General features: G+C 38.0%; 3 protein-coding genes across 4 annotated transcripts; 1 reads left to right on the top strand and 2 right to left on the bottom strand.

Moving 5' to 3' along the window:
• Positions 1-1,287: 1,287 nt before the first annotated feature.
• slc15a4 (solute carrier family 15 member 4) lies at positions 1,288-51,009 on the bottom strand. 2 transcript variants are annotated; one of them, XM_079468089.1, is made up of 9 exons: positions 50,760-51,009; positions 49,890-50,498; positions 47,197-47,489; positions 46,135-46,276; positions 44,660-44,737; positions 37,877-38,057; positions 28,983-29,141; positions 19,852-20,010; positions 1,288-3,211 (listed from the first exon to the last, which is right to left on the bottom strand). In XM_079468089.1, exons 2-9 carry the CDS (start codon positions 50,454-50,456, stop codon positions 3,060-3,062), a joined length of 1,731 nt encoding a protein of 576 aa, XP_079324215.1. In that variant the 5' UTR covers positions 50,457-50,498; positions 50,760-51,009; the 3' UTR covers positions 1,288-3,059. The 2 variants fall into 2 exon arrangements, with proteins under 2 accessions (XP_079324215.1, XP_079324216.1); XM_079468090.1 differs by lacking the exon at positions 1,288-3,211 and adding an exon at positions 18,414-18,920 and having other exon boundaries at positions 50,760-50,965.
• A 1,531-nt stretch (positions 51,010-52,540) lies between these two features.
• On the top strand, positions 52,541-77,645 carry glt1d1 (glycosyltransferase 1 domain containing 1). The gene is made up of 12 exons (XM_079467821.1): positions 52,541-52,793; positions 53,081-53,232; positions 53,696-53,801; positions 55,225-55,276; positions 56,741-56,777; positions 56,880-56,936; positions 67,503-67,601; positions 67,917-67,966; positions 72,147-72,190; positions 72,390-72,510; positions 73,450-73,548; positions 76,821-77,645. Exons 1-12 carry the CDS (start codon positions 52,726-52,728, stop codon positions 76,965-76,967), a joined length of 1,032 nt encoding a protein of 343 aa, XP_079323947.1. The 5' UTR covers positions 52,541-52,725; the 3' UTR covers positions 76,968-77,645.
• A 658-nt stretch (positions 77,646-78,303) lies between these two features.
• On the bottom strand, positions 78,304-97,478 carry LOC306900106 (transmembrane protein 132D). Its single transcript, XM_079466822.1, has 9 exons — positions 97,056-97,478; positions 94,140-95,049; positions 88,836-88,973; positions 86,346-86,535; positions 83,688-83,831; positions 82,373-82,578; positions 81,199-81,463; positions 80,928-81,119; positions 78,304-80,812 (listed from the first exon to the last, which is right to left on the bottom strand). Exons 1-9 carry the CDS (start codon positions 97,126-97,128, stop codon positions 79,448-79,450), a joined length of 3,483 nt encoding a protein of 1,160 aa, XP_079322948.1. The 5' UTR covers positions 97,129-97,478; the 3' UTR covers positions 78,304-79,447.
• Positions 97,479-122,130: the final 24,652 nt, after the last annotated feature.

The following is a 122,130-nucleotide window of genomic DNA, read 5'->3' as shown; positions in this document are numbered from 1 at the left end:
GGTTGTATTTGTCAACATAAGTTAGCTAACGTGAACTAACAATGATCAACACGTATACAGCATTTATTCATTCACATTTACGCTTTTATCCAAAGCGACATACATCGCATTATACTATACATTTGTTTTCAAAGTATGTGCGATCGCTGGGATGGAACCCATGACTGGTGTTGCTAGCGCCACCACTGAGCCACAGGAAAGCTTAGTAGTCATTTTAGTTCATGTTAATTACAGCATATACTGCAACACTTTACAATCAAAAGATTGTAAAACATTATAAATGCAAATGCAGAATGAACTAACATGAATGGTCGTCCTGACATTAACACGGATGAATACATGCTGAATTGCTCATTGTTTGTTAGATACCAAAGCAGCCTTTACATGTTCATCAATTTATGCTAAATTCTAATGTGCTAAGAAAACATGAACTTGGCAAGCTGTCTGTGAGTTCTATATTTACCGTTCAACTAGATAGGAGCTGTATCTGTGTGACTGAACAACCTTGTTGGAGTGTGTTTCCAAGATGGCCTCAGAGTGAATGGACTTGCTCCAAAAGTGGATCTTGAAAATGATTTACATTTCAATACGTTCCTCATTTGCTTTGTGCCTGTTAAAAAGTATTTTTACAATGAGAACTTAGACACAGTTCATCTTTCCATTTATGCATTTGGCAGATACTTTTATTTAAAGCCCTTTGCGGTGCATCTAAACGTATGTATCATTACATACATTTTTTTATTAATACGTTCCCACTGTATGCCAAACACATAACTTAAAAACGTGTTTATTTTAAAATACTTTCAAATGATTCATTTTATGATAAGAGTCGTGTTAGCAAAATCCTGAGCCTGTTTTATCGGGTAAGCAGCTCAAATAAATCATTTTGAAATAAATATAACATTTACATTTTCAAGTCTTCTACTTTCCCATAAATAGAGCATAACACTGTTAAAAACTCAGAGACAGCGGGGATCTATAAGCTGTGTCAACGGTGTGAATCAGGAAAGAATGACGGAGAAAAACAAGCTTAAACATGAGAATGACGGTCACACTCTCAGCAGGAAATGACTCGTTTGTATCTTAGTTCTGAAACGCTCGAGTGGAGAGCGATGTTATGATTTCGCTCCCGTCTGATAAAATCATACAGCAATGCAATTGAATGTAAGAGATTACAGGGTTTCTATATAAGCTGAGAAAATGTGGAATGTAACTATATATGAGCAGCTCAATATATACATATATATATATATATGTATATACAGTATATAAATATACACGAACACCAACTCTCAGATGCATTTTATTAAGATAAACTGTAGATATATTTCCTTTCAAGCAAAAGCTGATCTGAAAGAAAAAGAATTGAATTGACATAAGCTTCATTAAAGATGCTAAAAAATATTTAAACAAAGCTTTTAAAATACTGCATACTGACTGTCTGTCAAAAGTGACCCAAAGGATTTTCATTATTACAGTCGGGGTTATTCCCAAGGTTGACATTAACAATGATGTAAGAAACAGCATCAGTCAAAACGGTCATGAAGAGCAACTTTAGTATTGAAGGCACAATCTGTAACTGCTGAAAAACTTAATCGAAACACCACACGTTTATTCGAAACATGACAACACAGTATAAAGTGTAATAGGAGTGTTGTCACCCTTCTGTGTTAATGCTGTCACGGTACAGATTGAAAACTAACAAAATAGCAGCCAAACAGGTTTAGTTGTGGAAAAATTAGCATTAGATTTCAAGCAACAGGCGTCTTTATGAAGCTGAGGTTCACACGTTAATGATGTGAAGCTAAGCCAGAATGTACAATTCATGATTTCATGTAAAATATGCAATAACAAATATGTTTTACTAGAGATTTGATTTCACATCATAACTTCACCCTGATGTTGTACAGTATAATCCTACAAAAGTCACAAACCATTAAAATAAGCAGCAGGTTGTTTCTTTCAAAAACCCTTCACAGAGATATTTCAGATATAAGAAATCAACTGAGCTGTGAACATTTAAAACGGCAGATTCATTATTTTTCTGGTACGCTCAATATCATAAGCATTAGAGAAAATGCAGAAGTGGTTGGCATTTGATGCCGAATCATAAATTAAAAGCTGGTGGAAAATGAATGCCTTAAAATGTATAAAGTAAGACCAACTCATGTAATGCCATAGGTCTGGTACCACAGTTTCAAACTATTACATGACAGCATTAAACATTAAAATTGCTTTTGCGATACAGTTTAGTTTTAAAAATGCAATCTTCAATTTCAACATACCACTTGAGCAGATTGAGAGTATTGTTCAAACATCAGTGAAGATACTCTCAATGTGTTCATTTGACATCATTGGAAACTCATTTCAAATATTGAATTGCCAACCATAGTGCTGTTTAAGATATTAGTATCAAGTGATAAAAAAATACAGTGCAAATAGATCCTGAACGACATATCTGTGGAAGAAAAACACCAACACACCAAAAGTAATCATCAAAAAGTATCTTAAAAACTGTTTAAAAAGTACCACAACATGCCCAAAAAGACATTTTTAATACAACAAGATGTGACAAAATAACAGTATAGCCTTACCTTATTGAGTGCAAACCACAATGCCAAAAAGAATATTTAAATCCAACCATATAATAAAATAAAATGTTACTACCCTCACTATAAACTCAGTCGTTTATGAATGGTAACAATGTACAGAACATTTGTTAATGTTTTAAACAAATTTTATAAATGTTCTTTAAAAAGATTATCCACAATCTAATCAGCCCAACTTTACCATACACACTTCACATTTCAGTCTGCTATTGGAGTGAACCAACATAACTTGATATAATACTTTGAGCTATTTAAGCATTCGAACTATAACTCGTTTAGTTTTCTGCCAAATTATGAACAGTTAAAATCAGATATTTGACAGTTCAAGTAAACCACTTTTCAATAAGTCAATTGCTTTTATAAACAGGTAGCATTTTTAAAAGACCTGTAAAAGTTTCAGGCACATGTTTTGGAGGTGGAGGAGTGGTGAGGCTGTGAACATGATGGGGGTCAGGAGTTGGTCAGAGAGGCACTGTTGCTGCTTGCTCTTGGTTTCTGTTTGTCATATTTCACAGACACAATGAGGAAGATGAGGAGTGTGACTCCCTGTATGGCTGCCAGGAGGAAGAAGTAATAATTCAGTGTGCAATCGTTGATGTTTCCTACAGAAGGAGATATAGAGAAAGAAATACAGTTGTTTAGCAAAATAAACGATACCACAGATCGTGCATTGAACACAGTCTTTTGAAAAATGTCTAAAACTTGAGACAGCGCTCAAGGAAAGAAAGTGCATAGCAGAATGTGCATGTATTGAGACATGCATTTGATAGCACACATAGCCATGCCAAAGAGCTACTCTAAACAAAAACTTCTTAACGTCTTGAAAACGTGCTTCTAATAGGCAAGTGATGCAACAGAAGGGCTAACGGTCAAACAATAATTTAATTTAACATAATTCTTGACACGTCCGTCAAGAATGTGTTTTCAATGGAAAACTAGCTCAGTGGAATGGAATAACGTCAAAGATATGAATATTAACAAGATGCGCCACTGCCGTTACAATCAATGGCAAAGAAATAAAACGCTCAATATGTCCGCTCAAGCAAAATTAGTAAAACGAGCCAATCGTCAATCGAAAAAAGACTGACGATTCTCTGGGGCGGGGCTTTCGTGAGGCACTTGCCAGCCTGTGCGCAGGTGAAGTAGATGAGGCGATATCGGAGTTTTAAGTGCAATTTAAGCTTAGCAAACCAAAGTTATGATACAGTTCATGTCATATTATATTATTGATCGGAAGTATGCTGTTTAATCGTGATTTTCTGCCAGCGTTTTAGAAATATCTGCCTTCCCCATTCGAGTAGCAATTTAGCAGCAGAAGCGTACAGAACTGTGTAAGTGTAAATTGTGTCTTGTTGAGTTTTAGTACTGTGTTAAACTGAGAAATCGCTTTGTATTTACTTCCGCTCTGTCACGTGGTGAAACCGCGTGTAGTATCGTTCCTTCGTTCGTTCTTGGGCTAGTTTAATTTGTTTGCTTTGTGTGCGCGTGTCATCTGAGGGCGGGGCCAAACGCCAGCATTGTTATTTAAACGGAGATTAGTGTTCAATCTGTAGGAGAAGCAATTTAGCAGCAGAAGCGTACAGAACTGTGTAAGTGTATCAGAGCACTCTACGCAAGTCCTAGTCCAGGCTCTTGTCCTGTCCAAACTGGATTATTGCAATGCGCTTCTGGCTGGACTTCCTGCTTGCACAATCAAACCTCTCCAGATGATCCAGAATGCGGCGGCAAGAGTGGTCTTCAATGAACCGAAGAGAGCGCATGTAACTCTGCTCTTCATCAGGTTACACTGGCTCCCTGTTGCCGCCCGCATAAAGTTCAAAGCTATGCTCCTGGCCTACAAGACCAACACTGGATCTGCACCATTGTATCTCCACTCGCTAATGCAGATCTATGTTCCTGCCAGATCACTGCGGTCTGCAAAGGAACAACGACTAGTGGTACCATCCCAAAAAGGAAAAAAGTCACTCTCCCGTACCTTCTCTGGATCTGTTCCACATTGGTGGAATGATCTACCAGCTGCTACAAGATCAGCAGACTCGGTTGCCATCTTTAAAAAACGCCTAAAAACGTATGTTGTTATAATTGCTTCCAATGTTTCCTCATCTGTAAGTCGCTTTGGATAAAAGCGTCTGCCCAAATGACTAAATGTAAATGAGTAGATATGACTGTGGACTTGCTATGGCTATGGCTGCCCAGAGGCGTTGAAAACATGGCTGCCGAGTGGCAAGACTTCCGTAAATGGACTTTAAAAACGTGAAAAAAACTTTGTCAAGTGCTACTTTCTATTTATTTAACTGTCCCTTTTTCAGTAGTTGGATAACTTCTGTAAAATCATATTATAAAATATAGCGATATCCCACTTTAATAAATATTTATAACAGATTCCTTGCTTTCATCACCCTCCCCTTTTAAGCATCTGTGAGATTGCTATTCTAAGTGTGTACAGGTAGATAGCGTGAATCTGAACATCTGTGTGTATATGTGCTGCATTCATGTGTCAACCCTAAGAAAGAACAAAACTGTATTTCCAAAAGCAATAGAGCAAACAGGCAATCTGCTCTGCTCATACTACCCTAACTCGACTTCGATAAGCGTGTCTGTTCTAAGCACCCACTGGCAATCTGAAAACCCATCGACTCTCTGGTTTACTCAAGCAAAACCAAAACCAGTATCCCTTCTGCATTAAATCTCTCTCTCATTTCCCCCTCTATGAGCAGCATATAGAGCTTTAGAGCAGTCAAGGGTTTACACCAATAGTACTTAAATAGCTACATCTTTTCAAGGTGGAGGAAGAGCTGAGAATGGGTTCACCATGTTGTGAGCTTAAAGGGATGGTTCACCCCAAGATGAAAATTCTGTCATAATTTATTTAACCTCTTCTTCATTTCAAACCTGTGGAACTTTCTTTTCTCACCACAGAACACTAAAAATGATATTTTGAAGAATGATGGTAATTGAATAACGTGGCACCCGTTCCCTTACATTGGGTTTGTGTCCTTACAATAGAATTGAATGGGTTTTTTAGTAAACGCTGTTGTTTAGTTACCAGCATCTATCAAAGTATCTTATTTTATGCTCTGCAGAAGAATGAAGTCATACAGGTTTCAAATGAGAAGAGGGTGAGTAAATAATGACAAAAAAATGCATTGCACCTAAGAGGAACATAGAATACTATGATGATGTAGGGCTGGGCGATCTTCCCAAAAAATTCATATTGGGATCTTCAAAAAGAATGCCGATCCACGATCTGAATTGTCATACAGGGTTGTACATTAAGTTTTTTCCACATAGCACTGGTGCTACCGAGGTTTGAACAGTTGTACATGTAACAAAAGTATAAATATCAACAAGTTATCATCTTGCACTGAAATACAAATGCACGGATCATCACATTAATAGATGTTTAACAACGAGGACATTAATGTTTGTCCACTTAAAAATACTGCAGTTGCCTATTGGGCAGTCGTGGCCTAATGGTTAGAGAGTCAGACTCGTGACCAGAAAGTTGCCAGTTGGATCCTCAGGGCCGGCAGGTAACGCCCTTGAGCAAGGCACCTTACCCCTACATGCTCCCCGGGCGCTGCAGTGATAGCTGCTCACTGCTCCGGTTGTACATGTGTTCACGACTTGCTGTGCGTGTGTTCACTACTCTCTGGATGGGTTAAATGCAGAGGTCACATTTCAGGTATGGTTCACCATAAATGACAAATAGGTCACTTTCACTATTCTATAGTATTTACTAGGCCTGAAGTAAACTGCAGTCAAATTCCTATATAATATAGTCTGTTTGAACCTTACTATAGTAAATAGTATATTTGTATTACTACAGTTGATCAATTTACATCAAGAATACCACAATTTGCTATATCAAATACTATAGAACACTACAGTATTTTTTCATTCGAGCGTTTAGGTTAAACTGTGTTTGATTTTGACGGGTTGCCATGAAAGACGCTCCCACAATAGACACTTGACTTTCAGTGTAAGTTGTTCAGTACACAATAGTTTTTTCCAAACAGTGAAAACAGTTAAATGCACCTGAAATAAATTCAGTCAATATTAAAGATATCGTTATATTTTCACAGAATATTCTGTAGGATGATTTTATGAAGGACTTTTGCTGGGTTTTCACTAGCAGGGTCAAATTTTGTAATGAACAAATGTTAAATGTCTTATACAGTAAACCAATATTTTTTAAATATTTATTTATTTTCAAAAAACATATTGTCCAGACCTCCGTTTGGAAGAAAATATAAAGACCGGACCTCTTTGAACTTTAATTGAACACCCCTGGTAAAGGCTATATGAACTGCAGCCAGGAAACAAGTTTCAAACGCAAAATAGACTAAAGCGAAGTAAATAAGCGGTGTGCCATTGACTAACGTCACACGAAAACAAGCCGTCCCGTCTAATGAATTTGCAAAACTGTATCGCACGCGTCAGACCTCGCAGCACGACGAAGTGATCGGAAAGCATGCAAAGCTCTCGCGGTGCTTCAATGCCATACGCCAATGGGTCTGTGCAGCGCTGAATGTTGTCGAACACGCCTCTTGTTTTAGACATCAGACAATATCACGATTCTGGCGAGTCCATTGAAAAGTGGATTGAGGACGCCTTCAAGATCGGTCTCGATTTAAGATCGCCAGATCACCCACCTCTATGGTGATGTAAATCGCTTGAAAACTTAAAACAGCATCTACAGACCACAAGGAGAAAGCAAAATAGATTTGTTGTGTAACAGACGATCACTCAAGAAGTCCTTGTCATTTTGTTGTCCACAGCCTCGAGAAGCAAAACAGGCAGAAGATAAGTGCATTATAAAAGACATTGATTAAAGACATGAAACATGAAATGGCATGAAGATCAAAGACCAAACACTGTGAACGAGCGAGTGGCAAGCCCATTAGATACTACTTTCTTCACCATAGGCACATCCGAAAAACAGCATTTACTGCCTAAATGAAAGGCATTTTATGAAGCAAGGACTACAAGATTGCAGATACTCAGAAACGTCACAACTTCCACACTCTATATGGATTTGCTTCACAGGAGCACGTCTGTGATGTACAGCGCATGAGGACGAAGGGTATTTGTCATTTTATGATTCAGAAAGGGAGTTTAGCAGTGTAACATCTGAGGGGGCTTGTAGACGTTTGAGACGGGATCGTGGCCTGGTGCTATTGGAGAGGAAGGTGTTTGGCTGTCTAAAGGATTCGCATGAAGAGCTCGCAAGGGAGGTGCAGTTATATCCAGACGTACTTGACGTCCCGATCCAATTCCACTTTCACTCCCCAATAATTTCCTGCCTCATTCTGCTGTATCCATCCAATAACCTGTTGTGACTATGAGAACCTCAAGATCAATTTCTTAGCTGCGTTCATGTACTCTCTAACAGCGGGCGCTCCCCAATGACAACAAGTGTTACAAGCAGGTGGACAGTTTGACTGAGAGAGCAATAGAGCTTGGGATCTGGTCGCCCTCCAGCAAGGGAAAACAAATGCCCCTGTCTGTGAAAAACGCTGCATTTACAATACCGACATGCCACAGTACAGCTAAGAGCAAAAACCACGATCAATACCCACAAACAGGTAACATTCACGCCACGGGGCGACACAAAGTGATGGAAACAAGCAGAATAAAATAATACATGCTTTTTTTGTTTTAGTGCTGGGAAGTGACGTGGTTGTTCTTCCCATGCCTCTGACAAGCTGACACGATTTAACGGCAGCGCTTGGCAGGATGTGGAGGTTCCGGTCGCCTCGCTGAAAGGCAAGACCGTAAAGAACATTCAGTCAAAAAACGGAGAGGGAGATATATCACGCGACACGCTCCGAGGAAATTGCTTGCGCTTCCCTCAGGAAAGTGGCAGCTGTCGCGGCTTTGCGGCGTTTGGGCTGTAATGGAAAAATAAACATTACTGGAGCACAACTGCGTGAGCCTGACACGAATCTCAAACAGGATGTGTAGTACAAGAGCTTATGCGAACAGAAGCAACACCACACTGAAATCTTAAGACAAGATTCGGAAAAAGAGAGACTTGAGGGGGAAAAAGTAGTCAAGAGAACGTGTTCTGATGCAAATGCTAAGCAAAATCAAATCGCCCCAAGATGAAAGGGATTAACCCAGTCATGTCAATGTTGATGCAAATGAGAAAACTGGAATATATTTAAATATATTAAAACATACCGTATATTTTTAAACAATACAAATAATATAGATACTACCTAGGTGAGGACTTTTTGGTTGTCGCTTCAACTTTTAGCGCTTAGTCCTGTAACTAATCTCAGGGAGTGACAACCACAGTCTACTATAAGAATAACTACAGAAAATGCAGGAACTGACAATCGCATTTATCAAAACTCGACGTAGTGTGTATGGGACCGGGGTTGCGTTTCCCAAAAGTCTCGTTAGCCAATATGGTCGCAAGTTCAGTCATTCCAGCATAGTTCAACCATTTCAGTGTTTCCCAGAACCATCGTTCAAACAATCAATCGCAAGCAGCATCACAAAGTTGTGGTGTTGGAAGTTGGAACTACAGGTCTAGAGCTGTGGCATCGTTCCTTTTTATTATGACATTTAGACGTAAATGGATCAAGCTTTTGATCAAAGTAAGCAAGTAACACACAGTGCATTCTATATACATCATTCTGAATATATACAAATTAAGTTTAACATCTCTTAACTTGTCAAGAAAATAGATGCGATGTTGTTTGAAAAGTGCGCATGGGCGGCGTGCTCTAGGACCCTGGGGAATTCCTGGTTGGGATGACGTAGGAGGACACGTATCAATTAATTAAATATCGTGAAATAAAATAACAGATGACAAAAATAGAATAACAAAAGTAGTCCTTAAATGCAATTCATGTAATTAAGTTTATCATGACATTAATTCGATCTGAACGTATTTAGTAGTAGATGCACCACATGTCTGGCGTCATCAACTAGATCGCTGAACTAACTTAGTTCAAACAATTGATCTTGGTTTCTGGAAACAGTCATAACTACATTGTTAATTTCCCCAAGTCTGTTTTTGTGAGGTGCAAGAAAATAACAGTGAAAGTCTTAAGTCTTTACTTTCCAATGCAGACAAGCCAAAAAATAAACAATACAATTCTGAATAATTTACATTTTCATAAAGACCAAAAAAACTAAAATGTATCTTTACATTTATGTACTTGGCAGAAGCTTTTATCCAATGCATATTTTTCTGTGTTGGGCTAGATTAGATGTTTTTATTACACTTGTTGTTCTTATGTTGTTGCAATTGCATCTTTTGTTTACCTCATTTGTAAGACGCTTTGGATGAAAGCATCTGCTAAATGACTTAATGTAATGTGCTGAGCTTTATGATCTAAGACCAAACAACAAAAAATAAAGGTGGTTTAAAATATACAAACATGGCAACACTGCAATATTTTAATGTTTTAAATATCAATACATTTCTGCTTGTTTTATGCATAAAACTATTATTAAACACTTATTTTATGTATTAACTTATTTTATATTTTCTTTCAGAAAACTCAAGTTAACATCTTATATTGCTTCCTTAGAAAATGCACTTAAAATGTCTATTTGTACTTCAAAACAAGATAAAAATACAAAGTAAGAAATTCATTCTTTACATTGTAGTTCTCTTGACTTTAAATAGTGTATATATATTTTCACATGCCCTCATTTCACGATACATTGCACCCTGGGTTCTGGAGTGTCAGTGTATTATAAAGGCAGCTACAGCAGATACCATAAGGCACCTGGAGGTCTCACTCTACAGGGGCCGATGACTGCATTTGTCTTGCTGCGGGCCCTCTGCAGTCCATCATGTAGCGATTTTATTAACTTTTCCTTGGCATGTCGCCCCGTATGACACGCGTGCTGCTCTTTTTGGTCATTTAACATTCTGTATCTGTATTTATCACGTGTGCTTCAAAAGGGTATACCTGTCACGTGTGAGGGCTTATCTGGCCTAATTTGGAGGTGGTGGGAAATTAAAGATGGAGAACTGAAGGGGATGTAAGGGAATTCATTTGGCCCATTAAAGGTGGCTTACGTGTCATCGGGCGTAACCGGCTGTGCAAATGAAAATCCGACACCTTTAATCCACTCCTGAAAGAGCAGGATTCAGAGAGAGAGAGAGAGATTAGGTTAAAGGAGGTGGAAGGCAAAAGATACATAAAGTCAAAAGTAATGCCCCACAAATTGACACCTTCACTTTTTCTTTGAAATATCTTGAAGCTCAGCTTTACGAAGAATGTAAGGAGCTTTGGCATAAAAAACAGTTTGAGTCAAGACTCAGCAGAATGACTACACTATACTGCTAGACGAGAGAATCAGCAAATATTAATAACGGATAAAATTGTAGTTAATGAATGCTTTATTTCCTGTGAGCTTTTGGTCTTTTGTGCATTTTTGTATACTGAACAAAACTCATATCAGAGTACTGTGAACCCTAGGACCTCCGTTTATCTTCAGGACTCAAATTAAGATTTAGAGGTCCGGGACCTCTATAGACTAGACTTTGAACCAAACATCAAAGTGCTGAAACAAAAACACAGACTATTTTCAACAATTTCCTGACTTCTGTGTTATTTTCCAACGCACGTTCATGAGAGCATCCGGGGTCAACACTGCACGACATTTGATTAATAATATAGTCAAGAATGATCATTACTTTGCGCTAAACTTGTTTATAGTCCGTTATTTTAACATATGTTTAGTCTAGCCAGATACCATGACAGCTGATTGGAAATGGTGTTTTGTACTCACAAGTAACTGAAGCTGCGGTTTGGTCATGAACGTGCTGCTTCTGCCGCTCACTGAACAGAGGAGAGGCCAAGAGAGACCTTTTTCCACTCTAATGTGTATCCAAACAGACGCACTGCGCGCCTTTGTGTCTATGCGTGCACGAGATGCAAAGGTCTGTGACAGATGCATCTGAACCGCAAGTCTCCGCTGTTCACACGCGCCTTCAAGTAAGCTAATGTAAGTAAGCTAATGGATAAAAAAACACGTCCCTTCGAGATCGTGACAAATTGCCTTTATTGTAATCCGTCAAAATGACAGGCGGCCTTAAGATTTTTCCATCACTGGTCGATGACGGAGAATTTGGTTAACGCTGCCTATGCTTTCAAGCACACAAGAAGTCAGAATCTCAGTTAAACATATGTTTACACTAAAACACACACTGTGCACATGATCTGAGGGTTTAGGGGGTGTCTGCTATGTTCACTCTTCTCACTCTCTTGAATAGTCCAATAATCAGTATTGAAAAAGTGAGCAATGGGCTCAGCAGGTTGGCCAGGTGTAGGACGAAGTGAGTCAAATGATCAATAAACTCCTCTGAACACATCACTATACAGCGGACTGAGGGGATAGATATTGGTTTAACTAACACCGCGACAGGAAGAAAGGAGCCAATATTAAAGAAGTTCTTCGAATTTAGGCCGCCAATTGATTTTAATCAAAATAACTACAATATGACAATCCAATTAAATCCCAGCAATATCTACCGAGAAAATTCATTGTGATTCAAAGAACTAACTTTTTTTCTGCATGACATTAGAGACTAAAGGTCTCGTGGGATAAGTGTCTCGTCACACCGGATAAAAGCATCTGCTAAATGAATAAATGTACATTTTGCGATCAAGGTTGTTACATGTGAACATAGTCACAAGTTCACAAACAAGAAATAATCTCGTATTCCGACTGTCATACTTTTTCAAATAGGTTGTTTCAGCTGTACAACAGACCACCAAGTTACATCTCATCGTTGTTATTCAGTGTAAAGGTTTAAAGGTTTGTAAATCTTCAAATTTAAGCTTGAATTGTTTCAATGAAAACTCGACTTGAAAATACTTACATATGAGTCAGGAGGTCAATAACTGGTCCATTCACCATATCGGTTCAGCATTTTTGCTGCATCATTTATTTAGTTAAATTGACAGCCCTGGTTTCATCATGTTAAAATACAATTAAAAAAGCTCTTTACGAAGGGACACACATCATAATAACATATTATTACCACACAAAGAGCAACTACACTTACTGAAACAAATAAAAATGGAACAGACTCCTTCGGAAACCCGAGCGAAGGAAGTGCTGTTTTTTGTTAGCTTTATCTTCATTTATTTTTCAGTGCTTTTGCTGGCCACACGCTCCTTATTATGGACTTAACAGGCTGCCAAGCGCTTTTCAATTACATCCACAAAAGACAAAACAAGAGCTGCCCATAAAGGACATTAAGCAGCCCCATAAACGCTTGGCAGGCTGAACGCGGAGAGTGAAAAAGTACAGCTTGATTTATTTAGCTGGAAGTATGAAAGAATGCACCGCAGGAGACGAAGACAATACACTACTTTAAATTTTCTCTTCCTCTCTTCTACAGTCTCTGACACTCATTACCTTTTTAACTTTAGGCCCACGGGTGCTAAGTGTCTGTATGACAAGAACAAATCACAACAGAAAGGGAGAAAGGGAGAGAGAGCGAGAGAGCGAGAGAGGTCAGAACGTCTTCAGTCTCAACACTCCGAAACACGACTTAACAAATAATACATTTGCTCACACCACATCACCTATTTCCCCTCTCAACTCTATCTGTGCATGCTAAAGCCAACAACAATATTTCAGCGGCACTTGTCCCGATGCCTTGACAGCTTTTCTACAGGAGATTACACGAGTCAGCACACAGAGTTCAATGCCATTTGTCAGGGTCTGCGAAGGCAGAGATGTTCATATATTATGGCTTGCTTGTCCGAGGGACGGTCTCTCTGAGCAACAGTGTCGAAACTGTGAATAAATGCCATCACATCCCCTTCACGTTCCATTAAGCATGTTAATAAATAACAAGTTGAAATATATTCTTTACAATAACAAGTCAATTCTTATCATTTGTATGTTTTTAGTTTTTTCAATTAAATAGTACTTTTGACAAATATGCTGCCATTATATACTATAAGTTTGGACACATTTGACTGAATTTGTGTTTAAATGCGTATGTTTAAATGTATCAAATGAGCGATGCAAACCCATAAATTGTACTTGTGTACGGTCTTGTTTACACTTCAAGTAAATATCGTATTTGTTAACATTAGTTAAATTAGTTATTTTAACTAACACACCAATAGACTCTACATCTACAGCATTTATTTATCATAGTTCATGTTCATTTTAATATTTACAAAAATATATTTGAAAATAAAAGGTGAAATGGTTAACATTAGTTGATGCACTAGTGTTACATTAAACAAAGACTATAAATGAGGAAAAAACTATATTGCACATTGTTAGTTCACGCTAACATTTTATGTTAACAAATGCAACCTGATTGCAAATGTAACAACTTATAATAAAAATGACTTTAGGCTAAAAAGAGAAGCAAAATGTGGAGCTTATTATAGTTTTTAGTTTTATTACAAATTATTTAAATGAGCCTTTAGCTTTTATTCTTCTATTTGTTTTGCTGCTTTTAAAGATTTTTTAATGTGTTTTTTGTTTTAGTTCATTACTATAATTTTAGTGCCTCAACATATATCTTGCTAAGCTTAAATCAATTGTGATGAAAACCTTAAGCAGGTTGTATATATTGTTAAAATGACAGGAGACAGATATATCAATTAGCACAATGAAAGTGCTGCACACGCATGAACACATTTTCCTCATTTTGATCATCACCATATTGCTCTTGCTTGACATGTGTAAAAACACAAGGATCAACCAGAGACACAACCGAGAAGAACTACATCAAACTAGACAACACCATCTTCTCTGAGAAACACTGCAAGTGGTCTGTAAGCTCCACTGAGAACATGAAATAAAACCCACACTTTATCTTTTCCACTTTTTTGATGATATTTGTCTGACATGATCCACTGCAGGCAAGTTTAACAGAAAATGAATAAAATATTCAACATTAAAGTCTTGTTCGAGGAATCAAAGGCAGCCACACATTTATAATAGAGCGTTCATTCTTTTGTCTCGGTCTGCTATCATCTTCTAGTTTCCACCCATATTCTTTTGTTGGCACTCCTTTGAAAGACATCTTTCTTTGCTTTTGTCATATTCAGAGAACATACTTTCCTGAGACTCTTGTCCTTGATTAAAACACTGACATTTCTGTAAGTGGCAGATACTGATTCTGGGCAAGGAAGCGAGGGTCACGCCTGTGGTTCTGTGCACGGTCTAAGCTAACCTGTGATCAGACAGACTTTTGGAGCTCCCCGAGAGGGCAGAAAAAGGATTTGAAAGAATTTATTTGACCAACACCGTGAGCCAAAACCGAGCCTTGTGACACCTCCAGTCTTGCAGATAAAATAAAAGACGGGAGAATACATCTCTGCAGGTACTTATCAAAGTCTACATCACAAGTTGGCCAAAAGTAATACAAGTTCTGTGAAGCAGAGCTGAAGGAAGTTTGTTATAAAGAGTACATTTACAACACGCACATAACATCCACTTTTCCACTCAAACCAGATTAGAAATCACACAGATAGCACCTCTGTTGAATCTGTGTTACTAAAGTAAACACCGTTGTAGAGAAACTAAAGTTTGCTGATGCTTTTTGATAATTCACACTTGTGTGGGAGGGACTGCAACAAGTCACAGCAGCTGGTTTAAAACTAACATGAGGGCTACAGGGTATATCAGATGTACATATCACAAAAGGCACAATGCAGTGGTTTGCAATAATTGAAAGATTTGAATACTTTAAAAACACTCTCAGTTTTAGCTCTATGTAGATACCAGAAGAATAAAATGTTGATCATATAATTAGGTTTCCAGGTATAAAGAATGTGGCTTAGAGTAACAGAGAAATACAATAAACAGAAAACAAAATTCTTAAAACCAAATTAATAATATTAATGAAAGCTATATTATACACACTTCTTAAAACATCAAATATTTAAAAAGAAATTAATAGATAGTTTAAGTTTTTAGATATTCTTGAATGTTATTTAAATTGATTTACAAACTTTATTCAATACGGTATTGCATACTTATCAAATTTTTCTTCAATATTGAACAGCCACTGAAAGAAAATATTTGTAGTTTCTTGGTTCAAAATAAGTTACCTGGTTGCCTTAAAATTTTGAGTTAATTCAACTAAAACATATTCATTAACTCAACTCAAGTAAATTTGTTTTTTTACGTTTACATTTATGCATTTGGCAGACGCTTTTATCCAAAGCGACCATCATTGCATTATAATGTACATTTGTTTCTACAGTAAGTATGTGCGATACCTGGGTTCGAATCCATGAACTTCGCATCGCTAGCGCCATGCTCTAACCACCGAGCTACAGGAAAGCATATTTTCCGGCTTATATGGAGAATAGAAGTTGAATTTACTCAAAATTTTACAGTACAAGATAAAAAGCGCAATGGAAGTGATTTTGGCAAAACAACATCATATTGCAGCCCATATCTCTCGAAGCATCACATGACACACAAAAACGCTGCTTGCCAACATGTCAAGATCTAAATTATATATTGCAATTAGTGTGAAGATCGTGAAAAAATATATTCTGGATTGCAACTACAGTTAGAGAGGTCAAATGTCAACATTAAACATGTGCAGGCCGGCGAGCTTCAGTGTTGAACGCTCTCCGATTAAACAGAAACAGACTGAGATCATCCAAGCAAGCAGAAGGTAAGAACTTTCTATCTGTCGTTTGCCTTTAAGCATGCCAAATGCAGCAAAGGATTAACGCAGAATTACACCTGCTCGCCTGTGGGGGCCGCGGAAGCTCTCCGGTGTCTTCGTGCTGATAAGCGATCAGGATCTGATCCAGCGAGGATGCGCTGACTGTTGCCGATGGCCTCCAGCTTCAAAGACCTTCATCAAGCGTTGAAGGTTTCGAACGGAGCGTGTCTCTAACTCATCCTCGCACACAACCAGAGAGGTAAGTTTGATTTGCTAAACTGTTTCCCAGGAGGGTGATCAAATTTGGGAAAATAAGTGCGAGCGAGTGTGTTATGGAGCTGAATGCTGTGTAATCAGACCCCGTGGCTAGTGATTAATACCTGGGCGCTTGAGCCCGTATAAGCCGGAGTCTGTATGTGCATCTGCAGGCATGCCACAGGCTGGGATGGTGTGTGTGTGTGTGTGTGTGTGTGTGTGTACAGACACTTTAAAATTTTAGGCTCAATACTGCATAAATTCTCTCTCTACATTTCCTGCAGATGATTAACATAGGAAACAAAGACAGAGAGCAGTTATAGAGTAACCAGCAAAGATAAAGAATAACATTATACTTGTGGCCGAATTTTTTTTGTCTTAACTTAAAAAATTAAGTTACCCGGCCGTCTTAAAATGTTGAGTTTAATTTAACGGAAAAATATTAGTTATATCATGAATTTAATGCAAAATGTGTTATGTTATGTCATATTTTTAAGTTGAATTAAAAAAAATTAAGGCAGCCAGTTAACTAACTATTTTTACAGAACAACACCACAAAACCAGATCTCTTGTTCCTGTTGTTGAACACAACGTCATCAATTGACACACCTGAGCATCTAACCTGGATTGGAAGAGTGTCCGTATTTGTCTCTTTTACTTTTTTCTTTATTAAAAGAAGATTAATAAGCCGACTTGAAATCGACATCCTCCCCTCATTTTCAGTCCTTTCTAACCTTACCTATAAAATTGGCACTAAGAAAGAAAAGAATAAAAAAGTGTCATATAATTCAAATTAAGACCCACTCTAATATCCCAATGACGCTTGCCAAACAAATCGTGCATGAAAGGACAGATTTACATGCGCACGCACTCTCGCGCCGATGCCATTAGCAGAAATGCCTCGCACCTGTCTGTGGCCGCTGTATTAATGGCCGCCGAGGCAGTTTGTGGGTAAACTGTTCAATTACCTCAGATACAAAGAATGGGAGGGTGTACATCTGGACCATTGAACTGCCATTGCGCTGGAGATCGCATCCATCTATTGTGTCTTTTGTGCTATTTATTGTCTCTGCAGAGACAGATTTACAAACCCTTTCTGCTGTTAGCCTGACACGGCCATTCATTAGCATACACGTTCTTAAAACACGATGTGGCACTCAGGTAACCTTTTCCTGGCACTTTAATCACAAGCAAAGTACGTAATACGCGATGTGCTATAAAACACAAAACTATATTAGTCATATTTTCCCTAACTGAAACAGAACAGAAATGTAAGGTGGTGTTTTCCAATCCTTTCAGAAATTAAAACAATCATTAAAAGTGGCAGGAGGTTAAGCATGCTACGCGAGTATTGGTTGATATCCGCCTGTGGGGATGAGCAGTCTGAGCCATTTTTTTATGTTGTTGTTCTTTTTGGGCAATGAATAATTATGTATTAATCTCCTTTTGTGTTTCGATGTTAAAAGTCAGTCTTGCTAGTACATAGCAATAGTAATGGTTTATCATGGCACAGTAAACACTCAGTTGTAATAACTCATAGACACTTCAGGAGTAAAGCCATTTTAGAAGGAGACAGTTATGTCGAAGGACTTTGAAAACAAGCATTTTTCCTATAGACGGTTTAAACTTAACAACATACACAATTGTTACTACGCATTCACACTTTTGTGACCACCCAACTGAACTTGTGGTACAGATACACAAACAATGGAGTGCTTGTTGATTACTTCTGATAACAAGATACCGAGTAGAACCATTACTTGGCTAAACTTGCCACTCCAATAATTTGAGTTTATACTGCAATACCAAGCTCAGCCACTAGATGTACCACACAGTTTCTTTAAATCTGTCAAAACTACAGGACCAATTCAACAAATTGGTTATTTAATAAAATGAACATACAACAACATTTAACAAATCGTTTCTTTAATACAATTATTTAACAGTTAAATAATAATACAAATTAATATCAACAAATTCAATAAAATATAAAAAGTTATATTATTAGACTCTAGCCAAACACAAACTGTAAGTTATCTGGTGCGCCCTATGAAACGGTCTAAAGAAGTTAATGTCCACTTAAACAGAATCTGTTTGGATTGTTATGTTCAAGCATAAAAGATCCAACAAGAGTTTAACATTTCTATGCTAGTTGAAAACCTGCAAATATATGTACGGAATTAAACATTTTTAGACTGAAATAATGTCCATCTCTTAATGTATAATTGCAAACTGTTGCACTAGTGCAGTAGATCTATAAGCACAATAAAAGCACAATACTAAAAATATTGTAGAAAATGCCACACTAGTATATATAGGTAGGATAATATAGGTTAGCAAGTCCCACAAAATGATGGCGTTTTAGCACTATATCGATGGGTCGCACTGCTGCTCCCGACTTCAAGGGACGGCGCTCTCATCTGAATAGTTAAAGGCAAAATAGTAAAAATTTCACCTTTCAAACATGCATGTGATGTCTGCTGTGTTTACATAGTCACAATGGCTTCATGATTTCCTGAAATCTTATTTTTAAATCATACAACGACAATATTCGATATGTGAGAGGAAATCGATCACGTTCATGCTGTCAATCCTCATCATAGCATAGCCTACAGAGAAATGGCTAAAACTAGAAACACATCATGTTATATGCTTATATTGAGCGGTTATGAGGGGAACATGATCGTTTTTTGAAGATGTTTGCTCGTGAGTGAATTTTTTATAACGTAATGCGAACTTGCAAGTGCTACACCTGTGTTACAGTCATCTGCGCAGTGCGTTTCCATTGCGACATGGACGGAATATGTAGCGTTACCGCTCATGCGAGAGACGCGCGAACATCAAAAAGTGAATACGTATGTTTATATAAAAAAATTATGAAACAGAAGTGACATAGAAAGACGCATTCTGTTTGAATGGTAGGTCATAGTGCAACAGTGAAAAGAGACCCCACCGAAACATTGTCGCACCGCGTTCCGCAAATTGTTTAAGCTACATACAGCGGTAATACGGTACATAAAAAATTCATATGATAACAAAAATAAACACCGGTATTCGGTATGAACCGGTATACCACCGAGCACAATTTCATCATGAATCACTCAGTGGACCAACAAATAAACAAATATACTGGAGGCATACAGATGCAAACAATGGCTGAATGGACACTCACCTCACAGGTTTAGTTACAGATGACCACGCTCAAGCCACACGCAAATGTAATAATCATCCATTAAACACATGCCCGCTTGCCATAATTATTTTGGGGTTATTTTAACTACATTGAGCTTGTTGGCATTGAAGCATAGGTTCTCAAACAATTCCTAATAATAAATAAAACACAATACTTACCGAAGTCTGTGTGTGAGGACATCCAGCCGATGGCTTTAAGAGAGACAATAGCAAGAAGTCCAGATCCCACAATTGAGCCGATGCCGGAGAAGAAGAAGAACAGGCCCATTATAGCACTCTGCATTGAGCGTGGGGCTGCAGAGTACGCAAACTCAAGACCTACAAACACAAACAGATGCACGGATCAATAAACAACATCTTAAATACATGACCAAATCCCTTGAGATATCCAAGAAACTCTATTCAAATGTAGGTTAGACCGCATGGGTTACACCAAAAGAGATACTGAACAGCTGGAAACTATTTAGTTTAGGTCAAATTATTGTTTTTGTTTCATTCAGTGAACTACTACAAATATTTCGACCAACTTTAAAATAAAATGATTCTTTCTGTTAGCATTTAGAAAATGAAAACTGAAGAAACATTAAGGCAAAACAACAGTAATATATGTGTTAAGAAAACCTTTAGGATACTTTTTTTTAATGTGATGACCTGAATTTTTTATCGGCTTTTATGTGTCTTGTCATGCTGTCATTCTTTCACATTGCTGTTGAATGACTTTATGTCACTCCTGAGGTTTGATTTTGTTGAAATTCAACAGGCACGGGAGTGGAATGGCCACAATACATCTAGAAATGCTGAATAAATGAAAATTTTGAATTTGATATGCCCGGCTGGAACATTTGTCTTCATCATTCGATGAATTGCTACTATTATAATTAAAAATGTGCAAAAAAAAAAAACGTTTACCACCCACTTTCCTGTTAATTGTAAATTAGTTGTAAATTTTTAATGAGCCGTGTGCATATAAGGAGATGTTTGCATTAAAAAGAATGATAAAACTAGCCCAGCACTGATTCACTATGTACTGTATATCTGTTAAAGTTAAAATTGCAGTCTGTTAGCAAAAAGACATCGTATTTGCATTGAAACTGATTAAATTCGTCCCACTGTGTAACACATCTCTACACAGCAGAGAACAAAACCTCTTCATAGACGTCAGCCAAAAAGTGGGATTAAACCACTACAGCATGTCTTAAGGTGTGTGTGTGTCCATATAACCGTAACACTCAGCTGAAGGCCTGGCAGCGAACACGATTCTTAAACACCTACTCAAGTGCCAAAATCAGCACACATCTCTAAATATTCATTAAGAGAGAGAGATACAGAGCGAGAGAGAGAGAGAGAGGGGTGCTGAGTGTGAGAAATAAAAGAAAAAGTAGTTGAGGAAAGATAGAGGATGCAGAAAGGATGCAGAAGAAGAAGAAGAAGAAGAGATCAAATCGCTTTCTTTGACCCTGAGTGGTGGCTGCCGGCTGGCTGACATTGATAATTTCATGGCGCCTCAAACTTGTCATTTTTAAAATTATGGCTTGTGGGCACAACTGTCAGACTCGTTTACGGAGTGCGGTTAGGCCATGCATCTTCTCTGTGATAGATGGATAGATACTAAGAGAGAGAAAGAGAGAGAGAGCAGCATAAAAAGAGTTTAGAAGAAGAGGGACAGGGCAAACAGAGCAAGAGAGCAAGCGTCTAATCCCGTCCCACAATCCCACGCTCACGCCCTCACAAGAGCCTTCTCTGGAGACGTGATCATTAGGAGACGTGAGAAGGAAAGGGGCGGAGGAAAATGAATAGACTCGATAGAGATATGGAGGAACGTGGCTGCTCTATTACAGTGTTTACAGGCATCTACAGGTACACCTGACCTTTTCCAAGTGTTGTTTGTTTCAGAGACACCGTGTCTGTAGTGCAGAGATGTTTGCTTCTCAAAGGGCTGAAGAAATGCTATTAAAACAACCAAATCCATTAAAAATCAATACAGTGTAAACATACTGACACATCTTATTTTGGGTTTTCTTTCTTTCGCGGAAAAGAAAAACATGTGATCCATCATGCGACAGGCAAGGTTTAAAGGTAAAACTAGACAATCTAACAAACGCTGGCTTGTTTCAACCAATGGTTGGGTAAATTATACATAATCCAAACTGTTAAAGGCGGCGTGTCCGATTTCTCTTAGCCGTTGTTGATGGTCAAATAACCAATACGAACACACCCCTACCCCCATCTTTCATTTTCGTCAGCTCTCGGGTCGACTAATGTCCGTCCTGTGCACAATGAAAAATTTCGTAATTCGGAAATCGGACACCCGCCTTTAAATTAGCCTAGAAGTGTCTATGATTTATTACAACTGAGTGTTTACTGTGCCATGATAAACCATTACTATTGCTATGAACTAGCAAGACTGACTTTTAACATCGAAACACAAAAGGAGATTAATACATAATTATTCATTGCCCAAAAAGAACAACAACATAAAAAATGGCTCAGACTGCTCATCCACGTGGTCAAATGCGTTATCGGTATTGGTGCTAACTCAAACTTGCTCCCATTATTCACTGCAAAATTTTCTAAAAAATTATGAAAATAATGAAATTGAATTAAAGTAATTTGAATTAAATACACAGTTGCGTGAATTTAATACAACAGGGGTACATTATGACTCACTTTTACCCTCTATGTAGCACCAAATAGTCTCATTATGTGCTCACCAAAACCCATGCGAAAAAATGATTGGTGAGCCGTAGTTTCTTGCTGACACTCTTGGGTGCTTTACAAAGCGTTAAAGTGAGTCATAATGTAATGCCATTGTTCTGACTTCAACCAAGCAGAAATTCATTAAATGATCTCCTATTGTGTTTCGCATGTGTACTCTTTCTTTGTATGCTGCAGCCTCCTAAAATCACCCTTCTGTGACGCTATCCGTGAGACTTCATGTGGAGGTCAGAACGGTGCGTGACGCCTGACACGAGTCACGGAAAGAGATCTTAATAGGCTTGAAAAATAACTGACCACTGCTGCACAGGTGTTGTTTTATTCTTTGAAGCAGCGGTAAGAACATGCAGGTTAAAAGTGGAATAAAAAAGCGTATATCTTAATTTTGTGAGCATAGCAACAAGAGTCTAATGACACGGTCTCACGCAATATTACACAGAAGAAGCAAAAATAAAAAAAATAAACGCTGACCTTTTCTAGCTTCAGAGCTAAATTATTCAAACACTCAAAAACAACTTTAATTTCCAATACAACGGTTTTATTTTCCCCTCGCCGAGTTAAGCAGTGGCCGATTTCTCTTTCTCAGAAAACAACATTAGCCTTTAACATTTAACTTTTGGAGACAGCCGTATATAATTAAACTTCCCAGCGGAGAAAAAGCTCTGTCTGGTTTTAGGTCTGTCCCCTCAAACAGAGTACACACATCTAATCTCTGCAGGTGGCGCGTGAGCGCACGAAAGCGTGCCGCTAGAAAAATGTGAAAAATCGGACTCCTGAATCAACTCTCGCCTGTCGTCGGACGGCCCGCGACAAAGCGAGCTGGCAGTGAACTCCATTAAAGAGGATTTATTCAAACAGAATAGGGCCAAAGGAGAGAAATTTCCAGAGACATTTGTCACATTCTCGTCATCCAATTTCCCGTAGCTTCCCCAGAGGTTGAGTAAATTTTTAAGGGCTCTCCGTGCTATCGGGAAACATTTGCATTTCATGGGAGGACTGGGACACTGGAGACCTGGGGTGAGATGGAGAGTCGGTAGACTAGAGTATGAAAGTGTGTCAGCACACTGCCGCACAGATGTGAAGTTCTTCAAGATAAACCTGTGTTTAGCTTCAGCTGGAGTCACATTAAATCTTAGTCTAGTTGCCTAAAGGAGTTGAAGAGTTCTTTTACCCCAAAACAAGACAAGATATTTTGTTTCATAAGAATATTATCCTGTGGGTGAGCTTCTGGATGGTCTTCTGAATTAGCATGCAAGCATCATTCTTAAAGAGGAACACATCAAAAATTCAATTAAAGTAGTTCATTAAAATGAAAATTCTGTTATTGTTTATTCATACTCATCCCAAACTGAGATGACTTTCTACACCAAAGGAGAAATGTTCACTGTGCTGATTGTCATTTTGACGCAATTACAGTTGGAGACTCAGAATGAAATATAACATGACATAATATTTACAATTGATTAAACCAAATTGCCAGTTTGTGACATTTGAACGTTGTTTCTTACCTCAAAACTGAAAGTAAATGGTTTTTCCTCACGGAAGGTCCGCATTTGGAAAATATTAGCTAAGAAAGTCTTAAATTCACATTTCATGTCTGTTTTTTTCCTCATGTGCCCAGTAGCCGTGTAGTTAGTCGGGTGCTGATCACACTGCTTATTTCTGCGATTACAAAACTGCCTGTACATTATACCTTACATAATAAATACTTGTTTATTATGTGCCATAAACCACAGTAAAGGAAAGAGGTACGCTTTATAACACAAGAAATAAAACAGAACAGGGCACAATATTCGTTTTACCGTGATTATTTTATTTTTGTATGGGAAAAAGAGGATTTTTGCAATGCACATTTGGCTGTTTTTAGATAAAAAAAGGATGGTAGCAATATATCAGCGATATGACAGATCCTTTTTACATTGCTGAGCACTTTGTTAAGTCAAAACAACTCGATAGTGTTACACAACCTATGGTAGTCAATAGTGACCCAGAACTATTTGCTTACGAAAATCTTGAAAATATTTTCTTTAGTGCTCGAAAACTTGAGGGTGAGTGAAATATGACAGAATTACCATTTTTGGCCAAATTATTCCTTTAATTGCAATGCACTGTGATGATAAATACCATTTGTGATTTCTTATTTCATGTTGACTTGAAAACCGAGACCTGTAAATTCTTCAAAATGTATCCTTTCAGTTCACACAAAAAAAAAGTCAATAATGATGGTGTGTAAATGATGACAGAACGTTTATTTCCAGAACACATATAAGACTTAAAATAAAGTGATAGTTCACCCAAAAATTAAAGGTCTGTCAACATTTACACACCATCATTATTGACTTTGTTTTGTTTAAACTGAAAGGATACATTTTGAAGAATTTTACCGGTTCCCCGGAGTGCTCCCATCTCCGTTCTCTCGTCTCATTGGGGCATGGGCGACCACCCCAACCCCGAGGGAGGGGCGCCAAGCAAGCACTGTCTCAGGGGTACCTCCGGTCCGTGAGGGGCGATGGGGGTATGTAGTGAGGTAGTCTCTAGGCGCACCGGTCTCGTATCACGGAGGGGATCGGGAGCATAAGAGGACGAGCGACCAGTCAGTGAGAGAGGACCAGGCCTGGCTTTTAGTTATGGTTTGAGTGTGTCGCCGGCAGTTGCCCGAGAGGGGGCTGCCGGCTGTCTATTAACGTTTTTATTTATTAATTAAAAGTTCTTTTATTTTCGCCGGTTCTTTCTTTCCTTTTTATTTGAACTGTGTTACAAAATACTATGGGAGTCAATGTGGGATGAGATCTGTTTGGTTACTGACATTAGTCCAAATATTTTCCTTTGTGTTTAGCAGAAAAATAAATGTATCCAGGTTTCTAAGGGTGAGTAAATAATGACCGAATCTTCATTTTGCGTAAACTATCCCTTTAACATGACAAAATGGTATGCAAAACGTCACAGGTTTTGTATTTAAAAAAAAATTGCTGTAAGAGCAGCACTGCGTCAGACTGGTCTCGTCTGTCTTCCAAACCAATTCGTGCTCAAGTAACGTGGCTTATGCAAGAAAATGAGAACAAATGTGGCACACAAAACTCATCTTCATCATTCCACTGGGTGACATCCTATTCAGCGTCTTTAATCTTAATATTTGTGATGCCGTCTTCGCACCTCTCCAATTTCTCTATCATTTCTCAGCTGGCTGTGATCAGGAAGCGTCGGGCTGCCTCTTGTATTGATTCTCATAGCTTGATGGCTCTCTTCAGGTTTAAAAAGCGCCTGTGCAGATAGCGTCTTATAGCTTTTCACAATACTCCAACCCCTGGAGACGTGATGGAGGAGCGGAAGATTACACTTAGCCTTCCCCATCTCCCCATTCTGGAAATTCAATCAGGGGCCGCAATGTCCGCTGTGGACATATTATTGCAACAGCGCTGTGCCTTTTCCTTTCCATTTTTTTGGTCCGGAGATAAAAAATGAAATGAAGATGTTAACTGTTAGGGACAGCCACTATCCCCACAAGAAAGAAGAAAAAGACAGAAGTAAAAGAATATCCTTGTTTCTTTTAGAGCGAACCGCTGTACTAACTGAATAGGTGTGTTAGGACGTCCCTGGTTGAGAAGTACATACGCGTGTCTTGCGAAATGTTTCCAAGAGAAAAGGTTTCAGGGGACATAGAAGCACCTCAGACCCCTATTGACTGACCTTCTTCTGCACAATTCAAAAGAATATATTTTGACGAACATTGGTAACCAAATAACACATGACCCCATTGACTTTCCTTGTATTGACACAAAACCACTAATACATTTATCAAAATATACATGCTACATACAGGTTTTAAACAAATAAAAGATGACAGAATGTTTGGTGAACTATCCCTTTAAGTACAAAACAAAAGTGTTATTTATAGAGCGAGCTCCTTGGCGTTGGCTTTAATGTTCTTATAAAAGACCTTGACAGGTTCTGGTCTTGTTATTTGAAGGATCAAAAGACATGGGTAACAATTTCATCTTAAACACCAGTTCTTAAGGGCCAGAGGAGAAATACAGTAATCATCACTACTACATTCTCTACAATTCAGTAAGAGGTGAGTGTTTTTCCTGCCATGGCCATATGCTACTTATTAGTCTTGCTAGTTCATAAAGGCTAAGAGGGGGGATGGCAGTCTTTGATTTATTCTGTGTGCAGAAATGGGTGTGAGATTGCTTGTGTGGTGTGTACCTAGAAAGAAAACGGGAACATTCAATCACGACCTTGAAGCTGGGGGTTGGAAATGAACAGAATCGTGTTCTTGGGGAGCAAAACGCAAACAGAGCGGAGTTTGTAATATGTACAGTGGCAGGTGCACACTAACACAAGTACACCTGTGCTCAGTGCTGTTAGCTTGGTCAGAGAACAAATGACTCTAATGAGGCGTTTGTTTTAAATGGATGGTAACAAACTAGTTGTAAAACCAACAAATGCTGAATCATTTGGAGTCAATGTTGACTGTACAGAGCGGCTCATTCAGTTATGTGAACTGTCAGTTAGAGCCCAGGGAATTTCAGAACAATCCCACCCGCTCCCGCAAAGCGTGTGTTTCACTCCCGCCCGCACCCGCAATTTGTGCACTCGCTACCGCCCGCACCAGCGAACAATTTAGCTTAAAGAATTTAAACAATGTTGAGGTATGCTAATGTTCATAACAACAGACACGGAACATTCTCGCTTTAATATTCCTCTCTACTTTGTATACTGGCTCCATCCTTGCTGGCGAGCTATCATACTCGGGACACCCATTATTTGTTTTACCTGCCCAGTCCTGCCCGCGGCAAAGGTAAACCCGCCCGCTCCCACGAGATTTGCGTTGGGTCCCGCGGGACCCCAATCCCAATGCAGTGAGTCAGTACAAGACCTCAATCTATGTAATAATGTCATGAGGTCACTCACAGGAAACCCAAAATTCACACTTTGTGTGAATTGGCGGTGTTATTTACTTTAGAAATAAACAAGTAATGTCATGTTGCATGGACCTTATTTTACAGCCCAAAGGAATTTCCCGAGGGAATCAATGGCCTGAAAATGCTAATTCTCTATACTGAGAAAAGCTCTATTACTGAACCTAATGTATATTACAAGTTTTGGTATAATACATTGCACTTTGCAAATGGACAGTTTTAATGTATTTTATCGTTTTTGTGTCGTAAATTCAAGGGCCATGTTTCACAGAAAAGGCTTATCTAAGGCCTTAGTTAATTTAGGATGTTTAAGTTGAGTGAACAACTGACACTATTTCTCCCAAAGTTTGCATTTGTATTTATTTGCAGAAAATGAAAACTAGAGAAAAAGGTCAAATTAACAGAAAATATGTGTTTTTTCAGACCTCAAATATTGCAGTTCATATTCACTTTTAAGCAATACATGTATTCAGGTAAAGTAAAAAAATCAGATTTTTCGTTTGTCTTGTCATGCTGTCAGTTTTTCACATTTTCTGTTGGACGACTTGAATTTAAACTAAATTAAACCTCAGGAGTGACAGACACTGTACTAGACAGGCCACAATACATCTAGATAAATGACAAATCTGGAATGGTCTCTTAATTTTCTCCAAAGCTGCATTTTAAGATGTCAGAGCTAGTGATTTTGAATTGCTGCAACTACTGCAGCAATCGCAGCCGGGTAGGAGCGGGTCCACACTGCATTAAGTGTAATGTTTCTACCAAACTTTGCGTTAAGGGATTTAGTTTCCTTTCATCTACTTCATCATTCATCTTTAGCCCACTAGCTTTCTTAGGCTTCCTTGAATTCCAGCAGGAGCGAGATGTTTTTCCCCGGCCATCTTAAATGCGCAACTGGAATAATGTATCGCCAAGTGTTGATCGATCGGCGCTGATTGATACAGCCGCGGATTCCTTACCAAGCAATTTCAGCCACGGCTTGGACAAGAGCTGCTACACAAAGGCAAGGCGGAGAGGAGTTGACTGCAGTTTTTAAAGGACATGCATTGATTAGCGTGGTCATTAGGACAGATGAATGACCCTACGGAAAAAACTACAGTACACGAAAGAGACCGAGAGCTGGAGGACAACACACACATTAAACACTGAAAACTATGACCAGTTCATTAATGCACAGACATCTTGCTTGTATGCATTAATATATATAAGAAATAAAAACATGACCAGATTATCATTACTGTCGTAAAGTAAGAAGTGTTCGATCATTATCATTAAAGACCTGCCTTATATTTTTGCACATTGATTTTAAAAGATTGATAAACCAATATCCCCTCTAATATTCACACACACACACACACAGACACACACACACACACACACACACTCTCTCTCTCTCTGCTTCATCCAGACCATCATTGGAAGCTAAGCTGCAATAACAAATCGTTCAGAAATCGTCATGGAATTCACATGAGATATGCAAAAAAAATTTTGCCGCTGGATAACACCGAGATACAAACAACCTTAAGGCTAAATGACATAAAACCAGCGTGAAGCACGATGTGAAAAGCCTATTCGAAGATCTGAGTGTGAGGGTGTGTATGTTGTTCAGAAGGTTTTGGGAAAGTCAAATGTCAAAACCTCAGGTCCACCTACCTGCGATACTGGCGAAGACTTCACTGACGCCAATGAGGACGTATTGAGGCACCTGCCACCATATGGCCAGATCTGCTGCATAGTAGGTGACGCCACCGAGTGACTGCTCGATGGGATCTCGGGTCTGAATGATCTCCAGACGCTTTGTTTCTAAAATGCCTGTATGGGGCAAGAAGAACAAACATGGAGATGCATCAATAAAAAATATCTCATAACTGAATGCAAAAACACATTTGTGACCAGAAAACCAGTCATAGGTATCACGGGTATATTTGTGACAACAGCCAACAATACAAAGTTTGGGTCAAAATGATAGATTATAATTTTATTCCAAAAATATATTATAAGATATATAAGTATAGATCATGTTGATATTTTGGAAATTTCCTAACATTCATACAGCGGGTAAAATAAGTATTGAACTTCCATTTTTTCAGTAAATATATTTCTCAAGGTGCTGTTGAAATGAAAGTTTCACCAGGTGTCGGTAACAATCCAAATAATCAAAACATACAAAGAAAACAAAATAAATAAGATCAATTTATTATACGTTATATACGCTGTAAATCAAAACAGAATTTTTGTGAGTGGATGCAGCACGCCTACAAGCTTCACTCGCTGCTGCCCGCTCTTGGGTAATGACCCACTCAAGTTTGGTATTTATGTAAAGCTCAGAACTCGTGCTTTCGGGTTCATCTACACTCCACAATGTCAAGACAGCGGTAAACCAATAAAGAGTGTTAAAACAAAACTGTTTCTTCTTAGTAACGGCCTGCTACATAGCCTCTGATAGACAACAAATTTCCAAATAGTTGTTTTTCTGACAAATATTGCCATATCCCAACAAACTATACATCAATAGATCGCTTATTTGTTCATCTTTCAGCTGATCCATAAATTGTAATTTCAATTTACAATTTACAAATTTTATTTGTGTTAAGTTAATTTGTTCCTCTGGGTTTCATTTTGATGGACTAGTGATAGACCAGTGTGATGAATCGCTCACTTTTTCTCCATTTTTAGATCATTGACATTGTTTAACGTGGATTGTAAGTAAATGCTATTTCCACCATCACCTTTCTCCTTTCTAAATATAGGCATCAGCAAATAAAAAAACCTATTACTGTTACAATGTGTAGTGCGCGTGTTCCTGGCTCAGTCTGTCCAAGCGACAGATGTGTGTATGCATGTCTGGAGAGAAAGTTCATGTAACAGTGGATGAAAAAACGTTTAACCGGTCCATTAATGGATTAAATGTCAGGTCAATAGCAGAGCTTCATGCAGGTCTGAAAGAGTTTACGTCACACACACATACACACACAGTTACATCAGCTTGGGTTTAGCAGGTAATCAGAGAAGGTGACGGAAGCAGAGATTGCCGAATTGGTCTATCTAACAGCTTGATCTGATAATAACAAATGATTATAACTTATTGTGAAATCTTGGAAACCTTCTGTCACTTAGCTTTCCACATAACTGCATATTAGATATATGCAGTTTTTACTACAGCAGCACAAGATAAATAAAACACTGTATTTTCCTTATGGTCCAAAAGATCACGCACTGTGAAATGATGCCATACAACATGTCCTATCAATCATTTATTTTACACATTCTTAAATATCTTCATACTGTAAATACATGAACAATGTTTTGCTAATAGCGGTAAGTGAATGACCATGAAAGAAAGACTGTGCTGTATTTTAACTGTGAGCAGCGTGCAACTAAAGTGCTTTAACCAGAGGAAATTATCGGCTATAATGTACATCTGCTTGATTTTATTATTGGGGCGATGCGGATAACATTAAACATGACTATTTATCGGCCGATACCGATATAAATGAATTTATCGTGCATCTTTAAAACAATACTACTGTTATAACAGCTTACAAAAAAAGAATCAGTTTGATTTTTGTGCAGTTAAAACTAAAAAGTAAAACACTTTTAGTGTGTTGTGATTCTCTGTCTTTAGGTTTGCTATTCTCGCGTTTGTGTTTGCTTGTGAGTCTCTGGTGACTCCACACGCATCTCCCAAAACGGGGGTTTGCGGAACGTCACATCAAATCGTTCATGCGACAAGCATCATCGCACATTTCGACACACGTTTCACCTAGGCTCACCTAAAGTTGAACTTTATTAAAACTATTAAAAGCTTTACAAAACAATCTGACTTCTGAAATACATGAGAATTAGTTTTTTTTATAAAACTAGTTTTTTTTATGCACTGCGGGTGAGTGAAGCGCCGGACTGGAGGAAATCACCAAACTACAGACTGACTCAAAGTCTTCCGTTAACAAAACACTTTCTCATCTTTCGTCTCCCCAGCCAAACACCTGAAGCACTCGCTCTGGTCTGCGGTTGTGGTGTGTCCAATTTAGACTGGAATACAAATGATACCTGGAATAAAACAGTCTTTGGCTAAAAGTGTGACCCGGCGCAGATTAAAGACCTCACTTCTGCACTTCAAAAAGATTCTAAACCTAGACAGAAAAAAAACATTTATTTCTGGTAAAAATGTATTGGAAAGTGAAAATGCCCCCAGGCATCGTCTGCCATGTGGTGGTTGTTTGTGTGTTAGCAGCTTTGTTATCAGAGCGGCTTGTCCTGAAAATGCCTGCTTCCCGAGAGCGGAACAACAAGTGTGTCCAGGTGTGTGGGCATCATCTGTGCCTGCGGGCAGCTTGGAGTTTAGGGTTGTGCCACTGCCAAACACCCATCTGTTTGGGCAATGTTGTGTAAATGTTGTTGGGAGGGTCTGGAATCGTGTGAGTATTTTAAAACCCATCAGCTCTGGCTGGATTCATGTGATGATTAAAAGTGTTCCAGTACATGAGGTCCAATACACACAGGAGCACCAGAAATATACATACACTGTATAAACACAAAACTCCCTTTGATGTACATTAGACCACTGCTTTGCTTTAGAGATGCACCAATATAACGGCCAATAATCGGTATCGGTTGATAAAAGCAATTTTTCACACTATCGGACGATAATTTAAAACCAGTCAATAATCAGGGCCGATATACTGTATCCTGTCAATCAAAAGAGTATAGGAAAATGCAACAAATGTGTGCTCTATATTTAGAAAATTTAAATAAATAAATGAATAAATAACATTTAGAAAGTTTAGAGAAATTCATTTAATCTTCAGAATCTGTATCGGTGAAGAAATTTAGTATCGGTTCATCTCAACTTTGGACCTTTAGTTCTGGCCAAATAAGAAGTTCTGAATGTTGGTCAATCTGCTTTTTACCCAAAATATTATTGTGAAACATTTTACAGAGTAACAATATTCATACAGTATAATGAGATAATGCTGTAATCCTTTGAAATGTTGACTTACTGTCTGCCTCAATCCAACATCTCTATTTCCATAATGTGGCAAATTTTAGATAGAAAATTTGAACTAAATAAACAAAATGTCCGCACACTTGTCCATGAATTCATTTGTTTAATTTATTTTATTCATTACAAATTATTACAATTTAGAATTTTTATTTTTACATTTCAAATCGGAAAATAACTTTTGATAGATGAAAAATATCAAGTCGGAAGTAACTGGACTATAAAAGTCAGCTTGCCATATCAAAAAAAGAACCAGGTCTGAACTACACTTTGAAACCATTCAAGCTGGCACATATTGATGGAAACATTAGTGACCTTAAAGAGACGCCGGGTGAAAAATATAGAAATGCATCACAATTACATTTCGATGATTCCCAGTAAGATCTATAATTTGCATTTAAGTAAATGGGGTCAATTTTATTTTCAAGTTGATATTTAATAGCATGTACGCATCTCGATTTTTTCATTCCCACTGCTTTGGGGTCGCCACATTTATAGCGATGAGCTGCCTTTCACAGACTCCGCCAAAAGCTGCAATTATTTGTCATTATTTGAAGATATTTCATACACATCCTTCACTCTTTCAAATCTTTGTACAAAGACCTGCAATTTACCTATTCACGGTGTGCGTCTGCAGGTGGCATTTGTGTGAATGCATGTATATTAATGTACTCGGGGGTCTGAGACATGGTCGAGCTTAGAAAAGAAAAAATAAGAGGAAAGGGACTCGGAAAAGAACGAACTGTGGGGAATACTATAGGTTTGATATTAATGAGGGGCACTAAAAGACTCTAGTCCCAAGATATCTCATCTATATAATAAGCCCTATTAGGTGGTCTCATTATGTCTGACACACGGTTCTTACAACTCCATGCATCTTAATATATACACACATGCTGCATCTATAATGGTCCTCCCTTACATGTATTTCTATTGAATATATTAACACCCAATAAGCATTCTTAACAGCGGTTGTATCAGGAAGTAGTGTATTAATGAGTCAGTGCGTGTCATTGAGTGGGAGCACAGAGGATGGGACGGTCCCTCTCTCTCTCGAGAAAGAAAGCAAGAGTCCCAAAGGTTCTCATTAGTCTGATCTCTAGAACACACACACACAATACAAAGTGAATGTGGCCTGCGCAAGGGTGGGCCGGCGATTTCCCTACTCGCTCTTGTCTTCATCAAAGCAATGGTTATTATTAGATAACATCTGCATTGTGCGCTGATTTAACATTTTCCACGTGTTCAGGCTGTGCTATGTGATACCAAGGTCATATGAATCTTCATATTGCAAAGTGAATGGTAGTTGTCTTCCAACTGTTTTAATTGTACCATGAAATGGTTTGATAAATCGAAGTTCACCTCTGTTTGGTGTATTTCCTATTCAAACAGTGAGTTGGGAATCTTATGAAAGGTTTTGTTTAAATAGCCAACGGTGTTTAGTTTACATCACAACCCTCAAACAAAGATCAGCTTCTTGCAAGTGACTACCACCAATTTAAAAGGCGTTAACACAGCTTTATAGAAGACTTTATATTTACAAAGCCCCAAGAATCACATAAAAACAAGGGTTGTCAGTTAACACAGTTGGCCTCATTTATCAATCTAAAATAGAAACGAACGAAGATTAGTGCGCAGAAATGATCTTACGACAGGGTTTACGTCTAATTTATTCAATTTAATTCGTATGCCGCCAATCTCATCGTGCGGAATATGGTACCTTGATAAAAGCGGCAGCTGTAATTTTCCGGTCATACATTAATGAGGCCCAATGAGAATAACTATCAATATCAATCCTGCTAGTAAAAAGTGTGGCAACACGAGACCTTTACCCACATTAAAGTCCTTCTGTTAACAGGTTCCATCAAATTAAATCTGAAGCCGATTAACAGCAGAAAACACCTGAAAATCCCAAATCATTTTCCGTCAATCTAAGGTTGTTTTGACTGTCTGGAGTTTTTCCCAATTTTGTGGTGTTTACTGCTTAAAGAATCCCACATGATGGCTACAAAGTTCACGCGGTTTGATGGCAGCCGAGACAGAAGAGAAATTTAAAAACGTCTAAACCTCCCTCTCCCTCGCTGTGCCGAGCCTGACAGTTGTTTGAAAGAGTCAGAGAGAGTGAAAGAGAGATGGTAGGGAAAGAAAAATATTCGTACGCTCTCACACTCCATGGTGGATCTCCCAAAACTCATCTCACTCAAAAAGTGCTTTAGTCTGAAATATGTCAGCGTCTGGATGCAGTGCACACTGTCAGGCTGACTAAACTCGGTTTAATCCACTGGGCTGAGCTGGAATTGGACTGGGGACTGACTGGAATGCTGGGTGTAGTCACAACGAACAATGAGATTCTGCCGACCTGTCAACGCAGCGGTGTCGTCTTCTATAACCTCAGAACATGCACTCTTTCTCAACGTGTGCCTCAAACTTTTGTGTGTGCGTGGACTTTTCGCATTGACAGTGCACAGTGCCAGATTCCCCTTCAGAGGGGAAACACTCGAAAAACACTCGAAAATAAAGTACCCAAGTTTTGGAGACGTAATGACTGTCTCTCATAACCTTGCGAGGTGTCTTTCTAAGTTTATTTTGTGAATCATAAGCATGCCCATAGTGTGAGGTCCATCTCAAACTGTGGTATCATTTAAGATCAGTGCTTCATTTACATGTTGACCTGGGTTGGCCAATACAAGCGATGTGTCAGAAGTAAATGTATTTATTTTTAAATAAACGTGAAAATGATAATTCACCCCAAAATAACAATTCTTATAATAAAAGATATTTTGATGAACGTTAGTAGCCAAACAACACTGGACCCCATTATCATCCATTGTATTGACCCAAAATCTCAAAATATTTCTCAAAATATCTTCTTTTGTGTTCTGCAGAAGAAAGAGTCACATACAGGTTTGGATTGATGTAATGGTGAATAAATGAAGAGAACATTTGTATGAGAATTTTTGAGCGCACTATCCCTTTAACTTTTCTTTAATAAAACATAGTACTGAAATTCTTACACACTGGATCTCGGTCATGAAACATCATAAATGTAAAAGTGATTTGCGCGTTTGAAACGGACCTTCCCGAAAACTCTCCTCCAGATTCACAAGTACTTCTTAAATGTGTGTATGTTAATGAATTCTTAAATAAGAATTTTTAAATAAGGAGTGCGTGCACGCTCATTCATAATTAGCATAGTCCCGCCTATAAATGACATATCTAGGAATGATGTGGAATCCTCTGGATCCTCTAAACAATAAATTAATAAATTAACGTGTGACCACCAAAGCATTTTTAGCCAGCGGAAATAATGCCTGGAGCTCTTCTGAAAATAACCAGCTGGTGCCGCTTGAGAATGCTTTGGATGCACTTCGCGTTTTTCCGTAGACATGTCGGTTGCTATGATTAGCAATATTAATGAATATAAAAATGCAATAACCAGCAATGAAAACTTCTCCATTGTTGTGTTGTATAAGTGTGATGTTTGTGATAGGAAGGCTGTGTTTGAAGTGTCAGCGACAAGGTCTGTGTTTTACCCAAAGTTAAAGAGAAAAAAACGAAGACAAAAAAAATACAGGGCAAAGAAACTCGTGAAATTGCATCTTGCTGCACTGTGTATCATAATGATGTGTCATCAGTTTGTCAAACAGAACACAGAACATTTGAATGTTTTATGCACCATTTATACGTGGTAGGAAGCAGGTGAACATTTTATTCTTACCAACTAACAATTGAAAATGAAGCACACTGTACACATCTTTATGGTCGTCCTTATTGCTAAACCCCAAAGATAAACAATTTTGCGCCAAAAATAAGCTAACGTCATGTTTATCAATCGTAGATGAAGTTAGACTACCCACTAAGTCCTCTAACTTTTTTTTCGTAAGGAAGAAATACGTTAAAAGGGAACAAGAGGATAATGAAAAGTGAAAAAATGCTGACTCGTGTTGGTATTTTCAAGGAAGGTGGGCTGTATGAATATTAACTGTCAGAACTAGCGGTAATATCGATCCACCTTCTGCAGGGTTCAATAGAGCCGGCTCAAGGTTGGACAGGAGTGACAGAATTCAGAGGAGAGACCAGTGGCCTGTGTGAAGGTGTCAAAAGCAACTGTATGTGCCCTACATCCCATTTCTGCAAATAGACCCTACACATGACTGATCGCTGTACCTTATCTGACAATACTAATTATTTTAACATCTCTTGGATAAAAACAGTGCTTATATAGATACTATTCATGGATCATTGTGTTAGTAGTTATACGGCCGCTATCTAGACAATAGTTATCTAGGGGGGCTCCATTAGATCCTAGGAGGATTAGCTCTTCTTTCTTGCTACATGCATACTTTCCAGAATATGATTTAACTAACTGGGCTTTGTAAAGATGTAATGAAAACTGCCAGCAAGAATACATTTGAATTTAAACTTTTCTATTCCGAGTTATACCCCCAACATTACTCTTATTCTAGACAATTATTGAATAAGGTGTCTTTACAATATCGATCTTATTTATTTAACACAGCTTAATGGTTTCGTTATACTAAACATATATATAGATGAATATGTATTTTAGGAAGGGGTCCTCACAAAAGGTTTATAATATTTGGGGGTCTCTTGCATCTTAAAGTTAGAAAACCACTGATATTTACAGGTTCAAAATCTAAGATAGACAAAATATTAAATAACATGGACAGTTTTTTTACAGAAATGTTCGCTTTTCTACATAATTGGTTATCATCAAATAACCTGATCTAGCAGGAAATGCCATCTGGTGGGGCAGTAAAGAATAGCACTTAGGAATGAGGTTTACACTGCGAGTTTAAAAACGACCTTTTAACAAACTTTTTTTATTAAATGGTGTTTTGTGTTACAGAAATGCATGTTGAAATATTTAAAGGTTATTCCACTTCCGCTGTATACAAATAAATGAAACTATGAATAATCAGTATATCATTTATTAGAAAACCTAGGTTTATAAGACAGCATTTGTCATAAAAACAAAGCATTAATGCTCAATCTCTACAAAATGGCATTTCTCATGGCCTCAATCTATGCAAATCACCTCTGCAAAATTCACTCTTGCAAAACATGTTTGATCTCTCTTGCATGATTCCTCCAGATTCAAATGTGCACAATATTGTATTGAATCGTGTATCAAGAATTGAATCATTAAATCATGGCGGCTGTTGTACAATGATGCAATGCGATACACATTCACTACAATACAAAACCTCATGTGTAATGCAGGTCTAAAATGAGGATAGAATTTTCATTCAGGGGTGAACTATCACCCACATGTGTATGGACATTCTGCTATTACACTGTCCTACATGACTCTGGGGTTGTGTAATGAATGAGTACGTGTAAAGCTTGATACACCCCACTCTCAACTCTCAAACACACAACTGAGGTGTGAGGAATAACAAAAAACAGCATCAGGGTGACAGATTCAGGCACAAGCCTTTGGTTCAAAGCTACACCTTTGATAATACACTCAAAATGAGGCAAAAATGAATCTGTGTGTGTGTGTGTGTGTGTGTTGACTCACCAGCCGCCACAGCTGAGCACATCACAAAGAACATGCCCACAGCGATTCTCTTCAGAGGGGAGGGCACCAAGCCTTTGCGTTTCAGGATGGGGTCTACCACTTTATCCTTCAGGGGGATCAACATCAGGATCAGCACGGCGTCAAACATTGTTAGCCAAGACGCTGGGAAACGAAAGGTGGTCTGTGAACAAGAGAGTGAAAAATGCATCATGTACAGGACACAGAATAGAAAGAAAACAGGGAGCAGAAAACAGCTGGTTGACAGGCTGTGGGTTTACATACAGGTCACTTATGATACTCTGTTTTATCACTCTTCTCAATCTGTCCTTCTGTTGAGAAAGTAGGTGCTAAACATAAATGCTGGCAGAGCATGTGAGTTATAAAGAAAGAGACTGCAGAACGTCACATCATTCCAGCGAACCCTAGCGCCCTCATGTGGTCACTGCTGGATTACTGCTGCACCTCTTCCAGCATCTGCAGCCTCCTGTGCTGCCACAGATAGAGGGACCGGTTTATAATAGCCCATAAAATCATTAATCACTGGTTAAGTACTTTAATATCACACAGGGATTTACTATCACGAGGCAGAGCACCTGTTTGGTGATGAATGGCTGCTTGCTACGGTCACGTGTCAGAAAAACTGTAGCATTACGGTAAATGCAGCGAAAAGGTCTTCAAAATATTTTTACGGTAAATGTGCACTGTATTTTTGTTTAAGCATATTTTCCAAACTCAGGTGAGTGAATTGTCAAATCCATACTGTCACAGAATTGTCACATCCATAACAGTCCGTATTCCTCATAAATGGGCTTCTGGTTTGTAAGCGAGAAAATATTACACCTATATCGGCCTCCCTCCACGGCTACCTGTTCTTTTGATTATAAGATTTTAGTTTTTTTGTCATTAAACAGCTTAGCTCCTAAATATCCTTCAGACGTAATACAGCTATATGTTCTGTGCAGAACACTTAGGTCTGTTGAGCATTTACTCTTAGTCTCCCACCATGCAAGGCTAAAAAAAGCAGGGGTGACTGTGCCTTTGCTGTGACGGCCCCTAAACTCTTTGCGTGTTAGGCAGGCTTCCTCCTGATTTGAAACTGAAGCGGTTCTTGAGGAAAGAAAATGAGCAATTGCACGCATTAGAAACTGGAATTTTGGTTCTTGCATTTGCACAACTCACTACCACTATGCCAGGTCATTGTGGGTCATTAGTGTTCTGGTTGGTGCCTTTTTTATGCCAAGTCAAGCAACCCCCAAAAGCCAGAACATTCTGTATCTATGAGATGTTATGTAAGGGATCATGTACAGGCATCCGGTTGTTATCCCAGAAATAAGACCTGACAGGGTGATCCTGATCCTGTTTATTACACGGCTACAAGCCGCACGACATACATATGGACATGAAATGTGAATTTGAGATATTTTATTAGCAGATTTTTACCAAATGCAGACCTTCGGTGAGGTAAACCAAGTAACCTTTACCTTCGGTTTTAAGGATAAGAAACGACGTTCAACAGGCAATTTGGTTTAATAATTTGTTAATATATATTTTCATTCAATTTGTAAAAAAAATCAATTTTGAAAACTGTCAAAACTATTTGCTGCATGCTTGCCCTAACATCGCTGATTGTAATGCTTGAGGAAGTTTCTGCTCATTTTTGCAGGTTAGCTTCGGATCTACGGGAAATCGATTCTCATTATGACTTCCTGTAGAAGCATGACTTGATGCAGCCATTTCCTGTTGTGAAAAACAGCTAAATTTGTGGTTCTCTAGTACCAAGGACCCGATAGGATCAAATGAAATTAAACACCCTGTGCAATTTTACAATATATACCTTTAATTGATAATAATCGGACCGTCCCTTTGAAATTTAGCGGAAGAAAAACTGCCCTGAGCTCTAAAGAGGTTTATCATATATCCCTGCATGCACTTTTGCACTTGTACATCTCCAGAAGAACATTAGACGGTTAAGTGGAGAGCACGAAGTTTTAATTTGTAATTTAAGTCAGTCCCAAAACTACTTTTAATACTTTAATGTTCCAGCTTACTCACTCATTACATCAACATTTCTTTGACGAAGCACTGACTGATTTACACAAGTCCCTCTCAACACACACTATCAGAAACTTCCTTCTCCGTTTAAAATCGCCAGTTTGTATCATTCCATCATCATATCATCTTCACCTACATTACTAAACTCTCTATGGGTATCACTTAATAAAGAGCTCACAGCTAGGCCTTGTTTAGACTGCACACTAAATTCCCTTTAGACTGTGCATCCTACTGAGACGACCAATTCACAGCAGCACATGTTCATTTAGAAGGGAAAACCTTCACAGTACAGAATGTGTGAACAACTGTTCCACTCTACCACAACAGAAAATGTGCAAATTTACTCGAACGTGCGCTGCAATGAAAGTCTCCAATGGAAAAATCATGTGTCATCCAAATGTGCTGCGGAAGTCTTGTGGTTCTTGACTATTACATCAAACGAAGGATATCAATTTCTTCAGTTGTTTTGTTAAACTGCAAATTTCTATTAAGGTGAAAGCGAGGGCTTACAGTTCAATTATTTCAGAAATGACACGGAGAAATGATTCTTCCTAATGTGAATTTGAACCCATGATATACTTTACCCAAACAGAATGCAGGGGTGTAACGGTTCTCAGTAAAACATTTTTACTACGCGCTGGGACCGCGGCTCATCTTAAATCTGACAACTCATTTAACATAAGTTTCGTAAAAAATTGACGAACTGACAACAGACTGACAAAGTTCAGCTAATGTGCTGTATGTTTGTCGATGGATACACAATTAATACCTACAACAAATAAAATAGACAAATTTCCACTGAATTGACGTACTGTATCGATCTAAACATTTGCCGATCCAAACATTTAGGTGCAAGATGATGCACAAGAAAACTCGCTTGCGTGCTGTGATAAGATCCGAAGCGTGCACAGGGAAAGCTGGGCGCAAACATCGAGTTGTCTTTGAAGTCTGGCACTTAAATGGACAAATTCACACACAAAGTAGGTCAACATGCCCCTCTTATCAAGTATCTTAACAAACATATTAGGTTATGTCTGTACGGTATCAGTGTACTGGATCCATTGCATTCCTCTTAAAACGAACAGCAGCATATTCCTGCTGTCTGTTAAAAGTCAAGGAAATCACTCACTGCTTGTGACTCAATAGCTTCAAGTATGATTTATGATCATTTATTTAATTTGTATATATGCAATGTTATGTTATATTTGATTACTTAAATCCAGTTTCTTATTTTATTTTCTGCTTTGCTCTGTTGTTTTATTGGTGCTGTTACCTGTAGCTTGATTATTTGTTCTTATTTTTATTTGTCAGTAGTCCCTTTTCTCTGAACATACCTAACTGAAACCGTGACTCTAAAATTGTGACACAAACCAAACCGTGAGTAATTTGAACCGTTACATCCCTAAGCGTGTAATGGAAAACAGCAGCCAAAACAATTTAGGGAAGACGGACACCAGGGACAGTCATGAACACAGTTCACTTACATGGTATAGAAATAAGGAAGTATGGACATTCTGCACGATATATCTTCTTTCTTTGCAGGAAAGAAACTCCTAAAATAATTTAAAAGGGGAAGTTCAACCAAAAATCTACTTAGTGTGATTTTTTAGTCACCCACATGACATTAAACATGTTTAGGGAACTTCCGGCATCTTCAGAGCACAAATTGACATCCAAATTGAGATTTTCAAGCCTCTTCATAAACATCCTATTGTCTGTTTTTGCCAAGGTCCATAAAAGTACTAAAGACATGGTTTAATTGTTCCATCCGCGCATAGTGGCTTAGTTTAGTTATATTAATTTATGGTCACACCAACCAACACTAGCAAGAGGGGTGATGATGCTCAGGTCAACAAGCTTTTCATTTATTTGTTGAAGAAAGATTTACAAACTGTTGGCCTTAAATCCTAGATTAACAAAAACACTTATTTGTCCAATTAAAAGCGTAGGCTTTATTGTCACATAAATGACTGACTAAGATGTTGCTCTTTCCTACCCATCAGATCTGAACACTAGACTGTTTTTGATCATTTTCACATTTCATTCTAATCGTGGCAGACATAAAACATCTAGGGCCAGATTTACTAAACTATCAACACTATTTAAAATGTAAATGTCTGGCTAAAATCAGGTTTTAAACATGCTGTAAAGTCTCTCATCAAACTGTATGTTGTGAGGGGAATGGCATCACATTTTTGCCCTACCCTGCACAGAACGAATGAATCCTCTTTTCAGGTTAAATAAAGTGCAGAACCTGTTTATCTGTTTTTGTGGCGCACACTAAAAATGGTCAAAAATGTGTGCAAGTGCTCAAAAGCAAAATAAGCTTCTTGAAGAGGTATTGCTCATTAATCTACTAAAAATGGAATACAAATAGAGATGGGTGATTTATTTTTAAAAGCGGATTCAGGTGACATTAGAGCTCATCCGCGCATCACTAGCACAGGGTTTAAGACATGTTTTTTGGGGGGCTTTAAATAAAGCCGCAAATACCAGTACAAGAGAAAACGTCAATATATGGCCTTGTGTGATTAATTTAAATACTCTCCTTCCATACAGTTTACATGTAAAGAGGAAACTACTACGAATGCATATGCAATAAAGTCAGTCGCAAATACAACTGTGACAAAGCCCTTTCACTGCGTGTCTTTAATAAATACTATAGTCAATTTTCTCCGCGAAAAAAGGCATTTGCGCTGCCGCACTCTGTAAGTAAATCTGTCCCTTAGTTTAAAGGAGCTGTATGTAATACTTTTACTGTATTCAATAAAAACAATACCTTAAAACGTTCTTAGACATTTAGATAACATGTTAAGTTCATATATTGGTTTTTCCAAAAAACAATGCTATAGCCAGCTATTCCACTCTGAAATGTGCGGTCCAGAATGTCTGTTTTTGTTTCTGCTTTACTACACAGAGAGAAAAATGATAAGAACAGAAAGACGACACGAAAAAACATAAAATATTCAAGATTAGCGTTATAAAATATTAATTGAATTCCATTATAATTATTAAATACGTGCAAATTGTCATGTGACTGATTTTTTAATGTTAGTAACCAAACAGATTTCATCCCCCATTGACTGCCATAGTAGGGAAAATAAATACTATGGGAGTCAATGGGGGATGAGAACTGTTTGGTTACTGACATTCTTACAAATATCTTTCCTTGTGATTATCAGAATAAAGAAATGTATACAGGTTTGGAACAACATGAGGGTGCGTAAAAGATGACAAGTTTTTGGGGTGTACCATCCCTTTAACAAAGCAAAGCAATGCTCTGGAAACCACTGACAACACCTGAGCATTTGGTGAAGTGTTTTGTGCAGGCAAAACCAAAGGTCAAAAGTTTCCTTTAACTCCGTTACAGTAAGTGTCGCTTTTACAGTTAACAGAACATAAAGATGTTTTCACTTCTTCTCTTCATTAACCTAAACCGTTTTCTTTTTCCTGCACCAGACTAAAAGAGGAAGGCCACTTCTCCGTTGATTGATATTTTTTTTTAATATATACTTATAATATCATATTATTTATATTACTATACTATATAGACTTCTGTTTTTACTTAATCACAGCGGAAGTTTAAATCAAATTTTTCTGTCAAGAAGAGCTACATTTTTCACTCCATTTTTTATTTGCATTATTTAATCTGGATATTTAATATGGTTGTCACAAAATAACCAACCGTCACATTTTCATGCAGTGAAAAGTTTGAAACCAGAACCCTATAAAAAAGCAACAGGTACTTTGCATCCATCTGACTGTCTCTTTAATATGACCCAGACACACTCAAATGCCACATGTTATAACACTGGCAATTACGTATTTTTCACTTCCCTACTGTCGCTTCGCACTTCCTTTGTCTTTACCATGTGACTCTCTGAAAGACTCTTCTGAAAAACATTTCACGGCAATCTAACTGTCTAAACCACACACAGAACATACTACAAACAAGCTGCTTGTTTACATCTGGGACTGCAATGTCATTGTTGATTAGATGGACCAGGAGTCGTGATTTTGGATAAGTCACCGTGAAACAATTTTGGGGAGATTTAAGGCTGTGGCACATCCGTTCTGACACACTTACCTAGCACGGCGTGAATGCATACAAGCACACAGACACAAAAAATAAATAAACAGGGACTTCAGATGAGAAAGCGGCCACAGGATACTAATCTGTGATTAGTGTGGTTTTGAAGTTAATACCCTGGTTTCAAAGGATTTCTCTAGCTGCTGTGTGCCAGAGTACCCAAAGTGTCCCGAACAGATTCAATGTCCACAAAAATCGCAAGCACCTGCTATAACCTCAGACATCTGTTTCACATTTAAACAGAATAAGACTATATATAATAAGGTGCTGTATTCTATAATTTTGTACACACAACTTCGTTTCATCTAAAACAAGCTTAATTTCGTTGAGAAGTTTTTCTAATTCAAGCAAACAGCTTAAAACTCAGTTTATCCCTCTTTATATGTTCCACACACTAAAGATTTTGTCATTTTTGGGTGAACTGTCCCTTTAAAAAACTGCATAAATAGGAATCTGTACAGAAACATCAGTGACAGAAAAATGACTGGGAAACCTAAAGAGAAAAGTGACCAGCGCTAACTGCAGCGGAGGCCAAACCCATTCATAAGTGAAATCCTCATTAACAAAGCAATTATATTATTCTTTCAGGCATTTCTGGAAAGGATCTGAAAGAAGTGGCACAGAGATGGCTCTGCTCTTACCAGGTGATAGTCTGAGGAGTTGGGATACGCTCCAGGAATCTTCAAATGGAGGCTCTGGAGATAATAAGTGGTCTGCATCTGCAAGCAAAAAGAATAGTGCACATAAACACTCTGGCTGTGTTCACGTCTCATTCAGCGGTAATGAACAGACTGCTATGATCCATTTAGCACTTGTAAAGACACTGTACAGAATATTGCTATTGATTGCAACTTGAAACAAGTTAGCGGGAGAAAACGGCAGCAATATTTCAACCCTAAACAACGACTTTGCGGGAATGTTCTCCGATATCTCTTCATGCAGAAAGTCATTATGCATTTTTCCTCTAAGTCAGAGACGACGTCTTTAACTTAAACCTTCAGTCAGGCCCTTAGGACTTAAAAAGCCCAGTAACCTTCTTAATGGTAGCAAGAGTCTCCGCAGTCAAAACACACCGGATGACGGGGTCCTGAGAAAATGTGACCTTTCCACATAATTGGAAGAAGAGGATCTTGATTTCTACATGAGATGGGCGAGACAAAGGTTCTAACAGACCCAGACTAATTTAATATTCATACAAAAGCAGCTTTTGGTGCAAGAAATTACAGTGAAATTTAAACTTCAAAAATACAATGAGTGTTTATTAACATTATAAATCGCAGATCACAGCCTGGATGCATGGCTTTGAAAATTGAAAGCTTTAACGCAATCAGAGGCTTACAACAATGTTTAGATTACAAACTAAATGTATCCCGCATGGGCTTGAATGACAGAAATAACAGAAAGAAATATTACTTTGTTGTTGTAAAATGCTAAAATATAAAACCTTATATTACTGTGTTGCAAATTGGAATTAAACTGCATTGCAACGGCATCTAAAACACAACGTTACAGCCAAAACTGCATGTTCGACACATGTTACATGCACTATTCCAACTATTTAACACCTACAACAGGAAAACAGTGAGCACAAGAACCCATCGTGAAAACCAAACTGGTTTGACACCTAAACTTTGTGTTTCCGTTTTAGTACAACATTAATTCTGCGGGTAAGAGGCCCATGCTGGTGATCAGAAGGCTGTCATTACGTGCATTTGTATTGCTTGTCCTTTCTCTACTTATTCCCGGGAGCAATGCACACAAAGTTCTTCAAGGTAGTTCCTGTCTGCTTCAAGGACTTAAAATCCACCTTGTCCTATAAAAGGCTCTAAATGGCACAAGCCCTTCATATGTCACCGACAGAATCTACACCTCTAAGCATCAATCACTTCTATTTGTCATCCCAACAGCTCATTGCATCCCACCACGGATCAAACAGCATCTCTTCTTCTTCCAGACACCTTGAAACTTCAAGCTAATAAAATATCTATGCAATTCTCTATTTATCTTATGTCAAGACTGAATAAATGTAAAAAATGCATTGACTACATAATCCTCCACAATTTTGCATGGAGAACATCTGACATGACAGATCTGACATTCGTGGAAAAAAACATACCTGGAAGTACACGGTCCAGTATGGAATAAGGGCCAGAAAAACAGGAAGAATCTTAACTACAGCTTTCACTTCATCCACCTTCTCTTCTGGAAATTGCCCACCGTAAGTCACCTTGGCACTGTCCAGTAGAGTTGGCTTTGGCCTAGAGTTGAAGGTGGGGAAATTAAATGGGTTTAAAGTGCATTTCTGTCTTCACTGGATCATTAAAGGCACGTATAATGCCAAGTTAAATACAACTTTAGCAATCAGTTTATAAGTAGAAATGTGCTTCTTTGTTAAAGTTTTAAACGGACACTTTCTAGAACCCTAGTGTTCGGAAAGGTTACAGGGTCAATCGGCTTTAAAAGGCTGTGAGAGAAGTTGAAATATTGGACAAAACATTGTTATCACACCAATCTCATTTTAACACACTGTCAAAAGAGAGTCAATGATACTAATAAAACGTCAATATTATTATAATATAATAAGTGCATTTCTAACATTTATTCTGGTGCACAGCCTTGCCCCAGCCTTTCATTGTAAGTGTAAAGACATACAAAAACCTCTGCTGCATAAGAAATTCTTAATAATCTCCAGGATTTGGCCAAGTTAGAAATGTCAAGTCAGGTTTTTTGAGAAGCCTTTGATTTAGAGAGCGTACGCCAATTGACAGAAACGTATGCCGTGAAGAGACAAGTCAGAGCTTCAAAGAGAAAGACGTAAAATAAGGGATAACATCACAGACTAATAGAGTCATCTGCAGGAGTAGAGTTCACAGTATTCCTATAACCATCTGTGACAATTATTTTATTATTTATTAAAACCCGTTTATTACTGGTTCTTCTGTGAAACACAAAAGATGATCTTTTGAGAAATGTCTCATTGGTTTTGTGTCCAAACAAAGCAACTCAATAGGGGCCAATGGTTAACAACCTTTCACAGAAGAAAACAAAGTCATATACGTTTAATATGACATGGGGGTGAATAAATTATGTAATTTTCCATATTTGGTAAACTTTTAATACTTTTATATTGGGTAAAACTTGTTTTTTTGCAAGCACACCAAGGGAATCCAGCCCTCACCCGAGCAGACTAGGCTCTTTCGGTCCACGTCCACAGAGGGCCGAGCCCAGGATCCGGAACATGTCGCTGAAGGCACTGCCATCTGCAGGCTTGGTGATGAAAACCATGCAGCCCAGAACGAATACAATGAGGGAGACCCCGAGACAAACTGCCGGAATGGTGTAGCCGATTGTAAAACTAATGTTCTGCTGAATGTAGGCTATTCCACCCAGTGAGAAGATAGCTCCCAGATTAATGCACCAGTAAAACCAGTTAAAGAACCGCCGTGTTGCCTCTGGACCTCGGTCTTTCACCTGTAAGGGTACACACACATCAAAAATATATATTCAGTGTTATTGACAAGACAATCATTATTTTTGTTTAAAGGAGTTCTCCAACGGTGAATCATGCATTTTGACTTCATGCAACGTGCTGGCTTCTCACGCTTAACATGGTCAACTTGTTAAAGGAGTTGGACGTATACTGTAATAACGTATTTCTCGATACACTCCCCCAAGGTTCGTATAGGTTTCGGAAAGTTTTTTTCATCTAAAACGAGCATAATTTCCATGCAAACGTCCACCAGCTGGAGCAAAAGAGAGAGAGAGCGCACTGTGTTCGCAAAGTTCAGCTGTGTTTGTTCACTGCATTTGGGTGATGAAAGTTAATAAACAGTGGATATAACGCTGGATTTGAAGATAATTTTAAACTGATAGATGGAGCAGACGCAACGCTAAAAGATGCCAGACATGAACCGTACGCGGTAAGTGAAACTGAATCATATATCGGTGTTTTGTTGGCAATTGCCACTTACATGCATAATGTAAACAACACAAACTTATAGTGAATCATATATATATATATATATATATATATATATAGCATATATAGGGATAATGCGATGATGTATTGTGGTCTTGTGCTTTACTTTAGCATGCAATATAATATACATAACTATGTGTTCAGAGGTGTATAAAGACATTACATAATGAAGTGTCATGTTTTCACTATCTCAGAATGAGCAATTTCTATCAACATACACCGAAGGTCCCCTTACATAGAATTCACAATGTTGTTTCTACAGTAGCCCTAAACGTACAAACTGCTCTATAGAACGAGTTTCGAAAAAATATCTAGCAAAAATAATCTCCTTCGGGAAAGAATCGAAAAGGTGACAACATTTTAATCTTCTCTCGACACATATGACGATATATATTGTAATTAAAATGTTTTCATCTTCCCCTTAAAGGTCCAGTGTATGAAATTTTGCGGCATCTAGCAGTCAGGTTGGGAAATTGCAACCAATGGCTCACTCCACCCCTCCCTTTGAAGCATGTGGTCACGTTTTAGTTTCTTTGCAGCAGGAGATAATGTTAATTTGTGAAACACGTTCTTTAGAACAGTTTGTTCGTTTAGGGCAAAATGTGTCCGTTTAAGGTGAATTCCATGCAAGGGACCCACAGTGTATGTAGATAGAAATGCTTATTCCAAGATAATAAAAACATAACGGTTTTGCAAGGCCGAAGACATTGTTATGTATATTATTTTGCATTTCTGTCAAAAGATTCTCTAAGCAATTACACAATGGACCTTAAATACATTCATATTGCCCAGACAGTACAGATGTATCAATAACAAAAATGCATTTATTTAGCAGCAGAAATAGACAGGAATGAAGACAGATGTCAGTTTTGCTTCCTTAGTGTTGAGGTTAAGGTTAATTGTATACTTTTGTAACATTCATCTCAACTGCCACAGAGAAGAGAGTATTACTCATCATGTGGGTTGTAGCAAATGTGCTAATATCAGTTCAGCCGTTTTGTTATTTGGTACATGCTTTATTTTGAACAGGGATATCCCCGTTACACAAACTTGTGACTACACCGTATTTGGTTACTGTAAAGTTATTTTTATATCTGAGAAGCCACGAAATGAACTGAAAGTGATAGATGTTTAACCTGGAAGGGCCCTTCCCAGCATTTCAATGGAAGGATTTGTTCAAATGTTCTCAAATACAACCACTACATAGAAATGTTTGGTTGTCCCTGAAGTGACTCAATGTGCTGTTCATAACTGCATTTCTTTCTCGACGTTATTGCTGATACAATCAGTTTGATTGTAACCTAAATACTTCAGCTACTTGTGTTGTGGTATGTGTGCGTTGTCATATAATAAGTGAAGTGAAAGTATGAAGAGGTGTATGCAAAACGGCTCACAAGAATTCATGCAAAAAAAGGGCGTGAGAATGTAAAATATGTATTATTCCTAAACCCTAAAAATTACAATTCTTGTTCAAAAGGGTTTGCATGTTATGCAAACTGTTGCTAAAAATATTTTGTATACTTTCGTCTTGGCCATTGATTATATAGGGCAAGTAAAAATCTGCAAAATATGACGTGATATGCAAATCAAAAATTTTACAGATCGAGAAAGCAACTCGAATGGAAAATATTGATTCATTCTGAATGGTTCTGAGTGCCGAGTTGAGTCGGAGTATTACTGGTATAACAATACAACCTCATAAATAACACTAGAAAACTAGTGATATCTAGCAGACAGGACCTGCCAGGGTTCATCTGAAAGATGTGAATCAATGTTATTGAAGCAACATGCTGCCATGTCAAAGGTTAGAATTTCATAAGAGCAATAGAGAAAAGATATTGCTTCGAGAACCAGGTTGACTCTACCAAAGTTGTCGTGAGTGTTATTATTACCTGATCTGCGCCGAAAGGAGTGATGTTTGATTTCACAGCTCCCACGCCAAGCGCCACCAGCACGAGGCCGCTGTACACCGCAGGCCCACAGTACGGCTTCCGATTGATGCAGGTGACGTTGGCAGGCACCGTCCCGTTAACAGGAAAACACTCAGCCGGCTGCACTGGGAACGCCATCTCTTCTCCACACAGATAAGTCCTAGTGTTCTCACTTGCCACTAACGGGAAAAGCACCATTCCGATCAGGTACAGGACTAAACTCAAAGCTATGGTTAAAAACTTGCCGAGGCACGCATCCGCCAGCCATCCACCGAAGGGTGAAATCAAATAAGTGACCCCCATGAAGATCAAGGGGGCTTGGCTGGCAAAAGTGCCATCCCAATAGAAGGGGCTACTGTTGAGGAAGAGAACCAGGTTCGAGGTGATGCCGTAAAAGGCCATTCTCTCTAAAGACTCTGCCAGGAGCACGGCGGCACATGCCAGTCTCCATCCTTGAAACACTGAATCTGATCTGGGTGAAGAACTGTCCAAAAGAGGGGTGCTCTCATGTATATCCCTGCCCGCCATGCTATAAGCGTTTCAAGGTGGTCAAATGTCCAAAATCCAACCCTAAAGGAAATAAACAAGAGTGGCATTAATCACATTAATAACACGTGACACCAAAACACTACGTGTGGCGTCATACGAAATGGTCAAAACAGATGTACAAATGCATTGCTCGTCAATATTTCTCTCGGACAGTTAAATAAACAGTTTGAACGCATAACAAAACATGACCGGCCGCTGACATCTTGTAAACCACTGAAGTAAAACGTACTTCAATAATTAACCAGGCTAACAACTTATTGGTATAAACGAGGGTAAACATACCTTTTCTGCACACTTAACAGTTCTCCACATTTAGCTGTTTAGACCGCGACGTTTATATCTGTGTCCGGTTTACATCTCTGATAAAAGTTTACATTAAAATACGCGAAAACATGAAGTTTAGCCACCGAGTGAGTAAGCGGAGTAAAAAAACAGCCAGTCACAATATCACCGCGTGACAGCGCGCGTACACTCATCCGCCTCACAGCGGCGCGCACGCAGCGCAGCCGTCAGATCTGCACAAAATCTGGATGCGTTTATCGTGAATTCTGTGGGTTACATGCTAATCTCTATTCTTTACAAATCATATATTTAAGATCCAATAGAGATAAATGGAGGAGATAAGGTTTATATTACTGGCTTGCCTATTTTTTGTTAAGATACATATTCTGGGTGGTGCCTATTGCTTGTTATTTGCATTGGAAATGTTTTATAAATTATATTTTATTTGGTCATCATAACACCAAGTCCTGTAAGCAATTCTGAATGTGATTATTCCCTTAAATACAATATTTAGTTAACACAATATTTTTAAAGCATATGCAGCGGAAAATAAATGGGGAAAAAAGAAATAAGGAAATACATTTAAGTTTATTGTAAAATAAAATAAAAATACAGGACATCTTTAATGTAGGCCTACTCTGTTTCTAAATGTGTTTCAAATACACCAAATTATTAGATTATTACAATATTATAACAAATTAATTTTATTTAAAACTGTAATGAATCTGTGTCATCACACGGACTGAGAAATCAGATTTAGATCTATGACTCAGAGTAGGAGACAGAGATCATATTGATGACGAGGAGGTTTAAACTTCATCCTGATTCAGGTCTATTAAAATGTATGAAATTCATGAACTCAATTTTAAGCAGTCTGTACTAAGGAAGAGCCACTGGCAATTTCCTGTGGCACGATAACACCATGGAAGTCTTTTAGTCACAGCTCCTCTCTTTAATGTGCACTGTGTCCTATCATCTGTGTGCACTAGACACTTTTTCCCACACACACACTGCTGTGTGTATGCATAATCTCACAAAAAGACACAATAACATGTTCTATGTTTACTACAAATTATCTTGCACTGTTCCCCAGCTGCCTTACTCAGTGTTCTACTTGCACATGAACAGTATTTATTACTGACTTATATTATGACTGTAGCATATGTATGGTCACTCTCTGGGCAAACTAGTGGGTTAGTCTGTGGGTTTATTCTTGTTTTACTCCACTTTTTTATGTCTGTGTTTAGCAATGTGGTCCTGTGATGCGCGACATATCGTTCCAAAATGTAGCATAATGACAATAAAGCTCAACTTGATCTTGAACGTGTTAAAAGTATTTATAATTTTATCCCTAATTTTCTCATTTCTGTTTTGTTATAATTTAAGAAATATATGATCTTTGTAATATTTTTTTATTTTATAATTAGATAATGCCATCAGTATTAGTCTAGTTAAATATGCAGTTAAAGGTCGGTGAACCTAATTTGTCTATGATGCATTTTTTCCATGACGTCATGTGTTTGTCGAGTATCTTAAATATATTGTAATGTTATTGTTTGTAATTCTTTTCCTTTTTTCAGTGTCATGTAATTCTCATAATTTATCAACATGTTTAAGTTACATGATTCCCCCCTTTTTGATTGTTTTGTTTTTGTCTATTCATGTCTGTTTTTGTTCTGGTTTTGACTGTTATTATTTGTATATTGTTTTAAGCAATAAATATATATATATATTGTAATGTTACGCTTTGCTGTGTTAAATTGCGCACGCACTTTGGTTCCGTGTGTTTCCGGGGGGTCTTAATTCTAGGCGGACCTGTGTTTAAACAAACTGTGCACGCGTGTCGGTTTAGGGAGGCTGGTCCTCTGACGTGACAGAATGAGCTCATTACCCTTTCAGGTCAAGAAAATAACACACTGTCCGTCATCTCTCACATCTTACTGTCATTTCCCAACCAGATGCTGGCATGCGCGTGCTCTTCCTAGCCTGCTTGAGTCCCAAAACAGGGAACTGTACCACTGCCGAAAGAATAAGGTACAGTATCGCTGTCTTCATTCTGAAATCAGGAAGTACGACTGACCTCGGTCTATTTTTAGATGTCACAAAACAGCGTACTTAAGTGGTATGCGTCTTGTAAGACGATCACGGGATATGTCGATCAGCTTGCCTTGTAGTGCATTACACATTCGTACAGTGACGTTATGCCACGTATTGCACGTAAAGGAAATGCATTCTAATGCTTTTTTCTAATGCATCATGAATACACATCGCAGATCTCGTTTGTTGTATTAAAAGGTCGTGTGTGTTTGTTTGGATTGCAGGGATCACGTTGTTGCTGCAGGACACAGTTGTGTACTTTGTGATACGAGGGAGTTGGGCTCTGCTTCCGATGTGACGTCACTGATGACGACAGCGCCAGGGTTCGAGGCTGCACTGGCCATTCATGTTTTCAAAGGAGGCAGGCTTCTTTTAGGTGACACATCCTAAGCCCTTTAAAAGCACGCACGCACACACACTCAAATGGTGCTGCGTTTTGGGATGTCCTCGTAATTATGGGGTAGCAGCTGTTTACTATAGACCACTTCGTAAGTCGTGAAGAATGGTCCAGAAGCACTTCTGGTTTCATATTTTAAATTTGATGTTTTTGTGACCCTGGTGTTGAAAAAAACACAGGATGAAATGCAGAATGTCTTATTTAGATTAAACGCCTCTGCTTGCATTTTTTAACAACCTGAAGAGTGGCCGATTTAATGAATCGTTGCATGAAGTGAGCACGATAAGGATTACTGCTTTCTCCCATCCTGCAAGATAAACACACTGTTTCACGCATCAAAGGGTTTTCGCGACTGTATGGATTTAAAAGTTGAACTTCTGTGGATGTAAATAAGCAAAACAGGGGATTTTCCTCTCTTTCATGGTTTTGCATTCCTCTGCAGATACGGGAGTGCCGTTCGGTGTTGTGTTTGGAGGGACAGACGTCAATGAGGACGTGAAGGATGTGCATAAGCGAGCCATGATGGAGGAAGTTTTGCACAAAGCCAGGTCAGATTAACTCCGTCCAATGTTCCAGCGGGTTGTAATAAAACATCTGATTTTATGAATGAGCTTTAGGAAGCTAGTTTATTGTTATTTGTTCCACAGGCTGTGTGTTTGATATTCTGTTTAACGGAATAGGTAATAGGATTGTTGTTGTTTGATCTTAAACAAATTTTGGCAAAAAACTTTGTAATATAAGTCAGGAACAGTCTTAATATTTACCCAAAGCGTGCCAGCAATGGTTTCTCTTTATTGGCCAGGTGTAGATTTATATAATCTTTATGATAAGTACAGGCAGATTCACTCCCTTGTAGCAGTTTTAAGGAAATGATAGTCACCGGGGGACATGAGTCCCACCATTTCAAACACATCTTCAAAAGCAGACCCCCTGCTGTTGTCGTTGCCAACTCAGCCTTCACATCCCCTGAAAGAGAGAGATGAAGGACAGCGATTAAAGAATAGAAAGTGAGGTGTAGGAAACCCATGGGGTTTAGCTGCAATCATTTGGAAAAATAACACGCTTTGTATTCGCAGCAGAGTGACTGAAGTTTACCAGCACACCGCAAAGTATCAAAGTGTGATGAAGGAGACCTGATGTATTGTGTATTTGTGTGTGTTTGTTTTGAGTTTGAATAAAGAGACCTGTAGGATGAGACAGTCAAAATATCTAGGACCATATAAAAAGAAATATGGGAAACTCAGAAATAAGCAGAAAGTTTATGGTTTTGTAAAGTATGAGAACAGATTCTGCACCATTTATAGTAGAGTTTCATTCCCAATACGTTTTTGTTTACATTAAATATGTCTGTGTATTGTGCATATTCATTTTGTATTACAAAACATACACATACACATTTCTTTCTATTTTATTAAAATGATTGTTAAATATAAAAAAATACATGAAAATGTTTCCTAAATATGAATTCTGTACATGTATGTGTTTATAAATACAAACATGCACATTACACAGACATGAATTATGTATACACAAACATTTCATTCTGAATACGAATAAACATTTGACAGCCCAAGTTTGAGTCAATTTCACTCAATTTCACTGCTAAGTTGCAATGAAAAACAAATATTCACCTGCAGACAGAGGACCGAGTAGAATTTTAGTTGCCTCGTACTTTCTTAGCTCTCTGTAGCCTCTCATCGTAACCTCACCTGTCTCTACTCAGCTTTACTATAAGAGGTACCCAGCGATCGCATTGCCACGCTTTTACTTGCCTGGCTTGACTTGTGTGATTGCAGATTTTTGGCAGGCACTGACAGCTTTGATGTCTTTTGATGGGGAAGTGTAGCGGAATTGCCGGCGAGATGAAAGCTGTTGCATGCAGACGTTTCTCGCTGACTTCAATCTGACTTTTCATGTTATTTTACATGTTTATTATGTCAACCTGCTCTATTTTTCTCCTTTCACATGCAGGTTTGCTGTGGCATTCACTGACAGATTGAAAGAACAGGCTGAAACGCTTTTGGTAAGAGACGTTGTGTTTACAGCTCTTATTTTTCGCATGTATTCAGCCAGAACCCCTGAGACCTTTTTCATCTACATGTGAACTTCTGTGGAGTGAACAAGGTTTGACAACTTGTCTGAAGTTAACATGACCCAAGTCAAAATTGACACTGTTTTCTTTTTGGATGTTATTGTGCATTACGCAGTAGTAGTTGTTGATAATGTTTGTCATTTTTCATTAAAATGAAATAATCTGTTTTATCACCTGAAATGACATAATCAAGGTATTATCAAGGTACCATGTCTAATTTAAAGGAGGGGTCATGGTGTTGTATTTTGGATAGTTTCAGATATTTTATTGTAATGATAAATAACATATAAATGGCCCAATTACACTGAAGGCTGATTGAAAGGTTATTGAGTGTAAATAAAAATGTAATCGCAAGCCAGAGCAACGTGTACTGTTCTAGCTGATGCTTTAAATACAACAGAGGAAGGATTTAACCAATATCCTGCCCTGTATCCTATTATAGCAAAGCATTAAAATCAATATTTCCCCGTTTTATCCTCACATAAAACCCTAGACCGACATTACACAGATGTACAAGCCAAGGCAAGCTGTATGTCTGTGCATCTGTTATTCAGTTCAATGGTATAGAAACACACCAGGGGTCTCCCTCCCACAGGACTGATAACATCCAGCCAATTTCCCCTCCGTCTGTGTGAAATTATCCTCTTTTTCTCAGCCCGCAATTTACATTTGATGCTTTTATTACCTTCCAGCTGCTATATTGTTTTTCAGTGTTGTTATTGATTTAGGCGAATCCCAGATGTGTTAATTCGGCAGATTCCACAGAGATTTTACAGTAACGGTTATTACAGTACATTAGCCAAGGACATGTCTGAAAGAACATGCATAAATCACAATAACAATGGCTGACATTTGGTTTTTATTTCTTGGTCTTTGATAAGGCTTCCATTACCAAAAGGAATAAAGAGAATTTGTAATGTATATAGTTTAAAAAATATATATTTTTTTCTGTTTTATATATAATTCGCAGGTGTGTTCTTGCATTTCATAAAGATTCCTACAGAATTTGTTAACTTAACTAAAATTAGCCAAGGACATGTTTTCGAAATGTATCATTTATAAATCTAATGGCTGATATTTCGTTTTATTGAACCATCTGTAGAGTCGTGGTCAGAGAATCTTATTAAACTGTGATTTGCAAATGTCATGGATAGTTCTATAGTCAATTTACATTTTTATTGTTACGCTCTGCTTTAAAGAGATAATTCACCCAAAATCGAAAATTTTCAATTTTGTGTGAACTGTCCTTTTAAAATATTAGATCTGCTACAAATCCTTCTTTTTAAATAAGTGCCTTTTCTCTGAAGTGATTTTCAACCAACTCTCAGGAAAGTTTGGAATTACTGTCTGTGACAGCAGGCATCTAACATCCATTTCATTTTTCGTTTTCGCCAGGTATGTGAAAGCAAAAAGATCCATGTCCAGCCTCAAGGTAAATTTTAAAAGCACAACAGTCTCTCTAATGGCACTACATTAGACTATGAGGTTGACAAAATTATATTTATGATATGCCTCCCTTTGCTTGTGTTTTTAGGGATTGAGACCAGAGTGGCATCACATTTCAGATGGAGAGACTTTTTACACAGTACAGGTAAAACACCTTCACCAATTTATTTGTGATGGTAAGACCGAATGTATGTTATTTATAATCTCCCTTCCGTTTTTATTTTACAGTCTTTAAATTTCCAAATTAGTCTAAAATGTTGAATTAAGATGTCTAAACGTTTGACTGGCACAGTGTGCGACATCTAATGCTCTATTGCAAGATTGATGGAGTTCTTGAAAATTGATTTGTTCTTTATCTTTTTGACACACTTGAAAATATTTCTTTGGCTGAATTTATCATTCTAAAGTGCTGATTCTTTGTTCCTCAAACACTCTGTCTCGGTATATATGACACAAGTCCATCATTTACTATCGGGGGTGTCTATAATGGATCTTTCCAGCTTGTCTCAATGTTCTCTGTTGAGTCAAATGAGAGACATACATCAATCTGACAACACAGATACAAGTTTTCTACGCTCAATTGTTCAGCTAAATTCTTAAGCACTCATTTTTCTTCGCCTCACCCTCCCCTTGGACTACATAATCATATAGACGTTTAAAGAAAATATATATACAGTATATATATTACTGCAGGTGGATTTCCATACATGCACATGGGGAAAGCAGCTGTTCAGAGAAATTTGATTAATAACTAAACGTGTGGATTCATTATCATCCTTCTCCAACATGCCGTGATGATTTTGAATCTAGACACCCTATTAAACATACATGTGATCTGCACTCAGTGCTCTTGAACTCAAGCTCATAAACAACTCAACTCAACCCTGATTAGATAAAACCTGACAGCGGTGAAGAGTCGATTTGAGTTGACATTTTCTAACTCGACCTAAGTAGTGGCAGAGTCGCCTTCTTTGGTGATTCTAGTTTTCATAGCACAATCTGCATTCATAGTTTTGTCGTTTATATTAAAGAGATTTAAGTAACACTTTACAATAAGGTTATATTTGGCAGTATTGGTTTATGCATTAGCTAACATGAACTGATAAAACACAACAACAGCATGCTGTTTCATGATTATTTCTAAGGATGAACCGATACCGACACCAGTATCGGTCCAGAGACTACATTTATGTACTCGTACTTGTAAAAATGCACCGATAGATAACTTAAAGAACTTTGCTTTGAAAATTTGTGAAAAGCACATAAGATAATAATTGTCTTCATTATGTATTTATATGGAATTGTTTGTAATTATGAAGCTATTCGGCGAGTAGGAATAAATATCGGTACTCATACTCTATCTTTAAAAAATGGCATCAGTGCATCCTTGATTATTTCATTATTTACTAATATATATAAATCAAAAGTTAACATTAGTTTATGCTCAGTGAACTAACATTAACAGTTTGAATGGCATTAAATGAATGCTGAAAAACAACACTGTTTATTGTTAGCTAATGGATTTGCTAATGTTAACAACCTTACAACCTTGTATGAGTTTTTTGTCCTATCCAGGGCTTCCTGCAAACATTTATTTCCATATCATGAAATTACTGGAACGTTCTTAAATAATTACAACAATCTATGATAAGATATGTGCCACGTGTCCCCTTGAGTCCTCGCTTAATTTTTTTTCAAGTAGTCAAAATGACCAGAATTCTCATCCCTGATGAAAAGACACACCATGTTTAAAACCAAATGCAGAGAGAGCGATTCAATCTCTCGGCCCAGAATATCTAATCCATTCTCCTGGGCAAATATGGGCTGCACTGTTGGAGTAATCTACCTACTCCAGCGTGCCTGCTGCTCTTCATTCAAGATTGATCTCTCTGCATAAGCCTGTGCTTGTTTGTGCATGCCCCTGGGGCTTCAGACACTGCTCTGAGATCAGTCAGCCCAAGCCTCGGCAGCTCTATCAAAGCAGGTAGTCTGACCTCCTGCCATGTCGAGTGTATGCTGTGGTGGATGATGGGATAGCTGAGATGTCAGCTCTGGATCACAGCAGGGTTTCGGGGGAGCACAGCTGGGAGGTCTGCAGTTGGGCCGTATACGTTTTTAGGTGGAGCAAGTTGGCACATGACAGAGAAGATCTGTGGTGGTCCTGTGGGATTGTGCTCTGTAGACCCCCTCCTATCACTTGATGATTAGAGTCACGCCTGCAGGGCGTCCTGGGAAATGGGGTCCTGATGCAGAGATGATTTAGTGTGAGTGGCAAGACTGAAGTTTCATTTCTTTCAGTTTATTTCTCTTGGAGGCTTTGAGCCGTCTGGAGGTGTAAGTGTAGCTACAGGGGTTGACAGTTGTTGGAAAACTTGGAACTTTGAGGAGTGTATTTTGACTAGGCCGTTGTGCTCCCCGTGAGTCAGATATGTAGGGTTGAGCGTTTGCAAAGCGATTATTCTTTCGCGTTATTCAAACCCTGAATTCTGATTGGATGAGCTGCGTTCCATCGTACACGCTTGCCACAAAACTTTCATGACACAACTATCTTGACCGAAACAATGATGCTATCAGTCAAATACGTATTAAATTTCGTTTATATTGTGCATTCTCGTCTTTGGCAAATGCATCACATTCAGATTAACCAGAGTGGATGGTAGAACAAGAAACACTACAATACAATTTGCCACCATCATGCCACAGTCTTAACCACCTAGTAAACATGTAGACGCAAACATAAGTCCCTCCTCATGATCAAAGGCTTTGTAGCTCGAAATCTCTCACAGGGTACAGGGACGAGATAGACAGGTGAGAGAAAAACACAGCGAGCACAACAAACGCTTTGTCCAAATAAGTTCCTGTGGCACACTGATAAATAACCTCCTCCCATAAGCGAGAGTGCTGCGCTTTCTTTTATTTACCGTACCTTATTCCCTTCCTTCGGTGACGGTTCTGTTTGTTCCAGTCCTCCTCTTTTACTTTCATGTGAATGCTTAGATCTAACTGTACCGTAGGAACGACACTTGTTTACCGCTGCATTCGCACATACGGGCGAACCCGTTCTGCTGTCTTTCCCCAACCCTTTGAGGTCTAATTTAGCCCGCTATAATTATATTCCCCTCTCGGTTGTATCAGAGAGTTGTCAGGGCATTTTTAAACATTGTCTGTCTTAAGTTCAGTCAGTGCTTGAAGATGAAGGGAAGATAAAAGAATAGATGCACTTGATAGGCTGATCAGAAGCGAGAAGACCATCTATCCATAAATCCAGCTGTTGCGAGTCTGAAGCGATGCACGGCAGACATAAAGGACCCGACGCAGGGATGAAGGTACTATAGGAACTATAGTAGTTGCTTCTACGGTAAAGTGAAGAACACATTTTCTCCGCTGTATGGTCTGAGAATGGCTGTAATCCACCGTTAACTATTTGACACACAAATCCTCTAACACTAGATTATGGGACGGTACTGAAGGCATGCTTGGACTTCTTTCAAAACTAAGATTAGTGTGAGAGAGAGTTTGTACATTTACATTCACAATGAAAGAAACATCATTTGAGTGTATTACTGTAATAAAGATCCATAAAAGGGAATGAAGAAGGCGGGAACCGGCAAACGTACAACAAACTTTGATACATCAAATAAACAAAAGCAGAGAAGTAAAAGACCTGCAGCCACCTCACGGTAGACTGCCGGCCACAAAACTTGACAAATGTCCGGGTCCGGTCCTCTCTCGTCAACTCTCCTGCCGCTCGTCCTCTTAAGCTCCCGAACTCCTCCGTGAGATATGCGGGACAGGTGTGCGCACAGCTCATTCCAACTATCACTCACGCCACCGGCCCCGCCTCACGACTCTCGTCCCGCCTTCCTCACCACAATTACGTTTTAAGATTTGTTACCAGTGTATTAGAGTGATTAGAGTCTGTCATCATTTATTCATCATTTCAAACGTGCAAGACTTTCTTTATTTCCGCAGAACACAAAATATATTTTGAATGTTGGTAACTGCCATTGGTTTTGTATCCATACAATAAAAAGAAATGGCAGCGGGTGGCGGCGCTTTTCGGGTATCTTAAAAATATCTTCCTCTGTGTTCTGCGAAAGAAAACAGTCATACAGATTTGAAATGACAAAAGGGCGAGTAAATGATGATGAGTACATGGAGACAGTTTAAAGAAATAGATGAATAAATAGAAATAAATAATGTATCACTACATTCTTCAAACCTACATGACTTTTTTTTGCTTAGGCCTATATCTCTGCTTTTATTGTTTTATATTCTTTGGGTAATTTGACTAAACAGTGCGATTGCGCAATTTTAAAACACGTGCAGATGGGAGTGGAAATTGATGTGGGTGATTTACTTACAAGGCGCACATTAAAAAACACAGGCGCAATATCTCATTCCCATAATGACCAACGCAATCTACTCAACGTTGTGTAAATTAGCGCAGAGAAGTGATGCTGATAATCCGTGGGTCTGGCGGATCAATTGATATAAATGAACATTGTGATTAATTGCGGGTGCAGGCGGATAAGATCAATTATTAATGGTGAAAATATCAACACTATCTAAAATGTAAACGTGTTTAAACCCGATTTCATCCAGACACTGTACAGTCTCTCATCAAACTGTGTGTGGAATGGCATCACGGTTTCACTCTCCCCTGCACTGAATGAATCCTCTTTTCAGGTTAAATAAAGCGCAATGGCTGTTTATCTGTTTTTAACCATACCTGTCAACATTTGGTTTACAGAACCTGGCAGACCTAAGCGTCCCTTGCGCTCATCCGCAGTCAGAAGTCCCCATCCGTTCGTTCGCAAACGCGCTTTGGGGAGTCCCCGTTTGTTTGCTTGCGATCGCTTGGTCTCTGGGTGGAAGAGCCCCAGAGAGCATCTGTCCATGCGTGCCCACGTTCTCTGAGTTTACTGGGAGAAATGACGGGGAAAACAGGAATGTTGACCATTGTGTCTGTAACGCACTGTCCAAAAAGCAACAAAAAACAATGTGCAACAATTTGGTGCAAATGGGAGATATGAAACAAAAGGAGATCATGAAAGGAAGGCATTTAAACGACACTATTTCAGTGTTTTCTTAAGACTGTCACTGGCGCTTCTGGTGACGCTGGAGCAGGTGTTACAGAAAATGAGCCAGAAGAGGCAGGATACACCGTGTTGCGATAGTGTTCCGGGGTTGCGATCGCGTTTCTCTGTACGCAGGTGTTTTAGACTTTTTTAGTTCTTCTGGTGATCATTCGCCCCCACTGGACCACAGTGTATCCTTTAATAAAATGAGCCTATTAACCAGAAGATTGTGGCATATAAAATTGTATCTAACTAGCCAACTTCACTAACGTTTGTTTGTGTGGTGGATCAATAAATGAGGGAGAAAGGGACGGAAAACTGTGTGGGTACATACTACAATGTTCATAATTGTTTTAATGATGAGAGATGACACCTGCTGCCTAGCCAAAAAGTAGGGCTAGAGACACTGCCAGCAATCCAAACAACCGGAGCTTGAGAAAACAGCACAAATGCATTGTAACTTATCAATGACAATAATAGACTGGATCACACTTATGAGTGTAAGTTGCTAAAATCTAGTTATCGGTGACGAGCATCAGAGTTTGATTTTAACCATTTCAATATGATTTACTGTAAGTCGTTGACAATTCAAGATATAAAGATTATTACCATTATTATCACATGATATTCTTTATATAAAGTTTAGGGCCCTGCTAAAAAAAACACAATACATGCGGATGGAAATCAATAAAACACCATTAAATCCTAATGGAATAATAATGCCCCAATTTATTTGTACATTTTGTTATAGGAAAATGTATGGTTCATAATGCTATTTTAATGGACGCCAGTAGAATTTCTGTGATTTTTTTTTTAGCAGGATGTGGTTATGTAGAAATATCACAAATAAATGACTTTAAAGCTGTGTTTCAAAGATTGCCATTGAAAATTGCCAGCTGATTAATTCTGTCCCTTAGGGATTGTATATATACCATAAGGCTAAATATAGCTCCTAACTGGCTGAGATAGACAGTGATTAACAAAACCAGCTGTCATTGGCTATTAAAGTCTTGCGTCACTTACAATAATAACATGTAGGTGCATACTGTATGTATTAGTAAGTGTGATGGTGGTCATGGGGTGTCGATCTGGGACGGGTGGGTATAACACTGAAAGGAAAAAAATCACAGTTTACTCACTACAAAAAACAAGACTGCACCACTGCTAAATGCACCGCACCGCAGATCCCCATCTCTACATCTGAGCAGCTCTTTTCTTTTTTCCAGGTGACGTTAGACCTCATCCGTGCATCACTAGTCCAGATTTAAGACGTGCTTTTATGGCATTTATATGAAACCGCAAATACCAGGACAATGATGAGCACATACCTTAATAAATCGCCTTGTCTGATTCATTTAAATACTCTTTTCCCATAAAGTTTGCCTCTATAGAGGGAACTCCTTCAAATGCAAGAAGGTAAATAAATATTAAAATATTTCCAAAATATATAACCGGGTAATATATCCAAATATCTATGTTATTTATGTTATTATTATTTTACAAAGCTAATATAAATAGCTTAAACTTTTTAGTTAAGGTCTTATTTCAATATATTTTATTCAGTGGCACACAAACATACTTGAGGCTATGTAAATAATATGTATTATTATGTATTAATAATATGTCTCACTTAAATCCATCATTTCTCAAACTGTAAAATTTGTCCACTGGGTGGTGTGTTGTATTAGTCTGTGGTGGCGAAGGCTTATTTCTGCTAAACTACTTTCAGCGTGATCATTAGACCTGCTGTTGCTTTCTTAAGAGTTAGACTTCATCCCAGCGCAGCAAAGCCTTTGAAATCAAAGTCAGTCATCAGCTTGCGTTACTGCTATTTCATCATCTGTTCACACTATTGTAGTCACACTAGTGCTCTGGTTCAGACTGATATACTGTGTGCTGCTCTTTTATATGCACAATAAAGCATGTTTGTGCCTCCAAACTTTTATGTTGCCTTACAAATGAATATACATTTCAAAGCTAAACAAATAAATATATAATCACAAGAATCTAGATTTCAGTCACTCAAAAACCCAGACGTGCTCTGCTTTTTGCCTCTTAAATGTGTTGCTGGTAGATGGATGAGCAGGTTAAACGCAACACTAACGTGGAGGGTTATATTTCAGGGAACTGTTTGTGTTGACAAAACCTGAAATGCACTCTGAGACACATTAAATAAATGTACCATAAGCATTACCTACCATAACAGTATGCCAACTGCTTACAGGATGTTGGACCTTTATCTCAATTCTCAGATGACATGAGATTATGGTTTGTAATAAAGCACTGACCAACAGAAAATAAACGTCATATTACTTCAAATAAAAGTTTTTTGATAATAATATTCACCTTTATCTGATTTGTTTGGTTTGTTTTGCTGCACTACCGCACGTTTGCGTTACAGAAAGGGGATTTCTTGTCTCCTTTTATATTATTTACTGTAAAATGTATTGTTTATTATCTTAGTAGATATGCGAGTAGTGAGATTGAACCCCACGGTCAAGAGCAGAAAAAAGTTGGGTTTCTTGGATTTTGGTTTAGAATATTGTAAAACTGCAGACCTGAAATAACAATTAGAAAAGTAAAAATAAGCTAAATGACCCATATTTAAGCATTTTTCATCATCTTATGTTGGCTATGCCTTTTGGAAGACTATTTTGCTGGAAGTGTTTGTTTAAGGCTTTATGATTCTTGGCAGTTATTTCCAATTATTGTTTAGGTCATTGACAAAATGGTTAATGCTCTCTCATTTTTAAGTCGCGTTCGTGTAAAGTATCTGGTAAACAAAAGAATAGAAATTCAAAACAGACATATAGAAACAATGACTTATTAACGTTGTTCTTTGAAGCAAGGTTATTGTAGTCTACTAAAATAATAACTTTGAAAACATTTCTGTTCTTTGAAATCAAATAAAATATTAGCCTAAAAATAATTGGACAAACTTAAACTAAACGAAAATTTACAATTTTTGCCTCAGAAATAAACAGAAATAAGTTTTAAACACAAATTTTTTATATTTAGTATAATAATAAACAAAAACTAAACATTTATAAAATGTTATATAGCAACATAAACATAAACAAAATGATAAAAGCATAAAACAAAATGGCTACAAATGTTGCTAATATTAAAATAAAAACTTAAGATCTAAAAGTAAAATCCTACGTGTGCTCCTCGAGATTCTAACCTGTGATCTTTGCACTGCTAATCCAGGTCTCTACCATCTGAGCTTCAGGAACATTTCTGTCCCTATAGATTTGTTTTCATAAAACTATCCCTTATGGAATCAGCTGTATCTAAGTCCATGTAAATGGTAGGTTGGGCAGTAAGTTAAGAGCAACAATGCGTTTCACTTTCCATGTGACAGAATGGACTCAAATCTGTTGTGTGACCCCCAGATCAGCTTTCTAATCCAACAGCTTTACCTCACATCACATATCTCGCTGTGACCTCTCCCGTTGTTTCTAAGAATGGATTCTGACCTCATACTGACCTCTGACCGGACTCAACCTTGACTAAACTATCATTGTTGACGGGCAAAACTGATTCCAGATCAGACCGGAGCAATTTTGGCTCAAAGCGGCAGTGCACAACATTAAGCGGCTTGTTTGGATTGTATATAGCCAAAAAAAGTAGCTCTTATCTGCAAGGGTTTACAGTTCATTTCGTTTTTGACTCTTGCCAAAACAGAAATGGAAAGCCAGTGGTGAAGAGCCACAGTGTTGACCCTGGGGGCCACATTGATCATTATAATGCGGCTCGCAAAGTTTGAACCATTTCAACTTTGACCCTGTTGGCCGTCAAATCACAGTCAATACCAGACTATTTACAGTACATTATGTACTATAATACAGGATGTGCTGATCCTGTGCTTATCTTGAAATCAACGGCACACGGAAGGCATAAATTGCCATTCTTATACGTCTTAAAGAGTTAATGATTAGAAAAATCATCCTCAGTGATGCTGTGTGTAATAGTTTTAATGTAGCGGTTGAAGTGGCACACTTGTAATGAGATTTGGATATTTTGTACAACTGACTCAATTTTATTATTCGATGTCTAGTGGACCCAAAGCATTGATCTGTTTTTAAATCAATGCAGCTGTAAAAGTTGATGTAAAAATACTCCAGTATGTGTGCCGACATGTTGTGCAGCAGCATCAAGTCCTGGCTTGTGGTCCTTTCCCTCATCCTGTAACTTCCTGCCTCTCTCCCCACAGTCCAATCAATATTAAGCCATGAGGCCAAAAAATTACTACAAAATTAGGGCTGTCAAACGATTAATCGCATCCAGCAATATTTATAAACACATACACATACATGCATAAACATAAGATAAATATCAAATAAACATTTGAAGAGTTTGGTTCCAAAATTGTTTTGACTCAGGCAATAATAAATCAACAAATTAATAACACAATAAAAACATGATTTTTGAAATCAAGTCTAAAAAGTGAGTTATCTCCTTTTGGAAGCAAACTCTTCATTTATATATAATTTAAATATTGGTAAATATAAATAAATACATGTTAATATTTCCTAAATATGTATACATGTATGTGTATGTACAAATACAAAACGAATATGCACAATACACAGACATACAGTATATAACTGTATATATACACACACTTTTATTCTGTATGCCATTAATCATTTGACAGCCCTATAAAAATACTTTACACATGTTTACTTAATTATTATTAGAGGCTCCAGACATTATATATGAGACATATTTGTTCATCTTCTAGATCACAAATACATGTGTATGTAAAAATGTGCTTTTTGTTTTTGTTAAAAATAAAGTATGATGAGTGAAAACATCTATATCTTGAATAAATATGAGGTTGCAAAAGAAATGAATCGCATCATATTGAATACATTTAGTAAGTATTGAAAACGGGTGCCACAGACATAAGGGTTAAATGTTACTATTTTATACATTTGTCACTGTTGTCAACTAATTGATGGATTTCTGCAAAAAATCATTAAAGTAGACAATTTATGAACACTGTTCATAGCCTGAGTTGACACTGACAAATGCTGCATATGACGCACACGCACACACACTTATATATATATATATATATATATATATATATATATATATACAGCACTGGTATTTTTGTGGATAATCTGGAATAGGTGGGATTTAAAGAGGGATGATCTGGGGTAAAGCACAGATTTGGGTGGAACAGCTATCATCTACTGACAAAAAAAGGCATGTGGTTTTGATGACATCAGCATTATGCTTATATGCAGCTCTGCATCCTGTTTGGTTTTTCTAGCCATTCTCACCAATGCTTCCACATCAAACCAATGAACATATTGTCTCATCTAGATTTTGTTTCTTGTGCATAATGTGATGCACCCTATATAAACTCACATAAATAAACAATCTAACTTATGCAGTACTGCTGAATGTGCCTCTGTTTAATGCCTGTTGCATCCGTCACATCTACAGTATAGGACCTTGTTTGATGGATTCGCCTCATTGCATGATGAGGTTCCGCAAGTATGCATTGATTTATGTCTCTTTACATCGCCATGCTCGCAGTCCTGATGTCTAAACATCCATTTAGGATCAACGGTTTCTCATCATTATGATTTATTTTAGGATTTGTTTTGTTTCAGGTGTGAGTACTGAGAAGGTGGAAGATCTACGTGTGTTCCTGTTGGTTTGTGGACTCAGGCGAGTTAAGGATCCTCTCTATCTACTTGAAGCTTTTTCAGGTATGTCACTGGTGTTCTGTAAAAAAAGAAATGCAGTTCAGCTTGAATCACCTATTCATCATGAAAAATAACACCATGACAGGTTTCTCATGAGATGTTTCCTGATAGATGTATTGAACTGATAGAACACTGTGACTGTATTACAAAAATATACCGTCTTGAGTATATATCTGACATATTCTGTTTTTAAAGTTACCGTGACTATAATCCTCATGATTTCTAGAGTCAGAATGTCTCTGTATGATGTTTGACTTACAGGTACATTAAGTGATGCATGTGTGTGTCTATTCATATTTGTTGGTCTTATTCTTATAGAATGGCACATAGAAAACCCTCTGGTCATCCTCATCATCATCGGTCCAAAGGTGAGTGAGAAATGAAAATGCTAGAAAGATTGAGTAGCCAAATCTGGCCTATCATTAATTGGCAGATTCTCTTTCATCTTTACATTTGTATAGATTTTTCTATTTAGTTAGACTGGATTCGGACTGAGGTCAGCTATCTTACATCTGGATTACCCCAATACAACATATGCGAAGACAAGACGCATATCATCTAGAAAACATACATGTATCTTTTCAAATACATTTACAAAAATATAAATTGTATGTTTTCTAGATGATAATGCTATGAGAAAGTATTTTTGTTCATTTAAATAAATAAGAATTATTGGGAAAAAAGAAACTAGCAAAAATATTAAAGGTTGCCTCAGAAATAAACTGAAATAGGTTTAAAGCACTAACATTATAATAATAAAAAACCTAAAACAAACATTAATTATTCTTAAATAGTAACATAATAGTAACTTAAATAGTAACATAAAAAAATAAACAATAAAATTACAACACCATATAAGTTACTAAATATTTAAAGCTCCCCTCCAACGGTACTTCATGCATTCTGACTTGTTTACAATGTTAAACGTGTTGTCTTCTCATGCTTGACATGGTCAACTTGTCAACGAGTTTCTGTGCTCGATCTGAAATAATCTACAGGCACTCCATTGTGAATGTGTATCGGAAGTTAAGTTGGGGTCACAAAAGTGCGCATGCACAGTAAACGTTTGTTTATGTTGTTAACATGGTTCTTAACATGTTTATATATCTTGTTTGTGCTATTAAAGTGTAGTTTTTGGGGAATCTCTCTCTATCTGTGGTCTGTGCTGCACATTAGTGTGACAATGCACAGTACACAGACATATATTATGTAAACACAATCTTTTATTCTGGAGGCGATTAATCGTTCCCCTAGTGCCCATCAATTCAAATGAATTATTTTGGGTGGGAAAAATATTCTATTATAAACAATTAGATGCTTTAGCACCTTTAAATGTCACTTGTCTCTGAAAGGTTTTAAAGCGGGACTCTCTGGATAATCTATCCCTCGAAATAAAGTAGTTTTAGAGCCCTAAACTAATCACTCCATTTAACACTCTGTCCCAAAACACAGCCATTGAAAAGCAGCTGTGTCAGTGTTGGCACACTTAAGGCAGCATGCTTCTACATACTCAAAGGGAGCGCTAATTGGATGAAGCAATGATAACAACATTAGCCTCCTTTAAGCTGGATTTATCAGAGGTATTTAGAGGCTCAACAGAGCTAGAGCAGTGGAATCATGGGAGGATTGCGTCTGGGAGGAGTTGTGACGAAGGTTTGGGATAAGCTCGGGTGCTTCTTGCGGGCCTGCGGTGATTTACAGTGCTAGGGGACGACGTTAGCTGCTAGGAGCTAATGGCTATTTCGTGGCAGACCATCTGCCTGTCCAGATTATGTGCCAAGCCTGGGTCATGCCATTCTGCCAACCCTGCAGTGAGATCACCCAACCTCTTTCACCAGACTAGTCACAGACATGGTCAAATATATTTGAGAAGATGGGGAAATAAAGAAGAACCATTCCAAAAAGATAAGCCTGAGGGCAAAACATGTTTCTGTCTCTAAGTTTTTTTGGGGAATGAGTCATAAGAGTAGAGCATATTTAAGACCTCAAGCCTATATTGTCCTCTTCTCTGAACACTTTTCAGTTTTAAATGTTTTAATACACTTGCGGCATCTTGGCAGTTCATTTCTTTCTTCTGACTAAAAGTCTGTGGCAGTTGTTGTTGGAGCACAGTTGGGTCTGAATGGTCGTCTGAACTGTTTCTTATTATTATAACATCTGTACCATCAACTTCAGAAGTTACCATAACTTCCCCTAAACTTTCATTCTGCTCATTAAAGGCAAAGTTCAACCAATAATGAAAATGACGCTTTTATCCGAAGCGACTTACAAAGAGTTCAGGGAGCAATAAGCGATATGTCATACAAGAGAAATCGTACAATAGGTGCTAATACAAAGTTACTAGTTTCAACAACAGCCAGACCACTACCTGTTGAGAGAGAGAGGGTTAGTGTTATTTATTAATTTATTTTGGCCGTTACGAGGAAGATATTTGGAAGATGCAAAACCATTCTCATCCCCCATTGACTCCCATTGTATTTATTTCCCCTACTGTTGCAGTAAATGGGATCTGTTTGGTTACTGACATTCTTCCAAATATCTCAATCTGTGTTTAGCAGACCATAGACATGTATACAGGTTCAAAACAATCTGAAGGTGAGTAAATGATGACGGTATTTTCATTGTTCAGTGTTGCTTTCATCTCCTTTAGAACAGATCAGGTCAGCTGATATAGTGGCTTCGCTGGTTTCTCTTAAACATACCTGTAGTGTTTTGTTGTATCTTATTTTTGCAGCCTCGCTCCCATCTGTGACTTTAGCACAGACATGCGGTGATTCCTCCTGCCACACACATTCTGTGATGTTTCTTTGAGTTTGGCACATCAGGTGGAGACACATTTTCCTTTTCCTGTCTATTTGTGTCTCCAGTGATGTTCAAAGGTTTTCTCGTGTGAGCGTGGTTGGCTTGGGGCAAACCGACAATACTGCCATCACCTTGTGTGCTGTTGTAAGATGTGGTGTGTTTTTGTTTGATAAGAATATCTGGAGTGCTGTAAGAATCATTGTTTTGCTGGGGGTGGAGTTTATGTCGATGACATCAAATTGATGTCTTTAGTTTTTTCTTTCTCGCTCTGTTTTTGGTTCATTCCACTGAAGCAAAGCATCTACCTGCCTTCCTTAGATGCTTCTAATTGAAAATATATATAAATACAATATGTTAGTAACTTTTGGTGAGTTTTGGTTTCATAAGTTTGCACATTTTTAGCTTATTGTATTCCTTATTTTTAAGTTGACCTTATTAAACTCTTAAATAAAAACATTCACGTTTTTAAGAAGATACGTTTATATTGTTTCTTGTATTTATCTGTATTTTACCACCTCCATGATTTAGGCTTTTCCTATTGAAATGATATTAAACAGTAGTTCCCGTGGCAAGATCTTCTAACTGGGTTTTCTCTTATAGCCAGTAGCTTAAGTTTAACCAGTAATCCCATATTTTTCCTCTTGTATTGAATTCAAATGTGCATCAAATATCACATTTCACCCGGGAAAAATGAATAGGCAGATAGCGGAATAAAAACAAACAGGATTTTTCGCAGGCAGGGGCGCGCTCTCATATCATCTTTGACCTAAATTGCATGTTCTGCGCCGTCGCGGCCAGCTAATACACGCAAAGCCCTCATCGTAATGAATCAGATTGAGCGAACCCCGTCCTGACCCTAATCTCGCAAAATCTGTGGGATTTCAAATGCTGTTTTTCCCTCCTAGGACAACTGGCCATGTAGGAAATTACAATAAGTACGAAACGTTGTCATGATTTGTTATTACTGACAGTATTTCACAAAGTAGATGAGAGGCTGGAATAAAACAAGCGAGAGAAAAAATAGCAACTTGGGATTTGTGTTCTTTACTGCTTATAAGCAAAGATAAGCCATAGGAACTTCTGCTTAATAACACAAATTCTCATTTCTCATCACGGCGTGACCTGACGTTACTTTTCTGATTCAATGACAGTTTCGTATTTGTTTAACAGCACATGCGAGTCCCGTGTGAAAACATGTGAGATGAAACTTGAATCTGTTGTGTTTGAATGAGATTAAAAGGTTTGGCTGCGATATTGGCCAGATTTCATCCACATGATTATCAAATAATAGCTTTATAATAAAAGACAAATGTTCAAAGAACGCTCTTAAAGATTTGCTTTAAAGTATATAAGTTATTTTAAGTCCATTTTACAAAAACAAACTGTGTAAAAAAACTTGACACAGAAAAAAGTAAATTTACTAAAAACTGTGTGCAAAACTTTACAACTGTTTATCATTTGAAGTGGATTAAATGCAAATCGCTGCTTGCTTTGCATTAAATGAACATTTATTATAAACATTTGTGTAAAATATTGTGTTTAAAATATTTAAAATGTGTGTTAGTATGTATTTTATTTACGTTCTAGACGGCACAATCCCATTCGTTACCTTTGTTTGCGTTTACATATTATTTATTTTCTTACAGTGAAACTATTCATTGTTTGTGAATTTTCTTTAAAATATTATGATTTCCTCTTTGTAGATGTTTTTTGTTGTTGTTAAATGGTTGATTTGTTTTATTTCAGATAGATCCAGTGTTTACCGCAGAGGTTGAGGAACGTGTTAAGAGGTAAACATCTTCATCTTCTTTACATCTGATCTGTTTCTGCTTTGATCTCCATCTTTCAATATAAGGAACTCTAATCTTCAAATCTCAGTTCTTTATTTCTGCCACCACAGACTCGCACATGCTCACGTTTCTCTGGTTTTATGTCATTTGTGTATTTGTGTGTGTGTGTTTGTTTGTTTGTTTGTTTGTGTGTGTGTAGATCTGCTGGAGTGTTTCTAGCAGATGAATTGAGTAAAGAGGAGCTGCATGCTGCAATGCAGAAATCATTTACTCTGGTAAACTCCTCTCTCTCAGAGGGCATGTCTGCTGCTGTCTTAGAGGTTTGTAACATTATTAAATGTTTTACTTATAATCCTATCAATGTATATGCTTGGTTCCAGCTAATATGCAGTTATTTATCTTTTAAAACAGTGTGGTCTAAAGGTCAATAACAATTGGTTTAAATGCATTTTTTTATTTGTTTTCAATATCATATATTTTGTTTTAGCATAGTAAACTGAGCAAAAAGTTAAGAGAGAAACTGTGTTTGTTAAACTGAACACAAAAGAAGATATTTAGAAGAATGTCAGTAACCAAACAGATCTCATCCCCCATTTACTGCCATAGTCTGGAAATACATTCTGTGGGAGTTAATGGGGGATGAGAACTGTTTGGTTACTGACATTCTTCCAAATATCTTCTTTTGTGTTCACAAGAACAGAAATGTATCTGGAACAACTTGTGGGTGAGTAAGTGATGACAGAATTTTCATTTTTGGGTGAACTATCCCTTTAAATCCCATTGTGCCATGCCCAATATTGGATATTATATCATTGTCACAATATTGTTGTTGGACAGCATGCAGATCTAGTTAATCTGTCCGCACACTGACCAGATTAGTTCAACCCACAGTGGGATTAAAGTGCTAAATGGCTGTTATCATAATTTCATTGATAGATTCACATATTTTCCTCGTCGCACAAATGTCAACAAGCCTACATTACACTTGTATCTAGAAACAATAGAAAATAATTCAATCAATTTAAAGTAAAAGCACTGTGAGCTACTGTCGTTTTCAACATTTCAACAGTTATACTTTTGAGTTAACAGATGTACACGCAATGCTAAATGCATGGGTTTACACTCCAGGGAACACACATACTGATGAAATACCTTGAATGAACTTTTGCTTTGAATGGAGCATTTGTCAATTGAGCACATGTAAATACAACGTCCACAAGGCCAAATAATGTTAATGTTTTTAAATCTGGTATCTTTAGGCAATGGATTTAGGTTTGCCTATTTTAGCGAGGGATATTCCAGGAAACGCTGCAATAATCAAGCATGAGGTCACAGGTCTGCTGTACTCCACCCCTCAGGTAAGATTAGTACTGGATTATTGACAACAACTTGACGTATTATTGACGCATTTTGGCATACGCTTTTATCCAAAGCGACTCACATCATACTATACATTGTATCTGAGTATGTGCAATACCCTGGGATCGAACCCATGACCTTGGCGATGCTAGCGCCGTGCTATAACCACTGTGCTACAGGAAAGCTTAACAGCTTTATTCTTTATATTGAAATTTTCTCCAAGACAAAATAACATTGCATTCTAGGACAGAAAATACATCTCCTGAGGTTAATTTGAAGGTTTCTGTTAAAGGACCAGTCTGTGAAATTTAGCGGCATCTAGGGGTGAGGTTGCAAATCCCTTTAGAAACACTGATGCAGAACAAAGATGTCATTATTTTTTGTAAGATCTTTCTACACCTCTGAAAACAATAGTTATGTATATTATATTGCATTTCTGTCAATAGATCCTCCTTAATCTTACACACTGGTCCTTGAACATCAAAATCACCTACATGTTGCACCAAGTCAATGAACACCTCTGGTTTCAACCATTTGGGTTTTATAACTAAATTGTACTCTAAAACCCGCCGCCGTACCCAAACTGTACACAAAACGTTTTGCTATTTTTTCTTTCTACAAAATAGATTAAATGAAAAAGAAAGAGAGAATAATGTTGACTTTAAACTAACAATTTCATTGCACTTTCTCTTCTGGTGACTACAGCAGCCTGTTGTGGGTCTTTATGGTGATCATTAGCATTCACCGTACAGCTTAGATAGCAGCTGAAGAGGTCAGAGAGCAGAACTTCTATCCCTAAACCAATCTGCTCTTCTGAACAATTTCATTTAATATGCTTATCTCACAGGCTTTAAAAGCAAGAAAGTCTATAATATCTGCAAGAGGTTGCTCTGTCAATACAGTAAATGCATGTATAGTGCTGTCAAATTAATGTAGATTGCATAGGTAAATCCTGCCATCTGGATTTGGGCAAACGAAATTAGAAGTGTTTTAGTAGATGTTAATAACATTGGCAGGTCTGAGATCAGTTTGTGGCATTGTTGAGATCTCTTCGGAAGGAGACATTTGTTCAGTTGGTTGGTCCATTTGTTTTCCATTTCATCTCATTCTTTGAGAAGCGATTTACAACATTAAGTGATTGTTCCTTTACACGGCTTGCCCCATGAACCTCCATACACCTGCTGTTAGGGTTAGAGTCACCAAAGTAACCAAAACACCTGTTGGATAACAAACCACAATCTCTACGTAAGTTACTGTGCTACACTTCAACAGAGTATGTGATGTCCTTTTGAGATTTGACCGTAGCTGTTAAATGCACATTTATCATATCGCTTTATTCATCCACAAATGAACATTCTGTGATCATTTACTCGCCCTCTTGTATGACTTTCTTTCTTCCACAGAACTCAACAGAAGATATTTGAAAGAAAGTTGGTCAGCGAACAGCACCGTTTACCTTTCACTTCTATTGTATAGACACAAAACCAATGTAATTCAATGGGGGCCGGTTACCAACATTCTTCAAACTATCTTCTTTTGTGTTCTGCGGAAGAAAGTCATACATGTTTGAAATGATAAGAGGGCGAGTGAATGATGACAGAATGTTTATTTTTGGGTGAACTATCATTTTAACGTACAAAAGTCAGATATACATTATATGAACTGTCAACATACATGTAAAAACCTATAGATATACTAAATATATTAACTTTTGTTTGTGACTAAATCAAATCAGCATGGAGGGATTTTTCCTCTACAAAGATTTATCTGATGACTTTGAACCATGTACAGCATCTGTGTGCTGTTCTAAGCCCTGACCTCTGACTTAGTAAGTGGCTAAGTTAGAGCTTTAGAGCTCTTCTCCCATATAACATACAGAAAAATCATGATGATTAGTAATGTGTCGAAATGTCCAATTCCCTGTTTTTTATTTAAAATATAACAGGATTATATATATTTAAGGGATAATGTATTACCAGACTGGAAACTATATGACCCTGAAGAGCTTTATTTTGCAGTTAATGACCAACTACATTACATTGCATTTCCTCTTACATTTACATTTACTTGTTTGGCAGACACTTTTATCCAAAGCGACTTACAAGTAGGAGAGCATTTTACATTTTGTCACAACGCTAAACAGCACTGTTAGATTGCAAGGCCATGCCAGGACTGTTATTGGTTAGTCAAATATATGCGGAACAGGGATGTTTTGAGTGTTTTTTTAAGTACTACACAGCAATTTATAAAATGTGTAGAGATGAAGAATTACAGGTGAAGTATAGTTAGAATAATAAACATGAAAAAACACGGTGTGATATGACATAACAATTATTTTATAAAAATTATTATTAACCAATCAGAATTAAGTATTTCTAAGAGTCGTGTATTAGTTCTAAATATATTCTCAATATATTTTTGGTTTGTTTATTGAGCAAGTACATAAATGATCAGTGTTCTAAACTTTACCTTGATTTGCAATGGTAAGATTATATGAATTCTTTGTTATTTGAGGCACTGGGTTGGATTTCATGTGAAATTTTTCACGTCATTTGACTTCAAATTACCTGCAGTTTTATGTTTTAAACCGTAATAGCAATAGAGAGCCAATGGATAGCAGTTTGAATATGTGTAGGAACCAGTTTTAGGAAGGCACACACTTACACACCAGCCCTCATCTCCACATGTCATTTACACTCTGGTTTCATCATACTATTGGATCGAGGCTTCATATTGTGGACGACACTGTTACATTATATGACACATGACCTGCATCGCTTGATTTTCTTCTGGTTTCTGTTCCCCTGCTGAGCTGAAAGCAAACCTGATACCCTGTCTATCACATCACAGTGAAGCCTGGCAGCTGATGGTGTTTTAAGTCAGATTAAAGGAGAAAATTCATGCTTTTTAAAAGGCTACTGAGACTCATGGTGTTTGCATCTGATCAATGTTGGAAATTCATTTAAAAGTTTATAATAGATAAAAAATGTTTTAACTGTTTATTTTTTCATTCGTGAACTTTCTTTCTTCCACAAAACACAACGGCGAGACCCATTGACTTCTATTGAATGGACATAAAACCAATGCAAGTGAATTGATGCCACCGTTGTTCGGTTAACAACATTCTTCAAACTATCTTCTTTTGTGTTCTGCGGAAGGAAGAAACTCATACAGCTTTGAAACGAATATGACAGAATTTTAATTTGTGGGTAAACGAATGAATGAAATGGTTATTACCCTTATCACACAGTACTTGTTCTTGCTTTGACAGGAATTTGTGAGCATGTCCAAAACACTTCTGGAGGATCTTGAGCTCCAGGAACGAGTGGTGAGAAATGGAAAGAATTACATTAAAACATGTCACAACCTGATGGAGGAGAGAACCACCTATCAGCACCTGGTGGAGTCTCTTCATTGACGGCATGATGGGATCAATGTTTGTCTCAGGTCTTTTGCAACTTTGAGAACTCTTCATTTGGAGATCATGATTGGACAAATTCTTGTAGTTGAAATGCAAACCTTAAGACCACCGCAAGCTGGTCTTTTATGTCAGTTGATTCAGTTGCCAAATGTGGTACTTTCAGTACAATTTTAATTGTTATTTATTGTTAATTATAGTTCTTATAAATACAGGACATGTAATGGTTATCATTATTGATCTTTTCTTAGGTAAAGACTGATCCTCTGATTCTGTGAAAACAGATTGTTTGCTGTAAATTAAAACAATTGTTACTTTGCGGAACACATTTTATCATTTTACTTCAAATATAATGTGTCAATAAAATGATTATGTTTAGAGATTGAGGTCAAAAGTTGGTGTTTAAAGTATTTATTCTGTTACTGTATCTCTGTTTTATTTCACATACTGCACAATGCAATGAAATATAAACTTTTGTATACAAATTTTCCAAGTGTTGCTATTGTTATTGCCCATACTGAGCGATAAAGAATAACTATTACGATGTCCTCGAAATGGCATTTTATGCGGTGTGTCATGATGCGTTGTGTGAATGTCAGCAGCTTGCCAAGTTGTAAAGCTGAAAGTGAACGAATAAAGTTATTGGCTTGGAAAAAAGGAGTCGACTCTGGAAACGTGAACGAGTCGTCTGTCGTTGTTATTTCAGTTCTGTGTCAGATTTGCGTCACTCTGTATCATGCTCACCTATGGTCTGTTTGCAATGCGGTACGCGGTAGACCAATCACAGCAGACTAGACCATCTGACCCACCAGATCAGAGTAGGCTGACTATAAGGAGGGGATTAGACGGATGAATCCCCGTACGAATCATTCGAGAGTCAGTCAAAAGGTAAGGTAGTCATAACAGCCTATTATTAGAAAATTTATGTTTTTTACACCGTTTATGCCCGTAGACGTGTTGTAGACACTCCATAAACCAAATTAGGGCCTTAAAAATCACGAAATAGTTCATCTTTAAGGATACAGTAAATAATAAAAGTGTGAACTTCAACCCATCCTGCATTTCTTTCACCATAGATGTAATGCATTCATATTTTGTTGTTTTTGTAAATGAAAGTGTTCATTGCTTGCACTGACAAGTGTGCAGTGGCGGTTCTACATTGAATTGCACCCCGGGCGAGACCACCTTTGAGCGCCGTGCCTAAAACCGCTACTGCAAGTGGGTGTTGAAACTGACTGGGCCCTTTTGACCTTCGCTGTATGGAAGGTTTCAGTGGCAAACGTTATGTGGCCCAAACATAACTTCTGGTAGACCGCAAAGAATCAATAACTGTTGAGTAGTTTCAATTTAATGTATTACAATTTATATACAATAAAATATTATTACAAATTTATATTGACAAACTAAATATAAAATAAATAACATTATATCCAAACACAGACCAGAAGTTAACTTCGGGTCAGGCGCGTGCATCCATACTGTAGGCACGGTTTATACTTTGATCAATAATTTATTTAACAGCACAAACAACGTTGCCTTATAATGTTTTGTGGATTTTTAAAGAAAACTAAATTCAGACTGTGCATATAAATGCAGGGTGGCAAAATATCATACAAAGTGAACTTTAATCTGTACATCCCATGTGCTTTTGTATAAAAAATGGAAGGATTCTGTAATAAACGGTAGATTATGACTGTTATTGCAGTGCATTTTAGTTTGTGTCATCCAAGTGCCAAACTGACAATTTGTACTTTAGTCCTTCAATATCTACTGTTGAGGAACACAAAACCCCTTTTCCCCCCTTTACAATGCAGAATACATCACCTTATAAGCCTGATCATAATTAAAACATCACACCCTTAGCAACTTCATCCCAGAAGGCATTGAGGTGACCAAAGTGACAAATGGCACATTTCCACCGAAATTACCTGGAATAATTTGTCCCAAGAAAATTTTTCAGAGGAACATTTTCCTGCCCAGTCCTGTTGCTGTCTGAGTTTCCATAGAGGTCTAAAGTACTGTGAAGATTCGGCAAATCAGTCCTGTGACGTAGGACTGCATGTGACGGCTACTCCCAGTCCAGGAGGGGGCGGTAATGTTGAATAACGATGACATCACATAAAGTGACGGACACTCATTGTGCATAACCCACTCGATATTTTTGTATACCTTTTCATTGCAGGTCATCGTTTCCAATTCCCGTTGGATTTCATCCTTAGCAAAAACACTTAATAAAGCTTGGACCTAATCATTAGTCCATCTGTCATATTTTTCATCCATTTCAAACAGTAAACAGCTGAAACTACACGCACCGTAACAAACTTTTAAAAATGGTGGTTTGTTTTTCCTTTCTGGGGGACATTTTTACCTGGAATTTTGTTTTGATCCCGGTTTCTGTGGTGGTAACACACCGTTCCCACGGTGGGAATGTGCCAATAAACAACATGGGTACAAATATCATCTTGCATGTGAGTCAACAATCACAACTGTTCAAAAGACTCAAGATCTGGCATCTCAGGTGGGCTACAAAGCTCCTCTTTGCCCACCCAGTTAATCCCACGTCCATTCTCTAGTGGTAATGTCTTGTGTGAATTTTGTCTTTCTAGGGATGTAAACGTGGTAAACTGGACCCTCTTCCTCTTGCTGGTGGGTGAGTGTAGGGACTCTCTTATTATTGGTTTTGCTCCAAGCGATCCAACACTCCCAACACCAGAATCATTGGAAACTGAAGACACCTGACAGGAGGTCCTTCGTGTAAGAGTGCCCACCGGTTCAGTGCTCGGTGCGATGTCGATCACAGCCGTGTCGTGAGTGTCCTGCTGCACCAGGCTTCCGGTGACATTCATAACCAGCTCGGCATCGGTTCCCAACCATACCCAGTCATGCCGATGGCCAGGATGCTCGGGAACCTGAGGGGGTGTGTGCTTGTGCCGAAACTTGACCAGATATGACACACAGTTTATCAGGAATACTACGATGGCCAGGCAGAAGACGCCGAGTAGGGCATACATCCCGATCTCGAGGTCTGTAAGAGGACGGTTTAGGAGTGGTCCATCAATACCGTCATCCTCATCGTCTCCATAGTCATTGTTTGGGGTTTTCTGATTGGGTGTTTCCTCCTTTGGAGGGAAATTCAACAAGTTCCCAGAAGCTTTTCCAGTGTTAACCATTGAGATCTCCGGAACCTCATTAGCATTCCAAGAAGTTCTTGCACCGCCATCAGCGTTTGCTTTACCCGTACTCGAGAGATCGCCGCTGTTCACAATATTCCCAGGTTTGCTCACTCCGGCCGAGGCGTCATCAGCTCGACCCATTCCCAGATCATTTGCGATCCTCCCAGCAGTCGAGTCTTGCGCTGTGGTCAAAGAGCTTTCCTCTCGCTCGGACTCTGAACTTCTGCTTGGAACTTGTTCAGTCTGGTCTTTCTTCCTCTCAATGTTCACCATCTCTCCTTTTCCGCTTTCACTGCTGTTCACAATCCTACCAGGTGGTGGTCCTACGCTACCTCCCGTCCCATTTGTAATATTGCTGATGCAGCTTTTGTTAATGCTGGCATTTTCGGGAAGTTCGCAGTTCATCTGGAACTTTACGGTAACGCTGCCGGTGCCCACAGCTAGAGTGCTTTTACGTTTAGATTTTTGACACACCTCACAAATGGTCATCTCTGCTCTCACCAGCGTTCCTTGACCTTCACCTTCGGCCACAACAGTCAAGGCTGAGTCCTTGACAGAGATTACACCCTCATCCAGTGATGTCACGGTCAGGCGGAAGTGTGAAGGATCATAAATATCCAGAGGGGTGAGGGAGCCATCGCTAAACTTAAGCCAGGAGCTCAGTACTGCCTCCTGTAACAAGAAAGTCAAAGTCAAATAAAGCTGGACTTTGTTTTGCGCTTATTTTAGCACACTTACACATTAATATATGTATCATTATATAACCCACTATTTTCATATGAGGTACCTGTTTGGGATTGCTGAGCACTTCCTGTGTGGTGGCCGTGGCGCTGATGGCTCTGTTGCTTCCTGTGCTGAGCTGCAGACTGAGCGCGAGACCGCTGACCAACTGTAGGCCCAGTTCAGTGATGGTCACTCGATCATCCACAACCCTCACTGTCTTCTCTGCCAGTATAGAGTCAGACAGCGGAGAGAGAATCTAATGAACAAACACATGGTTAAAAGGAATCAGTGTACGAGATCAACATCGATGATGTAACATCCTGTTGACCTTTCACCTTTAAAGAAGTGGTGCCTACATCTTGTCCAGACAGAATTCTGCCCGCCTGCAGGTGAGCAATATTAGGGTCATCCACCTTTAAAAAGTACCGCACCAGCTTGGTCACATCCACCTGCCAGTCAGAGCCAAGAAAGAAGGCTTGGGGCTCCCGAGGGTCTGACGGCTTCGCCACAAAGTGAGTGAAGACTCGAACCAGAGCGTGCTGGAACTGCAGCATACATCCTTTGCCCTTACGTTCCTCCTCACTGCTCCAGCCTACTTTACTGTCAGGCACATACAGTATAGATGTAAATGATAACTGGTTATACAATATCATTCTCTTACTGTCTTCATACTAGTATATATGAGAGTGACGCCATGTGCTTGTACAGTATAGTAATATTTAACGGCACAGTTCACCCAAAAATTACAATTCTGTCATGTATTACCCATCCTCTGTTTTTCCAAATCTGTATACATTGAACTCAAAGAAAGATATTTGGACGAATGTTAAAATGATTGTCAAAGGTCAAAACTGTTTGTTTGTACTTCAAAATATTTTCTTTTGTGTTCAACAGAACAAAAAATGATAGCTACAATAATTCTTTCTACTATGGTAGTCAATGGTGCCCCATTCAGGACACAATTTCCAATTTTCATTACATTTTTGTGTTCAACAAAACAAAGAAATGTATACAGGTTTGGAACAACTTGAGGGTGAGTAAATGAGGTGAACTGTTCCTTTAAACACAGTTCATATAACTTAAGACGAAAGTCCATAAACACATAAATCACTGAAGCGCCTGATTGGATCAGAGGGTAAAATAATGAGAGGCTGTTTTGGTCTCATGTAATCCATTATGCAATCGTATTTAACCTCGTATTTAACCCTATAAGCATCTCATAACCTTGCACAATCTTGCAAAATGTTTTCATAATACATAATCCACTTGACCCTGTCTGAGAGTAGACGTACAATAGGCAGTGTCATCCGGTCATGATGTGCAAACCGTGCCAACGCTAAAAAATATGTTTCACTAAAGACTGTAAAGAATGTTGTATTTGAGATACAATGCACACTTTTTGACACATAAAATGGCATTTAGAGACACAATTACTCTTCAAATTTTATACCTCAAGAGAAAGGCAGGCAAATGTTAGTCCACACTTTTGGTTAAACTGTGTGTATGTACCTCTTGCTAGAGATGATAGGGATTCTCCAGCTCTTGATCTGACTGAGCTCTGTATCAGACACTTCTATATCCAGTGGAAGACGTGGAAACCAAACCTTCATCTCTAGCTGTGCGCTCAGGTAACTGTAGGTGAAGTTCACCAGCGTCCTCAGTCGCCCATGGGTTTCTTTTCCATTCATATAGACAAAGTCACATCCGTCGGACACCTGAGGACATTAAAAACGTACACGTCGTTATTCTTGTCACCAAGCAAGCTGGTTTTCATGTTCTGCTGGATTTGTGAGGAATTTTGTTTAAGAGGATTTGTTGGTGCTTAGCATCAGTGCAAACACGCATTTTGGGACCAAAACAGGCATTTTGGGACCATTCCCATTTTGGGAATAATTTCAGTTCAGATCAGCATTTACAAGTGTAAAACTACAGATTTAAGCATTTTAGCTTAATTTCATGTCCGTATTAAGGGAACAGTTACCCAAAAAGAGGTGGGATTTCACTTTTTTAAACTTTAGTTAGTGTGTGATGTAGCTGTTTAAGCATCTGCAATCTTACAACTTTAGAGAATCTTATAAGATTGTTATTCATTTACATAATAACTTTAAATCAGGGATGTAAAGATTCACCGTGAGCCGGCTAAAAATCGTTTATAATATGTGACGATTCAAGTCGGTTGAGATGTTAAAGGAATCGCAATACATGTTTTGAACAGCAGGGGCCGATGTGTTTTACTGCAAACTTGGTAAACATGAATATGGTGATATTTCTTAAATGTAAAAAATCCAAGAAAAGCACAGACAAGTCTCAGTTTGTTTATATTAAAGAGACTTGTTTTGTATTATTTTTTGTTTAAATTGTAATTTGTTTTCAAATTGCAGTGTAGTTTTGCTATTTGACATAAACATATTTGTATTATACAAAGAAATGTGCAGCATTTGAGAAATAGATGTTCATTTCTAATTTGCATCAACTCATTTTGTAAACATAAACCGTGAACAAATCGTATTGTGAGCTGAGTGAATGGTTACATCAGTACTACAGTATTAATATCGAAACGTCAAACTGGTGATGTTTCTCTACATTTTCTATATACGGAGCACAAATTCATTGCATTTTCCAGACCTCTTTTGATTGACAGGATATATCAGCCCCAATCATTGGCTGTTTTGAAACTATCGGGCGATAGTGTGAATCATTGCTTTTATCAACCGATACCGATTATTGTCCGATATATCGGTGCATCTCTAATTCTAAATAAATCAATTGTTTTGTGTTGTATACGTACTTGCATTGTTAATGAAAGACGGACATGCACACACACCTTCAGTACATCTTCATCTGTGGAGCTGCAGTCAGTAAATTCAGAGACATCCATCACAGAACCGTCCTGTTCCACAGCAACTGTTCTCACTCCCACCGTAACTCTCTTACCGGTCAGCACAGCAGTGTTCAACAGCTCTGTTTCCTAGACAGAAACAGAGATTAAAGTAAAAGGTTGGGTCACAAAACTGTGCTAAGCTTCAATAGCTCCAAAAATAGAGGGTAAGTTATAAAAGCATGTGATGAATTTAGTGCCTTTTTCAGCACGACTGGCATGAAATAATATAACACCTAAAATAAGGTACAGATTTTTAGACCAGATTATCTTTAGATCTTTAGATAATCTGGGCTACAGACTCATAATGTGGTAACGGCGCTGATAGACGTTTATGTAATCAAAAGTAATTTGTGATGAGAACAAATGGAAAGGAAAAAAGGATTATCTAGTGGGTGAAAACTGAAAATCCTTATTTTCCGATATTGCCTACAGTGAAATATGAGGATCCAAAATAATGGTGAAACCCTTTGATCTTTAAAGCTCCTGACAGATGCACAATGGCAGCTGACATTATTGAAACTGTTTTTCAGCAATGCATTAAAATAATAAGCATACTGTAAGATATATCGATTTTGCTTTATTAAAATAAGACATTTACCGTTTGCGTTGGATGGTTGGTTGGATCAAACTGTAATGCTTTGTTCACTGATAAAAACGTTTAGATGAATCTGTATTTTTCTTTCATTATGAACTACAGAACCACATTCAATAATAGTAGTATGTGATAGCAGACACCAAAAAGCCCATCAAATCTAATTAAAGATGGATCCAGAACATATTATGGGTTGTACACAATAAAATGCTCTCTGGATTAGCAAGGTCCAATTCTTCTCAGAGGTTCGGCCATTCACTTTCCTGTTCTGTACTCCTCTGCTCTGGGATGAAGTCCAGCTGTATATTTGAGCTGGTTCACAACACATCTGATCAATATAAATGTAATATAAATCTGCTCATGTTTGGACACAAACCAAAGGTCAAAGTTACAGGTCCTGCGGAAGAAGCTGGTCATATTTTCGATTTCGACAAATCCTATAGATATATCTCTAAAAAAGATCAATGAACATCAAGAATAACAAGATTTTAATAAATAAAAACAGAAAACAAAAACCCACGAGGGGTAAAATACAGGGGATAACAAAGACAGCAAAAACAGGAACAAAAAACTCAAGGAGGGTAACCAGCTGTAACAAAAAAAAGGATGATAATGCTGGGACACAGCATAGGGACAAATCCTCAATTGCGCAGTTACCAAGGGCATGCAGGTGCCACGATGCACAAGAACAAATGAGCACAGGACAGAGAATACAAGGGCATTAAATAGGGAGACGAACAAAGGATAATTAACAATAGGCAGGTGTGGATAATAAAACACTGAAGGGAAGCTAACAAGGAATGAGAGGGGCGGGGCCATAGACGAGACACGAGAAAGCGCATGACAGCCAATATCTAAGCCATGCCATGTCCTTCTCACACAAAACCCTAGGCTATGCCATGACTCCACTGCAAGAACAAGAATAAACATGACATGATAGCGGAATCATGACACATGCATTCTGACCTATTTACTATGTTAAACGTGCTGTCTTTTCATGCTTGACATGGTCAACTTGTCCAAAAACGAGTTGGACGTATAACAAAGAATTTCTGTGGTTGATATCCTTTTTGTAAAAGCTTTTCTTAGTCCCTTATTAGGCAATTCTTGGCAAGGCAAAAGAAACAACTCGCCCATGCGTCAACCAACGAGCGAGACCATCAAGATTGGCTGGACCAGGCCTGGACTTTATGTTGTGTTTGTATGGCATGTTAACTTTGTTTTATTGTTTGTTTATTTAAATTAATGTTGAGTTACGTTCGCCGGCTCCCGCCTCCTTCCTACCTTCCTTTATTCAACTTTGCTACAGCCATATCACCCTGTGGCCAAAGACTAGTTGCCCATTTGCAGCTAAGGAGGGCTGACCCTGCTCAGTATGTGTATGAAAGACCTCCTGGGAATGCTAAGTCGCTGCTGGAAGAGGTGTTAGTGAGGCCAGGGCAAGTGTCTCCTAATAAACTTCAACTCCATCATTGATTGGTACACTATACTATAAAAAAGCACCGTCCTTTGGATAAGATGTTACACCGAGGTCATTAAAATCCCATGTAACCCTGGTGTCCTGGCCAGATGCTTTTGTCAATAATAGTCTCCTATTAATCCTCACCCTCTGAATTGGTTCTATCTCTCTCTCCACCTATAGCTGGTGTGTGTTGAGCGCACTGTGGTTGCCGTTGCATCATCCTGGTGGGTGAGGAGGGACCCCCTTATATGATTGAAACGAACTACAGCAATACACAATAAAGTGGTGGGACTATGGACGGTTTCAAAGCAACAAAGTCCAGGTACACATGGCCAATAGAACGGTCTATACTATCTATTTGCAACAAAAGAAGTGAAAGAAAAACTCAAATGTTTCACTGGATTTTGTGTGAAATAAATGTAAAGGCTATTTGTGATGATCTACACATTGGCACAATAACACATTCTTTATTTAAGAATTTCCAGATTACTTTTCCTGCTCTTTTCGTGGAAGTAAAGTCTTTTAATATATGCAAAGAATTACATACCATAACAAGAGGAGCCAAGCCTACGAAGTCCCTCTGAGTGGTGAAAATCCGCATGATGCCCTCTGACAAGCCCATCTTTCTGACATCATCGGGAAGCGTCAACTCCCACTTAATCACCTGAATCTCAGACTGACTGCTTACGTCCTCCACTTCAAAATCCATCTGTAGAATTGCTTGTAGTTTTCCTAATCTGAAAGAGAACGTGCCATTAAAAATATCAGAGGTGTTCCTGTAGTTTAACACATTCTTTCAAATAACCTTCAACGATAAACGGTTCAGATTAAGACTAGTAGTGTGCATTACAAGAAAATAAACAGGGTCTGAGCTTGTGTGATATCACCCTTTCAGGAATCCATATTAAAGGATTCAACTATATGACATTTATCAGAACATATGACCCCCATTAAGCTGAAGCATCTATCTCAAATGTTACAGCTTTAAAATCCACAGCTTTATCAATGAAAAAGGAGTCTAAATGTGTATTTTGCACGTCCAGCATATTTTCTGCACGCAATGATATATTTGTGAAGCCAAAAGACAATTATTTTTTAAACTGCACAATGCTGGGTTCTTTTCAACCCAGGCCAGTTACTGGTGTCAAAAACCCAACTACTGGATTTAAATTTATACGATGGGTGGTTTTGAGCCATTGCTGGGTCATATACAAAATCTTTCCTGAAAACATGCTTAGCAAGGTCTTGGAGTAAAGCCATCTGTGCCATTCTCAGATCCAGTTTATCAAATGAATAGTACATTTCTGTAGGTCTAGGCAACAAATTATTGACCAAATTTTTATGCAAAACCTCAGATCAAGCTTTAATGCACACAAATGCACACCACACACGGTTATTTTAGTTTCCATTCATTGAAATCAAATCAAATATTGACAAAATTATTGAAAAACTTAAACTAAATGAAAAATATAAATGTTAGGAAATGCCTTAAAAATAAAATTTTAATAATAAACAAAAACTACAAATAAATTTACCAATAACTGTCTATGTCTTGTGTAATGTAGTCTTATGGCAACATAAAAATAAACAAGTCAATAATAAAATGACAAAAGCATTCGTTTAGACCAAAATTATAAAAGCTAATGTAAAATAGGTTTGTTCCAATACCGATACTTGGAAATGCCACCGATACCACATTAAATTCTTGTAACGGTATCGGCAAGTACTTAAATCTATGTATCGATCCGATACCATTTTCTAAAACAAGACCTAGTAATACCCACTAGCTTTGTTTCGGAACATCTCTAATTTAAAATATGAATAAAACTAAAATCAAATCTATAATAACTCTGGCACAGCAAAATTATTTCACATACTATTTTGCAAATCTCTTTACAGTGTGGCGTTCAAACAAAACTGTTTACCAACAACAAATCTTTGTTGTGTCATTTTTTAAAGTGAAATATTAACAAATAATAAATATGCTGAACTCATCCTATGACACCGACAAAAGAGAATTATCTGGAGTCTTCCTTATAAGCCTCAACTGACACCTGTATGACCCTGGCATGCACATTCATACGGAGCTCAATCCCATACATACACATAAACGTTTGTGAGGTTAGGTCATAAAAACTTTTCGAATAAACAATTAAACGTGCTTACAGATAGAAGAAGTTTATTTATTTGGTCTTCACTGACTAGAGGAGTTTATATAGTAAACATACACACACAGACTTTATTCTCATTGGCTGACAGATTACATGTCAAGAGCCATAAGTAGCTCATAAGTAGAGGACAAATCAGTGTCTGATCTCAATTGATCGGCAGATTACAGAACCAACTTGTGTCCAATGTGTCAACATGATTGAACTTTAAACAATTTAACCAGATGTGTTGCTTGAAATTCAGAGCATTCTGAGAACATTAGGACTAATAAACTGACTAAAAACAAGGATGAACATAACAGTACACATAACATTCAAGGGATAGTTCACTCAAAACCCTCTTGTCATTTCAAACCTGTATGACTTTCTTCTGCAGAACAAAAGATATTTTGAAGAATGTTGGTAACAGCCCAAATGCATTGCCCATTCACTTCTGTTATGTGGACAAAAGCAATGCAAGTGAATAACTACCGCTGTTGTTCAGTTACCAACATTCTTCAAAATCTCTTCTTTTGTGTTGAGTAAATGATGACAACATTTTATTTTTAGGTGAACTGTCCCTTTAGGACCACTGTTTGCATGCATGGACACTAAGGGGCAGTTACCCGGACAGGATTTATAGTCTAACTTAAACGTTAGAGGTGTCTTGATCGAAAACAACTTACATTGACATATCAAAAAATCTATCATTGTGATTGTGTTGTCTCAAGATGCACACCAGTAATGTTTTTTAAATTGGCTAGTCCTAGTTAGCTAATCCTTTATAGGAAACCGCCCCCAATTCTTTGCCGATAATGTTTTTTCAGAGACACCAGCGAGTACCAAAGCAAACTTTTTAGTGTACATATAAATATGTTCAAAACGCTCACCGTTTTCCAGTTGCATTTGACTTTCTCTGACAGATTACTCCGACGCTTCCATCCGGGCCTGTATCCAGGGTGACGTCCCACAGTAATATGTTGCTAGGTGTAGCTTTGCGAAAAGACACACCCTTTTTTACCATGGCCCTGTTAGGAAAAATGAAATGTAAGCATCGCAACCCAAGGATTGAGTGAGTAAAGTTCAAAAGAAGAATATTTCGGAAGTGATCTGAAAGATCAAAATGGTCAAATAACAATCCTCTCCAACTATAATTCTCAAAACACAAAATAAAACCACAGAAGCGTATCCACACAGCTATAACAGATATAATTGTGAGCTAGTTGACAGACATTAAACTTGAGTAAGTGGATTTTTTTGTATTATTGAGTGGGTGTGTGTCAGGGCGAGATAAGGTAAGGATAGTCTGCTCAGAGAGTGTAAAGTTGAGCCTGACAGTGTGGCTAAAGAAAGGCATGTTTGTCCCTGTTTCCTTTCAGTGGACGGAAAATCAATGACATCCACATCCGACTCAGCTGGCCATATCTGAACGGTCACATCAACCCCATCTACAGAACTATAAAACTATATGCTCAATTTGGCCATGCTTGAATCTATAAAAAAGCCTATACCTACTGCTTACAGCCCATGTCAATCAAATGTCCCACACGAGTGTGGGATCTGACTGATGCTCTCAAATCTGAAGGGCTTCCCAGAAGAGTGCAAGCTTATAGGAGCAAAACTTGAACTGACTTCCTTGTAATGCTCATGACTTTGAAATGAAATGCTCGATCAGCACACATGGATATGATGTTAGAACCTCATGTATCTAATGTCTGAGGATACACTAGTCAAATTATTAAAGCCTAACATTTTGTAAACTGTCCCGCTTGCCGCATATTAAAGCATCATCATGGCACAGTATCAATATGATATTGTAATATTGATCATAATACAGCACCATTATGTGCCCAAAGCTCAATATATTGTGCCGCAAAGCTGTTTAGCCAAAGGGACCATTAGAGATGTGGGACTACGTTCTAAAAGCTTCCCCAAACCAGAACTGACAGTGAGTCAAAATACGTGTAATGATAAAAAGCAGTTAAAGTGTACACATACAGATCATTTCAGAGATCGTTTTTCTGATTTTAAAATGTGTTATTTATAGGTATGTGTTTGGGTAAATGATCATTTTTCATTCTGTGAACAAAATGTATCCCAAACTTAAAGTACAAATATTGTTTCTATTTGCATGAATGAAATGAAAACTAAAGAAACAGGTCAGAATAACGGAAAAGATGATTTTTTCAGACCTCAAATACTGGAAAAGAAAACATGTTCATTTTCACTTTTAAGCAATACAACAGTCACATTTTCACATTTCTTGCTGTCAGTTTAAGACACTCCTGAGGTTTGGTCTCATTGAAATACTGGAATGGCCACAATACATCGATAAATGCGGAATTTAAATGAAAATGTGGAAAATACATGTATGTAAAACATTTATATGTAAAAATACATTTATTCACATATTTTATACTGTATATAAATAGCTATAGGGTCCGATATTATTAGTCTCAGCAGGGCTGACAGTCTGCTTGACTGCTTTGTAATGGATCTTGAGATTGAGATTAAACACAGGGAACATTTTAAATTCATCAATGAAAACAGTAAATGTGCATGTTTTGTACATGTAATACTTATGTTATGTCTTTGTTATTTCATAAAATTTGGGGTTTTTAAGCATCCGATTGTATATGTGTGTGTGCTCGTGCATGTGCGTGTAAGACCATCTGTACTGCTTTGCAAAATGTAATCTGTTTCTAGTAAAGGGGTCAAGAGAGCTCTAATCTTGGGCATTGGCATAGAGGATTCTGGGACTGCTGTGTTGTTTCTTTGGTTTTCTTGCACAAAAGTCTGTGAATCTTTCTTAATATCCATCGCAGTGTGCATATTCACTCTAAGAGAGCATGTGACCTCTCAGATAGAACTATCAAAATAATGATGATAAAATGTATTGACTATTTACATGCATGTTTGTAATAAAAAAATAAGTGGTTTGTCCAAATGACCCATTACATTTTCACGGCTTGAAATGCATTTAAATAAATAAAAACCAAAATCAAGAAATACTTGTTATTTTTGGCTGAATCAACTTGAAGGATACCTTAACACCGTGTCTACACCGGACACCACCGGCACATGGATTGTCACGTCTACTGTCTCACTCTCAGGCTGATTTAGTGTTGTGCAAGAAAGACACTCACACACATACACTTTTCCCGCACTGACACTAGCATCTCCACAATCGCCAGAATCATCTGTCCAACACGACATTTAACACTGCAAACAGAATCAATCCATGGCAGAGACGTCTTTGATTTTGACCTACTGAGACCTAAACGTTCAGAACATCCATCCTAAATCATCTCCCGTCCGTCACTGTTCAGAACTTCACTGCTTCTGTAGAGAGAGTATCAGAGCGAGCTCAGCGGCTGATATCACTCGTCCGCTTTTCAATTATCCGTCAAAATTCGCTGACATTTCATAGAATGAATGTGGGCTTTGAAATGTCATGCACATACGCACACGCATACAAACAAAATGCCAGAGCTTTATACTGAGAATATGAAATGGCCAAATGTACCGTTGTACAATTGGAGATACGCTTGTAGGGAGAAACAGACATAAACAGTCCATGGGCCAAATACAGAGTTAAATAAAACATTCAAAAAACACTTAATTTGCCTTTTTGAAGAATGTATTAATAATATTCTGTTCAGCTCTGTAGTGCTGTCACATATCCACCCATAAAATAATGGTTCTGCACTCCGACCATTCAAATGTCATTCCAAAACATTTCTTATAGTAATAGTTCACAAAAAAACTAAAATGATATCATCATTTACTCACCCTTTTGTCATTTCAAACCTTTATGACTTTCTTTCCTCCGCAAAACACAAAAGAAGATATTTTGAAGAAAGTTGGTAAGCAAACAGCACTGGCCACTATTCACTTCTATTGTATGGACACAAAACCAATGTAAACCAAAGTAAATGTGGGCCAGCAGACAATATTCTTAAAAATCTCTTCCATTTTGTTCTGCAGAAGAAATAAAGTCGTACAGGTTGAGGAGATGGTTGAGTAAATGATGACAGCATGTTCATTTTGGGGTGAATTTTTTCTTTAAAAGGTAAATTTTTCAAGTGTCTCATGTTACTATTTTGCTGCCATTTCTTAAGGCATACCAGCCATTTTCTATCACCAAACCCATCCTGAAAATAACAAGACAACCTTTACATCAGACTGAGATCCTCAAGAGTAAATATGGAGAGATAAATCTAAATGATGAACATTCAATCATTTGACCAAAACAATTGCTGAGCAGCAGTTCATTTTTCTGTCCTCATAATTTATGATCAGTTGTTATGCAACTCTGATACGTGTCACTTCCTGTGTGATAAAATATGACCGTGATTCCAGGTGAAATTGATCATGGCGATTCCTAACCGACAGATTTACATCTGCAGAGATTCAGATGAGCAGTAGAAGTCATTCTTCACAAAGCATGACTGGGTTGAGCGTTTGCTAAGATCCATCCATGCGTGATTTAAAACGAAACAGCAGCTCAGAGGCCTTGATAGTGAGTTTTAAACTTAAAAATTAAAACATCGAAAAAGTGAAGCCATTTTTCCCTTTTACTATATTATGAACACAAAAACTAATTTGAACATTTAGGACCACCAAAAGAAGAGAAACACAAGAAAACTTTGAAGTGAAGTGAGAAGAGGTCTCATGGGACAGTTGTTTTTTGTAGGTTTTAAATGATTGAAATAGTTTAATCCTGTGGTTTACTTTGTTTGAGTGTAGTAAATGATGACAGAGTAAACATTTTAAACAAAAGAAATGGTGTATCACAAAAAGAGATAATCAAAACTAAAACATTTATTCTGTTGACATCACTATTACTTGTTTGTTCATGGTAACGCCATCTGATATTTGAGTCATTTGCTGCTTTTACAAACTCTTAAAAAAAGTGCTTCACGATGCCATAGAAGAACCTTTTTTTGCTTAAATGGTTCCATTAAGAATACTGTCTCACAAAAGGTTATTTTTGGTAAAAAATTGGTTATTCAGGTTATAAAAAGGTGAGAAAGAGATGGTTAATTTGACCGAATGTTTCTTTGTAGAACCAAAGATAATATGGCATCGCTGTGAAGAACCTTTTACGCAAAGTTATTTTGAGATCTTTATTAAGGGGATATATAGTTTACCCAAAAATGTGAAGGTCGTAACATTACCAGTACATTGTCATGAAGCGATGTGTGAACAAGGAATGAGGATTACTAGTCAACGCCTTTATGATGCAGGACACTCTGACTGCTTTAAAGGGACAGTTCACCCCAAAATAAAAATTCTGAAGGTTGTTTTAAACCTATGTACATTTCTTTGTTCTGTTAGCAATTTCCAGTTCTGTGAAATCATCCACTAGTTTAGTAGGAAACAAATATTGTATATTTTGAAGAATTTAGGAACACAAACAGTTCTGGGGCACCTTTGACTACCTTTACATTTTTCCTACGAGTTTAAAATAGCTAACATTCTTCCAGATATCTTTCTCTGTGTATATCAGAACAAAGTAAGTTATACAAGTATGAAATTACATGAGGGTGAGCAATTGATTGCATTTTTGGGTGAACTATCACTTTAAGCCAATCTTATCATGGCGGACTTACTCTGTGCTGTTAAAAAAGCATCCCTTCACATCTCCGCGTCAAAAGTGTTCAAAACACAATCCCAACGCACTTTCTCATGTATTCACTGACTTGTCAACAACATTTTTCATACCGTCTTTAAATAAATATGTATTTTTTATTTCAAGTAAGCATGAACATCACAGAGGAGCTCACACGGTTACTCTACACAGAGGCTGAGGCTGTGAAGAAGGCTCACTAATTCTTTCTGAGACACCTCAGAAAGTTTGGAGTGAGCCAAAACACCCTGTCACCCCGAAGAGTTCCACACCAGCTCTATGGAGAGCATCTTAACTGGCTGCTTCAGGGTCTGGTATGGCAACAGAACTGCCCTCAATAGCAAAGCCCTGCAGAGAGCTTGGAGTATGGTGGTGTCAAGGTCCCTCCCATGTTCTCGATGACTCAATCGTAAAAAACAAAAACATGCTGTTTATGATGTTTTCTATAACATCTTATATCTATCTACAACAACAGAAAACCACTTTGGCAAAAATAATATTTGAAACATTGAAGCAAAGCATTTCACAAAGATCATTGCATGTCTGTCCAGTTAAGACTCACCTGAGGGAGAAGGTATCCAAGTTGGCCGAGTTCCTCATATAAACACTAAAAGAGGCAATATCGTTTCTCTTTAGCGGTTTAGAGGAGGTCTGGATAACCACAGTCTCCTCTAGTCTGAGCACAGACATAGGTGTGGCCCCTGGTTTGACCTGCAGGAGGCGAACACTCCCGATTCTCTGCATGGGTGTCACAGGTATGTAGTCAGCTTGGGACTGCCCGGAAGTATCAGCTTCCCACTTCTTCCCCTCTTCGCCACTCCCGGTACAAGGCCCGTGGGCGCTGGGTCGGGCCTGGTAGTAAAGCTCCACAGGGTTCCCCTGGGTCGGCCCAAGTCTTTCCCGACTGGATCTGCCCTCAGCTCGGCTGAACCAGCCCGCGGGAATGTTGACCTCGGCCATACAGGTCCCACGCTTGTTCCCAATGATGCAGGAACCGCGGACTTCCTGTGTCTGCCAGAAGGAGTACACAGTCACACACGGCAGCTCATCTTTACACCCTTTGACCTTCTCTTCCCTGTCCCAGTCTCTCCCAGCCACATAGAAGAGAACTCGCAATTTGGGGGAAGACGAATAGACCCAGCGGGTCAACACAAAGTACTGTACTCTCCAGTTGAAGGCGAAAACTGGTGGTGAAGGTCGAAATATCTCCACTGACTGCAGTAAATCTAAGGGGATCTGCTGTTTGGTGGAGAGAGGGCCGTAGCTGGCATTGATCACTTGGAGACGCTCCGGCCGGAGAACAGCAATGGGCTGTGTGTTACTCTGCATGCTGAAATTCCTCATGATGTCCTGTCCTGCCTCTTTTAACAGGAAGTATTCAGCATCCAACACCTGGTAACTAACAGGAAGTAACATGGGATACGGCGATGAGGATTTGGTGGCGTCAGAGATCTCCTGGTTGTCCAGATCTGCTAATGAATAAAAACACACATGGAATTTAGAAAAAAAACAATGTAATCCATTTATTTTGGGATGTAATATGATGGTTTACATCATAAGTTAACAAATATTAAAGGGAAAGTGCACCAAAAATGTTTAATGTTGTCTGCCTTTACCTTAAATTGTTCTAAACCTGCATAAATGTCTTTGTTCTGCTGAACACAAAGCGGGTATTTGGAAGAATGTTAGTAACCAAACAGTATCCAAACTGTACTATTTACTGCCAGAGTAAAGAAAATAAATACTATGGGAGTTAATGGGGGATGAGATCTGTTTGGTGAAAGTTTAAGGAACAATTAATCTAAAATCAAAATGTTGTGTTTCTTTTACACTTACTACAAACCTATCTTTTTTGTGTGTGACCATGGGGTGCTAAGGAGTTAAACAGGTGTGCATGCTAAATTCAATATGGGCAAACAAACACCAATCGACTGCAATTCACACAATATTGTTATTTACCCATATTTTTTTCTATGTCATGTTCAATTGTACATTCTTCAAACAAGTGATAACTTCTGAGCATAACAGAGGCTTTATTGAGGCATGGTTAAAAATAACCAGGCTGCTGTGAGACATTATGGTGCTTCATAAAAAACATACTGTGCTGAAATGTCATTTTAAGGCCAGGGCAGGGAATTCCAAAAAAGGGAAGTAATGACATTGTTTTTTTCTGAATCATTGTAATAAATGACATTGGTAAAATTAACATAATTAATAAATAGGCTAATAAATAAACACAATTTACAAATTAACGATTACATCTGGTAAATAACATATGTGCTTATTAACTTTCTGTTTATGAAACGTTGCATAAGAACAAAATAACACATTCATATACCTTTGATACACCTGCAAATAAACCATTGCAGTTTCAGTATAACGGCTCTGCTGCTTCTTGCTTCATTATACACCTCGTGCAACATCACAGAAGTGATCTCAAATGTATTGAAACGCAGAATAGACAGAATAAACATCAGTGATCCGACCGAATGTGTGAGTGAAACTGAACTACACAAACACTTTTTAGGGCAGAATGAACACTGATCCTATTTAGACCCCGCCTCAATCTTCAGAAAGGATTGAGACACGCCAGAGAAACAGAAAGTATTGAACAAATCGGTTTTATACCTATATTGGCTTCATAAACAGTTTCATATTTAATGAATTGAATGCTTTTAAATGGGACGTTTCTGCATGGTTGTTATTGTGATTTTCAAACAAAATCATTAAAGTGAATGAGTAAATGACAATATTTGGGTAAACTCTGACATTACATTGAGCTTATGTTACCATTTTCAATTGTGACTGCACGGACATCTTTTTTCTGTAATGGAACACACAGTATTTAGATATGAAAGGTTATATATATGATATGATATGATAGATATGAAACTTGCACAACTGCACAGTGATTATAGCTGTCGAGTAATTGTGCATTTTTATCCTGCTAGTATGCTTCTATTCTATTCTATTATATATTGCACTGTTACTCTTTTTTTAACTTTTAAACAAAGAACGAACCTTTAAACTAACTTTTCATTTCACCTTTTACTGTATCTGACCAAGAGAACCACAAGTCCTCCAATACATGACACAAATGAGAAAGAAATAAGATTGCAATTAGATCCCAATTCATTTTTGGTGGTATTATAAATCCAAACAATACATAATCTTACTTCAAAACGAAAAGCTATTTGTCTTCATTTAGGAGAACATGTTCTGCATTGCTTTACAGTTGAACTAAATATAAAAGCCCATGCAATCGTGTCTGTGTCTTCACAGCTGAATACAGGCTTCTCTTTATACAGCAACAGTTGACCTTCCCGTTACATTTCACATTCTCAACACAAACAAAAGCTGACATTTACATATCCTTAAAGATCATTGTTATCCTCATGGGCTCGTTTGGGTAACTTTCGACCTGTAAACCTAAACGGATCATTCGTCAATGCAGGTCAGCTAATGAAAGTCCACATACCTTGCGTGACAGTCGTGAGTACAGTTGCCAAGAATATCAGCAAAATCCGCGATGTGTGAGTACAGACGCTCATTTTGGCAACAGGGGTTGTCTTTGATATGTCCCATTAACCTTTCTTCCAGTCTGACGTTTATGAACCCTGAACAGTGGACACTAAAAAGCACGTTCCCTGTAAAGCGCATCAGTGATGCGGTTCCACCTGTAGCCTAAACCGTCGAGAGCGGTAATCGCCGAGATAAACTACACGACACACATATATTAAAACAGCGTCTTTTCATGAATGAATTAGTCGCCGACACGTTTTGTTGAGTTGGTTTTTTAAATTGACGTCCCTGTGATGTCACTCTCAGTGCTGCAGATCCTCAGCGCGCGAGCGACAAGTGATATGAACACGAGACCGACAGTGAGAGTCACGCATGCGATTAACTGCTCGACTACAGACAGACAGATACATAGAAAGGCACATCAAACTAAATATTAAATATACACAATTACATACATTTGTGCTTGTATGATATACACTTTAATGCTTGTGTGGTGTTTCTTTGTAATTATCTGTAACTATCAGCGGCGTTTCATAAAGTTGTAGTTGTGTATATTGCAAATACAAGTTAAAGAAACGATAAAACGCCACTAAGAAAGAAAAGCCTTCTTTAAAGTTGTTCACTGTGCAGATTACAGATTCTGTAGATCTGGTATTCTCAGTGTGGTATGACACTGACCTCTAGTGGCGCTGTTTGTTATTCAACATTGGTACTTTCTAAGACCATTGGCGCACGCGCACAACACTTTGCGTCTTTTATTCAGATAGAAATTAGTTATTTATAAACGATGTCCTGGTTCGTAATTTACTTGTCGTATAAAAGGTATGTGATAGGTTTGTGATATTAAAATCTCTGAATGCATGTCGAGGCTGTTATCCAAAAAGATGCATTTTTTAGAAATTAAAATATTTGTAACGTTTTAAAATAATATAAAAGCTGCTATGACAGCATCCAAAATGAAGTAATGGTAAAACGTGTCTCTGCTTAATCTTCGTTAACTGCAATTTTAGGATCCTATAGTTTTTGATTGACAAGGCCACCAACACAGTGTCACTAAAGGATGGCTTCAAATAATCATATAAGATGGACAACTACTGAACATTACTAATAGGGTTGTGCACTGAAAAAACTTTGGGTGCTGTGAATGGTAGACTAACCAAAGTCTTAAAGGCACTCAAACGTCAGTCTTTTTTGCTTATTTGGATAATGAAACTACACAAGTTTGGACTTTTGTAACATGCATAGCAATTCAAAAAGGGAGATTCTTGTCAGATTTAAAAAGATGCCCCATTTCCTGCAGAACTTCCACTGGCCATACTAAAAATGTACAAAACTCCCCAATGTTGTCCATATTTCACAAACAAGCCTTGGAAATGTGGAAGTTAGACCACACATTATCTGTCAACATATTTAAGAACTCAAAACAAGACTTTTAGAGTGATCAGTTTAACAAAGGTTTACTTTGTTACTTTAAAATCACTGTAAATTTGTTTAATGTTGGCTCATTCAACTTTCAAAGTTTTACCACAGTAACTCATAATGTTAGTCAGTAATGTGCATTGCCCTACGTGCTCGTATGAACATCCCGCAATGTCTGGGCGTACTCCTGATGAGATGGCACATGGTCTCCTGTGTAATCTCCTCTCAGAGCTGGATCAGAGCATAAGTGAGCTCCTGGGCAGTCTATGGTGCTACTTAATGGCTCTGGATATATGAGATCACAGAGGTTCTCAACTGGATTTAGGTCTGGGGAACATGAGGGGCCAGTCAATGTCATCAATGCCTTCATCATCCAGAAACAGCCTGGAGACTCTGGCCACATAAGGTCGGGTATTATCATGCACCAGGAGGGCTCTGCACGGCACCAGTATAAGATCTGACAATAGAGTTGAGGATTTCATCCCAATACTTCACAGCACGTAGAGATCTGTAAGACCCTCTGAGAATGGTCCTCCCCAGAACACCCTTGTTGTTGCCTCTCCAGTGTACCTGCTATCACTTTTATTTTTACCAAAACAAGTGAAAATGGTTCACAATCACTTATGCTTGTGTCACCGGTCCCACTCGCCCCGCTCTCCGCGGGCTCGGAACCGACGTTCTAAATCTAGGAGCTCTATTTTGGTATAAATAAAATAAAATACAAAACAATATTTAACACTAAAGGAAAAACATGTGGAAAATGTGCTTCATATTTTTATTTTATAAAAAGAGCTATTACACTGGCAAATAAAAATTTCCCCATGTTTTACTCACCCTAAAGGCATCCTAGCTGAATATGATTTTCTTAAAGAATTATGCAGTCGAAGTTATAAAACGTATCCCTTTCAAAGTGGTAGAATGGGAGTGAACGGGTGTAGTTTCTTTGACCCCAGTGAATTATGCTGGATTACTAGTTACAATTATTTCAGTGGCAGAACACCTCTTAACTGGACAACTTCTACTCCCGCTGCTAGCTGAGCAGCCTCACAGCTGCTGCCCAGAGGGAAGCTTTTACAGCGACATCATCTACAGTTCCGCTTATCAATCACATGGGAGAGGCATGAGCAAAAGTTCTACAGTGTTGCTTTAACAGGAGTATTCAAGTGCCTGTATTGGCTTGTCAAAAGCGAAATAGCACATATTTTAGCAAACACCCCTCACATTTTATTTAATATTTTACTATATCTTTTCAGGTGAAAAGTAGACTATAAAAATGTTTCTTAAAACAGATTGCTGAAGAGCAGTATGAAGTCGACACCATGAATTGTGCAGGGGAGAACCGCTTCTATGTACCGAGCATCAGATTTCCAGGAGAAAGGGTCTGGTACTATCGTCAGGACATACGGGACATAATCCCAGAACCACTTCCTGTCACCTCCTCTGCTAGACATTTCTGCATTTTACCTGACATTTTGGCAAAACACAAAAAACCCTCATGAATGAGTTACAGTTGGGGGAAAACGTGATTGGTACAAAGCAGTCATTCCAGTTGTTTGTTTTAGTTGTTTGACCAACTCATAAATTGAGTTGCCGCTATTCAAGTTCTAAACATGAATTTATTATCAGAAAAAGGTTGTGTGTAGAATGAAAATGAAACACTGTTTATGAAATGAATGTTCTTTTGAAAATTGTAGGCTATGTGTTTTAAATATGTAAAATAGGGTTAGGCATCAAACCCCTTTGTCAACCATGAATGTGTGAGCTGAATCTAATTTCCAAAACATTGATCCTCATTACCGAAATGGCATTTTCATTACCGCAACAGATATCTTTTTTTCAAATTAAGTAATAATTAGATAATCATATTTTGTTTTAAAATGTATATACATATTATACAACACTACTTATTTAAGTAAGCTCTGCTACATGACAAATGTGTATGTTCTCTTTTAGTAAAACAATTAAATAAAAGAAATTGTAAATCATCACGTATGTTTCGGTAATGAGAGAAAATAAGGAAATTACAAAAAATAATAAATATGAAAAATGTATCTCTCCAGAGTTTTACATAGCTTTGAGCATGAGTAATAAGACTCTACTTTAACATTAGCCAAAAATACACATTTTTGACGATATATTTAATGTAATGTCATGTAATGATACTTTTTTATGGACTTCATCTAAAAAAAATTAATAATTCTATAAGAAATATTTTTTAAATCTTCTAAAAATAATGTTTATAGTAAGTTCAGACCTTAATGTTATATGTGCAAAAAGAAAATTAGCTTCAGTGGCTTTTTAAAAATTCTGATGCTGGACACCTTCTAAATCTGGATTTCGTGAAAATCACCCAAATAAGGTGATGTCATGGGCTAAAGTCCCGATTAGTTAAAGATGACAAAAACCTCTTGCAAGTTTTGTATAAACGTTCAAGACAGCATCTGTGTTGTTAGATGATCTTTGATCTCCTCAACTTTGTTTGTTTGAACTGAGATGAGTTCAGAGCACGTCGCGTTTCTGTGTTGCTTTGTGACATAAAAGTTCTTGCTTCAGGTGGAAACTGTTATAACTGGTTGGAATGTTAGAATTGTCTGTTGTACCAAATACCAGCGTTTCTGCTCATTTGTTGAAAATCTCCTTCTTAGGAACCGCCCTATCACAGACGGCCTTATACGAATCCTCAGGTTCGGACCAGAGTCCTGATTCTTCAAGAGGACGTGGATGAGTTTGTGGCGAAAAGACAGACAAGAGCTACCGGTGTCTCTACCTTTGATTTTGACAGTACTGTTTAATGCTAATACATAAATACTTTCTTCATGTAAATAAAAAATATATTTGTAATATGTTTTTGGGTGTTTTTATAGATTTGTATTTAATTCGCTTGTGGTAATTTTTGAACTTGATCATCAACAAAGAATTGATATATCATAAAATATGTCAGTGCCATTGTTTTGTCTCAAGATCATTTTAGTTTCTATGGCACTTTAGTCTCAAACATGCTTTATCATTAATCCATCTTTTTTTTATGAGAAATACCATCCACTATTACTATGTTCAAAACAAAAACAAACAATGAAGGTGCAACAGCTTTTGAAAACCGAGGGAGAAATAAAAAAACAGCCACAGTGATGGGTAACCTTTCAGATTTGCTATTCCAAATATCTATTCTGTTATACAAATGTCAGTATGGTTATGAATGCAGTGCATTATTCTTCACTCTATATTGTATTGCTGAAATGGTTTTCATATTTTTAGGAAACCTAGTATCCACACAGACATCCTCCGCTGTTCATCATGATCCAGGTGATGTACTGATCATCACAATTGTGAGAGACCAAGCAGTCAAGGAATGAGGGCCATAGAAATATATTTCCAAAATATATATTTTACTGAATTCACAAAAATCCTATGCAAAAGGTTCAAAATAACAAGGAAACAAAGTCCAAATAATCAAACAAATGTTAAGGCCACAAAGATATCCTCCGCTGTTCATCATGACAATTGCAGTTCAGTTGTGTGCAGGAACGGTGTGTATTGTATTGTGAAAAAAGCGCCCAGGTGTCTCGCACGTGAAGAATTCTGGGGCCTGCTCACGGATTCTAATGTAAGTGTAGTGGGAAGCACGAGGAAAGGAAAACCATGTTGGTATTCGATTGCATGCTTGCTCTCTAATGAGTCTCACTAATTATTTCTTATATAGGAAATGCCTTCATGAAACTGATCCCTGAAGCAGCGCAACAACACGTATTTAGTTTGAAGGACTAAAAGCTTAAATTAACAAATACATGTGTTTACTGTTTTCTGTTATGACAGAGATAAATGAGTAAATTGATGTTAAAACAGGACATGCTGTGACGGTAAGAGGTGGAGGTGGACATTGATGAGTTCAACAAAACTGCTATCATGGCTTCTGGCCAGAGATGTGCGTATCAGGAGGAGAATGTTCTTGGTTCCTTACAGCTACACATATAACCTGTGTTATTTTGGTGGTATATTTTGTGAAGTGGTACTTGTTGTGAAACGTTCAAGAACCGCTGTGTTATTGCATTGTCTATGTTTAAATGTGTTTTTTTATTGGGCAAAGACATTTACATTGATGGTGTGTATGTTGTTTAAGCATACACAAGACCACATTGTTGACCACTCTCCAATGAGTGTATATACTTTTAAAGTATGTATGTGTTCACGGAGATGTACACCTGCTTAATTAGATATTGTGTTGCAACATACTCAATAAAGCATGTTTAATTTTGTAATTTATGTTTTATTGTAATTGAATATTTTAATAAGTAAAATGTTGTGTAATCCAGGACAATCCTTGTGTTTGACCTTTTTTCACCCTTTGAAAATCTGACTGTGATCTTGTGACTACAAAAGGCATACCATATGATTACCTTTTTTATTTTATATTCTTTATATATAATAACAATTAAAAAGAGTAATTTAAATAATAAAAATGAACTGCTCATTAAGCATCACTTAGAAACTAAATTGAATTGAAAGTATCTGAGTAGAATTGGTTTCTGCTTTGGTTGCACGTTTTTAAGCTATAAGCAGGGCCAGACGGAATCCGCGTCCGCGGATACCCGCGGATTTTTCCGCGGATTTCCGCGGAATATTACCGTGTATTTGATTGAGTACGCATCAAGTACTCTGCTGTTTAGTGTTGCAATCTGACGATTTTATGGCGTGTACGATTCCAAAGACATCCACAGTCTACTTCTCAAGCGAATAGATCGCGATCGTTTCTAAAGTATGCTACAGAACAAGCTAATTTTACCTCAAGCAAAGCAAAAGTAAAAACCACTAAGTAAGCAGCCTATCTATATAAATGTCCACACAATATGGTTGTCGTGTTCGTATTGCATCGTGTGTTTTTGTTGATAAAAGCAAGCTTATCCTACACATTATAATTGCGTTTAAGAAGCGCTGCGTAATCAGACGCAGCAAACTCACACACAATAATGCAATGAGCGAACAAGCGCTTATGTTTTTTTCCACATTAATTCCTTTCTTCTTCATCTCGTGTGCTGAAACAGTATCTCTGAAAGATCCATTAAAGTAGCCTAGTCAAAAACACGACTGAGATCGTCATAGTTTACATGAATGATCATCATTATAAAAAAATGTCATTCTGCATGTAAAATGTATATTATAAATAAACAAGTAGCTCTATATTCAATAATGGTGTTTGATGCTGATTGCCAAATTCAATACCAGAGATTATATTTGAGTCCCAAACTTCAGATTTGTTGGGTCAACTATTTATTTTATGTTTATAAGACTGTTATGTATACCTGATTGTCAAATGTTGAGAGACTTTTTCCCTGATGATGATTGAAAAGTTCAACACTAAAAATCAGATGCAAACACCTAAGTTTTTCTCTGATAAATTACTCGTTGTCTTTTGTTTCAAACAGACTATTCTGAAATTAACATTCAATATTTTCTCCATTCTTTTTGTTATGTATACTATAAATGACACATGGCTTTGTTTAGAAAGCTAGTTATTCCAACTACATTTGTATTGATTGATTGTAAACCTCAGATAGATGTTATTCTTGATTTTACTTGTGAAGTTTAAAGGCCCATTCTCTCAAATCTTTTAAAACATTTATTATTATTTTTTTAACTTATAACACATTTCAAACAATTTGAAAACTATTCCGCAGAATTCCGCAGATTAAGAAAAAAATTCTGCGTGAGTAAATGATGTCTGACAAACACTTCTGAGTTTCTAACGAATTGACTTCGGTTTCATTTCGTACGTCAGTGTAATCGGACAGACTTGCAAATCAAGTGACGCGGACACGTTTCGGGAAACCTAAAAGATTCCTGTTTACGCTGTTTACAGTGAGAAATAATACATATATAACAGACGACTGCTATTGAAATAGCATCCCGTTTAACTTGCGCGCGCTGTTGAATCTCCTCTCCTACAATGTCAGTAAAGACTCCAGACTTCTCCAGTCTTGTTGTTATACTATAAAGCTTGGTTTTTATAAAGAAAATATATATTTTTTACCAATCTATTAAAAACAATAACTTTATATGAATTGTACAAGTATTGCTAGGTCTGCTGTCTTGCCATTGGCTGTTGTTTTGCATAATTAATTCAAGTACTCTTTGCAGGGCTTTTGTGCTGTTTTGTGGATGTTTTTATTCGTCGTTTAGAAATAGAATCACGTGTCAAGTTCCATTTTTTGCTATAATGTGTATAATACGTCATTCTGTCATGAAGTTCATGTTATTTATATGAAGTCACCGTTGATGAGACTGTGGGTTCTTCCCGTCAGATTGCTGACGTTGGCCGGTGATCTTCAGAGAGTTTCGGGTGAAGCTCTCTCGGGTTGCTGGTCGTTTGTCTCTCTGAATGCTCAACTGAATCTGGTGTTCAGAGGATCTACGTCAGCCTCCTTAAACTCATATAGGGGGACTGTAGTCCTTCTGGTGTTGAGTGCGCCCATCTCTGATCACCCCTCGGGTTCACTCCCGTGTTCGAGATGTATTTCACCTCAACACTGATAACTCTGTGAAAGACAGAAACACACTGACACAACTCTTGACATCTGAAGGGTCTTTTGCTTCATGACTGTTTTCAGATCGATGTGGAACATGACGTGTGCGCGTGCACGATCACTGGTTTATTACAGACGCGCGCGAACATGACCCCTAGTGAACTTCCGGTTTGTTGTGTTTTCTTTACAGGGATTTAACTGAAATAATTCACACAGTTCTTTTACATTGAGACTCACTGCGTTCATGTCACTGAGCCTAAAATCCAACACTTGAAAGAAAAGGCCGGCCTTCAGTATACGAACACAGAGCCTGAAAGGGTCAAGAACCGAACTTTACAAAATATCACTTTGGCATCAGTTTTACAGAGAAAGCTGCTCATGAATCTCACGTTTGCTTGATCAAATAACAGTGAACTCGCAGTTGTCTGGATTTGTGTGGTTGCGTAACATAAATCTTTGTTTGTCAATCATGCTCGTATATCCTTTTAAAGTTGTTTTGGTTGAGTGTTAATTCCATGTGACATGCAGGAGTGGGAATTTATTTCACTCTTTCTTCAGTCATGGTACCTCTGGGCTCCTAGAGTATACAGAAGTAAACGCAAGCTAATGTCACTCTGTGTCATTAAAGAAATAAATCTGTTTAAACATTCTCTCTTTGACACTTTTCCTGATTTCTGTGCAGATTGTGGCGAGGCAGACTTCAAGAGAGATATCAATTCTGTAGTTGACCTGCATCAGGGGATGGTGTGACCAACGCTGCTTTATTTGGAGCCTTTGTTGACATCGGAGTTGGTCAAAGCGGGCTCATCTTAAGGCTCAGCCTTGCTCTTGTGCCTCGTGAACGTGTGGAGATGCTGATAAAGATGTGGATCAGATGAAGAATCAGATCAGTCTGGACCTCATTATGGTTCTCAGATAATCTCATTTTAAAAAAGATGACAAGATAATACAGCATATATTTAATAAATAAAGCAAACACTTAAGTGCAACTCTAATCTTGCAGGTAAATGTTTGGTTTTGCTCACGTGCATGTTTGTTTACACAAATCAAGTGGAGAAGGACAGGAAACAAAAACTCAGTTCCTACTTTATGGCTCCTGACAGCCTTTTTCGCCTCAATCGGCAGCCATAGGGGTGAACAATTACACGGCAACGCCATCTTTCACGGACGTCCATCAACACTCATGTAAGTGTCCAGAACCCCCGCGCTGCCTTGTCGGCTTTAAACGCTCGCCTGTCTTTAATAACCAGCATGCTGTACAGATAAAAACAGCCACAAAACGCAGACAACAGGCGGGAAGTAGCACAGTTCGTGATGCAGGAAGTGGCACAGTCTGTGTGCCATGAAACGTCCGCCACCAGTTGTTAGAGGATGCGCTGATGGGCGCCACGATAAAGGTCCAGCAAACCCAAGGTCAAAATGAGCGGTGACAAGCGGTGCAGCACTAGTTTGGAGGAAGATTAAAAGGTGCAGTACCATGGGGGCCGCCGCCCAGAGCATTCTTCCTCAGACCCGCCCGTCAGGAAAACGATCACCTCCAAGAAGGCAAAACCAAAGCTGGGCGTCAACAAAACTGAGAGCGGTGGTGGTCCTGACACCCCTGAAGATTCCGGCCATCTTGCGCAAGAGACTTTGGAGCTCAAGGAAGTCCCGTTATAAGATTTTTAAATCCTACCGACTGTCAGGACTGGGTCAAGCCAACCAGGCCAGAAAAATTGTCAATGCTGATCTGGAGGAGAAAAAAAAGGTCAGAAGATCCCCGAACGCGACAAGCGGCTCTCAAACGCCGAAAGTTACGGTAATATTTCATTCTGCACCACACAACTATATATACATAAACTATACGCAAAGCCTTGTCATGTCCGGGAAATAAGTCCGTAAATTTGAGTAAATCTAGGCTTCACTTCTCACGTGTGAGTGTGTCACATGGAATACAGATGTGGGAGGTCATTTCTAAATCACACGAGATCCCCAGAAAATACTAATCGTGTGCAAAAAGTGCTTAAGTTACATTTATCATAATGAACATAAAGAGAGAAAGAACAACCTATGAAACTGTGTACCCGTCTGTAACACACGCGGCCTAGCAGCCGCCAGCCGGATCCTCTTTGTTCTGTTCACGACATTAACATTACTTATTAACCTATTAAAACTAAAATAAAAATGATCTAAAACGTTGTCTAAATAAGATTTCTTGAATAAACTGTATTTTAAAATATAAATAACTTCTCTGTCTGTTTGATTTAAAAAAGCATTACATATTCAATATCAAAAGAAACGTAATAAAATAAATTAATACAATTATTGTTTTCAACTGAAAGCTGAAATTTGGCTCTTTTATTTTGAAGCCGAAACCGCGTGGATGGATATTAATATGGATATTTGCGCCAGTTTTACGGCAGACCTTTCGAGTAAGTTTTATTGCTTTTATTTTCACTATATTGTTGTGATTAATTAGTTTATTCGTTTAAAAGTGTGAAAAGTACTTCATCCTATCATGGTGCACGGTTAATAGGCTAATTATAAATGAAGTCATTACGATCTCTGACTTTTCTCCATTTCTCGTGTTGGTGCATCATGTGACAGTTTTAAGCTGTTTTGCTTGACATGTGATGTGTAATCCAGCTATTCAATGTCACACGATGCACATTTTCATTTCAGGACCTTCCTGTGTGTTCTAAATGATGCCATTTGACCTTTGACACATGCATTTTGGATCTCCACACACTGTTTTTTTTAGTCTTGTGGCAGTTTAACTTGTTTTGCTTTTATCATTTCAGCAGCATTTCCTCTTCGGCATTGGGCAACGTAATTTCTTCCACTATTCTGATGTACTAAAACTAATCCATAATATCTGGTTTAAGATTAATAGGCCCATGTGACTTGAATTCTTTTCCCCGGAGTTGCGTTACATACTGACACCGATTACTAGACCCGAAATAAATTTTTTACTTTCATCAGTCCATTTCGTCCATTGGTACATTTTACTCCGATTTAACAAATGCTGTTTTATCAGTCGTGCTTATGGGGGTTTCTTGCTGAAATCGGAAATCTGAGCATCGATCAAACATCTTCTGTAATTCTGTAATTGTGTTACAGAACTTCTGTAATTGATCTACAAGTCAATTATTTGCAATGCAGAAAAACCACTACGGCTAGTAACCGTGCTTCATCAGATTGGTGATGTTGCGCTGCTATTTTTTTAACACAATTGTATATCAAGTATCAGTGTAATAAGCAGGATACTGTACATCCATCACAAAAAAAACTCTTCTATTCAATATATGTATGTTGCATATTTTTTTCTGTACCTGTGCCTCCTTTTTATTTTGACATGTTTATTAATTTTAGTGGTTCATTATCCCATATTATTTATCCCATGTAGGTGCTCGCTGAAAAGGCCGTTGTGGAGCAGTGGGTGTGTAGAAATATTGAACATCTTTTGCAGGATGTAAACACCATTCCATTTATAGTGCACCACAGAAAGAAGATGATCAATTATATGGATGCAGATGCCGTCCGAGAAGTGTGTCTTGTTCTTGAAGAGCTACGGTAAGATACTGGAAGGACAGGCAAAAAAGAGGTTATGGATGGAATAAGACTTAATTTTGTACATATTAAAGAAATATTACTTTAAAGATTTCTCTGCTATATTTGATATACCATATACAGTACACATTTTGTATATACTCATAAACCAGACAGTTCACCTAAAAATGACACACAACTGATGTGTAATTTGGTTTTCTAGGTAATTTTGTGCCTCTTGTGTAAAGGATTGTTTTCATTTAACATTTGCTTAAAAAAATTACTATCATCAATTCACTGATTTGGTCTCTAGATGGCGACGCTAGATACTTTTTCAAATTTTCCATGAAAGTAAAGTAATGAGTAAATTATTTTACTTCTTTATTTAATCTTCTGGAGATATGAGAAATTTTAGATAGGACTTTTCAAAGTTTATCTATTGGTCATATATGATCGTGTATGTGTGTCTTAGGTCAGTGGCAAAAAAAAAGCAGGTCCATTGCTCGAAAGCTGAAAAAGGAGTGCGTTCTAACTTCACAGCTGGAAGATGCTTTAAAGAACCACAAAACAGCTGATGAACTGGAACTTGTGGTAAGGACAGAAACAAGCCAAAACATAAAAACTGTTGACTTATTGCCAGGTTTATATTAAATCGGCAGATTTCCTGAGATTTAAAAATGTGTCATTCTCAATTTTACATCTGCCCTCCCCTTTCGTTCATGTTTGTTGACTTTTTTATATTTAGTCAAACTGCCACCAATGAATGCTACATAAGTCTATGGATTCGGTAAACTGTAAACCTGATGATTTGGTGGGTTTTTAACTCTGCATACTCTAATAACAGCATGTTGTCTACAGAATGCCCCCTATAGCAAAGGCAGTACGGTGTCCAAGGCCCAGCGAGCTAAGGAGCTTGATTTGGAACCTGCTGCAATGACTTTGCTTTAGACGCTCCAGACACTGAACCTGCACTCGTGGATTCAGCCCAACAAAAGGGTATTGCCTCTCTGCAAATCACTACACACAATAACAGGCAGTTTCATTACGAGTTTGTTTAACTTTAGAGGTTTCTACCAGGTGTCTTGCAGTTGGGCCCTGGAACTCATCAATCGGTTTTATATAACTATATGAAAATAGTGCACAAAAATATGATTTTTCAGGAGTTTAATCAGGGTGTCTGCGTGGTAGTAAAAGGTAGTAAAAATAATCTACCACAATTATGGCCCTTTAAAGGTAGTAAAAGGTAACAAACACAATTTGACTTAGTAGTACATTTTACATCACCACCTCAATATATAATTAGTTTCCATTTTTTGCTTAATATTTGTGTCTTCATGTTTTAACTTCATCTAGCCTGGTTTAAAAATATATACGGTGCTAACAGGACCCTGAGTGAGTCGGAGTTGATAGCAATGACATAGAATTAAACTGTAGAGTTCCGTGGCTGATAGGCTATCAGCGACGCCAACAACATTTTCCACCTTTTTGCCTCAGTTGATATTAGCCACTTGCTTCCATTTTCTACCAAATTTACAGTGTGAAATGGGGAAATGTAAATTTAGCGAATTTGGGTTGATGAGCCGTCATTTAAAGACTGGCTTAAGCCCATCAGGGGGAATGACCGGGAAGCATTTTGCACTATCTTCAAAAAAACTATGAATTCACAGTGTATCGAACATTCAGCAGCAGCGGCTTCACGTGAGGGGGAGCAGCTCCCTAGTTCGTTGTTTTGCGATGCTGGCAGCACTACACAGGTTGCTGCAAATCATGCCAACTCAAGGTCAGCTGTCGTTTGAGAAAATTTTTACATTGGTTCTCTGCTGAAGTCTATCAGTTTTTCCCTACAGAAGACAAAGGAAATCAGGATGAAATGCATGATCTGTCATGATTCCGCTATCATGTCATTTTTATTCTTGGTCTTGCAGCGGAGTCATGGCATAGCCTTAGGTTTTGTGTGAGAAAGACATGGCTTTGTTTTGATTCTGACTTGCCATGTGCTTTCTCGTGTCTCGTCAGTGTTTCCCGCCCTTTTGTCTCGTTAGCCTTCCCATTAGTGTTTCATTACCTTCACCTGCCCCTTAGTAATTATCCTGTGTTTGTTCCCCTATTTAATGCCCTCTTGTCTATTGTCTTGTGCTCGTTCGTTGTACTTGTATGCTGTTCTTGTTACCTTGTCCCTGAAGCCTTCTAAAGTAAAGTAAAGTAAAGTAAAGTAAAGTAAAGTAAAGTAAAGTAAAGTAAAGTAAAGTAAAGTAAAGTAAAGTAAAGTAAAGTAAAGTAAAGTAAAGTAAAGTAAAGTAAAGTAAAGTAAAGTAAAGTAAGGTCTGGTCTGGTCTTAGTGTTTTGTATTTGCTAGTCTTGTTGAGTGTTTAGTTTTCAGTTGTGGTATCTTGTTTAGTAGTTTTTTCCCCATCGAGGGTGTTTATGTTTTGTCCTGTTTTATTATTTATTAAAGTCTATTCGTTAACCCCTTCATCCCTGCTGCCTGCGCGTGGGTTCTCCCTCTGTGATTCATGACATGATCTTTTTTTATTATTACATTTAATGGTGTACAAGTAAACGGTAGTGTTGTGCATCGATACTTTGAAGAACTGCACATATGTATAGATTCTATACTTTAGAAGCTATGGAAAGACCTGTACAAAGCAGAAACTTCAATGACTTCCAATATGGTAGTCTTGTGGAGCACGCCAACCTCCTGGTAATCATATCGGACAGTTTACATGTTCAGGTAATTCATTTTATTATTGCAGTACGTTTTGCGCCTAGCCATTTTATCTCAACTATTTACTAGGGATGCACCGAAATGAAAATTCTTGGCCGAAACCGAAAAAGAGAAAACCAAGGCAGAAAACCGAAATACCGAAATAAATTATGCGAATTATTAGTACCATGGAATTTATAGCTATTACCTTGTACTAACTTTACTAAAATCAAGGCATTGCAATTGCATAAATTAATATTAAAGTTTCAAAGAATAAATCAATTACAAATTATGCAAATATGTATTTAGCACATTGCAACAATGCACAGTATAAAATAAAATTCAAACTTAAATGTTTAACTTGACCCTACTCATTAAATAATAATGTACAGCACTTCTGGGGTCTTCAGACAGATAACCATCTAGCGGTTGTGCTTGTCATCTGCATGACATTTTAGAAAGATTTGAGCTATTGTATTTAAATAGGGCCAGTGCATAAACATTTTTATCAAAAAATATATATCTAGCAGAAATATGGCTACAATCTTATAGTCACATATATAAAAGCCTAAGAACAGAATAGACTTCCTATTATTTGAGACACTTTCTTGCAGGATTTCACTGAACATATCAGACAACGAGGGTGCATGTCCCTCATCTGGTGCAGAGAGACGAGTCTTTTTTTCTCCGCTATGATCTCCTTCTGCGCTTTGCGCTTCTCCGTCTGCACGCGGGTTCTCCGCATACATCGCGGCCCGGATCGCGATGACCTACCCTTGAAAATTTGCGCCGCATTAACGAAAAAGGACCTCCCATGACGCGAATTCACGAATTTCACGCGCGAATGATGCATATCTACAGGGACTGCAAGGATTTTGTCCTAATCCAGCCCTGCCTCATAGTAAGAGCATACTCCCCCCCCCCCCCAAAAAAAAAGAGCTGCTGCTTGATGTTGTGTTGGTCGTAAAAAATATTTTGGAGGTGGTAAAAAAGGTAGTAAATTCATCTCTATGATTCCTGCGTATACCCTGTTAAATCAATTCAACAGGGTCTTTAGAAAATGTATTACAAGTAATATTATGTTTCATTGGCTCTTTCTTTTCCTCTGTGTTGAAATGTTTGTCCAGTTTGGTGGAGGTGACACAGGGGTGCAGGAGATCCGGACACACATGATTTCTGAGGACAAAGAATCTGTCACAAATGTCCAGTCACTGTGAGTGTGACACATTTACTATTTCAACAAACACATTTTCCCATAGCTTTTATTTACTCTCAGTTTTCATATTTTTCTTTGTCTAATAATCTGTTAATATCTTCATATCTTAATATCTTATGAAGATGGCAGTCGTGGCCTAATGGTTAGAGAGTCGGACTCGTGACCAGAAGGTTGGCAGTTGGATCCTCAGGGCCGGCAGGTAACGACTGAGGTGCCCTTGAGCAAGGCACCTTACCCCTACTTGCTCCCCGGGCGCTGCAGTGATAGCTGCCCACTGCTCCGGGTGTACGTGTGTTCACCACTTGCTGTGCGTGTGTTCACTACTCTCTGGATGGGTTAAATGCAGAGGGCAAATTTCAGGTATGGTTCTCCATAACTGACAAATAGGTCACTTTCACTTTTATATAAACATATCTCTTATTAGTTTTCTGACCTGACGTGGTTTTCTCTCAGGTGTGACAGGGCATCGGTGACCGTTCAATCATCAATATCTGAAACAGCCCTTAAAGAGCAGCAGAGCAAAGCCATTTCTAAATTCCGCATGTATGCTGTTCAATAACTTTACAGTATTAAAACAATCTTTGTAGGATCTCTAGGAGTATTTATTTTAGTGCCTCTTAAAAGGTGTGGATTTGGATGTTATAGTAAATATAATAAACAGAAACAAGCTAAATAAACATCGAACAAGATAAAAAATATATAATACAGGAGGTCATTTAACTGCTTTCCCTTTATGAATTCAATTTATGAATTAGGCTAAATATAAATAAATATAATTAATTTATTTATATTTGTGTTTTTTCGCAATCCATAATTCTAAGATTACTATAGATTTATAGTGTAATGTATAATATGTCTCCCTTTTTTGCAAAACATTGTGCTAAAAGTATTGTAGTTTGTAACATTTTGGGGGGTTGTTGTTTGTAAAATTTGTGGTGTGGTTTGCAGATGGAAGCCGCTGAGATTTGCATTTTAAAAAGTGCTGTTAAGGATTCGTACGAGACATTTATTCTGCCGAGCATACAGGTTCGTTCACCTGTCAGGAAACCTCACTGGTCCTTATGGTTTTTCTCAAACGTTCTGTTATTTACAAAATTTCACATCTTCTCAAATGTTTACTTGTGCTGCTCTCCTCTTTTGCTTCCTCTCCCAGGACTAAGTTAACTGCTTGTGCAGAGAAAGCATCTGTATCCATGTTTGCTTGTAATCTACAGCAGCGTCATCTGATGTGTCCTGTGTGGGGCGGGTCATCATGGGAGAGGATCCAGTATCTTGCTTTGACTGTATCGTGACTATCCTTTCCCCCACTAGTAAGAATGTCAGACTTATTTATTTGGAAAAAAGTATTAAAAATATGTTAACATTTTAACTTGTTATCTCAAGTAGTGTAACTGTGCATCGCACAATTATAACAGTTTGAATCTCTATTAACAAGCATCACAGACTTCTGACATAAAAGTTTATTTAAAATGCAGCAAAATGTTAAAGTTGAGTCTTAAAGAAGTTAAAGAGTCTGTGATTGGCAGGTGTGATGAAAATGCTCATTGTGCCCCTCCTGAGCAGAGCTGCACGCTGTGTGTGCTGTGGGGGGTCAACGTGGGTCCTCACAGAAGAGCACAGCCACCTTCAGCACCATGGAGAGCACCATCAGAGGAGGATACAAGACACACCCTTCAGGACCAGAGATAGCTGGACAAAGAACTGGTCCAACACTTCAGCTGGGTGGGGGATAGCCGACGAGATCCTTCAAACGGATGCTTCAGAAGTGAGGATTGGAGCCATACTATCCCAGTTGCTGGATGGTATGGAACACTCTGTTATGTTTTTTAACCGTAAGCTGCTTCCTATGAGAAGAACTATGCCACAAGTGAAAAGAAATGTCTTGCTGTTAAATGGGCTGTAGAGAAATTCAGATAGTACCTTTTGGGTCAAAGAGTCATCTTAGTAACCGATCATGCTTCACTGAAATGGAGGTCTCAAAACAGAGGGGAAAATGCACAAATCCCCCTACGGTAAGATACTGGAAGGACAGGCAAAAAAGAGGTTATGGATGGAATAAGACTTAATTTTGTACATATTAAAGAAATATTACTTCAAAGATTTCTCTGCTATATTTGATATACCATATACAGTACACATTTTGTATATACTCATAAACCAGACAGTTCACCTAAAAATGACACACAACTGATGTGTAATTTGGTTTTCTAGGTAATTTTGTGCCTCTTGTGTAAAGGATTGTTTTCATTTAACATTTGCTTAAAAAAATTACTATCATCAATTCACTGCTTTGGTCTCTAGATGGCGACGCTAGATACTTTTTCAAATTTTCCATGAAAGTAAAGTAATGAGTAAATTATTTTACTTCTTTATTTAATCTTCTGGAGATATGAGAAATTTAAGATAGGACTTTTCAAAGTTTATCTATTGGTCATATATGATCGTGTATGTGTGTCTTAGGTCAGTGGCAAAAAAAAAGCAGGTCCATTGCTCGAAAGCTGAAAAAGGAGTGCGTTCTAACTTCACAGCTGGAAGATGCTTTAAAGAACCACAAAACAGCTGATGAACTGGAACTTGTGGTAAGGACAGAAACAAGCCAAAACATAAAAACTGTTAACTTATTGCCAGGTTTATATTAAATCGGCAGATTTCCTGAGATTTAAAAATGTGTCATTCTCAATTTTACATCTGCCCTCCCCTTTCGTTCATGTTTGTTGACTTTTTTATATTTAGTCAAACTGCCACCAATGAATGCTACATAAGTCTATGGATTCGGTAAACTGTAAACCTGATGATTTGGTGGGTTTTTAACTCTGCATACTCTAATAACAGCATGTTGTCTACAGAATGCCCCCTATAGCAAAGGCAGTACGGTGTCCAAGGCCCAGCGAGCTAAGGAGCTTGATTTGGAACCTGCTGCAATGACTTTGCTTTAGACGCTCCAGACACTGAACCTGCACTCGTGGATTCAGCCCAACAAATGGGTATTGCCTCTCTGCAAATCACTACACACAATAACAGGCAGTTTCATTACGAGTTTGTTTAACTTTAGAGGTTTCTAGCAGGTGTCTTGCAGTTGGGCCCTGGAACTCATCAATCGGTTTTATATAACTATATGAAAATAGTGCACAAAAATATGATTTTTCAGGAGTTTAATCAGGGTGTCTGCGTGGTAGTAAAAGGTAGTAAAAATAATCTACCACAATTATGGCCCTTTAAAGGTAGTAAAAGGTAACAAACACAATTTGACTTAGTAGTACATTTTACATCACCACCTCAATATATAATTAGTTTCCATTTTTTGCTTAATATTTGTGTCTTCATGTTTTAACTTCATCTAGCCTGGTTTAAAAATATATACGGTGCTAACAGGACCCTGAGTGAGTCGGAGTTGATAGCAATGACGTAGAATTAAACTGTAGAGTTCCGTGGCTGATAGGCTATCAGCGACGCCAACAACATTTTCCACCTTTTGGCCTCAGTTGATATTAGCCACTTGCTTCCATTTTCTACCAAATTTACAGTGTGAAATGGGGAAATGTAAATTTAGCGAATTTGGGTTGATGAGCCGTCATTTAAAGACTGGCTTAAGCCCATCAGGGGGAATGACCGGGAAGCATTTTGCATTGTCTTCAAAAAAAACTATGAATTCACAGTGTATCGAACATTCAGCAGCAGCGGCTTCACGTGAGGGGGAGCAGCTCCCTAGTTCGTTGTTTTGCGATGCTGGCAGCACTACACAGGTTGCTGCAAATCATGCCAACTCAAGGTCAGCTGTCGTTTGAGAAAATGTTTACATTGGTTCTCTGCTGAAGTCTATTGTTGAAATGTTTGTCCAGTTTGGTGGAGGTGACACAGGGGTGCAGGAGATCCGGACACACATGATTTCTGAGGACAAAGAATCTGTCACAAATGTCCAGTCACTGTGAGTGTGACACATTTACTATTTCAACAAACACATTTTCCCATAGCTTTTATTTACTCTCAGTTTTCATAATCTGTTAATATCTTCATATCTTAATATCTTATGAAGATGGCAGTCGTGGCCTAATGGTTAGAGAGTCGGACTCGTGACCAGAAGGTTGGCAGTTGGATCCTCAGGGCCGGCAGGTAACGACTGAGGTGCCCTTGAGCAAGGCACCTTACCCCTACTTGCTCCCCGGGCGCTGCAGTGATAGCTGCCCACTGCTCCGGGTGTACGTGTGTTCACCACTTGCTGTGCGTGTGTTCACTACTCTCTGGATGGGTTAAATGCAGAGGGCAAATTTCAGGTATGGTTCTCCATAACTGACAAATAGGTCACTTTCACTTTTATATAAACATATCTCTTATTAGTTTTCTGACCTGACGTGGTTTTCTCTCAGGTGTGACAGGGCATCGGTGACCGTTCAATCATCAATATCTGAAACAGCCCTTAAAGTGCAGCAGAGCAAAGCCATTTCTAAATTCCGCATGTATGCTGTTCAATAACTTTACAGTATTAAAACAATCTTTGTAGGATCTCTAGGAGTATTTATTTTAGTGCCTCTTAAAAGGTGTGGATTTGGATGTTATAGTAAATATAATAAACAGAAACAAGCTAAATAAACATCGAACAAGATAAAAAATATATAATACAGGAGGTCATTTAACTGCTTTCCCTTTATGAATTCAATTTATGAATTAGGCTAAATATAAATAAATATAATTAATTTATTTATATTTGTGTTTTTTCGCAATCCATAATTCTAAGATTACTATAGATTTATAGTGTAATGTATAAAATGTCTCCCTTTTTTGCAAAACATCGTGCTAAAAGTATTGTAGTTTGTAACATTTTGGGGGGTTGTTGTTTGTAAAATTTGTGGTGTGGTTTGCAGATGGAAGCCGCTGAGATTTGCATTTTAAAAAGTGCTGTTAAGGATTCGTACGAGACATTTATTCTGCCGAGCATACAGGTTCGTTCACCTGTCAGGAAACCTCACTGGTCCTTATGGTTTTTCTCAAACGTTCTGTTATTTACAAAATTTCACATCTTCTCAAATGTTTACTTGTGCTGCTCTCCTCTTTTGCTTCCTCTCCCAGGACTAAGTTAACTGCTTGTGCAGAGAAAGCATCTGTATCCATGTTTGCTTGTAATCTACAGCAGCGTCATCTGATGTGTCCTGTGTGGGGCGGGTCATCATGGGAGAGGATCCAGTATCTTGCTTTGATTGTATTGTGGCTATCCTTTCCCCCACTAGTAAGAATGTCAGACTTATTTATTTGGAAAAAAGTATTAAAAATATGTTAACATTTTTACTTGTTATCTGAAGTAGTGTAACTGTGCATCGCACAATTATAACAGTTTGAATCTCTATTAACAAGCATCACAGACTTCTGACATAAAAGTTTATTTAAAATGCAGCAAAATGTTAAAGTTGAGTCTTAAAGAAGTTAAAGAGTCTGTGATTGGCAGGTGTGATGAAAATGCTCATTGTGCCCCTCCTGAGCAGAGCTGCACGCTGTGTGTGCTGTGGGGGGTCAACGTGGGTCCTCACAGAAGAGCACAGCCACCTTCAGCACCATGGAGAGCACCATCAGAGGAGGATACAAGACACACCCTTCAGGACCAGAGATAGCTGGACAAAGAACTGGTCCAACGCTTGAGCTGGGTGGGGGATAGCCGACGAGATCCTTCAAACGGATGCTTCAGAAGTGAGGATTGGAGCCATACTATCCCAGTTGCTGGATGGTATGGAACACTCTGTTATGTTTTTTAACCGTAAGCTGCTGCCTATGAGAAGAACTATGCCACAAGTGAAAAGAAATGTCTTGCTGTTAAATGGGCTGTAGAGAAATTCAGATAGTACCTTTTGGGTCAAAGAGTCATCTTAGTAACCGATCATGCTTCACTGAAATGGAGGTCTCAAAACAGAGGGGAAAATGCACAAATCCCCCGCTGGTTTCTTCAGTTGCAAGACTTCCAGTTAACCGTGGAATACCGAGCTGTACATTTTCATGTGAACACAAATGCCAAACAAGATGTAGGGGATGATTGCTGACTAATGGCTGACACCGCAACACATATCTAGCCTTCATATAATACATACAGTATATGTGCCGTTTGAATTAAATTGCAAGATTGCATCATTCACTCTAAAAGGAGAATATAATATATACATATGAGGGGATGAGCGTGTGACCCACGCTATGTTATTTTGAGCCATCAGAGTTGTTCATAGCGTGCTCATCCCAAAGCGCTTCATCTCTCCCCAAAAACTTCCAGAAGACAGGAAGAGACGCAGCCTTGCTCTTGGGCCTTGTGAGCGTGTGGAGGTGCTGATAAAAGATGTAGATCGGATGAGGAATTGGATCAGTCTGGACCTCATCAGGGTCCTCAGATTATCTCATTTTAATAAGCAATGACAAGAGGATACGTCATATATATAATAAATATAAAGAAAAACACTTTAGTGCAACTCTGATCTTGTAAACACTTGTCACAGGGTAGTGCTTCTTGTCTGTAAAGTCAAAGGACCAAAGTTATGTAGTTGATATATAAAAGCATTTATTAACAGAAAGAAATGAAAATATAGTATAAAATTAATAAAAAAATATGAATATCAATAAAGTCATTAACAGTTTAAACTGTATTGGTAGATTCAGTCGCCTTATTTACAACAACAGGCATTTAAAGGGTTTAAATGAAGAATCACAAAGAATCCTCTGAAAATGGAAAAAAATGTTGGTTTGTGTCTAATAATACACCTTATAATTCAAATATTTGATGTATGCTTATGTTAATTTATATAATTGTTTTATTGTGTAATAATTATATGACATAAAAATTGAATTTTGTTGTATAAATTAAATAAACATTATTTGTTGACTGGGTCTTGTAGTGGTCGTGGGCAGGTTGATATCTAGCGGTTCAGCTTGGTATCGCAGTGTAAATTTCATAATGTTGTAGAGACCTGTTTAGCCAAGGAACGGTTCTTATCAGGGTTTTAGCTTGTTATCAGAACAGAAATAATCTGCAGGTTTATAGATGTGGTGAGAAGCAACAAAAAAGGGAAAAAAAGAAGTTTGTTCCTGAAACTGCAGCATCCAGTCCGGTAGGTGGCGCAAACATCATTGGTGCGCTCTGGCAGTGCAGCCCATTAGCGCGCGCTTCCGCCTGGAGCCTGTAGTTGAATTACTGCGGCTGTTGCTTCTGAGGAGAAACTCAAACCGTTTGGTTGTTACTGTGGATTATGCGCTCGGCCTTTATATCATATTCAAGACTCGATGTGCTGCTCTGGTGAGTAAATGATGTCTGACAAACACTTCTGAGTTTATAACGACTTGACTTCGGTTTCATTTCGTACGTCAGTGTAATCGGACAGACGTGCAAATCAATTGACGCGGACACGTTTCGGGAAACCTAAAAGATTCCTGTTTACGCTGTTTACAGTGAGAAATAATACATATATAACAGACGACTGCTATTGAAATAGCATCCCGTTTAACTCGCGCGCTGTTGAATCTCCTCTCCTACAATGTCAGTAAAGACTCCAGACTTCTCCAGTCTTGATGTTATACTATAAAGCTTGTTTTTTATAAAGAAAATATGTTATTTTACTAATCTATTAAAAACAATAACTTTATATGAATTGTACAAGTATTTCTAGGTCTGCTGTCTTGCCATTGGCTGATGTTTTGCATAATTAATTCACGTACGTCTTTGCAGGGCTTTTGTGCTGTTTTGTGGATGTTTTTATTTGTCGTTTAGAAATAGAATCACGTGTCAAGTTCCCTTTTTTGCTATAATGTGTATAATAAGTCATTCTGTCATGAAGTTCATGTTATTTATATGTAGTCACCGTTGATGAGACTGTGGGTTCTTCCCGTCAGTTTGCTGACGTTGGCCGGTGATCTTCAGAGAGTTTCGGGTGAAGCTCTCTAGGGTTGCTGGTCGTTTGTCTCTCTGAATGCTCAACTGAATCTGGTGTTCAGAGGATCTACGTCAGCCTCCTTAAACTCATATAGGGGGACTGTAGTCCTTCTGGTGTTGAGTTCGCCCATCTCTGATCACCCCTCGGGTTCACTCCCGTGTTCGAGATGTATTTCACCTCAACACTGATAACTCTGTGAAAGACAGAAACACACTGACACAACTCTTGACATCTGAAGGGTCTTTTGCTTCATGACTGTTTTCAGATCGATGTGTAACATGACGTGTGCGCGTGCACGATCACTGGTTCATTACAGACGCGCGCGAAACTGACCCCTAGTGAACTTCCGGTTTGTGTTTGGCTGGTGTCTAATCATTTCACTATTTACATTCAGATGAACTTTATTATTGGATTGAATAAACGATTTGTTGAATGTGTCCTGCAGTTTGGTCGCATTCAAACCAACCGACAGAAACTAGTTTGGGTTAAGCAAAGACTTTTATTACTTTTGGGAACAGTGCTTTAAAGTTACATTCAGACAACAGACATCCATACGTCATTGCTTTTAATACAACATGTTGACAAAAGCTACTTGAATATCGCTCACAATGCCGAGAAAAGATCCGTGTTTTTTCCCCTACATGTTCCTTGTAGGAAAACCAGATGCAAATACCTTCAGCCTAATGTCTTTTTTGTTTTGTAAAGCACCTCTCTAAAAAAATATCTCAAATCTTTAGAAGAGGTCAGAAGAAAAGAGGATTGAGAGAGCTGGTCACGATTCAATATCAAAAGAAACGTAATGAAATAAATTAATACAATTATTGTTTTCAAATCGATGTCACGCGTAAATCAACTGAAAGCTGAAATTTGGCTCTTTTATTTTGAAGCCGAAACCGCGTGGATGGATATTAATATGGATATTTGCGCCAGTTTTACGGCAGACCTTTCGAGTAAGTTTTATTGCTTTTATTTTCACTATATTGTTGTGATTAATTAGTTTATTCGTTTAAAAGTGTGAAAAGTATTTCATCCTATCATGGTGCACGGTTAATAGGCTAATTATAAATGAAGTCATTACGATCTCTGACTTTTCTCCATTTCTCGTGTTGGTGCATCATGTGACAGTTTTAAGCTGTTTTGCTTGACATGTGATGTGTAATCCAGCTATTCAATGTCACACGATGCACATTTTCATTTCAGGACCTTCCTGTGTGTTCTAAATGATGCCATTTGACCTTTGACACATGCATTTTGGATCTCCACACACTGTTTTCTTTAGTCTTGTGGCAGTTTAACTTGTTTTGCTTTTATCATTTCAGCAGCATTTCCTCTTCGGCATTGGGCAACGTAATTTCTTCCACTATTCTGATGTACTAAAACTAATCCATAATATCTGGTTTAAGATTAATAGGCCCATGTGATTTGAATTCTGTACCCGGAGTTTGCGTTACATACTGACACCGATCCCTAGACCCGAAATACATTTTTTACTTTCATCAGTCCATTTCTCTTTTCGTCCATTGGTACATTTTACTCCGATTCAACAAATGCTGTTTTATCAGTCGTGCTTATGGGGGTTTCTTGCTGAAATCGGAAATCTGAGCTTCGATCAAACATCTTCTGTAATTCTGTAATTGTGTTACAGAACTTCTGTAATTGATCTACAAGTCAATTATTTGCAATGCAGAAAAACCACTACGGCTAGTAACCGTGCTTCATCAGATTGGTGATGTTGCGCTGCTATTTTTTTA

Source organism: Barbatula barbatula, assembly GCF_947034865.1.
Source record: "Barbatula barbatula genome assembly, chromosome: 11".
Taxonomy (NCBI): Eukaryota; Metazoa; Chordata; class Actinopteri; order Cypriniformes; family Nemacheilidae; genus Barbatula; species Barbatula barbatula.
The sequence above is the reverse complement of the archived record's forward strand: the minus strand, read 5'-3'. Positions and strand labels throughout refer to the sequence as shown.

Coding starts and splice junctions, on each gene's coding strand:
- slc15a4 (XM_079468089.1), bottom strand. CDS start 50,456: ATGGCGGGCAGGGATATACATGAGAGCACCCCTCTTTTGGACAGTTCT. Junction 38,058..44,659: donor ACTCCTCAGACTATCACCTG/GTAAGAGCAGAG, acceptor TCTTGTTCACAG/ACCACCTTTCGTTTCCCAGC. Junction 20,011..28,982: donor AGTCTTCGCCAGTATCGCAG/GTAGGTGGACCT, acceptor TTGTGTTTGTAG/GTCTTGAGTTTGCGTACTCT.
- LOC306900106 (XM_079466822.1), bottom strand. CDS start 97,128: ATGAGCGTCTGTACTCACACATCGCGGATTTTGCTGATATTCTTGGCA. Junction 88,974..94,139: donor TTGGATACCTTCTCCCTCAG/GTGAGTCTTAAC, acceptor TTTTCCTAACAG/GGCCATGGTAAAAAAGGGTG. Junction 81,120..81,198: donor TAGGCACCACTTCTTTAAAG/GTGAAAGGTCAA, acceptor TTTGTTCATTAG/ATTCTCTCTCCGCTGTCTGA.
- glt1d1 (XM_079467821.1), top strand. CDS start 52,726: ATGCGCGTGCTCTTCCTAGCCTGCTTGAGTCCCAAAACAGGGAACTGT. Junction 53,233..53,695: donor AGGAGGCAGGCTTCTTTTAG/GTGACACATCCT, acceptor ATTCCTCTGCAG/ATACGGGAGTGCCGTTCGGT. Junction 67,967..72,146: donor TCATCATCATCGGTCCAAAG/GTGAGTGAGAAA, acceptor GTTTTATTTCAG/ATAGATCCAGTGTTTACCGC.